The following is a 121,896-nucleotide window of genomic DNA, read 5'->3' on the forward strand; positions in this document are numbered from 1 at the left end:
AAAAGTATTTAGCAAGTCTGAAAACAAAAACCACTCAGTTGAGAATTAAGATATGAACACTCATTCACTTGAAGTTAAAATATGTTGTGTTTAGATCTGCCAAGTCTCCAGACATTTCTGTGTTGCTTCCTATTTGTATGTTTATATGTTTATGATCCAGCACTGTTACAGGGAACATCTTCGAATAAAGCAAGTGAGTTAATTCAACTCTCATGCATTTAAAATGACCCTCACCACATCTTAAACTAATTTAAGACTTTCTAATATTGTGAAACTGGTGGTTATTGGAGTATGTGTTACAATTTATTTGCTTTCCTATTTTAAATGCACACACTGATAATGTAAAAGAAATTCTTCAGCTTTAAATCTCAGAAAAAACATATTTTATTCAGCATTCAGAGTAGTTTAAAGTGGCTTCAGGGTGTTTTTGTTAAATGGTTTGTTTAAGAGTTTCAGATGATTTCTAGAAGTATGTCTTGTGGAAGTCTACAGTAGTTTTTTTGTCCCTGTCTGTAACTCTGTAACTGTAAAATCACACATCCACACATGAAACTATATATGAAAAAAAACCTCAAACATCTTAAAACCATTTAAAACTACTTAAAAAAAAAACATGTTTAGAGTTAATACTGGAATATTCATTTAAGGCAGCTGGAATTCAGTCAGTTGGAGTTGCTTTATATGATGCTTTGTAATGAACAGCTATTGTTAATTATCAATGAATTAAAAAAAAATGTTGAGCTGTTATTTTAATTTGTAATGCCAGTTATATCAGTTAGTGATTGTAGAATGTTAACTGAATTGGTGATTAGCAACATGAAATAACAAGTTAAGACATTTTATTAGCTATTGATTTTTTGGAGTCTGATTTGGTACATTTCTATTAATATGAGAATGAGAAGGAAAGGTATAAAATAAAATCCAGTTGCCGCTGTTCTACTTTGTAGTCCACTAGATGGAGCACAAGAGCCAATACATGGTGAACTTTGTGTCACGTGATCTGTGACCCTCGGCTGTCCCGCTCCATTATACAGCAGAAGATGATGGAGAGCATGCACGTGCTGAAAATCTGTAGTCACTTAGACTGTTCATGATGATGTGTATTACAGGGTTCTGCTTCCTGTGATAACATAGCCTACTCGTTCTTTTCTTTACATTAAGAGTTCCATGAGGAAGTGTTTTAGAGCTAATCCTGTGTTGCTCTATTTTTCATGTGTGAAGTTGTTAGCAGACAGTTATATCTGGCATGTTGACTTACTTTGCTATTAAATGCCTTTTTCAGGCACATGTGCCATGATACACCACAGGGCACTGATACACTGCTCTGTTCGGACAGCCACGTGACCACAGCCACACGAGAGAGGTCATCCACTATACCTTCCTTCTCTCCCCTGGTTAAGTGATTATCCAGCCACGTAGGATGGAATAAAAAAGGCAGGAACCCACAAAGGCTCAGTCCCACAGCTTGTAGGTCTCACCGTTGTTTAAAGCTGTGCTGGCTACAGGAAACACTGAGCTGCTTATTTACAGGTCCTGTGAATATTAAAAGGTCATGCCATTTATAACACAAAGACCAAATAGATATCCCATTGACAGGCTGCAACTGTGGTCAGTAAACAAACATGACTTATTTACTAGCTTGACCAAACCAAATGTTATTGCACATTAGGCTGAAAGTTGTTGCAAAACAGTCAGTTCATTTAATTTGGAAATTATTCTGCAAACAGCCTAAGCACAATTCCATCATGCACAAATCTGTTCTGGAAAAAAAGGAGTAGAAGTGCAGGGTTATTTATGTACTGTTCAGTACAGTTTTGCCTCAACTTGTTTTTAAGGGAATGGCATTTACTTGTGCCATAAACAGACTGTGTTATTAAGCAGAGTAGCATTTACTTCTTGTGAAACAGCTAATGAAATGGGGGTGTGAAGACTTTAGGGACAGTACGCAGAGTACTCCAGAGGCTCTCCCCAAGGCAGCTTTACAGTTCAGAGTCTCTTCATGGGTGTTGAGATGGCGGTTGTTCCAAAAGTCAGCTGCTTCAGGCATGCTCTCATGAAGCTTCATTTACAATGTGTATAAATCCTGAAAGAGCAACAGCTAATGGACTTTGGACCCAAACGATTCTCTGCACTTTGTGGGCTTTTTTTTCAGGCTAGGGATAAGTAGGTGTGCCGTGCTGGTAACAAGAGCTGGAGTTGCGTGCAAAGCAGATGTCACTTCTGACTGGATGTTCTTTGACACATCCGGGTTCCTTACGGCAAGGGCAGCTGGTAGCTATCAGGCCACGCAGTCTTCCCAGATGACCTGAGATGCAGCTTGCATGCCTGGCGGTGTCGCCGATATGCCAGACGGCAGCAGTGAGACAATATGGCTGTGATAAAGTGGAGAGTGTGTGAGTATGTATGTGTACAACATATTATTGTATGTTGGGGTCTCTTGGTGTACTCTACTTGAGGCAGACTGTCTTGAAGAAAAAATAGTTTTTATATGAACTGATTTGTCCACAGCTCTAGCCCTCTAGTTCATCTCATCACAGTAATCTGGTGGTTCACATATCTTGTCCTTATTATGTTTCCTGTTTAGTCTGTTCATATGGTTCCCCTTACAAGTACTGAAAACAGTGCAGTTAAATCTATTATTTGAACCTTCTCACAGTTAACTTTGTCAGTTGTCGCAGTCAGTTGTAAGACCGGGTGTTTTATTTACAGTGGCACTCAAAGACCCAATAGTGATGGATTAGCTTGTAAACAATAATTGGGGAGGAGAAAGACTTTGGAAAACATATCATTTGTAGAACTCTTTTATATCTTTCGCTGTATCACCATAGATCCTTATTTCTGCTTTTTTACACTCTTGTGGAAAAGGTTGCCTGTTGACTCTTTGTACCCAAATTGCATGTACAGACCATTGCCTTGGCGTGGGAAGTCTATAGGCACATGTTCTGGCTCTGACTAACTGATTGTGCTGGAGAGGAAGTCATGTTCAGCTCTTAGGATTCCACAAGAGCAGGTGTAAAGTAATGGTGAATTATTCTGCAGCTTTAACTGATTGACACTTGGCATATTTTATCCTACACTTGGCAGATAACACACCATTGTGGATTCAGACCCCAACTTTGGTGGGATAAAGGTTCTTTCAGGGTGAGATTTCCCAAAAGCCCAAAAACTTCAAAACTTTGGATGAGTGTTCATATACATTATCATACTGTTTCCTTGGAATGTATACAGTTTGGTTGTATAATAATAATAATAATAACAATAAATGTTTTTGACATTATTAGCTTTTACCCTTTTAAAGAAGACTGAAAAACATAAAACATTAGGAAAAGAACAGCAAAGTGTCACTTTACGTATCACACTTTAACACCTAGTAAATTATTCTTATCAAACTAATAAGCTTTAGGAAAGTGTGGGATTTTTTTGTTTACATAGAATTTTACATAAGTAAGTGTACAGACATATTTCATATTGTCATTTCATGTATCAAGCATATGTGTGCAAAACATTATTATTACACCATTTTTGCTCCATCTTCAGCTTTTAGTGTTTCATGTAAAAATAATAAGTGCAGCGACTGGTAATCACTGACCTCATGAGCTTCGTGAGACATGGATGCAGTTCACTTCATACCAGGCCTCTGTATGCATGTGTCACATCTGCCTCAATAAATACTGAACTCAACTCAGCGGGTGAGACCTCCTCAGAGCACGCGAGCCGTGCTAGGAGCATCTGTTTCAGCCTAAGCATCACAGGAGAAGAGGTGGATGCTCAACCAAGACATGCTACATCTTTCCCATCTGAGGCAAGTCCTTCCATTGGGTAGGTTTGAGTTCTGTCCAGCTCCTGAACTGGAGTTCCATGGGTTCACTTAAAACACACACACACACACACACACACACACACACACACACACACACGCAACGACCTCAAATACATTCCATTTTAACTGGAATAAGGTGAAAAATTCTTCCATTCTTTGTTTGTCATAACGTTTGTCTGTTGCATTTCCCCCTTCCCTCCCCCATTTTTGTTGATGTAATTAAAAAAAAAATTCTGATAACAAAAAGCACATAATTTTTCATTAAATTAGTAATATTTTTTATGAATATCCCTATGACCATGAATTTGATTAAGCGGTTTAGAAAATGAATTAATTAATTTATTAATATGATTCAAGGTATTGATTCACATAAAGCCATGTAATTAGCTAGCATTGGCCATGTAATGTCATGGGGAATTTGTCTCAAATTATCATACCTTTAACCATCTTAATTGCAAAACATCAGATATTTATGACCTTCAGCATGATAGCAGTGGAAATTAATTCTCTTTATTCATTCGTTATTGTCTTTCTCCCTTTTTCTTGGAAAGTGCCTATCAGGCCAGTGTACACACAGCTTGCTCTGTGAATAGACATTTTTTCTTTCTTTGACTTCCTCTCAAAGTCTGAGTTCTTTCTTATTTTAACAGATGTGGGCAGGCTTGTAGACCATCATTCCCAAGTGACCCTAACATGCACTTCCTGCCCAGTAAGCTAACACCCAGGGATAGAACAATCCTACTTTGTGCCCACATGTTCAGTATTCTTATAAAGTATTTTGAGCTCCTGCTTTTGAAGTTTTTGCTTTGCTTGTTTCATGAAGCCTTTTTGTTGTTGGAAAGTATGTGACTCAATCCAGATTTTGCTATCGTGCCTGTACAAGCAACTTTACCATGGCACAGCAGTTATCTGGAGAATATCTGGCTGTATTACAGAATTACAGAAAAAGCTAAGACTTAGAATACCAAAACAAGGATCACAAGTGTTTTAAAGGGCAACAGGAAAGCTTGTGCGAACCTTCCCAGGCAAAGGATTAACATGCTTTGAGTGCTTTGACGCTGTGAGGCTGGCATGTGGTGCAATGGTACATGTGGTTTTACCTCAAAGTAGAAGCTCTTTCCACTGCAACCAATTGTTTTGCTTTATTGGAAACATGTCAAACAGCCGCTTACCACCCTGCAGTGAAGACTGCAGGAGCCCTGCTCCTCCAGCTGCGTTTGTCATTAGGACTTGCCCTGTATAAGAACCAACATGCATGTGTATAAAACACATGTTTGTTAAATTTTCAGCTGGAGTAAGTTTTGTAGAATAAACTCTTTCTTAACAAATCTGGAGGATTTTTTTGTTAAGTGAAAAAAACAAAACAAAATGCAAACAGGCAGTAGAACATATAACCACTATAAACACATTCACTGATCATCGGCATCACAGAATAAGACATTTTGACTAAGAATATAAAAATCCAATGAAATACTGCACTACAGTATATGTTGGAAGTGTATTAAATTTAATTCTTAGTAGCATCTAGAGCTCTCTCAATATTTTTGGATTATGGTGCAATATATTTCTATGATATTTGATTATGCACTCTCACTTATCCCCTAGGTAGATTAATAATGATAAATCAATAGGACATTTGTTATGAAATGAGGAGGGAATTCATTGAATTTCAAAATATTAACTTATGTATTGAAAATAACTTTTTTATAGTTTGTTAATGGCCCTAAAAGAACCCAATCAAAGCCACATCAAAAGAACCAAATTCCATCAAATAAATTGGGTGTCATAACAGAAGGTTGCAGGATGAATGCTGATTGAAAGTCAGTAACAAGCAGACAAGGCCCACGGTCAAACCAAAAATTAAAAAGTAAATATCAGGAAAGTATCATATTTAAAGCTGCTGTGATTCTAAATTGTTTGCTCTTCAATCCCATACCCTCCATCCAAACTTTTCTTCAAAGCCCCTCCCTCCAAAAAAGTAAAGAGCCCAGAAAGTTCATCAAGACCTTTTTATTTTTTATATCTAGCAGGGTGTAAAGACAGCTTTATGCAGTTGACTTTCACAGCAAATGTTGACAAACAGTAAGTTTACTCTTAATCATTTAAAAGCCACAAGACTCCAACTTGTTTGGAGCCATTTAAACCAGTTCAGTAGTAAAGCTTCAAGCCAGACGACACCCCTCGTGGCCTCTCTCTCTACCCCACTGACGGCACCATGCACAGGGGGGAAACAGCCAGTGTGGACTTCTCCTGCCAAAGAGAGAAGCTTCATGGAAAATGAACCTTAGATGTAGGGGAACTCCTACTGTCAGGGGAGGATAAAATGGAACTCGGCTTCTCAGCAGATCATTACCATGCTTCCTCTTGCCTTTACTTTCCCCTTGCATTTTCACCAGATTGCGATTTCACTGCGAATTTATGACAAATAATGTGAACAAACTTTGAGTTGAACTTGACTGAGAGCCACATACAGTAAGCACTGTACTGATGTTTACACATGTTTTGTTGCAGATGTCTTCTACCCGTAAAAAAACAAACTGTTGCTGTGACTTGAGATGACATGCATTGTGTTGTAATGGCAGCAAATTCACAGTGTGTGCAATGATGTTCCACATGTTCATCACTTTATCAAACACAGCTATAAGCAAGAAGGTCCAACTTTTGTGTGTTCCATTTTATTTTTAACTCTTTTAGGATTTGGAAGGGATTCAAAAAGATTTAATGTTTCATGAAGAAAATGAAGCAAAATCTTTTTAAACCGTCTGCTGATCATTTAACCCATGGTCAGAACAAGCATGTTGAAACACTACACCCATTTAATGTGCAAAGAGAAGAAATTGTAAAGAATCCAATTCACCTGTGGTCCCTAAGTACTGCTCTGAGTGGTCAAGAGGTTATTCAATCATGAGCTGTCTCTATAGCTCCAGAGAGGGTTTTTAAACCCTCAAGTTTCCAATGCACCTGTGTGGTCTTGACTCTAGGTGCCAAAGGTGCGGTCCAAAAATCCATCCCTTCCTCTCAAAATATAGACCAACAATGTAGTGCTTTTTTTCAGCCCAGCTAAAAGGAAAACCTTTAGGCCTTCTGAGTTGAATGACACTGGCTGTGGCCCCATCCGGCTTCTGGACTGGACTAACAGCAAGATTCCTCTTGCTCACAGGATTCTTTTATGAATTCAGGAAATGTGCCCTTTGAGGTTTTCCACAGAAATAACCATAAATAATCACAAAAATAAGATTTGTCATAAAATACGTTATCCACTAATGTTTGAGCACTACAGTTCAAGCCATGCTTGTAGGTATAAATAAAATTGGGGATTCTTGGTGATATCCTCTCCAGACAGTTAGAGAGAATGCAGGTACACCTGCTGTTTTGTTTTATATGGTTGCTAACTGTCAGGTTTGTCCCCCTTGTTTCCTTGTTTTGGTTTATTTTGGTTGCGCCCCCTAGTTAGTTCTATTACCTACCAGTTATTGTATCTTGTTTGTTCTTGTTACTCTCTGTATATAAGCCAGTTTGTCTTTGTGTTCAGTTTGTCTTTACGAAGTCATGTCAACTTGGTTACGTTTTTGAGCAGTTATTATTGTTTCTGATTCCCTGGTAATTTGTATTTCTGCATTTTTATTTATTTATTTATTTTTTGATTACCCTCTTTGCCTAGTCCCTGTCTGTTTGTTTTTTTGGTTGACTGATTTCTGGATTTTGACCCTGGCAAGTACTTTAGACTACATCTGTGGAATTCCCTTGTTCTTTAATAAAGCTGGCAGGCAACTCCGTCTCTGCACGTGCTCTAAACGTTACAGAAAACTTCAATGAAATTGGAGACGGCTGTTATCATATTCAAGACATAAGTATGCATCTTAGAAATTTTGAGGACCTTATCAAGGAACTGTCTGACTTTGTCATGCTTCCCAAACACGTCTGTGGAGGTTGGCAGCACATAGACTGGCCGACACGCTTGACTGACTCTATGAATGCAATACTTCCGGGTCGGGAGAGAGCTGGATTTGCTATATCACGGCTAATGGTTCGCGAAGTATGATCTGCAGTGGAATCGACTTACCAGCCTCCATTCAACTTACCAGCCCCAGACACCGTAGATGTTAAGCCTAATTCTAATCTTAAAAAGAAAAAGAAAAAATCTAAGAGCCAACCTGAGTCTGTTCAACTGTTGGAGGTTTCCTCTGTCTCCCTAAGGGAGTCACAGCCTGATCCTGTCCCTCAGCTCAAGACCTTGACCTCCAAGGTGGAGGTTTCCATGTATTTTTTTTGGTGGGGGACTCTATGTACCCTCTCTATGTGCCCTCCAGGCCAAGCAGGCCTGCCCCATGGAACATGTGGAGAGGACTAGAGGCCTGAGATACAGCACAGGGGCTTCACCATCTGCAGATGCGCCCTGTGCTACAGGCCCTGGCGTAGAGTGCAACGGTCAGTCTCCTGGCATGAAGAACGCCAGCCAGCATGTTCCTGTTCCTGGCATGGAAGAAGTCACTCAGTCTGCTTCTGTTCCTGTTCCAATCATAGTGGATGCCGCTCAGCCTGTCCCCATGCCTCATACCTGGCCAGTCCCAATGGCAGCACCTCGAGGCTCTCCTGTGCCCCTACTGGCTGTTTCGCATGGGCCTCTTGTGACGCTCATGACTCCTGAGGCCACATCCTGCAGCTGGCCAATGACCCATGAGGCCTCTTTATTGGCTTCTCAGACCCCAACGTTTCCTGTACCGTCTGTGGTTGCCAAGTTAGCACCTGTGACTACTCTTTCTTCCCATCACCTGTTAATGTCTGTTGTGATTCAAGTCCCAGTTCCTGTTGGTATACCTATGTCAGTCCCATTGTCTGCCTCTGTTTTTGTCTCTACGCAATTGACTGTATCTGTTCAAATACCCATGTCTGTCTTTGTTCCAGTCCTGGTGTCATTTGTGCAATCTATATTCCGTTCCATGGTTCAGCGTCCTGTTTTGACCATGTTTCCTGTGTCTGAACACATCTAGTCTTGGTTGCTCTAGTTTCTTGTTGCTTAGGTTTTGCTAGTTTTCTGTTTTGCACGTTGGGAGCCATGCATTTGGGGGGTTCTTTCACGTTCGCCCCTCCCTGGCAATGCGGATCCCATGACAATGCCTCTGTTTATTTACTTCCTAGATTTGGTTTCCTCCTGTTACCTTGTTTTGGTTTCTTTTGGTTCCGCCCCTTAGTTAGTTCTATTACCTACCAGTTATTGTAATCACCTGTATCTTGTTTGTCCTTGTTGCTCTCTGCCCCATGTGTTCAGTTTGTCCTTGCAAAGTCATGTCAACTTGGTTATGTTTCTGAGCATTTATTGTGTCTGTTTCCCTGGTTGTTTGGATTTCAGAATTTTCTTTTTGATTACACTCTTTGCATGTTCCATGTCTGTTTTGTTGCTTGGTTGAGTTGATTTCTGGATTTTGACCCTGGCAAGTACTTTGGATTACGTCTGTGGAATTCCCTTGTTGTCTAATAAAGCTGTATTCGCCTTACTCCGAGCAACTCCATCTCTGCACATGCTCTAGACGTTACAAGAACAAAGCAAGGAACAGGTATTAAAAACCAGCACCTTGTTTTTATTGGAGGTATTAAGCATGGCAACTGCCTGGCAGTGCTTGCATTAACCCACCATGTGAAACAAAGGTCATGTAAATGACGTACAACACACCTACCACACTGATTGGCATACAGTAGAAAGTCTTGTGCAAGGAGAACAAAGAGGGAAAATGCTCAAATGGAAAACATTTATAAGTCTATACTTTTTTTTTTTGCAGTAAAGTGGAAAAACAGCATTGGATGTCTGAGGCAGTTAGAGGCATTTTCACACATTGCCTGACCGATGGACAGGGTCCTACTTGTGGAAGCTCACACAAGTGAGGGTTCTCATCTGTGCAGTAGAGTGAAGTTTGTGGTGCACAAAAAGTAGTTCCCAGTGAGGACAGCAATAATTACTTTGTTGCCTGTGAATAGTGATCGTTGTTCTCCCATCAGTTACATTTGTAAAAATAAGTAGTTCAGGATTGGATTATAATCCAAGAATGATTATTTTGACATGATAGAGTGGCACTAAGGATTAAGCTTCCTGTAATTTTTGTTAATTATGTTCCACTTTGCCCACTTTGAAAGTAAAAATGTTTGCTGATTAGGATTTGTAAACATGAACTTCTACGAGCATGAACTGCTACAAGCAAGCCAATAGATATCCTCTGTTTCCACCAACCCTGTTTTCACCAACAGAAAATCAGCAACAAAGCTAAAAGTAAAGCCATCAGCTCACCCAAACTGGATGGATGTGGTATACATACATACACATGCAGTTTAATGTCCATGACTTTTATAACTTTTAAATAAAAAACCTAGGGAATATATTAATTCTACATATATGACTTGAACATTTTCGGATTCTATAATGAGGAACATTCCATTTAGCTTTATTGAATAAAACAAGCATATTATTAATCAAATTATTGAATAAATGAAATAAAGACAGCTTGTAGAGGAACCACTAATCTTTTTAGAGTACTCTTTAAAAAGTGTTGGGGACATGTCCCCAGTATCCACAGCATAAATTTCACCAATGATACCATATGGACTGAATGTATTTATTTTTTGGCAGCTGGAATCAGTCGTGATGTCTATAGCATCACTGTTAGTGGCCTTTCTGACTCTAGTAAGTCATACACTGTAGCTGAGAAAGAAACTGCATTCATGACATCATGGCTAATTTAAGAATATTTTGGTTTGCAATGCCCTGTGGTTTAACACTTCTAAATTAGATGTTCCTGTTTGTTTGCAGTACAGGTTGCATACATTGCCATGTACTTGCATCACAAACCCTTGGGCAGAGCTCTATGTAAAACTGCATCTCTCACTAAAAGAGTACTCTACTAACAACAAAATAGAAAAATTTGCATTAATTTGTTCCAATTCCCTGGGCTAGAAAACAAAGACATTAATGGACTCAAAGGATGCAACAGTTGATTGTGATGGTATTCCCTTCAGGAGGTGATGCCCTGATGCCATTTTAAGGGCCGATCTGCAGGTTTATTAGCTGAAGTGAATTATGCTAGATCACCCTTGGAGGAGAAAGAAACAGTCTCAACAGAAGTGGTGATGTCACCAGAATATGCCTGGAAAATGACGTTATCTGAAGCAGTTTCCTTTCAATCCCCCAACAACAATGGCAGACAAAGCTGTTTATAAGTGTCAATGCCTGCAGCAATAAAATACATTATTGTGCTTAATACATCAAAAATATATAATCCTTTGAGCCTCTTGTGAGACATGCACCTGACACTTCTTAGTGGTGAGTCAAAAGTGGTGAGGGAATATTAAAAATGCAATGTGGGGCTGGTGGAGCCTTATATTTAGATAACAGACAAACAAATTTGTGCAAAACCACAAGGTTATTGCTCGTCACAAGGATAGCAAAGACCTCAGATACAGACCTCTACTCTGGTAAACTGCATTACCCTGCAGTGTGGAAAGAAATGGGATGCCTTGGTGGTTGTCAGATTTTCTTACTGGATAGTAACCTATCCAACAAAAGACCAAAAGACCAAAATGTGTGCCTTGTCAGTTCTCAGAGGGGTCTCTTTATGGGTCTTCAAGTTAATTTTGTACCATGACCCAGTTGAAATACATTAAGGGTCCTGATGTTTCCACCTAAGAAAGTTTAGATTTTTTATACGGTCTTGTTACTATTATTTACACTTTCATTTTCAAATGTTTCTTGGAGAGTTGTGGCTTAATGATGCCTCATTTAATCTACAACAACAATCCACCCTGACCTCTGGCCTATGTTCTTTGAAACGTCCCTAAAAGGCTTAGGACAGCATGAGATGAGCTATGCATTTCTCACTGTACTGTGTAAGCTAGACTAAATGTTATTTGAGATGCAGTCCAGTTAACTAGCTGGCATTTTTTTGTTTTTGTTTGTGTGTGTGTGTGTGTGTGTGTGTGTGTGTGCATGTGTGTCTGAATCTGTAACCCACTTTATCTCCTAGTAACAAAAATAGGCCCACTTTCTGCACTGAGGTTTGGTCAAACCATTGCTTTTATGAGTGCTTTAATAGCATTAACCCACTCTAACCACCATACACAGAATCTTTAGTGTTTATCTTGCTCTAAGAGGAGGATTTGTCGTGGCATGAGAGAGCTGGCTGAACAAAGCCATCCAGCCCAAACACTCCTCCACCAGTACAAATCCAGAGCACATTTGATGAAATGATGCATTCAAAAGACTTGTTAGACACAGGAGTCACATTACCTCACTTTTTCCACAGGAAATGCGAAAAAAAGAGAACACTGTCTAAAATCCCTTCTTCCCATAAGCAGAATGTCTTTCTTAGAGCCATCTTTGCTATCGCACTCTTATTTCAGATCCCCCAAACCTTAGCAGGCTTCATTCCTTCCTTCGGCATATTTTCAGTAATTATCATTAGTAGCTCAGTTTCATGCCCATCTTAGTGATTTAGGTTCCTGTCCCAATGGTGTGAAAAGCAGCAGTAATTTTAAATGTCAGCACATTGCTTGGGGGATAAAGTGGTACTGCTGCAATACTAGCTTTAATATTTTTAATATTTTTAATATTTTTAAAATATTTAATATTTTGTATCCAAAAACAGCTACGTGTGCACTGCCCACTCATTTTCGGTATCCTGCATTTTCCTGGGCTCTTTTCTACTCTTTACCTGGCTGCCCATCCCCCACTACAGCCTGTGCACGGAAAAGAATTTAGTCTCCTAGTTGTTTCCAGATGTAGCCTACATCTCGAGCCTGCTGTGACTGGCTTCACAGACGAGTTCTCAGACAGAAAAGGGCAGTGCTAAGAAAGATTCTTTCTTTCCCAATTAGACACTGGAGTAGACAAAGCATGAACAACACCAAGAGCATAAAAACATAATAGAAAACAGTGGTGAAGAGAAAGGATATATGTCTGAAAATGATGCGGTCAGCAGTTCCGTCTTTGAAGTTCCAGATGGTGATTTACTGAGGGTTTGTGTTTTTTCCACAGTCAAAGCCTGCCCAACGATCTGCTCAGCTCCACTCCTACAAAATAGGAGTTCCTCATCCACTGAATCATAGTAGTACAGTATACAGTTTTGTTCCTAAGTGCTATTTTGTTTACAGGCCTGCGTAACACTTAAGTAGTATATATCGAAGTTCGTGCTACAAAATACTGAAGTAAAATGTAAGTTAAAAGGAACCACAAAATAGGCATTACCTTTTAATGCCTTGTAGGATTTTGTTGATGATTAACTTCCATAGTGGAAACTTTGTCTTGTTTGCAATGTGCTCTTTATGTAGGCTCATTGAATTTGAAACAATGAAACAATGCATTTTTAAATTCAGTGCTGAAAAACTTACCATCTCAGGCCTCTTTGTGGAAACATGAGGGAAAACGACCAAATCACTCTGTAGCTCGCAGACCTCCTCTCACCCATTTTAAGCACAAATAAGTGACACAACAGTTTTTTAGTATTCATTACGCAGCTAACCATTGTTCTAACCATTAGAATGTCGGGATCCACTGGACAACAATAGGCTAAATCCCTAAGCCTGGGACTTGGACATCATGAAAGAACACACACACACACACAAACACACAAACACTCAAACACACCCACACACACAAACACACACACACACACAAACACACACACACACACACACACACACACACACACACACACACACACAGAGATGCACACACACACCCTTTACTGCTGGCATTTGTTGTCCTTGGCTATATGGTGTGCTGTTTCAAGTATATGGTTTGTTCTTGAGGTTGCTTAGATGTTGGCTCAGGAACAGTGATGCAGCATAGTTTGTTTTAGACAGTACAAGAGGAAGGACAAAGCTGTCTGCAGTGATCACATCGTATGAATGTGCCGTGCAGGTGTCCTGAAAAGAGAGAGATATGCCCACTTCACTTAGGCCAAACACAAATGAGGGAAGATCATCAAGGTGCTTATGTTTTAACTCCAGTGGCCATTTGTGCATTGCACGTCATCCTGAAGTATTTGCTGTGTCTCTGAGAGGAACTCCAGATGCCTGGAGCCCTCAGAGAAGGAGGGTGAAGTCAAAGGGATTTACTGAGGTCTCACTGGAGGATGCATAATGGGGAAAGGGAGAAAACACTGGGGCTTTGGAAATGAAATCAATGTCTAGAATCACATACATAGTGTATGACTATGTATGTGACAAATAAACCAAACTTGAACTTGAATCTGGGGAGGATGAGAGGCGAAGAGGAGGTAAACACACTCACACACTCACACACACCCTGACGTCACCCAGTCTCTTTGTGAGGACTCTGTAAGCAGATAGAGCCTCTCCTGCATAGTCTCTTCACCACAGAGCAAACAGTCAAAATGAGTTTACAGTAGAAGACACACAAAATGTCCAAAAATAGATACTTTTACCAATTTATTAAAGTGATCCTAATATTTCACTTATTTTTTACACTGTGTGCTGGTCAAGAATGTGTGCCTAAAATACATGAGCAGTGTCAAAATAATTGATAAGCCAAAGAGGTTTTTTCTCATACCCCCTAGATTCTTGTCAAAAACTGACATCCTGAATCAGGAAAGAAGAAAAAATGCACACTGGCACAGTCTAGACTGTCCAGGAAGGATACCAAATAATCACTGTTGTGAAGGACAAAGCAAACAGCATAGCAGATGGATGCAAGGAAAACACTCTTGAATAAGAAGGTAATAAACCCATTCAAACACTGTGTTGGACCAAGATAACCTGAGTGTGCTATTACTGACTCTTGGGAAGAAAGACAAAAAACTAAACATCCATATGCTTTATCAGTCATATGCAGTCATTAAATAACATTCTGTATATGCCACAATCCACTAAAGCTCAAAAGGACCTGGCCAGTTTTAAATGTACCTATGTAAATCAGTGACTGCTTCTGTTATCAGTGCCTACAATGCAGCCGTCACAGGGTTGTAGTCAGCCTCCTCCACAGACCACATGGTGCCAGGTTCTGTGTTGGCTGATGCATGTGGCGGAAAAGGAGGGCTTTCCAGCTGTGTGAAGGCGAGCTTGGAACACTACGCACAACCAAGGGAGACAGCCACAGCCCTGTGCGCGCCTGTCCTGTCATCTCCATGTCTCTGCACTGAGTCACCGCTATAATTACAGAGTCTTTGTGCTCCATCTAAGGTGTCTATGGGTTTCTTTCCGCGCCGCATTATATTTGGCAGTTGGGTGCTTGGCTGTAGGTGCTTGGGCATGAAGCAGCCTTGTGTCAGTTTTAGAAATGACAGCTCACCTTCCTGTAGAGAAATGCTCTCTATGAGAACACAGAGCGAGATCCATACAGCATATTCTGATTCTTTGGCTGAGAACCTTACAACTTCTAGAATTCACATTTAATATGCCATGAAGTCACAAAGGAATTAGGTACTTTCAGAAGTTGCTTTAAAAAAAAAAAAAAAAAAACAACAACTCTACTTCTTTATCTACATGGACTATAGAGCATATTGTTACTTCTGGCAAGAAATATGAAAAGGAAAAGCATTTCTCACATTTATTTGCCTTGAAGACAAGAAAGTGGTTTAGATAGGATGCTTCTTATGGCATGTAGACATTTTCAAGCTTTTTCATATATCAATAAGCAATTGCATCTGCTTGTGATTTCCTGTATAGATTTGTAGTTTGTTTTCTGTAGTAGTATTATTAGCTGCAGGGATTTTAAAAAATCTTTAGGATATAAACATTAATCACATGTCCTGACAATGGAACGATGCATCATTAGTCAGAGAAAGAACAACAGAGAAAGAAAGAGACAGAGAGACTGATTTGTGTTGAATAGGTCTGTGCAGGGGTCAGATTCTTAGTAAAATGAGCCTTGTTCATTGATCTTTGTCCCTGTAAAACTTCCCAGTGTGACACACACGCCACAGATGGTTCAGTCATTCACACACACAGCAGTGTCTTATTAGAGCGTGGGTGCTAAGTGGGAGGCTTTTGATGTCAAAACAACAACCCTGGGGTCGAGGGGATCTGATAATGGCCTCCTGTGACACCTCGCACAGCCACAGACATTGTGGAGCTGGATCTACACTGCAAATGGAATTGACGATTACCTAAAATACTTTCACTGTGGGTTTAAAAGCATTCAAAACCTTTAGTAGTGGCTTTATGACATCTCAGGGAGTAAATCTTTTTTTTCATATATTGGCATATTGGATAATATTTGGAAATAGGCAAATCTCAATAAAATGTTCCAGACATACACACAAATGACAGTACTTGCACCATTCTGTGAAGCCCTTTCTTCATTTAAAAACATTCCTCTGTGTGTCTGCCCTCAGCCTTAGCATTCTAAACCTAACTTTCACCCCACTGATTAATTTAATCCCTGTGATGTCCACATCAGTGGAACGTGCTGACTTTTAAAAAACCCCAGCCTGCCAAAAGCACAATTTCAAGCTAAAAGCCCGATCTCAGTCCTGAGCTTGCAGCAGCACAACAAGGGCAGCCTTTCTCTTGCTCTCGTCTGGCTTGTGTTTGAGGAGCTCATGCAAGCCAAGGGTCCCACAGCCAGTCCTGACTTCGAAGCCACGAGCTGAGTCCCTTTGCATCTCCACAATAAATCAAATATACCCCCCACTGGCCAGACAGGGGGTGGAGGTGGTGTTGGGGGTGGGTAGGGGTCACTGAGGCTGGTCAAAGCAGGAGCAGAGAAAACAAGCAAGTGCATGAAGGTTGAGGGGGTGGATGGGTGGAGACAGACCAAGTACGAGATGGGCAAAAAAGAGAGTTACACAGTTAAACAGAGTGACTGACAGAAAGCAAGGGGCAGTAACAGAAAGGGCACTTGCATTCTCAAATAAGATGAAAATCATCAGTCTTGTAGCCCTTCTTAGGAGTGTGAAGGCCACCAGGACCAAGCAATGCACCCTAGATTTATATCACAGAGAATTGCAGAATTTGAGAGAGGTTAACGCAGGACACCTTAGCACACAGGGGGAGTGAGCATGCCACAGAGCCAAGTGCGGCGGGACACTAGCTGTTCCTCCTCTCTGAGAACATAGAGGAATGCGGGGGAGATGATGTTCTACAGATAATGACCGCATCTCATACACAAGGCCGACAGAACTGGAGCCCTGCAGCCCTGCGGACCTCCAAACGAACACACGGTGCGTTCTCTCATTGCCAAACAGGCACAGGAGGATAGTCACTTCTGTTTTTCTTTAGATCTTCATTTTATTTGTGGTTATGAGTAATCTAAAGATACTAAAGAATACTAAAGATTTTATAGATCCATGACATCCGATCGCAGCAGAGAAAAGAGGACCTTCCTGTAGTGATGCTGGAATAAATTTAAAGGAGAGTCACATATGGGTTGCAAAAGCGGCTGGAACCCTGCCCCTCTGAACTTCTGAGCCCCCACCCTTCATGCACCCCACACCTCTCTTCACACATGTGCAATGGTTTTATAGCTCAGGGTAGACTGCAGCCAACTTAGTCAGCATTGCATCACAATGGGTGGTTGGTTGTATCCTTCCCTTTCCCCATCTCCCAAGAGTCACAAAACAAACAAGCCTTTTTGCAAGAGAGATATATGAACCCCCTTCACTCTCTTCAGATCAGCAAAGAGTAGTGGTTCAGTGCTCATGCTGTTGTTACTGTGGTGACTAATGCCTTCATATCCAGCTATTGAATTAAGCCTTTGCTTGAAGAACTGTGCTTAAGGGAATTCTGGGGATTTGGGAAAATTGTCAGTGACATGTAGTAGACTATTAATGTCAGTGGGCAGTGGGGCAAATTGAGATTGAAAAGTGGAGAAATCACGAATTTTTAAGTGTGTGTGAGAGTGTCTGAGAGTAATTGTGTATGTGTTAGTGTGGGTGTGGGTGCATGTGTCTTGTGTTACTGGGTGTAACAGTCCCTGTTGGACATGCATGCATATGGACATGCATGCATATGCCAAGGAAAACAAGGCTTCTACCTCCGTAAGCGTTGACTGCATCAGAAGCTAACTCTGCCTTGTACCACAATGCAGATGCAGCAGCCCACCCAGGATCTGAGGTCCCCAGTCATAGACAGATCCTTCACTACACACACCCCTCTCCCCTAATCCCTGCTTCCCCTCCAAATAATATGTCCTACTGTCCAACCCCCCATCTCTAATTTTTTATCTGTGTTTTATATATTACAGAGCATCTCTTCTGAAACATAGTAGGGGGAAAGAGATATTCTACAAGTCTTAATTAGAAGCCGAGCCAAATTAATGAGGAGAAACTGATATCACCCAGATATCACCCAATGTCCGCTTCACATTGTGGTGGAGCGTGAAGACAGGTCGCACATCAGGCTTCTCATTCCTGGGATCACACAAGCAGTAGATCAACTCTGCAGTGAGTTTGCTGGCCTGTATTTCAGCTGTTCAGAGATAAAACTGTCCACCCAGCACCCAACTACTTTTATATAATTTACCACCTCTGGTATTGAGAGGGTGGGAGGGTAGTATTAATTTTTTTACCCTATGCTAAAGGTCGCACACATTACATTTTGTGGTAATGTTGCCTGGCAAAATAACTGAGGATATACAATTAGGTAATTACATAATGAAATCACATTTACTAAGCTAAAAGCAAAAGTGTAGAAGCAAAAATTGCATGTTAATATATGTTAACAGTTTAATGAGCACTACATTTTGATCCCCTTAATAGTGCTGAATTTTTAAGATCCCCACACTGTGTAGTTATAACTGGTGTGTGTGTGCTAGCCTGTGAGCATATGAGGCTAACCACAGACATTTGAACAAGGGTGGGACGACGTGCAGTTACCAAGGGCTGTAATTTTTGAAAGTGATTTGTGATTGATAGAAGCAACCAGAAGCCAAAATGAGAATGGCACTCAACCATTTTGGCTAACTTCAATCCCATCAGGCAATTGAGCCTGTGACACTTCAAGCCCATGAGGAACACATTTAGGTCTCATATAAGACGCCTCTCCTCCCTTGCCAATCTTTCTCCATCTCTCTTTCTCCATATTCACTTTACAAAAGAAGGTGTACTTTGTACCTGGCCATCTGCGTTGCACATGTCCAGAGATTAGGAGCTTGCATGTTACTCCAAATGTTACTAGAATATGTACATGCATGCATATACATTCACACATATACAGAAACACTTATTTTCATATTTATACATGTTGCTCACTCACTATGTGTCTTAAAATGTAAGTCACAGAAAAACAAAGTTCAGCAGAGTAGGTCAAGGAGCAAGCAGATTTCCTTCAAGCCAAACCTCTTGTCCTACTCCAGGATGTAAAGGCTGGGTCAAATCATGGACCCTTTGCTAATTAGCCATGCTTTGATCAGGCGCCGCTAGTATGACTATTTGCAGAAGCATGTGTGTATGTAGTGTGTCTGGAATGTGGTGTGTCAAAACCAGGACTTTTGCATTACATGTAGGGTTAGCTTGTGCAACATTGGGCTTGTCCAAGAAGTTCCAGCTGTGCCACCTGAGGCCCTTTGTTCTTGGACAATGCAATTAGCCACATCGCTAATTGGCAGGATAGGTCAGTAATGGTCATCTGACATGTAATTCACTTGTGACTCAGTATTGTGAGTACAGTCATGTGAGCATTCTCTATTGTGTGCATGCATTGGTGGATTGGTAGCAGTTTGATTTAGGAGATTTTACAAGTGTCAGAGTGTGGCCAGGCATCACTATCTCACACTGCTACCAGCACAAGATTAAGGGGGCAGACCTAAAATTAAATATAAGGTGTAGTGGTGGAAACAGTCAAATTAGGTAGAAAAGAAATACATAAAGTTTTAAAAAATAAATAAAGGCTGAGATGACAACTGGCCTGCAATACATTATTGTGATTTCAGGGTAGTGTCCACAAACAGATAAAGGAGAAGTTATTTATCTAAATTTAATGCCCAAGAAAAATGATTGCCTCATCCACCAATCACTGTATTCCAGAAAGCATTCTATTCCACCTAATCATTTTTGTCCAGTTGAAAACTATAGACTATTAAACATGAGCAAAAGCAATAAGAAATGCATTTATGTGGACAGCTTTTCCGTGTTAGTTTTATATTTTAGTAAGTTTAGTTTGTAGTTTTGTTATTAATAAAAATTAGATAAGACAAGAGACATTCTGAACCCACTTATCTATTAAAAGGACACACAGAAAGAGCTCCAATATGGAGTTCATCAGAATATAATGTGAGAACACCAGTGCTTAGAGTTTGATGGTATGCCCACTCACACTCTCCAGGGTGGCTAAGAGAGGTGGGGGTACACAGGGGGTTGGGAAAGAAAGGAATCTAATTGGTTCCTTATGGCAAGCTGCACTCATCTCTAAATAATGGTGCCTTTTTTCTTTCAAATAATGGCTTTTCCATTTGCACTCATGGGGGGTGGGGGGAGCAGCTAACTCTGAGACGTATTTTTGATCACTGGGTCAATTTTCTGTCCTTTCATTATAACCCCCCCCCCCCCCATCTCCTGTTGGCTAAACAGGAAAATCAAAACCTGCTCTTACAACATAAAATAAATAACAATTGCCAAATCAATTCACAGGTTTAGCCATAGATGAACATTTTCTTCTGACTCTTTTGTCCTTTGGTAATTTTCTTTGCCTTTAACTCTAAAAAACAGTTGGCAACAAGCTACACTGGAGTTAAGGTAGGTTATTTGTAAAGACTCTTCTTGCCTGAAAGAAGAAGCAGTTCTTTTCCATTTTCAGTAGCTGGTAGACCTGAAAGATTTGGCCTGGAATTGCAGGCTGAGTGATTTTCCATATGTAAGACAGAGAGAGTATTGAGAAATTCAGTACTGGCTGTTTTCACATTAGTCTCAAACTTTAATTTTAAAGCAATGACCAGAAGCTGCTCAAATACCAAAATACACACCTCAATAGACACACAGACAGACAGATAGATTTTATTGGAGGACTGTACAGCACCTGTTTCCTTGTCTCCTGATTTGGCTTGTGGATCAAAACCATATAAATATTTGAGGTAATATGGAGCAGATCACTGAAGCCTTTGAAAACACTACTTTGAAGACTCTTCTTTCTTCTCTTCCTCTTCTGAAAAGAAGAGATGCTATCAGAGCAAGAGCACGGTTGATGCTGTGGCATTCCAGTTTACTCATTCCTATATGGAAGGCATTAGCCTCCAAATTCCTTGGAATCTTAGTGACCTGACATGACAGTAATCCTGACGGTTCTGATTGGCTTCAAAGACAACTGCTGCTCCCCATGACCTCAAGGACACACCCACGATGAGGCATTGCTAACACCCAGTGAAAATGTGATTACTGACCACCCCACCCCAATAACCAACAGCTGTTATAGAGATGGATTGAGTGGCCAAGTGCTTCTGTGGGAACCCTGACATAGCAGGAGTTTGCTTTCTGAAAGACCTTTTGAAGAAAGAAAAACAAAAAGGTCATGCAGCATGTCCACTTTCAGTGATGGCCTGCATTCCACCACACTGTGAGGTGCCAATCACAGTCCAGGCAGCCTTAACTTAGATAAGATACAGAGCAATACAAAATCTAGGCTAAAGAATAACTTTCCAAACAGCCTTCTACTGCTATGACAAAGCAGATGTATTTTAATAAACATAGAAACACACACACAGTGGCCAGTTTCAACATCACCACTTAAGAGAGCAACGACACTTGCCTTTGGCTGCTCATGTTGTTATTGCATCACTGTAACAGATTGTGAGTGACCTCCCACATCCGTTTGAGCTTGCAGTGTTGAGAGCCCACATGATAGATCACAGCAGTGGATGCAGCATATATGATAAAGAGACAAGGGCTCTTATTTGATCATTTGCACCAGCCCTTGAGCAAGTCTCCAATGGACATCACAGGCCTTAAAAGCTGCTGGATATGGGTCATGGTGTTCTGTCTCTCGCCACCTAACAAGCTCATTATGGCCTTTCTCCACTTGTGGGAGTCCCTGGACTACAGAACTGGAAATTATCTATACACACACAATCTTTCTTTTAGCTGGTTCTTGTACTTTACAAGAGTCACATACCGATTATCATGTCTTTCTTTTTTTATGATGGAGGTTGGGTGGGTAACTTTTTAAAGCTATCCACAGTAAAAACAAACAATGGCTTTAGGAGTGGTGTAATAACTAGGGACAGGAGATTCTAAAAGTAAATTCTGCAATAGAAATAAATATTTCTGTACACTAAGGATGTCTTAATTCTACTTCGCAGACAAATTCTATAGGACAGTTTTCATTTGCAGTTTTAACATGATTCCCCCCTTGGGTCTGTACACCACCTGACGAGTGAAAACTCAGATACTTGACATTGCTGAGTATATATTGTTTAGTATTTGGTGAGTCAATCCTCAGTGATGAGATTAGTTGCATCCAATTTGTGATCTTTAGGTGCCTGGAGAGAGGTTCTGAGCAGCACAGAAGACATGTACTCAGTGTGCAGTCAGAAGTGCTCCAGTATTGTGGAGTGACGAGTAATTTATTGTCAGCATGTTTGAGACAAAAGGAGGTAGTATAGGGGTCTCTTGTGACAAGAAATGATAGTATGAACAAATTATTGGAATCTAGTCATTATTAACATATTCTCACAATTTAGTCAATATTAGCATACTCTTGAATCTAATTAACATTACAGAAAGCAGCTCTTCTTCGTAGCAACAGTATAAATGAAAAGAACATCTGCGTGGCAAGAAAGCAAAGGTATCTGCTCAGAACCTGAACAGTATTGATACAGTATTTAGAGTAAATATAGTCAACTCAGCAGTGAAAAATGACACTAGTCAATAAAAGAGAAAATACGATGCACACAACATACTGTTTCTGCTGCGAGAGAGGATTTGTAATAAATATCTAAATTCTTACATATATGTATGTCAGCATGATGACTACTTTGTTCACCTCTGGCTGTAAATGTTTAACCCTTTCAACCCAGGCTGTCCACCACTGCACCTACTGTTTCCTCTCACTCTCTGCTCCTCTTCTCCTGAACTTGGACTCAGAGGCCAGCCAGCTCTGGCAGTACCGGGGCCATCAACCCTTACTCAACTCCCCCTGGCTCCCCTCCAGTGCTTCTAACGCTTGTTTAGAAATGTCTTTGCTCTCTCCAAAATGTGAATCTGGGAGAAAAAGAGAAAACCTAAAAAGTATGGTGCACATGCAGCAGGCTGGGTCATGGAACACTTGGCAGGCGTCAGAGTGGCTGCAGCCCTGTGCCGTAAGCATTTGGCACTGTGCTCACACTGCTCTGCTCACTCGCTGCTTTTAAACATAAGCCCTTATACATTCAAGATGTTAAGTGTGTGGGGGAATTTGAAGCACACCATATTTTGCAATAGAATTATCAGTCTTAGACTGAATGACTGCAGAAAAGAGGATGCAACTTTTGCTTGGAATGTGTTACTAATATAGAGTTGTGGTTTGTTCATCTCAGTGTAACCAGTTTGTCTTTCTTGTGTGCTTTCATTAGTATCCTTTTAGGATAATTTTAGTGTCTTTAATTTGGTGTCATTAATAATATTATACCGGCTCCCTTTTTGAGTTTAGTATAAGTATGTCATGTAATCTCATCATGGGTTTCATATATGTGTTCAGTGGGGTAGGAGTGGTAGGGGAGCAGGCAGAAAATGCCCTGAATATAATTTTCTAATATTTGGTTGGTATAGTCCTATAAGTGATATTATAGCTTCGGGTTGTGAAGAACCACATCCTCTTTGGCTATGTGTGGAGAATTTTTGTTATACCAGCACAAACTCTACATTGATATTTACATAGCCTGTTAGGGGAGAGGTCAGGTGATGGACCAGCCATATATTCAAAAGACTGAAATAAAGGAGAGGTTTGTGCAGGTTGCTTGTTGTTTGCTTTTTTGTGGATGGGTTGATGACGCACACCTCTGGAGAGCTACAGGCACCTGACCTGATGTCACTACCTGAAGACCAGACATTATGGACCCTTGAACTGGATCATATTTTTACCATGACATTTTGCAGTACCTGTAGGCACTCATGTGAGTCTGTTTCAGCCACCAAGTCACTGGCTTCATACAGTTTAGTGACCAGGATACTCTCCGCTGTGTTAGTGTGTTAGTGACCTAACACACACACACACACACACACACACACACACACACACAGAGAGAGAGAGAGAGAGAGAGAGAGAGAGAGAGAGAGAGAGAGAGTAATATAATTAGTAATATATTTTAGCCCGTAACCCTTGTTTCCCACCTTATTTTTACGCATTTTGTGTAATACTGTTAATTTACTTGTTTCCCCTTTTGTTCAGTGCAATGTGTTTTTAATTATCCACGCAGTTTCTTCGTGTATGTGCGTGTGTGTGTGTGTGTGTGTGTGTGTGTGTGTGTGTGTGTGTGTGTGTGTGAGTGTGTGTGTGTGTGTGTGTGTGTGTGTGTGTGTGTGTGTGTGTGTGTGTGTGTGTGTGTGTGTGTGTGACGTCACTCACAGAGACAGCCGTCTGTAGAGTGGAGAGTCGCTTCAGTGGCGTGCCGGAGAAAAGCGGCGCTAAGTAGAATAACGGGAAAGGTGACAATTACTCCAGCCGCGTGTAACGCGCTTATCCCTGTGGATGTAAGATGAATATTCAACACAATCCAGGGCTTTACAGCAGAAAACAACCCTTCCATCCTGGACACGTTTTAGGAGCCGGACTCTGAAAAAAAAAAAAAATTTGGGGGTGGGGGGGTGTGTTGGGCAAACTTTTGGAGCTATTAGCCTATTTTTCCAGCCGTAAGTAACCCACTCTTTAGCTTTTACAAGTAGAAAGATTGTGTAGAAAATACGCCGTTTGCAATGTGTGCTTTTACAGCGAAAGATGCCTGTCATCTATCTTCAACTGTGGTCTATTAAATTTGTTAATATAAAAACATTTATACTAGAAATACCGAATTCGCTAAGGCTGAACAGTCATCACGAAGACTAACTAACCTGTGAGGTAGTGGGTATACCTCTAGGCTAAAAAGCACTAACGCGTGGCAGGAGCCATACAGCAGACGGAGGAGAGGGAACAGAAGGAAAGTTTTGAATTTACTATTCTAAGTGGGAAGCAGGCACCGCGGCAAGCCCAGCTTTAGGTGTTTAACATGAAATAACATCAGACATAAATATATGGAGTCCTTTCAAAATATATTCCCGGAGGTTTTTTGCAAGGTGTTCAGAGAGATACCAAAGTAGCGTTTACCCTCCGTTTTCTCTAAACTCTAATCGACGCCTGTGCTATACTAGCGTAGATTGGTCTTATTCAGCAATACAGATAGGCATATCTTAATAGTAAAGTACTAAACCATATCTGTTGCATTTGGCTTTAGCCCAGACTATACGCCTTACTATGCGGAATTCTGCTCACTCTGGGTGGAGGACTGAAATTCAAATAACACCGTATAGAAACTGTTTTAGCTGGACAAGTGTGCTTGTGTCGTATTTGTAGTCTCGATGTCTGAGTATACAGACTCACACTCTTAAAAAAGATCTTAAAGGCTATTTTGCTTACTTGTGTTTTCCTTAATTATAATTTGTGATGCAGCAAATTCTTAATACTACATTACAGAAAGCTCAACATCTGAATGGTAACTCTCCAGAAACAGTCTGATTCCTTCTTAGGTTATACATTTTTAATAATGTGCTTTAAACATGCATCAATAGTTCAATTTCCATATTACCAAACCCAGAATAACCACTGATTTATCATGTTTTGAAATAATAAAAAAAGCAAACAAATTAAACAAAAGCTACTTTCATTATCTTTGCTTCACAAGTGGGTGTGAACATGGTAGAAAGACTGACTTTTCATTTAGACACACTTAATGAGTAATCTTTATGGAAACACTGATTTCAGTTTTGCTTTCATGCACCCGAGCTTGCAATTCACTAGAATTATTGGAATGTCATAAACTTTCTTGAATCTAGAATACTTTCAAGTTATGAGTGTTATATTTACAGGCACAAGACTTTATAGGAAGAATATAATAAGCAAAGGCCACTCATTTTAATCATACTGTGCTTGTATAAAAAAGGCTTGTCTCATATTTACTGGGAAAAGCTGAACTTGGCCAGAAGGTGGTCTGTAGCTAGCTGAACAGGAAAACAAAGACAAACACACACACACAGACACACACACACATACACACACACACACACACACACACACACACACACACACATACACTTGCATGTTTCTTCATCACTGCACAGGTCAGATATGGGTACAGCTCTCCCACCCTTCCTGCTGTGTGTTATTGCTGCTGAATGGAAACATCAAACTTTGAAATGTGTTCAGTGCCCTTCAATTAAAAGGAGTGGAGCTCTGTCTAAAAATGTATCCTGATGTGCCTGGCCAGGCACTCGCAACCTGCCCCACTAAATGACTTCTTCCATTGTATGGTATCATTGAGTTCCACCCGAGCAGCGTGCTGGCAATGCCAGTGGGATATAAATAAATCTATTGCGATGTCTGTGGCTCAGTATAGAATGCATGGGAAGCTTCTAAAAGACTAATCATTTCAAAAATAGCTACCAAACTCTACATTGTGACTTTTTGTCATGTCCTGCTGCTAAGGTATATCAACGAAAACTTCACAATATCATTTTAGACAGCAAAGGCTGAGAAACCCAGACCATCTGCTACCCATCACAGTAGTATATGATACATAACACGTTGTTTTCTGTTAATTTACATACTATATAGACTATATAAATATTTTACATTTCAGAAAATTCTGACCCAGTGATCCTTATGAAGTCCCATATTTGGTCTTCAGTAGAACTTGTTCCCTGTTATTTCTGGTTAGTGATGGCTACTTCTCCTTTCCTTGACCATGTGTGAAAGAGCTAAAGCGTTCACACTGACTGCAACACATAGATGACTCCTTTACTTGCAAGGCAGATATGAGTTGGTGGTTATTTATCCAAAAACCAATCAACAAAAGACACAGATGCATGCAGATAACCTTAGCTATAAGGTTGTTTTCTTAATCACATGTTATAACACATTCATAGTAGGATTTTTTTAGTCTAGTTATGGATTATATTTATTCACTGTGATCATAATGACTCATTCCGTGAGTTTAAGTTGGAGTAGTTACTGATGGTTTGGTTTGAACATATCGGCTGTTTGGTTGTTTTGTGATGCTGAACCATTGGAACCCAAGTGGAAAATTATTATTTACAGATTCATAGAATCTGTCACATCTTAAAACAAAGGAATCTGACACTTAGACAATTCAACTCTGATTATTAATGGATATAATTTCTTTGAGATATTTTCACTGATTCAGGCCTGGGAGCATTTTGTTGCAACTGTTGGTACTTTACATCTTCCATAAAATAAATGCATGTGTAGTGAAGTAACTAGAGAGACATTGGTTTATCCATATGGATTTGTTCTACTTTTTGGTTCCAACAATAGTGTTACCAAAATGCTTCTTATCATCACACTGAAGCTTCTCATTTAACACCAGAAACTTGGGTGTGGGAAATTGACTTTTGATCTCTGTCTCTGCTTGCTATCAAATCTGATAGCAATTTACTTAAACTCTTCCTAATAGCTTTGAAATAACAGTGTATTGAACATATCATCACAACAGATTGCATCGTAGTCATAATGATCTATATACAAAGTGTAGTATTTCATATTTTTTTCTTTTTTAGCCATCATAATCTCACAGTATCAAACTGCAAGATTTGAGTACTTTGGTGTTAAACAACAAAGGCTCTCATGGTCTCTGATATCTTACCAACATGATACAGATCTGTCACTACAGCGATATTGTTCTCAAGGAAAAGCATTAGTGCTTTGTTGTACTCTCACAGACAACAGTGGGGAACCAAATTGACCTTACTTCCACTGTCATGCTAGCGAGTAGAAGGTCATAATGAGACACTGGAAAGTAAGTGGCTGGGACACCTACTGATCAAGCAGTATGTTGGATGAACTCTTGGTATGCAAAACAAAACATCTTCCTCTAGTATTTTTTGAATATGCTTCTGGACTGATGTCAGTGCTTGGTTGAACTAGTGCTTTTCCCCTTTTCAGCGGCTGTGCTACTTGGTATAGCTGTGCCTCTCAAACTGACAAGTATGGCCTTTGTTTTCTCTCAGCTCCTGCACCAACACTGTACTCTGTTAAACACTGGAATATGCTGGGAAACAGCATGCCATCTGCAAGGTTTCTCCCTAAAGGAAAGTAAATGTTTGGAAATCAGGTAACTCGAACAAGTGAAGCACATTATCTTAAATATTTCACACATATTTGTTTTCTGAAGTAGTAGGTGAGGTGTCCATGAGTAAGCAATATAGGGCAGAACAGTGACCCTTGTTTACCAGCCAAACAAATGGAGAGGCTCAAATAGGTAGGCTGGAGTCCTGATCCTGAAGTTCACTGCTTATATCTCACCTACTCTGATCCATGCAAACAAACTCAGTCCCAGTTTTCTTTTTCTAAATGAGTCAGAAGGTGAGAAGTCTATTAAAGTCCTTCGTCCCAAGAAGTAAACATTGTGCATGTCTACTCAAAAGCATTTGGCTTAGTGTGACTTTTTTTTTTTTTCAGGATTTTGGTGTGACATTCTGCCAGTGGCTCACCAATTTTGGAAGGGTGCCTTCATATAACTGATGGAAAATTAATTATGTTTCTAATTGATGGTATATCAATCCATACTTTGAATACTTCGAACGTCAAGTATGGCTTGGCTTGAAACACCATGCAAGTCACATGGTAGACAAGCATCGAGATTATTCTCTGTCCTGTCTTCCAGATTGTGTAATGAATTTCCTTTGGCTGACGGAGTCCCTTGCAATCTTCAAATGCAGACTAGACTTATTTATTTTTTGGAATATTTAGAATGACCATTGATCCTGCACCTGTTGGGTAACCGAAACTCTAGCATATATAGTTTGATAATGTTTGTTATTGCACTTATCATTTGAGCTCATATGTGTTTTGCACTTCTAAGCATCAGCATTGATACCTGTATTTCAACAGTATTCTAGTTAAATAATATCTTTTATCATGCCCTATACTGGCTAGGATACATTCCATGAGTAAATGACGAAGCACTTTTGTAAGTTGCTCTGGCTAAGAGCATCTGCCAAATTCCATAAATGTAAATGAGGGTAGTGTGATATTTGGCCTCTCCATGCTTGGAAAGGGCCTTGTGGCATCAAGTACGAGTGGCTACCAAACTGTTAGCAATGTCTATTACCTAAAAGGAGGAACTATGCTTGGAGTATTGGAATATTTCAGTACTGGAGTATTGTACTGATTCACATCATTTACATTTTTGCATAGTGGGCTATGGCACATGGCAGCCATGTGGACTCTCAGTTGAACCAGAAGTGAAAATGCACAAAACATGCACAGAAAAACAAAACACCACATATTTATGTAAAAAGAATATTTTGTGGTGTGTCCTCATCCCATATTTTATATGTGAGCTTTATCTAGATTATACAGTACACTTCAAGAAGTGTGTTTGGTTATGTTTAGGTGACTCAAATTTCTTGCCTGGTATTGTTGAGATTCCATTCACAAATAAGTACATAAATAAATAAATTAAATAAGATTAGAGGAGCTTAAAGCAATTGTAAACTCATGTGATTACAACAAGGACTTTTAGTTCCCTTGTATTTTTTAAATTATTAATAAATAGAGCATTGTCCATAGACAGAGCTGTCCAGAAACTCCAGATGGCTAACTGTCATTCTGATGACATTTAATGTGAAACTCTCTAAAGTGCATTGGCCCACTGGGCCTATACACAAATGCGAAGAATTTGTTTATTGTAAAATCCTGCTCTATTACCTTTTTACTGGATGCATACTGAACAGTGCTTTCATTGTGTTCTCTAACAGGCAGGGGTTCAAATACATCTAGGCTGGTTCCTTGTCTTTTGCACACCCGCAACCTGACATAGAGCAACAGCTCCTGTAGAAGACGCCTGTGCCTGAATCCACACGGCAACTCTGTCTGCACATTCTGACTGCTTCTTATTTGAATTGTGTTTTCAGTCAGCATTTGACCAGCAACTGTATGGAAACCAAAAATAGCAAGTCATATATTACTTTGAATATGTGAATGAAAAACAAAAAGATTCTATTTATCAATCTAATATTGATATCTACTCATGAAACCTTTTTTTGCTTTATCTTGGACCTTGAAGCTTTTCACTTTTGAATCACTTTTGTAAATCTTTTCTTAGTTTGTTTAAGAATGTGGGTTTCAGCTACACAGACTGACATTCATTTGCATACTGCGCATCTAGGATCGGCTTTGTTTGATGAAACTGGTGCATTTTAATTAGTGTATACGTTACCCTGTAAAGCACAAATAGACTAAACCCATTTCAGATCCAAAAGCTGCATTTTATGTGGACATGACATTCTTTAGTGGCAATTTTCATGACAACGCCACAAGGATACAGTGTTATCGTACTGACGCTGCAGGGCTGTCTGGAATTTCCTCACGAATCTCTTTATCCTGTGTGGACGGGAGCTGCGATAATCCTGAAGCTGTGGTCTTCCAGAGTGCAAAGTGGTGCAGGGTGGTCTCATCAGCGTGGTGGGGAGAAACTCATTCTTTCTCCTAGCACCCAAAGAAGGAAGTTTAGAGACATATGTGCACAGTCCATGTTTTGTTCAGTGCCATAAGCCCAGTGAGATCACAGGCCTGAGGCTAGATGATAACACACACACACACACACAATGCCAGGATCTGTCTCACTGGCACCACAGACAAGAGGCTTGGAATCACATACAAAAGGAAAGGTCACTCACTTTCGCCTGACATTTGGGTTCTAAACAGCTGATACCAGACAGCTGGGAGAATAAAAACTGTCAGTGTTTTGTGAGAGCATTTAATGACTGTTTTAAATAGTATTCATTTGCATTGTACAATCACACTGTACAAAAGAGTAAAACTAATAATTTTGAATAATTCATTTAAACTCACTAAATTGAGGTTTATGAACGTAAAAGCATGGCTGTACTCTCGGACAAGATTGGTTATTTAAGATATCAGGAGCAGATCTGTTAAGTTGTAGTGTATAGAAATGTTGTAGCTTTTGCATAAACATGGAAGGCATTTAAAATTCTCATGCAATTTCAATGACAACAGGTGGTGGTCATAAATTGCGGATCAACATTTGGTGAAGGAACCAGCTGGATTAATCTGATCCTTGCCCACCCAAAGATAAACAACAGTTGTAAGAGTTTTTGGATATTTCAGCCATTCTGCAGACAAGTGCAGACAACTGGTCTCATGTTGTCACCATCATGTGAAATAAGTCACTGGTAGTGGTCAACCACCTCCTGTAATACATGATGAGGGTTAAATAACAGCATGTTTCCTGTGCTGGGTGTTTCAAAGCAGAGAATAATCCAGTTCAAACGTGGCCTGGCAGGGATGTAACTAAATGCTGTCTTAAGGAGTCTGAAGCCTGCATTACAAAGTACCAGTATGCTGTTTGTGTGCATTTTCATGCTAATGTGAGCTTTGTGTAAGCTTTGTTACTATATCTCAAAAAGCAGTAAATTATCTTTGCAAAATGGGTAGCATTCTAGGGACTTTACCTTTGCTTATGAAAATGCAAATTCTGTGGTTTACCTTTCCCAGTAACAACAACAGCATGCATGGGACTATGTCCATGAAGTTTACCTTATCACTGAAGACTGAAGAAGACCATATCCCTGCCCACTGAAACTTGTTTGCTTCAAATTATTCAAATGCAACAGGATTCTATTTTTTGTATACCCTGTTAAAGTCAGTAAAATGGGTTTCTGCTACAGACACATTTGCTTACTGAGAATTTAGGACTTGCCAAAAAGATTAACCTATTCAAAACATATTCAACTTTTAATTAACACATTTTCAGTTTTTATCTTGGATATTTTACACCAGAAGTTGTAGTTTTCACAATAACACCACAAAGCTACAGCATTTGTCTAATATCATTTCTTTTCTTTTTTTTTTATCCAGAAGTACAGCCTTCAAGATGGAAGAACAGTGCTACTACAATGAAACCATTGCCTTCTTTTACAATCAAAGTGGGAAGTATCTGGCTACTGAGTGGAATACAGTCAGCAAGCTTGTGATGGGCCTTGGGATTACAGTATGTATCTTTATCATGCTGGCCAACCTGTTGGTGATGGTAGCCATCTACATCAACCGCCGCTTCCACTTCCCCATCTACTACCTGATGGCTAACCTAGCTGCTGCAGACTTCTTTGCAGGGCTGGCATATTTTTACTTGATGTTCAACACTGGGCCCAACACGCGGCGTCTGACAGTAAGCACGTGGCTCCTGCGGCAGGGCCTCATCGACACAAGCCTGACGGCCTCTGTTGCCAACTTGCTGGCTATCGCCATTGAGCGCCACATTACAGTGTTCCGCATGCAGCTGCACACGCGCATGAGCAACCGACGCGTGGTGGTAGTGATCGTGATCATCTGGACCATGTCCATTGTCATGGGTGCCATCCCCAGCGTGGGCTGGAACTGCATCTGTGCCATCAGGAGCTGCTCCAGCATGGCGCCTCTATATAGCAACTCGTACCTCGTCTTCTGGGCTGTCTTCAACCTGGTGACCTTTGTGGTTATGGTGGTTCTCTATGCCCACATATTCATGTATGTGCGCCAGCGTACCATGAGAATGTCACGGCACAGCTCAGGCCAGCGGCGGAACAGGGATACTATGATGAGCTTGCTGAAGACGGTGGTGATCGTCCTGGGTGAGTTTTGGCCTTCAGAACAGGGGCTGGTCAGAGACTATATTTCAGTGTTTTCAGTTGGGAAGGGCAGTCTAAGAGGCACCTATGGGCTGACATACATATCCCAGACATACATATTTGATATTCCAAACATATAACCTGTAATATATAAAATTATTGGCCATTTTTTTCATTTTGTTCTCTGTTCTGTAATTACCTAGCTGACTAATACAGCCATTTCATCATACATAGTGTATTGAAATGGATTTCAGACACATTTATTTACCATTCTTTTAATAAAGACATTAAGGCAAGCTCAATCCATTAATATTATATGATATAATTTCTAGCATATGTTTAATGTGGCAAATTAAAATGGTGAGAACTTTCAAAATGTTCAGTTCTCTGGACCAGAAAATAAGATCCCACTGGTCATTGGGGTACAAAAAAAAATGCGATCCACTTCCTGTTGCACCTTCAGCAAAGGCCACTGTTCATAATCCTGCCAAGAATGTCAGATTTCTGGAATCAAGATAGCATACTGTATGTTGTTGTTTTTTTTAGTTTTTTTTGTATTGCAGTGATGTCACATTATCATAGCTTTGTCCTTGGGGCCTACATATCAACCCTGGTAGCCGTTCTCACCGTACATTATGCTCAGACTACCATGTGTTCCCTTGTGCAAGGAGGGGAGCTGAACAGTGACCTTGGCTGTGTTTAAAGTAGACTGAGTAGTGCAACCCTCCGTCCTCACCCTCTTTTTTGAATGCCATTTCTGTTCCCTTCCACTGAAACAGTCATGCACGTGTACCTAGATAGCCCGGGCTGCCAAAGTATGTTATCCAGTTGCAATGCCAGCTTTTGAGCATTCCCAACAATGCTTGTTTTGAGGGCTCTACAGCAGAGAGCCCGTCACCGTGGTCCTGTCGCCGGTTCCAGTGTTTGCCTTGCACTGCATCAGAGTCACGCCTCGCCCACTCCTGAAGCGAAGCTGAGGCAAGAGAAAGGACTCCAGTCATTGGAGGCAGGGTAGGGTCCCAGAGTGCCAGAGCCAGCAGGAAACAGTGCTGTTGTTGTTCGGCTTGTTTGGGGCTCGACAGGGGGCTCTGGGGAACGAGGAGAGTGGTGGATCAGAGTAGAGGAGGACCAGACACAGTATGGAATAGTGTTCCAGCTCTGCTGATAAGAGAGCTCTAATATTGTTATACTCTGCCTTCGTATACGAGTGCATGAGTGAGGACTGTAAAGATCTCACCCATGAGATGGTCATTGGATTGGTCAGTCATACTTTGCTCTGTTCTTCACAGTGTAGTTTACCAGCACATCACTGTAGTTTATCAGCATATTATGATCGCTTGAAATCCTCACATTAATCAAGCAGAGGAATGGGAGGATCCTTAGTTATTTAGGCACTGAGGCCTTATATGCAAATTTAGCTGCCTGTAATATCAGTATATAATGTCACAAACAGGATTAGATCACCTACCTGCCTGAGCAGACTCAGTGAAGTATGGGTTATTATAGCACATTCATTATAGTGTGTGTTTATGATATAATCTTAAGGTCAATTCTTTTCTCCTTTGCGAGGGGGGTGGCGGTTGGGGCTGTGGGGGTGCAAAAATCTTTTAATTTACACACAGGGAACTAACATGAGAATTTTTAATATTTTTTTTCCTCTATCAGCTAGTGCTGACCCTCAGAAATTCTCATGACTCATGACATCTTTCTATGTGTGCTTTTACCAGTCTATAGCGCTGGGCTGAAGTGGCCCAGTTTACAATATAAATCAATCATTTTGGAGAAACTTGGACAAGTAGTCAATAAACTCGACAAGATTATCCCCCCTCTGGATATTAATCTAGGTACTTGCCAGACTGGATGCCAAGATGTGACAAACTCCAAAGCTCACAAAAGATATCACACAAAACAAAAAATCCCTGTGGTGTAAATTAGATTCCTTCCATCATCAGATTTTATGTTCAATTCATACTTTTCTGCTTGTGTTAGGTGAGTTCATTGTGGTGCAGTTCTATTATAAGTTTGTAGTGGTACATATACTTTCATAGTCTTGGTTATATAGGATAAGGTACACTGTGTTGAAAGCCAACTTAGAAGTGAAGCAGGCCACAACTTCTCAGTGAAACTGTCTTTCTAAGTCACACATTCGCTGCACAGGTGAGCATGCCAGTTATGACTCTCAAGAGGCTGGTGAAGGGTTATTCCAACTCCCAGGAGGCTGGAGAAGGGTTATTCCTGATTCCCCCAGGGAAACTTTATCAGAGATGGAAAAGAACAAGGCTCTTGGACTATCTGCATCAAGCTTCATAAATAGCACAGCCATTGGGTATGGAGGCCAGTCCACAGTCTAGAGTGTTCAGACTGATGCCATAACTTTACTGCTGACACTTGAGTGTTCCGTTTTAAATGCCATGATATGTAGGCTGAAACCTACATTAAAGCATTATTCCACAGTGCTTGTTACTCAAAGTTCTCATAAAAACTGGCATGTTAAAGATGGTTTTGTTTGCAAACCTTTGTTGTTGTTATATTCATTAATAGATCTTAATTTTGTAGTAGCCAGTTCAAGGACAAATTTATTTCGATGCAACAGTCCTATTTGACTAAACAGTTTCAGTAGCCATGATTCCAATCTGTGCAGTGCATTGAATAAAATGGTACAACTGTTATCCTTCTTCTGAGGCCAAGCAAATCATCTGAAAAACACAAGCTTAAATGGACCAGCAAACAAGCTGCTTGTTCCCTGTAGTGCAGGCAAGGAACTCAATTTGTGAAAATGATAGCAAAGGTCTCTTGAGAGACCTAGCTTTATAAAGCTAGAGGTTACATGATGTTTCCTGGCCAGCTTCAGGTGCTTCTAATTTCAGAATCTGCTAAACTTGGTTTGTTGATTTAATGGCTAATTTAGTGCTAAAGGGGCACTGCACATTGATTATAGTTTTGATTCATTGTCTATTTTCTATGTAAAGAGTCATATAATATTTTCCTAATAGATCCTAATAGATTGTAACATTCAAAAAGTGGCAAAGTACATAAGATTTGTTTTGAGTGTGGCCTAGCTCCTCTCTCCATGGACAACAGCAAAGATGTGTCAGATCGACTTAGAAGAGGTATATCCTGACCATCCAGTTATACCATTTCATCTAGCATACTTACTTTTATTTTGAGTAAAAAAGGTCTATGTGGTGGATACATACACCAGCCCATTGTTTCACTCCATGGCTTGCTCAGTAGCAAAACATGAAGGCAGATGCCATTTACAGTAAACACACAATTTGACCCTTTATGGGTTAGCATCTGGAGTGAAATCTGGCTTGACTGTAACAGCCGGGTGTCAAAACAGCTTGAGAAGGACATTGACTGGGTGGTGCAGAACAAATATATGTCCTTTTAAATCTTAAGCCTGTGTGAAGGCTAGCAAAACATGTGTGATTGGTACATGTTTTTTTACACTGGCATTGGTGTCTCAGCGAGGTTCCATTAACCACCCCCAAACACACGCACACATCTGTTAACACCAGGAAGTGCATATAGTTCTAGAGAAGCTCCAAAGTGCTGAATTGGAAAGTTTTTTGTGCACTGCTCAACATTGTTTTTGATGATTAATGCATTGTAGTGTGTGTATAGTTTACTGTGGTTTATTATTGTAAGTTAGACCAAAAACATAATATCACATTATTTGCTGCCCTTTCTTACAAAAAGCACTGGATTATCACACATCTGTTAGATCAACCTTTCTCCATTCCCATGCAGTTCTAATTTAGAACAGCCAAATAAGTTCCTGTGAAAGGTCATTCTGTGGCACCTTCATATGTGTCTTGGTTACAGAAAAAGGGAAAAACACTCCCTTTTGTATAATCTCAGAATGTGGGACCTTTTTTCACAGAGTATACTACATCACTGTTGAATAAGGTGAAATGTTAAGCTTTTAATCAGAACAGAGCATTGCTTATGTCTGTCATGGACCATAACAGATAATTACTTGGGCCACAAAAGAGACGGAGTCCACATAAACCACAGTAGTATGTCGTTCCCGGAGGTAGCAACAATTTTTTGTCTGTATTAGAACAGTCAAGTCATTGTGCCTAATTGTGTTAATACACCTTGACGGAAGCATTAAATTGAAGTCTTGCTTGGAGTCAATGTAAGGCTTGAGCAGCTGCCCATTTAAACACTTTTTCAGCTTGAAAGTAAGAGACCATCTGGAGAGGGGAGGGGTACTTGAATGAAGCTAAAAAGCAACTTGTAAATGTGCATATTACAACATCATGGCATTAAGAGTGATTAACTGTTTTATAAGAGAACGATTCAACTGAGGTTTTTTTTTAAAGAATCTGTCACCATTGTATATGAACTTCACAGACAGTTGACAAACATTTTTCTAGAGAAAAAAAGTATGGATTACAAATTACAGGATCACTAATATCAGGATCCAGGTTTAACTTGGTTTTTTGGAGTATATTTGATTTCTGAGCAACCAGTGAGCTCCAGTTCCTCAAGCCCCAGGTTCCATTATACCATGATTGTATGGCTGAGTGATTCAGTTCAATAAAAAGTGAGATATTCTTTCAGTTATTTCAAAATGCAGTCACTACTACAGCAGTTATTGTTTGCTGATATCGGCATTCAAATATTAACCTCAAAACCAAAAGCAAATTTAAAAATGCATACTCAGTCTCACTGACAGAATGTAGAACATCTGTTGTATGACGAATGCGCATATTCAGATCCGGCTGACATATTCACAGCCTTTTTGCACTGTCCAGTGTTAATAGATACTCATTTCATAAACATGGCCATCTAATTATTCACTTATACACTGAATTAGGGAAGTGGTATAATCTGTGAATGATCATTCATTGCATTAGTCTTCAACTAGTATTCAATTTGAGTTTTTACCTTTACAGGGAAGCAGCTGGCCTTTTCGTGATTCCTTCTTGGACAGGAAGAGCAAGCCACATGCCTCATCATTTTCATTTACTTGCTTTTTTGAAAACATGTTTCTTATAAATTCAGAAGTTTCTAGCTCTGCTTCAAGTTCAGCTCATATTCTGTGTCTATCATGGTGCACAATGGTGCTTTTTCTCAAATTATCTTTAGGTCTGAATTCACTGCACGTTACCAGTACAGACTGGCATCTCTTCTAGTCCTTCTAGTATGTCTTTATCTGATGATTTAGTGTGAACGTGGATGACATTCACTGAAAATTCAAAATAAACATGAAAAACTAACTTTAGCTATGTATGCAGGCGTAGGGGACGGGTAAGCAGGACACACACTGTGGGGGTCCTTGAGCTGATGACGGCCCCTACGGAGGGGATCATAAATTTTAAAAATATAATAAAACTTTTGAAAAGGCGGTGGTGCCCCAGAATTGCACAAAGCCACTGTACAAAGCCAAAATTAGTTTTAATGTTTATTTTGAATTTTCAGCAAATTTTATCCATGTTCACATTAAATACAACATGCAGTCCAAGAGCAAAGCCGAGCACAGGAACCCTAGTGGAGGAAATGAAAGACACAACAGCACCTATGTCCAGCCATGCTCCCCACCCTGCAGAGTTTGGACAGGAAGAGCAAGCCACATGGCAATGTGATGCTGGATCTGGCTGGTCGGAGTTTATCTAACTCCTGAGAGACTCTGCATAACTTTCAAGTGATGTAAAGCACGATAGAGCAGCTGTGTTCGCTAGCAGAAAAGCAGACGCATGCAAACATTGCTCTCTCTTGCAAAATAACATCTGTGGCCCAAATATTTATGTTTTCCACACACACACGCACGCACACACACACTGAGAAACGTCTGTTGGAGAATGGAAAAAAGAATGTGCGTCATCAGTTTGTCAGGCTTTTTCTAAGATTATTCCGATAAAGATGTGATGCAAACGATGTGAGATTCCATGCTGTGTGTACTTAAATAGTCCCAGAGATTTCAGACCCTGACATACCTGTCTTCTTTACCGCATGTTATGAATATCTCGAGGAATAGTCCAATAACAGTATTTCAGCATAAGGGTGGTGGCATGGTGCAAAGAAAACCTCCTGCAGGGCTGACCATTAGCATGTAGTAGACGTGAAATACAGAACAATGCTAAATTATACAACAACGAATGTCAAATTTGCCTCATTAACTAATTTTAATTAATCCTGTCAGTAAATGTTCCTTTGATTGTAAGAAATGAAATGATGACACATTAGCTAGGTTTTGTCATTGTTTTGCACAAACTGAAAGGGCAATGCTGATTACTTCTATTCTTTCCCTCTTCTCCAGGTGCGTTCATTGTATGCTGGACCCCTGGATTAGTTCTCCTGTTGTTGGACGTCTTCTGCCCCAAATGTGATGTGCTGGCCTACGAGAAGTTCTTCCTCCTCTTGGCAGAGTTCAACTCAGCCATGAACCCCATCATATACTCCTACCGGGACAAGGAGATGAGCGTGACCTTCCGGCGGATCCTGTGCTGCCAGCGGCAGGAGAACGCCAATGGCACAGCGGAGGGCTCTGACCGCTCCGCTTCCTCCTTCAACCACACAGTTCTGAGCTCGCCGCACAATAATGACCACTCAGTGGTCTGACGGTGGCGTGCCAGCGCAGCTGGGACTGTCAGGATTGAACCCAGGCTGGGAGAGGAGCACCTTGCCCAGTAGCAGAGCTGCACAGGAGACGTTTGTATCAGTGGTGACGTCATTTTGGAGGGATTAGGGATTTAAATCGAACAATATGAGTTTTTAAGGTTCAGCAAGTATGATCACTGCTTTGGCAATGCCAGGAGAAAGCCTAATTAAAGAGCCTAATTAGTAATTTCAAGTCATTTCATTAATCTATTCCAAGTCATGTCAGTTATAAATTTTGGCAGTATCTGGATTAATTCATAGTAGGACTCAGAAGTAATTATATTCACATTTTATGCTTAGGCCTTTGTATTACAGAGATAAGGAGTGCACTTTTGGGAGCACTGAGGAATGGTATCAGTTTGCCATCTGGTATTGTATGAAGAACATGTGGTTTGTACCTTATTGGCTTTGTGACATTCCCATCTTTGCACTGCGGTTTCTTCCTGTGCTATTAAACATAGAGTAGAGACATGTGCTACGCACATCCAGGGTGAAAAGAAACCATTGGTGTATCAAATATTTTAACTTTGTGCCAAGAAGAATTCCAGGTAGTCCATGATTCAGTAACATGATTCACTTAGAGATTATGCAGCTTCATGGGTTGTTCTTGGGCATTTTTGTCCCAGCATACCAAAATAGCATCAATAAGTCACCTTCTGGTCTTTGCTGTGACACTGGTAATGAAGTAAGTAAAAAGTAGTGTTTTTTAGGTGGAATCTTTGTCAGTATCTGCCAGCTCTAATACAAGTAGCTTCATATCTCTATCTCTCTCTCTCTCTCTCTCTCTCTCTCTCTCTCTCTCTCTCTCTCTCTCTCTCTCTCTCAGTGGGGTCCAGCATAAACAAGGACCACTTGCACATGAGCCATTTTATTTTTTCAGGGAGTCCAGACTGTGGACTATCAGGATATGGAAGCCACAAATGCCCTGTATAAGACCCTTTTATATGTTTTGTGGAGAATATTTTTCTTTTACATTTTTTGGTAATTTTCAGGTTTCACTGGTGAATGGATGATGCTTCACTAACAGACATAAAACAGAACCAATATATTCAGAAAGCTTGTAATAACAGTATGACTAGTTGCTAAGAAACAGAGTAGGCTACAGATCATATGCAAGCCCTGGCTAAGGTTATCAGTTTGACATTGTATATGTTCAGTATTAATGGCTGACATATACAATGACATATACAGTATTAATGGCTGACATATTCAATACAAATTATCTTTGTGTCATGGCCTTTAGCACCATAAAATGTAATTATGTTGGAAAACAACATAAATACATGTTGTGAGTAAGACATAAGAGAAACTAAATTATCATTGAAGGTTGGTCTGTTCTTCCTTTGTGAGTTTATGTATGTATGTATATAATATATGTATATATTCAATGTTAGTCAAAAGGGGAATGTTTATTTTTAATGATTAAAAAAATTGTCATTTTTTAAAAAATGTCATTTTTGCTCAGTTGTATCCTGCTTAACACGTTTTTTTTTTTTTAAGTTAATTTTAAATGTTTAACCAATCATATTCAGTATCCCTTTACTTATTATGAAGTTCTAGATAAATAACTGGTCAATGAAGAATGGAAGATTTTGCAGAAGAGTGTCAAATGCAACAATAGATACTAACATTTAAGTATAACATGACACAAAAATTCCTGCAATGAAGGGTCTTACCGAAACTTTATAGGTCATAATGATTTATCTCCTTGTTAGCAGTTTAACCTATGCCATTTAACTGGCAAATAGCCTAGGAAAATTCCGCAGATGATTGGTCCACTATTTCCTAGCAGCTGATTAGTCTATTATTGCTGTTGTTCCTGATTCTCTGCACTACTGTCACATAGACTTCCAAGCATGAAGAGACCTACAGAAACACAACTTGTTATGCAGATGGCGGCTCATGTAGGTTTCCTTCCTTTTGACCTTTATGTTTTGACTAAAAACATATACTGTTCATGTTTATTTTCTGAGATTCTGCTCTCAATCAAAAAGACATAACTAATTGTTTTTTTTTTTACCTTACTCAAGCCCAATGGTTTCTGTATGGTAACAACATTCATGTAACAGTGTAATTCACTCAGTGGATCTTCTTAAAATAAACTTATATGGTATTTTAAAAATGCTCCTGTTTTTTTATTGTACTAAATGCTGATATAAATGTTATCCTCAGAGTATTGTTAATATCTTGTCCCTTTTTACCCAGTTCTACACAAAAGTCTTAATTACGTTTTTCATTTCATACCCCTTAGATGACATATTTAGACTACATGTCCAGTCTATTTCTCTCGAAAGTGACCATGAAAATGAAAACCTTTTCCAGTTTTCCAGTTTTCCTTCAGACTGACAGGAAGTTCCTGTGCCCAGAGCAGACACTGGCTGATGAGTGAGCGATTTTTCCAAGAGATCCACTAATATGCTCAAAAAAATAAATCTAAAAAAAAGAAACCTTTGATTTCATCCAAGGGTTTTATGCTGTAGAGAACATCATACATTTTTGGAATCATTCATAAAATACACGGCAAGTAAACTACAGTGCCTGTGAAATAATTTGAAGACAACAGGAGTCCAGTCTGCCTGCTGGGCATGGCCAAGTCCCTAAACCAGAGCAGCTGACCAGCATTCCAATGTGTTTGCATTGCTCTTGAGGAATGTCTGATATGGAACATAGAATTCTTTGACAACTTATTAACGGCGTCCATGTTTACAGTATTTTCCAGGCAGATCCTATTACAAGTCTAGAACTTTTATTGGATTTGAAATCTCAAACAATATTTTGGCTTGTCACACAGTTTGAGTAATATGGAGTATGTATGTATGCAGTGATGCCACAATTATTTCAACCGCATCCTAAATTTCAATTTTAACAATAAACAAACAAACAAATGAGAGACAAACCAACAAATAAGGCATCTGGACTGGTAATACAGGAATGTCATGGGAACAATAATGATATTAAGATGTTTGTTGTAGGTATTAGGAACCAATGTAATGACAAGTTCCTGGAACATAGTGGAGGTGCAACTGGATCTTGCATCTCTGGCAGTTGTTCAAGTGAGACTGAGTTGTTTGATTATAATGATAAAGAAGAGCAGGAGAAACTTTAAAGTATTTCCTTCTCACACAGTTTGAGGTAACCCATAGGCTCCCAGCTAAGATAAGAAGGATGACCAGATGTGTGGTCCTGCCACTTACTGTGCAAGGGATAATATTTGAAGACTTGGTGTAATTTATAAATAATGCAGTGAATGCTGCTCAAAAAGTACTCCATATAAATGAGAATGCAGACTATGAGGACTACAGAACAACACTAAAATATAGACCTTGGGATTTATTTTATTGTCAAATACTGTTGCAGTAAGTTACATTTCTAAGCAAATTAGTCATGACACAAAATATTATTATGAAGAATGACAATTTGGTAACCATTTGGGTAGATGGAGTCACTGTGTATATGTTTGACTCATGGTTGCAGGGTTTATATGAATGAAGGATGAAGATGATCTGTAATGGCAAACCTCTTAGTAGCAACAGTAAACAGTTTTGGAAACTAGATTATGGGTCACAGTAGGATGGAACTCTGCACTTCCCAAGTGCAACAAAATGTAATGAGGTGCTTTAAATGTACAATGAAATAGCATTACACAAGATAAATTCACTTTAGGAAACATCTAGTTCCCTATTGGCTCCACTGTTCTGAGAGCACTGACAGATAGCTCACTCCCTCTTCTCTGTTGCTCTGGAGTGTGCAGCCTTTAAGAGGCGGTGTTGAGCAGGTCAGGGAGAGGTGAGGGCTGGAACTGAGGCTGTGAAGTCCTGCTTCCACTCTGCCCAGTCTGGCAGAACCAGAGGGCTCTCCAGCTGGCATGGCTCATGGAGCACAACCCGGGCTCGTGGCTCCTGGCCTGTGGTGGGACCTCTGTGGTTCACCTTGCTCGTTCCTTGCAGGTCACCCGTGGCACAGATGAGCCAGTCTTGTGCGGCGGGTGCCCAGCCGAACTCCTGGCAGTTGAGAAACACACACCCCTTGGCTCCCTCACAGACTCAGCACAAATGCTTTTTTAAACGCTCCATTTCCAAACAGTCGGAGGAATTTGGCCCAACAAATTCTTCTGAAAGGAATTCAGCAAAATCCATAGTTTGAAATCCGAGGTAACTTTACTGAATAACTCTGCTTAATGATTTCATGTCAGAAAAACAAGCTCAGTGAATCTTCTAATATAGTACTGCCCTCTGTCTGTCATTGTGTGTAGCTCATACTGAACGTGTTACGAGACAAACAAGGAGAAACCTGTACTACAGTAAACACCAAAAAACTAAACCGATATGTAGGCTGACTTTAATTTACATATGTAACCAGAGGGCAGTTTTAACCATAGTTGTATGAAATTTGTATATCTATGCTTGTTTAGCAGTGCATTATGGCAGGTCTCTACAGGATCCACTAACAGTGGACATATTAATGATTGCTTCCAACTAATGCAGGTATAAACAAACAATTTAGGCTTCTAAATCTGGTTCTTTAAATCTGTGACTTCTTTTCTATGATTTAGACTACTATAAGGTCAAGTAGAGAAACAGACATGCTGGAAAAAAAGAAAGAAAAAAGTATCTGATTGTGGCTTTAATAGGTGTGTAATTACTTTCAGGTTCTGACGTTCCCTGAATACTATAATTGATGATTGGCTAAGTAATATGTTAATATGTACTATATTATTATGTGTGTTAAGCATATGATTACAAAGTATGTTAGTGTATTTCCATAATAATTTTGTACAAGCCTAATTGTTAATGAATAAAATGGAACTGGTGGTAGAATATGATATGTGACTAATTAAAATCAATGCTAATCTCTAAATAATATTTATATTTATATGTTCTGTATAAATGTGCTTAATTGGAGTAGCAATATTTTATTTCATTGTTCTTTTCTCTTTAGCAGAATAGGTTTTGTCCTACTTCTACATACAGAAGGGTTAAACACAATATTAAAAGTAAAAATCATCATAATAAAAATGAATTACCCATACATAGCCTATTAGTCAGAAAAAGAGGATCAAACACAAACATCAGTAAAGTGATGTTGTGCCAGTTTGAATTAAACACATTTTTTTAAACAACACTGCAAAGACAACATGATACAGCATCAAGCATTTGGTGTTCTGCCCTTAATTTTGCTTATTTGTCATTTAGATCAATAAATACGTAATATTGGTGTCAAATTATGTCAAGAATGCACTAAAAACTGGCAACAAAAAAAACAATATCATGTAGAAAATTGTAAAGGAGTTGCTATATGTTTATTCAACACGCTCAGAGTTTGGTGAAAATGTCTCTGATTAGCCACAATGACCACCATACTCTTCCACCATTAATTCACTGCTCGTCTATCTGAAGCATGACTCTTCCTAATGCTGACACATACCACTCCATGTGAAAATTCTAAAGGCAAACTGGTGTCCTAGGTCTAGTACAGCTTATTTTCTAATGTCTCTGATCTATGCTCTCCATCCCACAGAACAAATCTAGTAACTGTTGACTAGAGCTGTTGATCAGAGCAACCATGCCCTCAATCCACAATGCAGTTGACCTCAGATGGGTTAAAGTTCTGAAGGTTCACTGGTGCTCCCCCATAATTATTGTCATACCTCCTCACTAGGTTCATCGAGGTCTGTGGTGAGCGTGAGCGCTCAGAGCATGCTGGGGTTCAGCATCTGGCTGTGCATCCTTTCCAGGATGCGGTGAATGCTGCCAAAGCTGGGCCGGTCGCTGGGGTGACTGCTCCAGCACAGCCGCATCAGGTTGTAGAGCTCCAGGGGGCAGTTCTCTGGGCAGGTGAGCACATGCCCATCCCTCACGTAGTAGATGACCTCCTCGTGGGCCATGCCATAGTAGGGCTGCATGCCATGCGAGAAGATCTCCCACAATAACACACCGTAGGCCCACACGTCAGACTCAGTGGTGTAGCGGTTATAGAAAATGGACTCAGGTGGCATCCAGCGAATGGGGATGGCATCGTTCTCGCTGGCCTTGTAGTAGTCAGCAGCGTAGATGTTGCGTGACAGGCCGAAGTCAGCAATCTTTACCACCAACTCCTCAGCCACCAGGCAGTTGCGCGTGGCCAGGTCACGGTGCACGAACTTGCGCTCTGACAAGTAGGCCATGCCTGCCGCCACCTGCTTGGACACAGAGAGCTGCTCCAGGCAGCTGAGTGGTCGTGCCTCCGGCTCTGAGGCCAAGCTGGGGCACGACAGGCTTCCCCGGCTCAAGGCACGCTGCTGGGCTGGTGAGCGCCGCCGCAAGTACTCGTTTAGATCCCCGTGTGCCATATATTCAAACATCAGGCACATGGGCTTGCCCACAGCACATACTCCTGTGGAATATATGGATTGGCAGCAGGTTCAGCAGTACTTTTAGAGCTAATTTCCCCTCATCACTTTTTTGAAAATAGTACAGCTTTACAGTAACCCTATTGCTTAGATAAGCAGAAAATTGATACGTACCCAGGAGCCTGACAATGTTGGGGTGGTCGAACTCAGCCATGAGAGCAGCCTCTCTTTGGAAGTCATTCTGCATATCGATGGAGGCCTCTTCCTTCAGCATCTTCACTGCCACCATGGTGAAGGCCTCATATGACAATAGTCCAGGAGCCCTGCAGAACAGTGAGCCCACTCCACTTACTAAACATTTAACTGTACAGGGCTAAGGCTAGTCCTGACAGATACTTGTGTCAGCTTGTAGATGCTAAGGCATTCTTTTTAGCTTTCTTTGGCAGTGTAGCAATCACAGAGCTCTCTTCGTCCACAGTGTAACTGAGTGAGCATTTTTGGAAAACAACTAAAGAGTCATGCAAAAAACCATTTGACACAGTGGGATACAGTTCGGTGTCCTTATAGCCAAGCTTTTGAATTTGCTATGCTTAAATAACGTAGGATTGTTTTCTTGTTCACAGCACTGCTTTAGTACTCTGTGGCCAAAACATTTATTCTGAATCATGCACAGATCTGCAGTTCATAAGTCTGGTGGCATGCCCACTGTGGCCTGTAATAGTAAACAAGGGCTGTCGCCATAGTGACCTACAGGGAGGTAGTGTCACCATTTCTGCCCTGGCTCAGCAGACAGCTCTCCTCGAACCAGGTTACCCAGGCTCCACCTCCTGACTTCAGCCACAGTGGTCTGGTCTGAAATCCTGCCTTGCCCCAACAGAGCCTTAATGGTAGTTGCTCGTCAGCAGACATAGCTGCACGTCATGCACTAGACATAGGTGCACGTCCTGAAGTGGCCACATTTACACGTCCTGTGGGGACACATTTGCATGTCCTGCACTGGACATGAACTACTCTCAACATTCCAAAATCTTCCTGGAGATGGTAAACACTAATAAATTCATAAATAGCTATGCCTGCTGACACGTTAGCGTTTGCAGGGAAGTTCCATGCTATAAACCACGTGACGCCTGCAGATAGCCCCTTCTCTGTTCCTATTTCAGGAGCAGGCCGCGTGAGCGAGATGCCCCGCACCACTGATGTTCCCAGGAGTCTCCATGCGCTGGCTGGCTGCCTTCCTATCGTGGTCAGATTACATGGCCATGGATTATGCGAACAACAGATGATGTACTGCGTGTGCCTGTATGTGTGTCATGCCCATGCAGAATGATTCGGTGGCAGCTTGAAAGGACATTCATCATGTGGTCTTAGTGAAAGACCCAGCTTACAGATCACATGAGGCAGCAAAGTTTGGCACCAGAGAATCGAAATCTGAACTATCTGTTTTTGGACTTTGGATTCCAAACTGAACCCAGGATGATTTGCTGTTGTCTATTTGCTCAAGTCATTAGTGCTGTAACAATGTGATTTATTCAACTGTATTTTTACCATTAATGCATATGAACATATAAACTGTTAATATCTACATTATTTTATCTGGTACATGCAATTAGATAAAATTAGATGAAGCATGAGCATAGCTATCACATACATCTTCTCAGGCTGTCAATGTTGCTTTTATGAAAAAACGTGCACCCTCTGAGTTTGAGAGTGTATGGCTCATTTTTGAATAGCCAATGTGTTTGTGCAAACGTGTCATACTCACCGTGCCTGGAAGACGCGGCCGAAGGCACCTTCACCAATGTCACGCACATACTCAATGTTGTTACGAGGGTACTCAAGCGTGAGTAGCTTGGAGTTGAGCAAGAGTGGCAGGCGCTGGTACAGAGGGTTGGGGTGCAGTCTGTCCAGCAGCAGCTCGGAAGGCAGGGCTGTGAGGGTGGGCGTTTCTACCACTCTGCTGGGGATGAACAGAAAATTGCAACCTCAGAGGGAGGAGACAATCTTGCCTTCTGACTTAATTTGTGGTAGCTTTCAGGCTAACCAAAATTCCCATGGGGGTTGATTTCAGGAAAAAAAGCATAGACTCATTACACATACCCAAATGTCATTTGAGAATGACACAATATCTCACGTTTACAAGGGAGTGGACACAGGCAGGCTATGGGTTGGCTATCTCTTGGGGCTTTGAATTTTACACCTAGCTCCTAAAAGATCCATTTGTTTTCACAGTTATGTATTCCTGCACATTCCAGCCAAACAAGGTCAGTGTTTGAACAATGTTGATTAGCTGCTTCATATTCTACCCATAACAGGGCTATAGGTCATCACAGGGCTATAGAGCATCAGCTTCTATGAGGCAAAGAAATACAAAAAAATGACGAAAGGATGAAAAGTTTTACACACCTTTTTTTGCGTTTCCATATTTTCTTCCTCTTTTGAAACATGAGGATGAGCATGGTCAGGAAGGCTACACCTGCAAAGCCAGCGATGATGAATATGATGATGTTCATGTAGTAGGTGATGGACATGGCAGGAACTGGGTTTGGAGGGGTCAGTTTAGAAGCAGGCACTGCTCGCATACTGGTAACCACTGGGAAACCAACAAAACATTTTTATTTTTCAAACGTCTCATCGCTGGACATGTTGACAGTTACAGATTGCATTGTTGAGATCATGTGATCGTCCTTGATCTGCCAAGGCGTGGTGTGCTGAAAACTAATGGTACCTTCCCCGCACTTGGGAACCAGGCAGTACTCCCAACGGACACTGGGGCTGCTGGAGTAGCACCATGGCCTGTCACTTTCTCCCCCAGGGTTGCGGCAGTAGTTCTCAGCTTCCCACAGCTCAGGAATAATATCCACGGCCAGCCTGTGAGGATGAGGATCCTGAGAGGAAGCGCAAGAGTGGTGTGAGAACCATGTCTTTTATGCAAAAAAAAGTGGGGGGGTTTTTCTGAAAGATTGTCACATTTTGGTAAACTCTTACTAATAAAGTCTTAGGGCTTTGTGTTAATACAGCCAAAGACTTAGTAGTAGAATTTAACTCAGAGAATTTAATTTAAGACTTAGTAGTAGAATTTAACTCAACTTCTGAAACCTTGGGTAAGAAGGGGTTGCTATGAGGGCAGTGTACTTACAGTAAGAAATGTGACAAATTTATTTAGCTATACAAAATGATTAATATTTTTTCAGGTTATCAATGGATTTTTAATCTCCTGGAATTCCCAACTTGATCACAAAATGATGGCAAATGATACTGAAGTTACCTGGTATAATTGTTTACAGAGAGATCAAATTTGCTTGTTTGTATATGGTTATTATGGTTTATTTTGTGCATGTGTGTGTGTGTGTGCAATGTACAAAAAATGTTCCAATTCAGCACTTTGGAGCTTCTCTAGAACTAGATGCACTTCCTGGTGTTAACAGATAGCATGATAGCAGCTTTTGGCAATGCTCTAATGTTATACGTGGCCAAATGTTTGTGGTTTCAGAAGCACGTGTGTGTGTGTGTGTGTGTGTGTGTGTGTGTGTGTGTGTGTGTGTGTGTGTGTGTGTGTGTGCGTGTGTGTGTGTTTGTGTGCGCGTGCAGGTTTGTTTGCATGTTTCTGCCTTTTCCCACAAGTCCACATCACAACTCTTTGAATCCCTTTATCCGCACACCCTCACTAATGATTGTGAATGAGTGTGGACACTGTGGATGAACAGTTATGTTTTCATCCCAGCTCCCCAATGGGATTCATTAAAGTAAATACAGATAAATATTTACCTGCTGGTCCCAGCGCTGACAGGGAATTCCAGACGCTGTGACATTGTGAGTTCCTTGGTAAAACCTTCCTCTGCCATTGTAGCATGTTGCTGTTGCAGAAAACAATGTTAAGTAATGTTAAGGTAATGTGTTACATTAAGTAGATTTTCCCAGTCAAGAAATTATAGGTATAAATTATATTATATCTGTTTATTTCTGATTAAACAAATCTAAAAAAAATAATAATAATATAGGAGAAAGTACAGATCAAGAACAAAAATCCCACTTACTTGTAATTTGGTCTTTCTTGATCTCTGTACAGCAAAGAGAAAAGTGATTTTCCTTACTATGAGCACTTACATAAGATATAGTGAGAATTGAGAGATATGTTCCTCTACCATGTAACAACCCTGTCCCATGGTTCATTTCACAAGCCTTTTGTAAAACACTGCTGTCACAGTGCTCAGTCACGTTTTGGTCCAAATACAAAAACAAATATAGAGCTTTTGAGACAGAGGCCAAGCCTGCCCTAGGAAGTGCTGTCTAAAATATTCAATGGCTCTTTTTCTACACTGAGCCAGCCTCATGCCTTTGAGCAGTAAATGGCATCCACATACAGCATTGGGCCTGTGCTATGATTAGTTTACCAATGGGCCCATACATGAGCAAAACCAAATGCTAACAGCACAGCAGAGGCTAATGTACTGTGGAAGCTTCAAGCCACACCCACTGCATCCACATGACAGATATTTCTTTTAACATAGTCTTAGACCAACATCATCATTCCCACAATGTAAAACATAACACATATGGGTAACACTGTGACAGGAACACTAGATTTTGATGGGATTTTGACCACCAAGAGCAAAGATGAATTTAATTGATAGGAAATCTTTGGTACGCTCTTCTTACCAACAAAGGCTACAGCGGTGCACAGGGTTGGATCCAACTGCTGGCTGGGGAGCTGGTGGCAGTCCGGCAGGGAGCTGCTCAGGCCTGGAGAAACAACTCCTCTGTGGCCTCTCTCCTCTGCCAACTGCCACTCCTTATAACAGTAGAGCTCCTTCACAGCCAGACAGTGCTCCCTAAGAGACAGTTAGGGAGGGGTATTTAGTACTGTGCAAAAAGTTTCCAGTAATATGTAAGTTATATGTAAGTAATATGGCCACACTACCAGTCATATTTTATATAAAAATAACTTAGTATTACCCAGCTTGTAAGCTACTGTATTACTCCAGTAATGGTTCTATAAATATAATATGTCTCTTTAAATAAGTTTTGAATGTCAGCAATGAGAAAGAAAGGAAAATGGCTAAGGTTTTCCAAGAAATGGAGCATGTCCGGTCATACCTGCAGACAGGTTTCGGGGCAGGTCCCAGGCTTGAGGGGCTACAGTCCTGGAAGGCAGCATGGCAGAGCAAGGAGCGGGCAGCAGGCCGGCACAATGAGCTCACGCCCTCGAGCTCCGCCAGACCACCCTGGGCCAAGAACTCCTGTGCCTGTTCAGGCTCCAGCAGGGAGGAGTTGAAGAAGAGGAGCGCATCATTCCTCAGCATGCCCTGGCACACCCTGCCCCGGTATGTGCTGCAGTAGCCACTGTTACTCTTGTACAGCCTGAGAAACGAGAAGCACACGACATGACACAGCATTTCGGTGAATAGCCCTTATCCAGGATAATTACTGGAATATAAAGAAATACAATAAATGTGAACCAAGCCTGAGAATTATAATTCATTCCTAAAATACATTTTAAGCAAGTGCTTATAATAGAATAATTATTCAATTGTATTATTACAAATTATTCACAAAAATCTGAATTAAGTGCTGAGTTAACACTATAAAGTGTTCAACTGGCCCAATTAAATTAAATTAACAATTACATTAACATCAGAATGTTTGCTGAATAATGTTCCTGCTACAAAAATGCCTCAAGAACATTCACTTGCTTGACTGTGTAGCAATATGTACACAATTTCGACAAGAACAAAGCACAGACCACATGCCTATTAAATTCTACTGACCTGTTCTCTAACTATGCCCAGATGTAAAATTTTATGTGATGGCAAATCTGGGTTTACTTGAGTTCACATGTAACTCAGGCCTTATGGTTGGGGTGCCTTAGTGCAATGTATCACAATTTGCTTATAAGCCTGTTTATATTCATCAGCCCTTATCTAAGTCACACTGTCTCCTATTTCAGGGGCAGGCTAGCCACTGGCATGAAACGCATTATCCAGCTGTGAAACTCCACTCAGCGCATGCAGTGTACTGTAGGTTTCAGCCCATCATTCTGTCTCCCTTGGAGGTAATGTACCTCTTCCTTATCAAGATTCAGAATGTAAGCCATATCCAAGACTGACTTAAATCTTAATGCCTTTGGGTGTGATGACTGGAAGATTCAGCAGAAGCATTACAAAAGAAGTGAGAAACAATATAAATGAACTCAGATCTATTACTGGGATATAAACATACTGGAATACAACAAACTGCATGGAACACTTATACAGGAAAATCCCAGTGTCAAATTAAACAATACGAAGTTAACGACTTACACTCTAAGGGAGTATGCCCAGACTCCTCACTACAAACCTTTCACGTTACTTACAATGTAGTTGCTGAATGATTCACAGTAGTAATTATATGTCTTAAAATTAACAACTAAATAAAAAGTCTGGTTTAAGAGGAAAATGTATGAAGCTGAGGAGTATCACAAACAGAGATGGCTGTTGTTGATGCAGCCTTAATGCCTTTGTCATGAAGTGTACTTACCTCCATTCTATTGGAAAATCACAGGATCCAGAAACCAGCACCAGGAAATCCAGGCCCAAGAACAAAGACAATGTCAAGGCTTTTTTCTTCCACCGAAAAATGAAACAATGTATCCACTCCATAATGCAGACCATGCTTGTGATGCTGTACTTCTTCCACAATGTCTTTGTGTGTGTATGGGTGTGTGTGTGTGCGCGAGTGTGTGTATGTGTGTGTGTGGCCTAGGATAAAGACAGGTGTGAATTTTAACAGGTCTGGATGGGCAAAGTTTAAAAGGGGTGTAAAAGGGATATTTGCCATAAAAGGAGCCTAAGACATTTCATCCAAACAGTGTAATGGCAATAAATAAATAAAAATAAAAAGACTCTTTTTACTGGATTAAATTGGATTAACAAAAACTGTATGTTTACATCTGTTCATTTCAAACTTGTCAAAGATGCAAAACATTAGTAAGAAAGTAAGAAGTATCTGAATTTATTTAAAGGATTGCCTCTTGAGATATAACATTTCATTTTCAAAGGGGTCTAAAGTATATGTAATCTCACAAGCAGTTTAACAGACCGCAGGGAGGTTTTAAGTTTCAGTGCACTGTGTAGCACATGTACAACTGCACTTCAAAGCACATTTGGTCAGTGGGATCTCTGGGTTGGTAAGGAACAGCTATCCTAACAAAGCCTGACTGAAATAACAACCCCCCAGCAAATAAACACACACGCCCACACACACACACACACACACGCACACACACACACACACGCACACATGCATACACACTCACAAACACACATGGGCACACACAGATACACATAGATACACACACACACACACACACACACACACACATACACACACACACACACACACACACACACTGACAAACACACATGGGCGCACGTAGATGCACACACACACACACACACACACACCTGATGATCCTCAGAAAATTCAAGTCAGCATATGAAAGTGGCCTAAAGCCTATTCAATTACACAGGCTTATTCAGAGACTCAGAGCACAATTATTAGAAGATTGTATGAACATCATAAACTGTCTGCCTTTCAGACATAATTGCATAAGCACAGATTTTATAATGTGTGTTTAAGAAAGTAAATTAATGAATCCAGAAAAATGGTTAAAAATACCTATTTACAAAGAAGAGAAGGTCTGGTGTATAGTCATTACCTTTGGAAGGGGCCCACCTGAGACAGTGATCTTGGCCGTGGCTTTGACAGTGTTGGCTCCTCCGCTGTGCTGGTTGGTGGCCTGGCATGTGTAGAGAGCCGGCTTATTCACCACCACATGCAGCACTGAGACGATCACCTCCCCAACCAGCGTCTCCTCTACTGACGCGGCTGTGATCTGCAGCAAGCGAGGAATTTTGGGACGTTTAAAGGGTGACAATGAAGAATGATCTTCAGCTTATTTGTAGCTGTCTGTCTGTATGTGTGTGTGTGTGTGTGTGTGTGTGTGTGTGTGTGTGTGTGTGTGTGTGTGTGTGTGTGTGTGTCTGTGTGTGTGTAAGAGAGCGAGAGAGAGAGAGATAGAACTCCTAGTCAGCAAGGCAAGGCAATACAAGTGAAGTACACAAGGCTTCTAGCACTGCTTGCACAGCTGATAAATGACCTCTTTTTGAAACATCCTGTTTATTTATCAAACAAGGAAACCTTGTTTAAACTTGAAGGAGCAAAAGAGGGGCAGAATATATTTATGAAAAATATATCAAATATCATACATTATCTACATGTTTCTGCTACAGTTTCATAATAAGAACCAAGACGTTTGACAAATATATTCTGATCACCTTAGGAGAACATTGTGAGCATGTTTTCCAAGCTTCAGTCATAGATCATAGACTAGAAATATGTTCACAGAGCTGATTTTAACAGCACTTTAACCAGTTACAGGAAATTAATGAGCAGGAAGACTGTCTATGGCCTCCCTCAAACAGGATTATTTTAATAATATCAGTAAAATCAAACGATAACACCACATATACTTCATAAACACTTCAGAGGATAACAATCAGTGTCTTCAATTCCATTTGGCCCAAAAGGTATCATTTGTGACATGATAAACAGTAGACTATAATATGTACATCACAGCACCACATCCCATATTTCCAATTTCCCCTAGTGAAAACCAAAATTTGAGCACCAATGTAGAACCGCCTAGAACTGTATACTACATCATTTAAAATAGAAGCAGCAGTCAAGAGTCTAAAAACATACAAGCCGTCACTCTAGGACCAGCTAATGAAGACAGACTGTAATGGCCCGAGTGCAGTAAGGCACAGAGCAGGACACACAGACTCGCTTGACGGAGACAAATGTTTATTGACGGTATAGACACCGGCACTCAGGTATAACAAACTGTGAAAGCGAACATACAAACAGGAACAACATGAACACGAACATGACCAATGATTGACAATAAGGCACACACTAAGAAGGGTTTAAATACATACAAACAAGACAAGACTTAACCAATGCAGGTGTGTGCTTAGCATGGGCATGGTTACAAACGAGACACAATCGAAGAACTCCCACATCACGTGGTGGGCCATACCACCTGACCAGTGGAAGGGGAGTGTTCCGTGACACAGACATGAAGATTACAGATTTTATTTATTAGTTGAACTAGTTCTAGTAATTAAAAATTGCTGGCAAATTATAGCAACTAAAGAAGAAGAAGAAGAAAAAGAAGAATGCATTGCTCATATTCATGAATTTGGGATATTTTACTACCATTCAACTTTAAGAAAGAACGGTGGCTTGAGAAAGGTCAAGGGCCAGTGGTATATACTGGAAGAAGTTCATGTTTGGTAAGAGAAACCCGAGGGCTTAGGACAGCCAAGAGTGGAGTGCATACTAAGGTTAAATCTACCTCCTACCACAGCCACACTTCAAACAACTTATCTGCACAGCTCCTTATTAACAACTTAAAATAAATTTACAACATAACTCTTAGATAGTACTGGTGTAAATCACGTCAGTACATTTTCAGTTGGGTGTTGAAAGCCACTGGTCTTGAAACAAGGAAAAATATGCTAACACAAGTTACTCTGAAGTAACTCAAAATATACCTTTTGGCAATTTCCTGAGGAGAAATGTATACCATAAGACAACGGAAAAGACTATGACTGTTAAGAACAGGGTGTCAAAGTCATTGGCTCATGTCTTGTGCACAGTATAGGAGGTAGGGAACAGTTTAGGGCACATTGATTGAGCAGTCATCTTTCCTACATATAGAGACTTAGTTTACATTGTGAACCACTTCCTTACAAATTTTCTAGTGTGCTGAGTTTTTTGTTCAACTCTAGCATAGTAGGCAGCATGCAAATATATGCAAATTATGTCTCCAGAAGGCAATGCAGTGATCAAATTCCATTAGCTTCCAGAGGGGGCATTCAAAATGTCACTTGTACTACTGTCTTTCAACACTGAGAGAAGACTGGCCCTGGATATCATTATCTACAGCAGTGATTGCAATCATGTTTATCTAACGTGAACACCTGATTTAAAAGTCTTGCTAAAAGAGGTCTTGTGTTGTTTTTATCAGTGATTTTATATCAGTGCCATGAGGTTATTAGCATGGCCAGAATGGTGTTAATGGTGGTATTGGCTGGAGAATGTGCAGGCTTCTCCCCGAGGCCCCCTGCTAGCTTGGGTATGGACAATGCAGGTGACAAATGGACAATGGACAAATGCAGGTGACAAATGGACAATGCAGGTGACAAATGGACAATGCAGGTGACAAATGCAGCAGTCTGCCATTTCCCCTGAGCTCACAAAGCCCCACTCAATCAAATGATTGAATTATCAATTAGAGTTAATTTGTTTTATAGGGCTTGTTCTTAGAAAAACAAAATTCAATCATTAACTATTGGACAGAGGCCTACCGTATTGCCATTTTTGAGCCAAGTGATGGATGGTACGGGGTTGCCAGTAGCATTGCACTCCAAGACCACCTCTGTCCCAATCTGCACCTTCCTCTCTTTGGGAACTTTAAGTATTTTAGCAGGAGCTGAGAATGATCATCAACATATTGTCAAAAAGAAAGCTTGTTTGTAAGGCTTACACAAATTAGTCCACTACAAATTTAATGGGTTTTTACCTTGTACCTCAATAGTGACTGGCTTTGAGAAGGCGATACCAAAGCTGTTCTTAGCCATACATCGGTACTGCCCTGCATCCTCTTTTTTAATATTTTGTATTTTTAGGGCACCAAATTCTAAAATTGATATTCGGTTATCAACCTGAAAGATGATAAGATAGTAACGTGCAGTGTAAGACAAAGGATAACATTTTTCATCATTTTCCCTGTATTGTGGAGCAGGTATATTTTGTCACATTTGTCAACCAAATACCAATCACAACATTTTGAGACAGCCGATAGGTTTACCTTTATCAAATCGTCATCTTTAATCCAGGAAATGTCTGGCTTGGGATATCCTAACGTCACACACGGCAACACTGCCTTGGACTCCAGTAGCATAGTGACATTGGTTGGATGTCTCTTAATTTCAGGCTCTGAAGGATTAAACAGTTTTTTTTGTCAGGAAATCTGTGTAAACATATCCCAAGACTGTTTAATAAAAACATTTTCAGTGCAGATATTCATCTAAAAGTGCTGTTTATTTCAATACTAGGATTAATGTGATATATTATACAGCTCTGTGGAACATTCAATTCTGATTGATGAATCAAGGCATTTCAAAGCATTTCAAGGCTCTTGGGGATCCATTATTTCTGAATAAAGGACTGCTGGACTGTATAATGGTATGGGCAAACACTGATCGGCTTTTATGAGTATGTCATTGTGATTGAAAATTTTTTCTTAGCTGAGGCTTGTATCTGGGTAATAAAATAAATTCCAAACCATTATTTTTTGGCCCAGTTATTGATTTCTTTTGTAAGAAGCTATGCAATATGTGGAATAATGTACTGCTGAACAGACATTATTGTAAAATAAACTCCTCCAGTGTGATAATCTGCTTCCTGTTCCTAATCTGGATCCTTGTAACGCGGAGGCTTTAAGGAGGATGCGGGGACAAGTAGTGTGGAACACCAACACACGTTTAGACACCCACACTAACAGAGGCAAAAACCGACAACACAAACACGTAAACGACAGACCTTTATACATATGATAACGACACAATAAGGAGCAGGTGTGTGACACAAGGAGGCCGTGGCCACATTGACGAACACACACACAGACGGAGACGTTACGGGTGGGAGTGGGGGGGGGGGGGCGTACCGTGACAGAGCCCCCCTTCAAGGGTGCGACTCCCAGCGCGCCAGCCTATTGGGCTGCGGCCCAGAAACCAACGGCAAACGGCGAGGCCAGGGGACCGAGCAACCCGACATGGGCCAGCGCGAGCAGGACAGTGGAGAGAAGGACGGGGATCAGGACGACGACAGACATGGGGACGGACACACTGACAGGCACAGACACAGACACTAACAGGCACAGACAATGTGATGGGGACAGACACAGTAACAGGGACGGGTGCAAAATTACATAAAGGGCTCATGAAAACCTTCCCCCAGTTGTCGGCTGGGCTGCAGTCCCACCCGCCTGAGGGGGATTGCCTCTCATCGATTTGGGGGGCGATGACCTCCGCGCACCCACTACAGGAGGCGCACCAGTTGCTTTTCCTGTCTCTGGGGTGGGCACTGGTGACGCCTCCCCCTTGCCTCTATGAGTGTGCTTGAGCATGGTCGCCCCTCTTTGTACCACTCGGGAAAGTTTGCTTGTTCCTGGGCAGCGCCTCCTAGGCGGAGCCTTGGGTGCAATCTGACGTGCCGGGGCTTCGCTGATCTCAGAGTCTGCAGACGCCACGTCACTGCCATTGAGGGGATCCCCATAGTGGACCTCCTCCACCTCCATAGATGGGTCCTCCCCATAGTCAAACCCCCCAGTCCGACCGCAGACTAACGTCGCTGCACTCCCCGTATTCTCCATTATCTGTGTACCCCTCATAGAAGTCCAGTGGAGTCCACCTCTGTGTGCCGATCCTCAGACTCCGGCTGAGGTCTGTAGGACTCCTCAGAGTCCGACCCTGGACCATACTCGGGGCCCCCCAAAATCGTCCAGTGGCCTCCTCCCCCATGGTCGAAGTGTGTAGTGAGGCCAGAATGATGGAGGGTCTCACTGCACGGATTGTGGGAGGGCGTTTACCTCCCTTCTTCCCCTTCCTTTTCTTGCTGCCCTTCCCAGGCATCCTCAGTCGGTTGGTTTTTATGTAACGCGGAGGCTTTAAGGTGCCTGCGGGGACGGCGGGTACCACGTCACAGCGCCTTATGTTTGGGTGAGGGCGCTATTGCGTGTTTGTGTTTCTGCCTGTTTGTACAGGCGCACCGTCTTGTGGAGCATACCGGACCGCCCTGAGAGAGGCAGGGAAGCTGCCTTTCTCTCTCTCGCCGTGAGGTCTCCCTTGCTGGCGGCACCTGGCCCACCTGGCACCGGGTGGGCACCGGGCATTGCCATGCCGTGTGTATGTGTTTACGTGTACACGGCGCCTGGAGGTTCGCATTCATTGGACAGACGCATCGGGAGCCACGCCCCTTGCGAGGGGGTTCTGTCACGGAATGCTCTCCTCCCGCGAGGCACGTCGTTTGTCCAGCTATGTGCAGTAGGAGGACCCTCGTTTGTGGCCATGCCTGCACACACCTGCACCTCGTTGGTCTGTGTATTTAAACCCATGTCAGGGAATGCAGTGTCGTTGGTCATTGTTGCCTTAACATTTCAATGTGGTGTGTTGTTAATAATGTTAAACGTCATACTCGTCATTGTTAGATGTTAGATGTTTGATGTATTTATTGTGTTCATTTAATGTTAATCATTTCATGTTAATGTCCTTCGTTTGTAATACGTGTGAGTGCCGTTGTCTTTGTGTCTGAATAAATGTACGTCCCAATCGTAGGAGTCTGTGCATCCTGCCCCTCGCCCTGCGGCACTCGGGCCACCTCGCGTTACAATCCTGATCTTTCTGTTGGGTTTTATTTGGCTATAATGATCATATGGGTCTACATCATTTGTTACTTGGTAATCTGACTAGGAGTACCAATATATTTTGATCATATCCTAATCATAAAATCTGCTAACACACAAGTGGTGCGAAACTAAATAATAATTCTCCAGGAACAACAGTCCAGAATTAGGCTAAACTACAGTAGATATCCATAGAGAGTCATTATGTAAACACTAAAAATACATTTCATACAGTTTCAATTCCTCAGCACAGGGATACATTTCAGTACCTCAGCACAAAAAAGTACAAATAAAGAGAAAATGAAGACATGGCCTAACCCCCCAGGAAAGTCAATCTGAAAGGTCATGATACTATTTCAACAAAGGTCATCTTTCTGGTTATGTAAGTGTTTTGGTTTAAAGCTGCAGAGTGTACTCTTCACATTTAGAATGGTATTTACTGCCATGTATAAAACATACTCATCTTAAGCTGCAAAGCCCCACAGCTCTTTGCTGGCTCTCCAATTCCATTGTTTGCATTGCAGCAGTATTCTCCATTGTCTGAGTCCTTCAAATTGGGAATGATCAACATTTGGCCATTTTCTCTGATAATGTATCGTGAATCATAGTACCTGTAAGAAATATGAGAAGGACAGGCTATCAAGGTGGCCTACCTTAGATGCTCTTTTTATATGTAGCATATGTGGAATACTAAATTATATTATATGGAAGACTAATTGTAGAATTACTAACCTTATAGGATAATTATTGCGTGTCCATGTAATGTCAGCTAGAGGGTATGAGTCAACCTCACATATAAAAGTAGCATTTTGATCCAACAGGGCGTCTACAGTTTCAAGTGAAGTTGTGATTTGGGGAGCTGGAAAAAGAGAGGCAGAGAGTGAGAGATTAATTAGCATCAACCATGCTTTATGGCACATAAATAGCACTCAAAACAGTCTCAAGCCTAGATCTAGACCTTGAATGGTAGCAAAATCCATGAGTCCCATAGCTCCTGCACCAGTTAGTTCCTTTCCTAATCAATCATCTTAAAAAGGAGGACACAAAAAAGAAATATGTCTTTCAGCATTTGGCTTCAAACAGCAATGAAGAATTAATTAAGGCTGTTGTGAAACTAAGCTTTCACAACAATATAGTTCACATTTTTACAGCACCATTGTCAACTGACCTCAAAATGTATCTGCGATGGACAGGAGACATGCTTCTAAGGCTATTAAAACTGTGACTACAGCAGTACTCATCTAACTTTGGTGTTCTCTCAAAGCCTGCCTAAGTAAACCTTAAGCCTTTTCAGGCTGACGGGAACCATGCAGTTTCATTATAAAGGACAGGAAGTAGAGTGTCAGTTATCACAGTATGATAAATCTATGTACGTTTATATGAAGGTACATCGTATGTCTCAAGTGGTCCTGGTGTCAGAATGCACCAGTTATTAGCCTGTGCCATTTGGCATGCCAACACAAAGGTGAGGCATGTTGCGGCTACCAGTAGCTGGCATTTGTCATGTAGTCTATCAGCAGCAGTGAATACTACAGATTGCAAACACGTACCTATTACGAATTACAAACCTAAATAAACCTAAATAAATCAGTTCAATTCAGTCAATTTTATTCATCTAGCACTTTTCTAAGACAAAGCTACAAAGTGCTATACAATCAAAAAGGAATAAAGTATACATAAAACACAGAAACAAATAATAAACACTTGTAATTGTCAATTACTTTTGAATTACTTCATATTTTAGACTTAGATTTTTAAATAAATAAAAATATACACAAATACATTTAAGACCATTAACAAAAGACCATTAACTGCTTTTTACATACAGAAATTTAATATTTATAAAAAATGGATTTTTGTAGGAAGCATTGCATACCTGTGAACAAATTTATCACATTCTACACACTATGTCTATAAAAAAAAACAATCAAATAATGGAATGGTGTTTACTGTGACATACATGAAACAACAGGCTGAAATATTAATTGCTTCAGTCTTGTCATGCACTCTTGTTATGGGTGAATTTTTACTCAGTCTTTGCTCAGTCCAGTGGAGCCTGAAGAATATCTGCTGGTCTGGAACTTACCTCAGCCTCACTTAAAGTGATCTCAAATATAACACTAGTAAGTGTAATCAGAAATAGCAAAATGAATAAGGCAGTAAATATGTATGACTTATTTTGGCTGTGTTGTTATAATTCATTTCATTTTATTTTTCTGTATCTTTCTACATAATTCTGCAAAGTCACATTTGGCTAATTAGCTAACATGGGGAAGTTGGCCTTTTAAGCACCAGTTAAACCACTAGCAGTTTCAGACTTTTCTTCACTCAACTGATTTCATGCAGTGTATGTTTAGCAGTAATTGCTAGAGAATGCTTTAGCACTCTGAAGAGGTAAGAAGCATTGAGAGGCTAACAAAACACTTCAAGAGGCCACCTGTGATCCTTATAGCCACTACTGGATAACTTCAGAATGAATAGACTTGAAAGCTCAATGTTTTTAACATGACTTATAGTGGCACAACTCTGAATTACAAACTGAGTACCTGCACAGTATATTCAATGTAAAAAAAGAAAGAAAGAAGGAAAGCGTCTGCATTTGCCTTTCATTAGTATCTTATAAGAAAGGTGAAATATTATGAGCAAAAACTGCATTTTCTACTAATTTGGGGGACACATTTACTAAAACACCAACAGTTTGTATTCCACCCAGTTATTAAATAACAAGCCTTAGAATTTAGTCAGGAAGTCAGTTAAAAACCCTGTTTGTTTCTTCACCTGTGATGCTACATGAAATAATACTATCAGTGCTTTTTTCAAATTCACTCAAAACCCTTGAAGCCTTGAAATGCTTTGACAGTTCTCACTCTGCCTGCTATGTTTAGTCTCAAACAGAGATTAAATGTCTTCTAAAATAGAGTCATCCATAATTTAACCACTAATGTAATTAACGTATGGCCCAAAAGCATGTGATGTCCAAGCTATTTTCAGTATTAACCTATGTTTGATGTGATTTATTGAAGCAATGGATGAGGAGTATGAGTAACACTATGGATTGGGCCTGCTGCGAGATTCTGCTATTGTTGTACTCTGTAAAGCATGATGTTCAAGTTTACTCTCTTTAATCAGGTTTTAATCATTTAGTCTGTCCTACTTCTGTTAGATACTCTAAGTGGTTAACAGCACTCCTAATTTACGCAATGACAGTGCAAACCTCGCTTGCATGTTGCTGAAGTTTCTCACACGGATGCGTTATTGCTGACCAATAGTATTTCGTCAGACTGCCGGACCTGGCAGTTCCCAACTTCTGAATCAGCGGATATGTCACCTGTTACCCACATGGTTGCTGGACTTCACACGTGTGTCCGCCAAGGACTGCCTCAGTGCTGTTGCGTTAACTTCCATTCAGAAATAGATGCCACTCCATGAAACAGATCTAAACAACACACACTTCCTGTGCACCAGTGGCCACCAGAGAAACATAGTGCCATAGTGGGTGCAACAAAAACTTCAGCCTTCACACTCTAATGTATGCACTTCCAATGCAATTGTTTGCACTGAATCATCTACAGTAGACCCTTAGAGCATGGAATTCGTCTTCAAGCCAATCTCACACCTCCGCAGGACTGTTTTATATTGAAATGTTATGACTGTCCTTCTGCTGCCAGTGACGCTGGATGCTATGCCAAAGCAGATGTACTGCTAAAGGGGGAGAGTTTGTTATTTATTTGTCTCTTTTATATCTCAGAGTTCATCTTGTGAAAGTTTTGTTGCATATAATTCGAGATAAGGCCCATGTCATATCAATGGCCTGCCTATCTGTCTATCACAGGAGTTCATGATGTGTAATTAAATTATGCCAGTATTTTGTGCCCATCGCATTCTCTAAAAGCGCAAGAGATGTGCAGCAGCCAAATATATTATATTCTAAGGAAGACTAATTTTATATCCAGTGCTGTGCCTCATTATGAACTGAGGTGCAATCTCTTCCTAAAAGTCTTTGAAAGCTTCACCATGTTTCATGTTTGACCTCATGAGTCATTGTTTAAGTCTGAATTTATACAAGAAGGTCACATAACATGAAAGCTGAGTCCCCATCTGGATTTCCTTGTGAGACCTACTCACAGGTCCCAAAACCATCAGATGCGATCCTCAGCAGATGCACTGCAGGGTCTGAGGACCGATTGTTCTCCCTATGTGTTTAGGTTCCCTTGGGGTCATAGTCATTACGTGATAGCCTAGGGTAACATATGAGTTCATGCTTTATATCAGAAATGCATGGATTAAATGTGCTTCTGACAATGTCTGTGTTAAGAACATATGGGAGTTATGTTTCATGTAATAATTTAAGATAGAATTGCTTCCACCATATGGTGAAGAGAGCATAGCTATGAATATATGTAAATACATTCTACTAAATATGTAAAAGGCATCAAATGCATGCTTCCTAATGTTTGTAATAATATGATGCAATTTATGCCCATAGAAATTACTATGCATAAAGTAGCAGATTATATTAAGGACCTAATGCTATAGCAATGTCATAACTTCAACACCAAACATTCCTTCTTACAGTGATCAAGGGATGATCACAATACAGTAAATCAACAGTTAAAAGGCTGTAAAAATGCTTTTTATGATATACTTAGTTTCATAGAAACTGTGAACTCTACTGTTTGTACGCTATTCAAAGCTAATATGTACAGTGTATGTTTTAGGCAATGAGAAGCTTCATGGTAAAAAGGCACAGTGACCCACCTCTTTGCACCCCACCGACCAGGCTCAGAAATGGCAGAAAGAGGATCTGTACAAGTGGAATGTTTTCAAGGAGCTTCATACTTGAAGAAAGCTACGTTCAAACCAGCTTCAAAAATCCATCTGTCATCTTCACGTTAAAATCCCCGCACTGTTGTGGCAAATTTTCTTTCCACCGCTCAGAGGAGCGGCTCCCACAGAGAGACGTCTGAGTGTGCTTAAGCGGGTGTGTGTGTGTGTGTGTGTGTGTGTGTGTGTGTGTGTGCATGTAGCATGCCTAGCCATGCAGTCTGTCAGTATTACTATGCATGTGTGGTTTGCTGAAGGTGACAGACAGCAGCAGCTGTGTGATATCTATGCTAAGATATGAGGTACTGGAGCTGAGAGGAACCTCACAAAGCCTCTAGAGACACAGAAGAGCAGCGTCAGTGAAGACCAGCAAACAGTGCTCACTGTCAACTAGAATATACCATAGCTTAAATCTCTAAATCTATACCTATAGTTTAGAGTTTTGGCATTAAATATTTGGCATTAATGTTCCCCAGGGAGTAAGTAAATAAGCAAGTAAGTAAGTAAATAGGTAATAATAATTATAATGTGTTATATAGAAAATGTAGAGCAAGTGAATCCATCTTATTTTTATTTAAATGATGATGAACAATACATTTAGTCAGTAATATTTCCTCATGAACTCATAATCATATGCTTTTTGTTTCATCTTGTGTGGTTAAATGTGAGTGTGGCAAGACTTCTGCTCTCTAGTGTGCAGGCAGCAATTATGCTGTTCTCTGTGTCCCAGAATCCTCACTCCTAGCATTTATAGCAATAGCGTGACTGCTAGTGGCCCCTACATTCAAGCAGCCTTTGTGTGACAGGACCCACCTGTTGCCCACTGGCCCGTATGCTTTATTTTATTTTTAGCACAGGAATGCCATTTCCCAAAGTATTTGTTTATGGCCCCATCCTCTCAGTTTTTCCTATTATGGCCGTATGGGGGGTGTGGGTGTAAATAAGGGCTTTGGTTACTGCAAGTGTCTGTCTGAGCATCGGAGTAAAACACGAAATGCTCAGAAAAGGTTGTGCTGTGCCAAGTTTTGCTGTCAGATTTCAAGAAGGCCATGTTTTCAAGGACGTTAGGTTCGTGTGTGTCAGCAGATCGTGTGCTAGTACAAATATCAACTGTGACTCTGCGTGCTGACGGTCCTGCGAGGGCCGAAGGGCACGAGATAACAGCCCTGGCACATGCGCAATGGAAAATGAAAGCAAAGTCTCTTCACGGGAGAGACACTATGAAAAGTCAGTATGAAAAGCACATACTTTTGAAATGTCCTTTAAGAGGCCCTCATCTGAATCATCTTAAAATTAAAATGTGGTAAATCTGATAGCAAATTTGCATGGGGAATCAAAGAGTCAAAATAAGTAATTCTGATAGAAAAAAAAAACTTGAAGAATGCCTCTGCTTAATTAAAGGCTAATGTGGCGTGCTTTTGACGCAACAGGCACTGCTTCTCAGACTTCAACCCTGAACGGGTAAATTGTCATTAGCATGCAAATGAGCACTAATGAACATCTTAATGCTACATATGCTAAAGACAGATGAGGATGATCACGTGTGACGTGCCATCACAGACAGACACCGTGGCAAGAGATTCTTAGAGGAATGCAATCTTCGTGCAACGTGAGGCGGAGCCTTGGCAAGCTCACAGAACAACATATCAGTGAGGCAAGATTTCGAAGCATCCTGAAACCCTAGCTATCCGGCTCTACGTTTTCCTTTAGCGAGATGAACTCAGATCAATATAACGACGGCTTGAGTCACAGTAGTTTTAAATATCCTGTAATTCTAATTACCGGTTCTAATTCTAAACACTTGCGAATCGATTAATGCAAAGTTATTCTGTGTTTGAACATATGACACAATGGACACGATAGTTCGGTATTTCTACAGGGTAAGAATTATCCAGGACAGTCCATAGGACGTCATACTTTTTAATTATGTAACTAAAAATAGAACTCTTTCATTCCCTAAATAAAATGCAGAGCAAAAAAAAAAAAAAAAGTTTGTTTTCTCACTGCGATGTCCGTGAAGTTTATCAGATTGTTTTCATAATTCCACATTGCACATCACCAACACTCTACTGACATCTGCTGGTCATTTGAGATTTACACGTTCACAATCATGTTTATTTAGTATGTAGAACTCGCTATCTATTTGCAACTGCAGCCTATCGCACTTAGACAGATAGACAGCATATAATCCATTCACAAGTTTCGATGGACCACGGGTAAATTTGACAAAACGTATCCGTTTTAAATGTTTATCATTATATGTAGGTATGTACAGGGATTGTAAACACATAACAAAAGGGTGGGAGGGACAGTAGAGTACAGAAGGCTTGTCGTTGTTTAGGGTATCTTAAAAGACATATGAAAATAAGGTTTCATAAGCTTTACTTATGATCTTAAAATATTTTCCAGTGGTTTATTTCCAACTGTTAAATAAACAGTTCTATATTTTATATAATTCTTTAGTCCTGTGTATTCATCTCTCTCTTGTGTGTGTGCTCATGTTCTATGTTTTTGTGTATTGAGAGAGACTACAACTAACAACAATTGTTGGAGAATTGGAACACAGTAACACAATAAAGGAAACAACCACATGACTGCCTTTTCCCGGTCTGTACAAAGGTCAAAGTTCAGAGTTCATTCATTATTGTATTCTGCTAGAGTGGCTTCTCCCCAGTGCTCATAACTGTTACATTCAAGACTCTCATATTCCCCACATGCTGATACACACAGAGAATATTGCCACAAGAATTACACTATGACAGATAGCAAACAGGACATTTAAAGGGCAATAAAATAGTGTCATCCTGTTATTGTGTGAAATTATTTCCATTCGCAGAGAAATAAACAGAATACAGTCCAGAATAGCAAAAAGCACACTGTGTTTGAATAAATAGTAAATTGTGATTCCCCTTTCATAAGCTCTCCTTTTAATCACACATTAAAACCAGACATTTAACTTAGAAAAAATCAAACAAGAAAAAAAAAAGCAGTTGAAACATTAAAAATAAGGCTCATGTTAACCTGTAAATAATACAAGGTTTATGGTCAATCTGCTGTTTGTGCATGGAGCAGAGAGAGTTAACCTGCTATTGTGGAATGAAGTGAGAGATTTGTACTTATGGGTGTGTTCAAAAGTCCACAACTTGCCAAACACTCCCAGAATGCACAGAGGGGAGGTGAGTCAGATCTAGTTACAGCACAGCACTGACTTGAATGCTATCCACCATTACCAGTGATTAAAACCTGACAGTCACTTGACCCTAGTGTTCATACTCTCACAGGTTTGTGGTCTAACCTTACCTCTGCCACCATGGGATCTGCTGGAGCTCTCTGAGGAACTATGGGCACCATTCCAGAGTGGGACTGCTGACATAGGGTCTGGGACGATAACAGGTGAGCACGCTGTTCTGCCTCCCAGTTTATGTGCACGTACATTGGGCGGTGGAGCTATGGTGGCGGTATTATGTTAAAAAAAATTGTCTGACAGGTTTGGAGCTGTCAGAGGAAAACCATATTGCCTGCTCAGTTGGTTGGCTGATGCACAACAGTGTTTTGTGAGCTATGTGTATGAAAAGTACCTGGAGGGAATTAAAATTCAAGTACATTTGTGAAGTGGTAAAGACAAATACACAAACACATCAAATGAACACTAAACACATAAAACCACAAAAGTAGATAAATGCTTTTAAGTAGATGAATGCTAAGTATAGGGAATGCTACAGGTGGGCATGTTCTACATGAATTATGTACTTCCTCAACTTCTGTTCTATCTATGTATCTCTCTATCTGTCTGTCTGTCTGTCAGTCAGTCTTCCCAGTGTAATTTCATTTTCATTTTGTTTGAACGTTGGCCCTGCATTTGAGGCCAAGCGCAAGCCTACTCAAGCATTGGCTCAAACAAAAAGTCCACATAACCTCTGTGAACAGCCCTATGCAGCAGAGTGAAAGCAGGACTGGATAAGCTCAGAATGCTGCACACAAGCAGCTTAAGACTGCTGAAAGTCTGCATGGGCCTGTTGGCTGTGCACACCTCGACGTGGCATGTTTCATTAGCTGTAACTCAAATACCAAAGATTCCGATTCTGAATGAACAAGTTTGAACACATCTTGGGAGTTACTAGAAAAATCATCAACCTGTACCAGAAACAACTGTTTTGATGGCTCTGCACCCTCTCAGAAAAAATGTTCTGGGTTCTGCTATGAGGGAGTGGATCCAGAATTTAAAAAAATACTATTTTCTTGTCATATCTGGGAGGTTTTGGAAATGTCTGCAGGACAGGCGGGCGGCCTCGTTCACATTGGGGATGGGAGAACATTTTCAAGGTTAGTGACTGAGAACCTTTCAAGGTTATTGGCAGCTTGTTAAACTGGTTGGTTGGTTGTAGTTCTTTTGTTTTCATCACAGTAGACTTCTTTCTCTTTTTTATACACAAAGGATGAGATTCTTCTCTCTACTAAACACCTACAATTGTTTTCTGGAGGACAAGGCCCAGCTGCAACTAAATGTCCATGAGGTAACAGTCATAATGTCTTGCCTATTTAATTTGATTGGGTTTAGGTTTTTTATGCTTATTTGGTCTTTATAGCATATTAACATTTATTCTTGAAACTAAATGTTTTCATATTGCTCAGGAGCATAGAGCTGCCTTCCTATCATAACATAAGCTACTTTGGTTTTCTATTTATAAGGATTTAAATCCTTTATAAGGACTTTTGGTTTCTGTGTTACATACAATGACAACAGTCTTCTTCAAATAAACTTGTGCAGCTCCAAGCTTTCATTCACAGGGGGAAGCCATGATGTTGTTGCTGTAAAATGATAGTGTGTTTTTGTGTCACATGATAGTAAATGCCTGGTATTTTCCAAATGTTGTTACTGTAAAATGACAGTGTGTCTTTGTCACATGATAGTAAATGCCTGGTATTTTCCAAATGCTGCAGAACAGGTTGTTTTAAACTTGAAATTTGGTCATCCTCCGGAGCTAAATGGAAGTTAAAGGAATGCCCCAACATTAAACATGAAAATAAATATTTTATTCAGTAATCAAAAATGGTTTTAGGGTTTTTTTTGGCCAGTACTTGTTTTTCTAGTTTCAGTGGTGAAGGTATTTGAGTTGTAATTGGAAGGTCCCTTAAGACCCTTAACCCTCAATTGCTCAGGCTGTACTCAGTCATAATTGTAAGTCGCTTTGGATAAAAGTGTCGGGTAAATTTGTAATTCGCAATTTTTTAGTTCAGCCTGGATCTAAAAATAGCCAAGCTAAAACTATGTTTAACTATTCTGAAAGATGAAGAATCATGTTAAACTACTCTGATAGCTGACGAACCATGTTTTATAATCATTTGGTGCTGGGGCACAGAAAGACTAACAAGTGATCACTATAGCTGAACTGTCGGATGCATCTTAGGGAAAATAATGAAACTCAAACTACCAAGGTCTAAGTTATATAATAGTTATTTTGTGCATACTATCTTTACTGTCTTTATCAGGCCAGGCAAAAATTTTTCCTCAGGAAAAAAATGTGTGGTTGGTTGTGGTATTTGACATATGCCCCCTGACCACTATGCTAACATTCCATGGGAAATTATTTTTTATGTTACTTTTAAGCTAACGCTGGGGCTTTTTTAGGTTATCCATATATGTTGTGAAAAGAAGGGCTGCTAGTTTAACACATATACCACACATTGCCCTCAGCTGAGCACATGCTGAATGGTTTGGTTATGTGAACTGTTGTTTTCCCACAGAATCGCACAGGCCAGGTGACACTTGAAGGATTTCTGGTTGTGTCTTGGGGAATTAAGAAACCAATCCGCCTCAAAATCCAGGATGAAAAACAGATTCTGCCATCTGACAGCACCAAGTCTCCAGGCTTGTCTCCAGACCCCATCAGCCCACTTGGAAACAAGAGGTTATTGGCCTTCAGGGTCCATTTAACATATGAAGGGTTATTATTTCATAAAAGATGCCCATATCTATGTCTGATAGTCTGATTTAGCTCATGCATATCCAAACAATACAGAACTGAAAATGTTCTTCCTTTCTACCTTCCTTCCTTCATACATTCACTCTTTCATTCACTTACTCTACTTTTTCAGAGGTATGACCCGCTGGGGAGAAGTTGACAATCTTAATTACATTGATGAATTGGAAGAAATCATTCAAGATGGGTCAGAAACATTCAAGAGCTGTGCTGCAGGTTAAATACTTTTTTCATTCAAAGCATTTCCACATTTACATGCAAGTCATTATGGCAAAAGGACACTGTTTTACTACACTGTACTTTTTGGTTGCAACTTTTTAAAAGTTTTAAAGACCACAATACATAATTAAAACATGAAAATATGTCCAATACATATTTATATTGTTAAATAAGGGTCATTGAGGAAGAGGGGGTTAAGGGATATATTGTAAATCTAAGTTGTAATGGGCATGATAATGTCACAGCTATTTTTCCTGTTCAAATGTAGGCTATAATGAGTATTACAGCAGGACGCTCCGGACCCGGCGGCCCCAGCCTATTCTAGAAGACACCTCCTCCCTGCTCCGTACCAGGAGCGAAGCATCTCTGGTGCAGAAGCGAGTGAAGAGGAAGACAGCAGAGGAGAAACAAAGTGATAGGCAGCATCGTTTCTCCATTAACGGTCATTTCTATAATTACAAGGTCAGAAAGTACCACTGGGAACTTGGTCACTGAAGCACAGAACCTGAATTTGGTACTCTGGCCCACTAGAGGAATGTAAAATAGAAATCTGAACACAACTGCAGATTCCAGAGCCATGATTCCCATTGCTGGTCCTGGAGTACCCCGGTGTAACAATGACTGCTCAGAGAGCTGGTGAGGAGTCATGTGCAGCTTTAATAACAAATGAACTAGTACAAAACGTAATCCAGAGAGTTTAGTAAAACAACAGTCAAGGGTCTGACAACACAGGCACATCAGCCAGGAAAACTATCCAAAGGGCAACCCAAACTGGTAACAGCAAATCCAAGATCAGTGAACAACATTGCCAGGAATATACATCTTGGAATTACACACAACAAAGTTGCATTAAGTTAGAATAGAGCAGGTTTAAATAGACAGGCTAATCTAGGGTAAACCAGGTACAGGTGGGGAAACACACAGGGAACCACAACTAGAACTCCAGCAAGGGAGACCTCCAGTAGCCAGTGGTGGTGTCATTGCGAGCCGGTGTGATGGCTAGTTTATTTTTTCCCTCAAACACAGCCACATTTAAACTGCTTAATCACTTATCAATTGACTGATGAGATTCCGGTGTATTGAGAGTGAAGACAAGATGAAACAGTGTGGTGCAGGGGTACTTTAGGAGCAACACTGGGAAATTCTGGTTTAAACAAAGCAATTCAGACTAGCTGGTTTAGGGATAGAAGTCCAGAAAAGCAGTGATGACCAAATCCCATGTAGTGCACTTTATAGATTTAATGTGATTAGGACAAATATTGAATTCTTTTGTACTTTCAGACTTCAATCTTTACACCTGCATACGGTGCAACCACAAATGTTCGCATCAACAGCAGATTGAAGACACATGATGTCATCATCCAGCTTCTACATAAATTTAAGGTATAGCTTTGTATAGTATTCATCATTGAAAAAAAACACATAAAATATTCACTAAACAAATTTGTATTAGTAATCAGCTTTTCTTTTTTTTCAGCTAAATGGATGGAATTTAAATTAATTTGCTATTTACCCTAAATATAGTGAACCAATTCTGCTTTTGACCCAATTTTCTTTCCCTAGTTTTGCATGGGAACTATTAGAGTTATATAGCTACCAGTAATGGAAACTTATGACTAGTTATGGGTATATTTCCAACTGCATTTTTTTTTTTGTTTATGCATATACATTGTATTATTTATACCAACAACAATATTATGAGGCAAGTGGCATTTAGGCATGAAGTTTGCATGATGCTAATGATAATGCTTCCATAAGCTTTAAGTGTCCATTGCTTATTAGCCACATTAACCTTGTAGTGCTGGTGCAAAGCTAAAAAAGCAAACTTTGGACAAACACAAGGTAACTGGAACATTTGTGTAAATTCAATTTTTCCTTGAACAATTTCTTATAGTTTGTTCAACCATTTGCATATTTGAAAAAAAAATGCTAATGTGCAATCAACATTATTCTTTCAGATAGAAAATGACCCAAGTGAATTTGCCTTGTATTGCATTCATCAAAGTGGAGGTAGGAGACTGTTTGTTTGCTTGTTTGCTTGTTTGCTTGGTTAAGTAGGTTTTCCTTGGGGGTGGTGTTTTCTCAAACTCTTGATCACATCACAGTGGTGGCATGCTGCTGTATTGCTTAAGACTTCTGCGTAATGAACTGGGTCAGTTAAAAAAAGTCTACCAGAGACCAAAAGCCTTCTTGAGATATTTCTAAATTAAATTTAAAGCCAAACTCTGCAGTGTTCACCTTCACCTCCCTCCTTCATTTATTCCCTCTTATGCTGACATTTTGTTTTGAGGACTGGCTGCTGTCCAATGAGCCCTGAGCCTATTTCCACAGACAGGACTGAGGCAGAGTGGCACCCTGAACAAGTTTCGATTTGTTTATCCATTTGAGTTCCAGGCTATGCTTTGTTTAAGCAGCGCCTCTCCTGCTGGATTATAGGAACTATTTGGTTTCCATAATCAGTAAATCCCTTAATATTTATTAAGAGGTCAATAAATGAACTTACATAAGGATGGATACATGGATGTTTATAGTTTGTGCCAGGCCTTAGCATGCTTTTAGCCAATTTGAGTTTATTGGCCAGCCCATTTAATGTTGCTGACTACCTGAGACTCATTGTTGAAATATGCATGCGCAATATGTCTTAAGAATTGCATCTGTGCAGTAGTTATCCAGATGTTGATGGTACACAGTAAGTGCTAATCAGTGAAGACAGTAACAAATGCTTTATTGTGTAAACATTGTGTGGCATTTATTATCAAGCACTTGGGGGCCAGGAGGCTATGCTATAATTATTTCATTTTCTCAAGGATATTGTTAGGACTTTTTATATGAGTGACTACTGATTCATTGCTGAAATACGCACAAACAAGTCCAATAATCTTCATTTTTAACATTTATTGTTAGCTTTGTTTGAAATGAACTACTGGACAAGTGGACAAATATTTCTCACTCTAGGCAGCTTTTCGGATGTCATACTTTTGACACTGGCGTGTGAAATGCTGTGCAGTGGATAACGTTCTGGTGGATTGCCCAGTCGTCTCGTCATTCCCCCGTCTGCTGTTACTGATTTGGAGAGGAATATAGTAATTGTTAACTTAACTTATCACGCAGTTCCACACTTCCTGAGGTTTCCTGGGCTGTGGGCTGACAATGTAAGTGATTGAAAGAAATGGCATGAAGATGAAGTACTTTTAGAGAGGCTGTTGTGCGGGCACAAAAAAATGTTGACATGACAAGGAAGTCCTCTGAGGCTCCCATTGAGGGATATTTGCAGATGTGGCAGCACTCTTCCAATACCCTAAGTATCTGGAGAGTAAACAGCAGTGTAACACTTCGCTAAGCAGAAACACACACACAAAATAAAAACACTACAATTATAAACTTTAAAATGATCTACAGAAAGCATCTACTGAAGTTTCGCAAACAAATGCTGCATTTAATTTACAACTCACTCAAAGAAAGAAGAAAGCTGATCAGCTCAGACTTTCCGCTATGGGAGCGTTTTCTTCAGGGACCATCAGAGAACATCATGAGTATATTCCTCATGGACACAGATGAAGAGGAAGTTAGCCTGGATGTACGTCAACATATATTGTCCTATATCATGCTCAAAGTATCTACTATTAGTTCTGAAGCTCAGCCTATCCCTTTGCTTTTCTTAGGTAGCACAGTATGTTAACTTAGACCTGCCCATCCTTCAGCAAGTCCTGCTGAAGCTTCAAGAGGAGGAAAACCATGAGATACAACACATCATCTCAAAGTGAGTCTTGCTGAAAAATTATGTAAACCCAGTTCTTTTTTTGAACATAGCTCGGGAAGTAAACTGTGAACACAGTGCATGTTTATGCAAGTCAGCAGTGGTTAACTGAAATTGTAATTAATTCAATGAATTTTTTTTTTTTTAAGCATGACTCATTAAATTCATTAAGTTCCAAAGTAACCACTTTGTTCATCACACAGGTTTAGGAAGCAGCACATTCTCCTCTCTCACTGCTTAAATTCAAAGCTGGTGTCAAAAACAGAAACAGCTTTGTAAATGGGAACTCTGTGGGAGTCTCACAGAACCTCATCCCCAAAAAGGTGCAACAACTGGAACAATGGCACTATATAGCTTACTGTAACAAGAAGTGACTACATTTATATAAGTCTATATACTGGGGTGTTATGACTGCATTATTGTAATCTAAAGATTGTTAAAAAATATATATCTCATAAATTGTCAACTGGTTGTATTTTTAGAAGAACACATTTTAAGTAAATGAACAATAAATTACCAATAATTAAGAGGAAAAACTGAAAAGGAGTTTGCAAAACAAACAAAGAATGGGTTGCTTGAAGACCACTGGAAAAATAGTATCATGGCAGTAAATGAGTAATGGATCCCAGTGTGTCACCACAGTGCTTTGTCAGACATGCTTTGGGCTGCTCTACTGCACAAATGCCGAATGCAGTCATTCGCTCAAAAGGAAGTTCCAGCAACATGAAGATGCATAGATCTTTCTAGCTGAACTAAAATTATAATCACAACTGCCACTTATATATTTATTTCGGCGGGGCATTTACATTTATGTAAACAACACAAATGAGATGTATTTGTTTATTCCCATAACTTTCTAATTCATTTTCAAGCTGTACAAAATGTAGATATTACATTTTCTTAATTTTTTATATCATTGTTTCCCTACCAGAGTGTGTCATAGCACATCAATAAATTGCAAGTCATTTCCTATGACATGTATCTTCTAAGAAAGATAAGCTTCCCCAAGTCCAAATGTAAATATAAAACTCGTTATATGAAGGTGGGTGCAGTGCAGGTAGTGAATACAGTCCATTCTACTGATGGTTAGGTCCATCCAGAAATAGAATCATTTCTTACAAGAGACCATCTTGGCAACATATTTCATCTGCCTTGGATTGAACTGAACCTCACACTTGCACATAAGCACCTAAGGAAAATAACAGAATTTAGGAATTTCTGAAATATTTACATGATGCTGGGCATAGTGAAAGTAGCTCACACGTATTACAAAGGAATAATTAAATCAGCAGCAGTGTTTAAAATAAATAAATACATCAAAATTACCTTTTTTCCCAAAGCACAGAAAGCCAAATCTGCAGGCTCAGTTTTTAGGCACTCTGTTTTTCCAATGGTTGCCTCAATCATGTAGTTTATCATGTTTGTGACCTGCAAACACAAACAGTAAATGCACCAAGTGCACTGAGCAGACCTTTCTTTCACCTCTACAATGGAGATGATTAAATACAGTGTACTTACCAGTATTATCTCAAGGAGTAATGCTTATGTCTTAAATCAATATAAGTGTAAATTAATCTAATTAATTAAAAAGAGAGAAAATACCCTACCTTTGTGTGTGCAGATATGATGTTCAGAAGCTTGAAATGATACTTTGCCTTGGATTTCAAATTGAACTTCTCCACTGCTTTTGCAGCTGCTTCTTGGACATCTTGTCTCTGAGGGTTGACTTCAGACCACCCTCCCAAGAGCTGTGCCTTTCCTTAAAGTAGACACAAAAAGACACAACAGACTGGGCATTCATGGATTATTAAACATCAAAGAGCATCAGTCATCTAAACAGAAACCTCACTAGTGGTAATAAGATAGGTACATGTTTTTTCTTCTTTTTTAGAACTGCACTATAATAACTGATTTTAAGGGACTAGTACATAGTCAACATTCCAGCTATATGAATGAACATTATAAAAGTTAACTCAACATTGTAGGTGTTAATACAACACTGAAGTTTTTGCTTTATTAATCATAATGATATTAATAAAACCCCAACTGTCACGCCACGGCCCCCTCCTCCCAGACGTCTCCCAGTATGTTTATTTGCTTGACTACACCCTCCCCATGTATCACATCTGTTCCTCGTTTTATGTCATTACTGTGCATGTGTATAAAGTCTTATTTAGTTGTTGGTGTTTGACTCCAAGTTAGCATTTGTGCGTTGCTGTCTTCGTGGTGTTATGTGTGTTAAATAAACGTCACTGTGTTCTACACAGTTAATTTCTGCATTTTGCCAAGCCTCCCACATTACACAATCAATATAAATCCAAATGTTTATATTCTTCTATGTCTTGATGAACATACAAAAATAGTAATGATGCTTACAACAATAAAAAACAATTCTACTCACTTGGTATAATGAGTTCCTCCTCCACTGGCTGTTGGCCATGGCTCAAGTGAAATGCAGAGATAAAAGAAAGCAGTAAAATAACGCACAAACCCATGTTTTAGTTAGCTGTGTTCTCTCTGAAAGAAAAGCTTGTGAAGGATTGGCAAATGGAGAAAGAGGCGCTCTCTGTAGCTGGAGTGTGTCTAACTGGTCTGATATCTCCACACCCTCCCTAACAGAGTGGGTGGAGTGTGTGTGTAGACTGCACTACTAAGACTTGGTTGGTGTGTGTGTGTGGGTGTGTGTGTGTGTGTGTGGTGAGTCAGGGGACACCTATGTGTGTGTTTATACTGTTTGCCCTGTATGTCTGATTGTGTGAGTGTGAGTTTTATGGGAGAAGAGGAAAAGAAAGAGAGAAACGTTGATTGTGCCTAAAACAAGAATCCTGCTGTGCATAGCTGGACTGCTCTGCTGGAATGTTTGAGTAACCTTACAATTTCTGCATAAACTTAAATGAGTCATGTGATTCTGTAAGCCCTTCACACAGTGCACATTCAAACATATAGGTCGGAAATACATAGTCTATGGTGACACACCTTCCAAGCACACAAAGGCACTGGCAAAACAAACAGGACATGCTGACACAAATGCTGAAAGATGCTGATACAGCAGGACATCAACTGTATATTCTGTTGAGCTGCATATCGCCACTCATTTACCCCTTGCCCCCTATTAGCACGCCACCTCTCCCAGCAATTCACACCAATGTGTCTGTTTTCTACTACTGATTAAAGCACCACTTTACCAGATATATAGTATTTAACCTGATTTTACACAAATGTCCCTTCTTGAGCTGCCCCAATGGCCTAAATACTATCCATATACATATGGGATGATGGATATTTGGATATCAGAGTGGTTCAGAGTGTGTGTTCTTGACCCATCACCCAAAGAGCAAGAGACAGAAACCATCTTCTGTTACGTTTTCTTGATTTTCCCTTTAGAGATCAGTGAAGCATATTTATCAGCTCTCTGTCCTGAAGTAAATTTAATTCAGCACTAGCCAGATAGCCAAGAGAGTGCTTATGCTCATGTAGCCTGGTTAAGGTAATTACTGCATGTGGAGAACCACTTCTTACCACAAACACCCTGCTTTGGAGATTTATTTAGGCTCTGAATCATTTGGCCTAAAAAATGGTTCTGCTCCTTAGTCACTTCTCTTCTGTCTGGTCAGTACTGTTAGAACAGCTCAAACTGTAAAATACATTGACTTCTTGAGCACTCTCAGAATGGTGTGCAAAGTGGTCTGCATGTATTGTAAACCTGCATGCCTGTTAAACCACAGTAAAACGCGAATTCAAAACCTGTTGCATCATAAACTGCATAAGAGTCTGGGATGAAATCAATGAAATGGGTGCAACATTTTGACAATATTTGACTATTTAAAAGAAGAACTATTAAATGTAATTATTCAGTTATATCCAATCGACAGTTATCAACTGTTATTTGACGTTTGCTTAGAATTTTGGCCAGCAGATGGCAGAATTATATTATTTCTTGGCATTTTGATCTTTTTATTATGCTTCACTTACAGCTCTCTTTTGGAAGACTCCTCTAAGAAATCCCACCACCCAATAGAAAGGAGTTCCAGTTCTTTTGTCTCATGGCAGGCACTTCTGTGACCTTCTGTGAGCTCAAGTCCTTACAGGTTTCCGTACATTTCTCCCTGCAATAGCAACACTTTACAGTCCCAAGCAACAGAGTCTGTGCTGCTGTAAGGAGCTCAAGGCTAACATTTGGATGGTACCATCTCATCCAGTCTTGTGCACTGCATGTTTGATTTTTACCTTGGCCACTGATCCATTCACTTTAAATGATAATAGCCAGGTAACCAAAAAATAATACCCTATTAAACTTAGCTGGAAAAGATTTACTGTTTGCTGCTGACTCAGGAAATTGTGCCAGCGCATGTTATTGAACTTCAGTTTTGCTTTTGATACTGTGGACCATAGTATGCTTATAGGCAACTTGGAATACTGGCAGGGTTTACAGAGAGTGACCCTTAGGTGGTTTACTTATTACCTCAGGCACAGAACATTCTCAGTAAATACTGGTAACTGTAACGGGGCAGACAGCATCAGATGCTTGCGGATAAAAGGTTTGGGTTTTATTGTGATCCAAATTCATAGTCAGAGAACAAGCCAGGGTCAGTCAGAAAAATGAGTTCAGGGATAAGCACAATCATAGAGTAAATGTAGCCCAAGTCAAAAAACAAAACGCAATCCAAAAAACAGGGAGACTAATCCAAAGGGCCAGGCAAAACGTAGGTAGATAACACAAAACAAGATCTGGTACACAAATGGTCAAAACAGGAAACCCACTTGGTATGCACAGTGAAACCAGAGACAATACTTCACAATGGGAAGAAGGAGCAGGCTGGTTTAAATACACTGGGGATAGAAGAACAGGTGATGTGAATAATCCGGTTATAATGATTTGATGAACTGTCTGTGATTGGCTGGGTTGTTAACTGGGTGACGAACAGCATGTTGGGATCTGTAGTGAGTTTGGGACAGTAACCTCTTTTCATCCTCTACCAATGTGACTTGTGGTGTTGCATACGTGTCTCTATTAGGGTCTATCATCTTCTCTGTATAGGGCAAATTATCTGGAAGTACATCATCAGCTTTTACTGTTATATGAACAACATACAACTTTACCTCCCCATGAAACTTAATGAGAAACTGTTCCTTAATGTCTTTCAGTAATTTCCTTGAAGGACATTAGGAGATGGATGAGGGTCTATTTCCTTCAATTAAGCAAGGACAATTCAGAAGTAATTTAATTTGATACTTTTTATCTCATTAATAGCATTTCCAATAACCTTGGTGACTTGTCTTCATATGCTAAAACAGTAGTGAGAAATCCTGGTGTTGTTATTGATTTAGACCTTACATTTGACACAAAATTCAATTCTGTATTGAAAAGCAGTTTCTTTCATCTTAGAAAAACAATTCATGCATTCATATTTCTTTGCATTGATTACTCTTCATCTTAGTGTGACATTAAGATTAACCCATCTCTCTTAAACTGCCTACAATTAGTGCACAATACTGCTGCTAGGTTACTTATTGGCACCAAGAAAAGAAATCATATTTCATCAGTTCTAGCAACTCTCCATTGGCTGCCAGTTCAATTTAGAACACAATTTAAGTGCTCTTGTTTATTTTTTAAACACCTAAGGGCTTAGCCTCCTTTTTGTATTGGTTATTAACTCACATTTGCATATCCCTGAGGTCTTCCTCACAGAATTTTTGGATATTCCCAAGGTATGTTTTAAACTTAAAGGCAACTGTGCATTTGCAGCCTGTGCATTGACCTTGGGGAACAGTACTGATATTCACAAGCACTTTTATCTTTGTTTTCAGTGAGGTCTTAAAGCGTAATTGTACAAAGTTAGACTTGAACAGAATGAGAAATGTTAAAAATATAAATTTTAGAGTTTGTGTTTATATGTCTCTTATCATGCTGTATTTTTATTGTCTTTTTTTCTTGATTTTAAGTTTTGTTTATCATATAAACAACTTTGCTTTATATAAATTGTTTAAAATGTAATTCATAAATAAATGCCACTTACTATTTTAGCCCTGTGTATGCTTGCTGACACTAACTATATTTCCAATTAGAATTCCTAATCAATGGATCAGGTAACGGAACAGTTAATGCAACTGGATGGCCATTAGTTTGATCTCTTGATAAGGGAGTACCAACTGGGCTTGTGGATAAAATTATACAAGTAACCAGAGTAATTTCATGATTATTTTTCAGATATACTGCTAAAGCATGGATAAATTCATACATTCTTCAATTCTATTAAGCGCAGGTTAAACATCTTAAATTAAACAATAAAACGTCACATTATGTTACTGGTACACAAAGAATGCAGTCTTTCTGTTAAAATACTTCCCGGACTGGAAACTGGATAGGACTTCCTATTAATAAAAGCCCTCGATCCTAAACTGTCGCCCACAACCTGAACTAACGTGAGAAACGTTAGTTGTTTGTGTTCACGTAGCAAGCGTTATACGTAGAAAGAAGAAAGAAGAAAGAAGAAAGAAGACAGAAGCTTGAAAGCAACAACCGGCGGCTAGTGATGTTGTGAGTCGAATAAGCCGTATCGTTTTCTGTCTGATATTTTATGTTACTGAGATGTGCTCAAAGCATGTTTGAAGCAACTAATCAACGTTACTTAATTATTAATCAGTATTAATATTAACGGAACGGATGTTTGCCGGCGAAATCCTGTTGCGACAGCTAGGTTTCGTTAGCTAGGCTGTACGGTGTAATTGTTAGCTAGGTTAGAATATCAAACATGATTCTGTATGAGTGGCTTTGAATTCATCTGTCGTATATTAGCTAGAGCGTTAGCGAGTAGCTTCATGAAAGCAGACTGTCAATGAATGGGCTAGCTAACGTTACATCATGCAGTTCTTAGTTTTCTCTAGCTACATAACCTCGCTAGCTGGCTTGCAGCTTGTGTGGGAATCACATTGACAGCTATCTTAGCTAGGCACTGCATTTTAGTTAGCCTAACGGCTAGTTAACGCTAATGAATTTATGTTTTGAGTGCCCAATACATGGTATTGTTGATTCACAGCTTTGAACACTACTTTTAGTTGATCAGGAAGGAGTAACTTTATTTAATGGTGTGATGTAAATCCAAACCAATTAGGTAGTTAGCTAGCATAGGTAGTTTATAAACTAAGGTAAGGTTGGAACCATTTCAGACGTGACCCACATTTAACAAGAGAGGCACACTTCCAGCTAGATGGAAGTATTTATTTCAAACCTTAGACAAGCTTAAAATTTGGCAGGTAGATTATTATTTTATTTTTAAAGCATATTGCAAATATCCTTGTCATTTTTGTATCAATACACATTAATATGCATCGCGCTCATCTTCGCCTCATATCTCTCATATAGGCCTTTTCTGCTAGCATAGTAAAACATTTCATGAATTTAACCGACGTGATGAACTCCAACTTTCTCGTTACCTTTTTAAACATCATTTCAGGTTTCTTCCGAGATAGAGCATTGGAGCGTAACTTCTGGAGAAAACGGTGGTGTAAAAACATTAAAAGAGAGAATTTCCTCTGCTGTGATTCATAAACCTGAGCTACTGAGTGTAACTCTCAGTCGTGGGCTGTCTGCCTGTCACAATTTGGTAGTGTATATTTAGAGCATAGTCTTAATCCGCAGCCGAACGGCAAAGGACTATGCAGTTTATATTTATATTAGTCTAAAATCTAATTTCCTTGCATTTCATTACCATGTCTTCCCTATGTCTGTTTGAGGGGAAAAAAAAATAATTCTGATAAGCATAAGCTATCACATTGACATATAATGTTACCGGGTTATACATTATACACTCATATTTGCTATGTTTGTTTAGCTTTTTAATCTTCTGTCTTGCTTTTATGCTTATTACCAGTAAAAGCAGCCGCTGACCACTTCTTTGGCAGAGGCCGGCAATGCGGGGCTTCCGCTCGAAGCTGGACGCAGGTGCGCCACTCAACCTGGCCGTGGAGACGGAGAAGGCACAGGCACTGCTCCAGACCTTCAGCACAGCGTCGCTGCTTGCCAGTGCAGCCCTCGGTGCCTTCTGCTTCTTGGCCGACCACGTCCTGGCGTTGCCCTTCATCCAGCAGCATGTGTGGCTCCGTGCAGCACTGGACAATTCGGTGCATGGTGCTGTTGGCCTGTGGTCCTGGGCCATCGTCATTGGTCTGAGGAAGAAGAGCGACTTCTATGAAGTAGCACTGGCGGGTTTCCTTGCCTCAGTCATCGACCTGGATCACTTCTACCTGGCTGGATCGCTGTCACTCAAGGTAGGTCTTTTTTTGACTCATTTGACTATGCATGTATGCAAGTTTTGCTGAAGGGCTAGTTCCAGAACTGATCTCCATAACTACAAAACATTTGAAATGCAAATTGCATGTCCTAAGAACACAATGAAATGTTGCTCTTTCAGTTATCTTAATTCATCCGTATAAACCGTTATTTTAAAATGTCAGAACAGTTGCTTTTACTGGCATAATGTGTTGTGTGTTTGAAATGTATTAATTATCATGCCTCATAAAATAAATTTCTATTACTCAGTTTTTATCCACTCAGTTACCATGCCAATACATGTTGGCCCTGAAGATGATCAGGTCATGCGCCCACATGCGGTAAACGTAGCCAGACCATATTTAGACCATGATTTATTTCATCCAAAGAATAGTCCTTTAATCTGTAAAGGAGCATGCTGTATGCTATCATATTGCCACGCAAACCAAATTATGAGGATATTGTAAAGGGGTGCTCAGTAAATTTTTTTGGGGGGGGATAATAACAATACTGAACAAATATGCTTGGCAGATAGCTAATCATTTTCACACTCTTTAGAGTTATAGACTTAATATTGGGCTTGCAGGTCTTTCCTGTAGGAAATTGTTCAGTCAAATGTCCTTCATTGCTCAGTGACTAAAAATGGCCCAATGGCAAGAGTTAGGCTGGAGTGCTTAGTATTCACCAGTTGCCTAACTACTTTGAGGACATTGTGTACCCTTTGGAGTGTTAGTCTAGGTTAATAATTTAGGGCTGTGTGAAATGGTCAACAGTACTCTTTTGTGATTACATATTGCGATTGGGATATGACTTGGCAACATACTTGCTTGCGTAATTTTGAAAACAATTTACCTTTGTTGGATCATGCAGAGTTATCAAAACACCCACAGAATTCTCACTTGGAATATTTGAGAATACCCAGGATGTTTTGAAAATATTTGATAATAGTCAGTGTCCAAAAAACCCCCATAAATGCACCCTATGATTTATTAGAGTTCATTTTAACAATTCAACCTTCTTCCATACCAAAGTTGTAAAGGCCAATATGTTAACAATTAACAGTACATATGAAAAGACTCTTAAGTATTTGACTGATGCAAGAAAACAAAAGCCAACGATCCAGCCAAGTCTAGCTTGTCTGCTGGTCATCAGTCATCATGTCTGTAAATTAACTTCACTCCTGGAGGGCCAAATCTACTGCAACGTTTTCGACTGTCTTTTGTCTTACATGTTCAGATCACAGCTGAAACAGATTAGTCAGTACTAGGAAGACACAAAACTGGTGCAGTGTGGTGGGCTAAAGCCGATAGCATGGAAAATGTAATGATGTGTTTCAGCATCATTTGTTCATCATTATCGCAACATTAAGCTTTACAATACTGATCCTGCTGAATCTCTGCAATATGCAAATAAGCTGTCTAACAATTCACATTTTTGACTCGTCTGTGAGCATCCTGATCAGTGTAAGAGGTTGCAATTGCATGATTCAACAAACACAAATAGCCCTATGTGAAGCTCTAGTGGTTTTGAATAGGATATTTGACATCTTATCCAGTGTATAATTAAAATTTTGTCAAAATAATGCAGATCAGTCATAATTTATTTCATGTCAAGGGATCAACAGTGTGGTTTAAAATCTTTGAAGGCATATTTCTTGCAATTACAAAATCTATACAGTAGTATAATAATAATGCAGTATTTCTGATAGTATATACTACCTAATAGGTCAGTCACACTGAGCCATCATGCATCCCTCTGTCTGTGTCAGCCATTTATGAGGGGCCCAATTGTATCCGTCCTATGTGTGCACCGGAGGTGCTATGAAGCAGTGTGAGATGAGGAATACTTTGATTATGTTCAATTCTGCAGTTCTTCGCAGGCCTCTTCAGTCTGCAGATATAGCACACATAGCTATGTTGGTTACATGGCCTTGTACTTTTCAATAGTACATATTTTCCTGTGAATAAGTTAAATTACATTATGTAACCATAACCCTTGCTATACTGCATGGATTATGTGGGTTTTGGTAGACCACACAGATAACTTGGATTTTTCTAAGTTACCTAGCTGCCTGTTCAGTAACTAGGGACAAAAGCTACTTCGGTGAGAGACCTAAAAGCAGCTTCTCTTCCAGGTATCCTGGGAGGCTGCAGGGGGCCCAGATAAGAAGTTGAGATTTCTTTTAATGTCTTGGTGCTTAGCCCATTTGAGGTTTCCTTCTCATGTATTTTCTGTGTCGTCCCACATGGCGGCGGGTAGGCGGCACTGAACCTGCCACGGCGACCACCGCTGCACTGCTCCACGCTTATCCCGGCAATTTGCTTCTCGCTGCGCCTACTCATGTGGGCATGCCGCCTGAAGGACTCATGGTGCTCACTGCCTTGGATGCTCTTCATCTCGCTCGCCTCACACCATGTTCGCGACGGCGCCCGGCACGGCCTGTGGGCGTGCCCCCTCGGCCACACGCCGCCCATTTCTTACTGGCTGTACATCACCATCACGGCCACCCTGCCCCACCTCTGCTCTGTGCTCATGTACCTGACTGGCACCCGGGACATGATCTCCACCAAGCACGGCGTGGCCATCGATGTCTGACCCAGCCTGGGACTCTGCAGGTGCTCCTGCACTGCAGCAGTCTGGGCCTGCAAACACTAGTGTGACCTTCTGGTCCTCTGCTGTATTGTATCTATGGTCATTTTAACTAGCTGTTCAGGTGTCCCTTTACTATCAGGTTTAATGATTCTGCTCTTGGATCTGTGCAAAAGAGGGACTCAAGTTGCCGTTCTCGTCATTTTTGCCTGTTGGATGGATGTTAACAAGCCCACCAGTCTGTTTTACACTTGTGATGGTTCAAATAAGATGATGTTTTCCTTTCTTACTTTATTTATTGTTTATTAAGTAAATTATTTTTAGTGTAACCAGGCAGGGGCTGCGTTTGCCAGATGATGGTTGTTACATGCCCTCAGGTCTCTCAGGCAGCGTGAGCACCATGTTTGCAGCCCAGAGATTACTCACTTGGCATCATATTGCAGTGCTGCGCTCTAGCCATTGCATCAGCACTGCAGCCGCTCTACTGCTGGCCAAGGGGACAGATGACAGCAGAGACTGGCAGCTTGGCGTGCTCCTTCCGATCAGATGAGGAAACCTGACAGATTTTGTGCACAGATGATCTTATCCACAGGTGATAATTTATCTTAGCATAACAAATTAGCCTTCTATGTTGTGCAATAATAGTCTAGAAATGTGATTATTAAGGATACAGTCTGCAACTGCTTGCTGCAGGAAGGCTATATGTACAGTTTCACTGGGCAGAGATTAGGGCATTAGAATGAGTGCAGTCTAATTAGACATGGGCACTGTACTCCAGCAAATTTAGTTTTAAATGAAACAATGACTTTGTGTAGTGGATGTATTTACATATATATCGGGTAAGTCAGGATTCACAGCCCCAAATTTGCAGTCTGCAATTTCAGGGGACCATCATTCCTGTTTGTTTTGGAGGGCTTTTTGCCTTTTGTCTAGAGTAAGTGAGGTTCAGTTCAGGCCACTTCTTTGGTCAGTCATTTTTAGGCCCTTATTTATAGTGTATTTTCATTCCCTTAAAGTCCTGCTGAAAGGTAAAATGTCCATTATGTTTGAAGGCATTTGGATGGATTAGAGCAATTAAAATGCCTCTGTACGCTTCAGTTTATCTTGCTGCCACCAGAGGTCACTTTATCAATAAAGTTCCACTGTCTATGCTACCATGTTACAGGTATGTTTTGGATAATGAGAAGTTCATTTTTGTCACACCATAGTAAATCAGTCTTCAGTGTAAGATTCTGGCTCTTTCATATGCCACTTGCATTGAGCATCGCTGTAAGTAATGACTAGCCCAGTTACCTTTATTTATCTATTTGCTGACAAGGGACATTGGGACTACAGCTAAGGGTAACAAAAGCCCAACTCCTCTCTTTCATGTTTACAGTTACTGTGTAATTGTCAGTGTATAATTGTACAGATTGTGTAATGTTCTGCACATTTTCGTTTCATTGTTATTTTTGCATTATTAACATATTGTCAAATATGTGCCATAAATCATATTTAATTAAAGTCTCACTAAAATCAGAAGATGGATAATGTGTACTCTACAGCATTTTATTTCTTTGATTGAGTGGACACTTTCTTTAGCTGATCATTGAAATATTACTAAAATATCAGACTGCTGTGACAATCCACCTGTCATTTCTGTGTTGCCTCAGCTTGCATCACAACCACTGGCAAACCCTCTCCCTTCTCTATACAAGCAACAGTTCAAGCAAATGTTTTTTAGCCAGTCTGCACAGTCTGCATTTAAAAGGTATAGCGGCATATTAGAGCGCTACTGTTCAATCTCCATCTTCTGCTGTGTGAGTTAAGTGGTGATTCAGTTACAGAGCCTAGGAGTCCTACAATCCAAACAAAGCAGCAGGTGATTTAAGACCTTGGCCAGATTGTATAGTCACAAGTTATTGATTAGGCTAGACCAGAGGTTTTCAAACCAATCTTGGACCCCCGGCCAGTCCATATGCAGCTCCCAGCATACCCGAAGCAAGTAATAACTTGGCAGTGCAGCCTGATTACCTGTCTACTATTTGGATCCTTATGCTACTATTTGGATCTTATATTGGATTGAAAACCTGTGAGCTAGTCCCTAAAGTGGAAAATTTAGACTGGCCTATTTTTGCTCTTTGTTGTCACTGCAGGATTCTAGGAATTTGAATATTATATGTTTCTCTGCAAAGTTAAACATTTATGGAAATTAGATGTTTATGCAAATATTAGTGATATGGACATAATGCCCTCATTTGGTTTTGTTATTCTTCAAATGACAAAAAAACAAACACAAAAAAAACCCCCACGAAAACAGGAAGTATTTTTCTCACCCAAATTAAATGTTTGTCTGACTAAATATTTGTTCATTTAAGTGAAGGGAAGCTTGTTTACATTTTTCCTAGAGATAGTATGGAAGCTTTTCATATTATTTCCTTGTTAAATAAGGCATACCTTGGCACTGCACCACACTTCCTGGGGTCAGAGATTAATTTGAGGAAGGACTGAATAGTTAAGATGATTACAGATGATTATTCAGGTATGAACATGAAAGGTTGAGATCTTGGCTCAAATTATCAAGGGTCAAAGTCATCTGAGAAATGTACTATAAGGCACTTCCTCAGTCCTTAAGATATAAAGAGCTAAAGGACAAAGCAGGCATTGCTGAAAACAGAATTTTCACATTATATTTCATGGACAGCTGTAAAGGGGTATCTCAAAACTCAAGTAATGTTCATAAAATCTCAAGAGGTCCAAACATCATAAAATAACTTTTATTTCACAAGAATATGAACAGATGGATATTAAAACAGCTTATGTTGTACACAAAAGCAAAATATACTATACATACATTTGTCATGGACTTTTTGCCTTCCCCCATGAACAGTAGCCCAATGTTTACTAACTCACCACATACAAATAAGGCAAATGCATTTTTAAATACACATGCATGGATGTTGCAGGACAAAATGTTGAAGGAAGGCAAACTTTTAATTTACTAAAGCCGAAAAAACCTGGCAACAATAAGGGCGTTTTCTTTAAGAATATTAACTGAAATGTTTTTACATCCTATAGCTAACCAAAAAAAAAAAAAAAAAAGACAAACACCTCAGTCTTTAATGTAGTCATTTGTAATTATTACCAGTGTCCCTTCACTGTGCTGTTGGTTCTGCCCTTGAACCAGCCTTGCCCTACACACCACGAGGCAAAGATGACATGTTCCAAATTATGGGTCATGGGGGCGCATCCAAGTTTCGACAGCATTTACAAAGGTCTTCAGTCCTAATCATTAAGATTTTACGATACGATCAGTTTCTGGACAGTGAGTCACAATTCCAGAGAAATAATTTTACATGTACAAAGGGCTTTGGTACACAAGATCCTGGCTGCTCTGTCCATCTCTTAGCAGTCTCTATCAATTTGCCTCTGGATGTAATCACAAACACAGTGTCTAATCCCACCTATCTGCAGAACCAGCATTTGCACACACGTTAAGATTTTATAAACAATCTTGTCAGGAGAGGGATGAATATGAAAACACACACACACACACACACACACGCATGCACTGACCCTGCAAGCCAGATTAAAAACAAAAACATTCTCTCGTAATATGTACTTTGACATATAACTAAATCGGCAAAGCTAAGTAGTACTGGCAAACGAATTATTTTTTTATTTAAGAAAAAAGTCTTAACAATGGGCCTTTATTCAAAGTATGGGTGGAAAGCAGCACAATTCCCCCCCATTTCGTCATGCCTAGCGCAGAAATGAAACATATTTCTGACAGTGACTTGGAATCAAAACAGCCTCAGAGGCCAAAATAAAAATCTAAGGCACAAATTCTTCTGTGACTCATTTTGAGTAAAAGAGGGATGCAATAATTCATACTACACTGAGTTAGAGCAAATAGCTAAACTCAAACTACACATCAGATTTTCTTTGTAATGCTGAACGAATGCATGGCATAGATCTGAATAGAAACTGTAATTTACAGTGAATTTTATTAAAATCAACCATCAGTTTGAGATACACTGTTAAATTAGATCATGCCTGTGCACCATAGTAAACCTGGTAAAGATGAGGCAGTGTCAGCCCATCATGAAGCAATTCAGTTTTGGTCAGTGCAGAATCCAGCACAGCCCAAAACAATACTGTTAAAACAGTAAACAAGACGCTTCATAAGGGATTGCTTATGGCTAGTAGCTTTTAAAGCCTTGTAAAACTGCTCAATCAAAACAAACTAATTAAAAAGGGTCAGATTACAATACCAGGAAATGCAATACCAAGGAAATACATTTTATCTGTAACAATTTCTGAGCCGTTGAATACAATATCACTACATGCATCTTTGTATGGAAAAAGAGCATATTTGTGCTTCATTTGGATTTCAAAAACAAACAAAAAATAAGCAACAAAAACGCATGCACTGTTTAAGCTTTATATCGCTGGGAACTGTATAAGAGAACAACCTGTTTTATAGACAACTATACAATAACCTAAGTATAAGTCTATATACCAATAAAACTGAAGATAAACTTCAATAGAATTCAATGTCATGAATAGCATTAGCTTCAATATAGATATCAGAAGTTTTTTGTAGTCCTGGAATTTAGTCCAATAATACCTAAGACAGTTATTTGAGTATTATAGTTGTAGTCCAATGCAAATGTCACCCATAATAAGGCAACCAGGAACTCGGGTTTATCAGAACAATGAAGACTTGAGTCCCAAGCAGATCGCAAAGCTGTATTCTTCATACGAAGTCCATATTTGCAAACAACACCCCCCCCCCCCCCCCCAACACACATACTGTTTTATGTCCTAGAGGTGTTTACCATAATGACAGTCTAGCACATCACAGCAAATTCCTGTTGAATTCTAGGAATTTGTCTGGGATAGAGGAAATGCAACAAGCCTCTGTCTGATTGCTTAGATCACACATATTTAGAGTCTCTGCTCAAGGGTGTCTGATTGGCTGACCACGCAACTCTGCCTGTGAGACTAGAACATGATCAATGGTAAAAATAATACAGTGTGCAGTCTGACCCATGGACCTACTAACATGTACAGTATAGTCTCTGGCGACCCACTAAATTGTACAATCAAGAGTATGCTTAACATGCTCTGTGTCTGTAAACTCGGTGTTAGTCCGGTTATGGCTGTGTTAAGTCCTGAGTGGGGCTTCAACTTTTACATTCACTTTCTATCTCAATGTTCCATGACTGCTTATATTCCCTCTTTGCACGACATTTCTATTTCTTCAGAGATAAACTATTATTTCTCTTGGTCTGTAGAATGCCATCTTGCTGTCAATGACATATGTAGGATGATTACTGTTAAATACACTGAAATGAGAGAATTAAAAAAAATAAAACATTTATGGACAATTACTGCTGACAGTATGCATTAAAGCCAACTCTTGATTTAGAACAAGTCCAGCAATCACAGATAGGTCCACCTGATCTGAGGCTGTCAAGCTACCACTGGGCCCCTGAGCAAGGACTGTAACTTTCAATTGCTCAGGTTGTATTCAGTCATAATTGAAAGTCGCTTTGGATAAAAGTGTCAGCTAAATGCCATAAATTGAAATGTATATCTGAGGCTTTAAGTGTATAAAACTCTTCAAAGGTTCAAATAAATGAAGTGATGAATCAACCTTCGTCTCAACATGTACAGAAGAGCCTCTGAAAATGCTCAGCTTCCTTCAGTCAAGTGTCCAGATGGCTGCAAAATTTCTCTTGTCCGTGTTTAGCAGCTGTGTTCAGATTCTGGAAGTTGAGAATGCCAACTTTATCCATAATGCCCGTTACTTGGCCCACCACTGGTTAACAGCCATGCTTTTTCCCCCCTTTGTTTTCACAGCATTCCAAGTGTCACCACAGCCAAATGGTACAGCTATTGGAGAAGCTGATGCAGCAGAAAACTGAAAATGTTTAGTTTAAAATACCAACTGATTCTCATTGTCCAAAGCTGGCCAAGTTGGCTTTGCATGACAAAGACAGAAAGCCAATAACCCTTTGTGTTTTCTGTTATGTTGTGCTACATTGCAGAGTTGTAAAGGTTCACAGTTCATGGGACTCAGAGCTCCACTGAAAGAAGTCAATCCCATCAGCAGCGATAGGAGAAAGACAGAATTGTGAATATTCTAGACTGACAGTGCTGCAATGGCAGTGGTGATGATTCCCTATGATGAAACCCTATAAGGGCTGAAAAAGTGAGGGCCAACCTGGAGGGAGGGAAAGAGACAGATTAAGAAGAAAGAAAATTCAGCAAAGGAAATGACAGATTAATCTATCAGTTTCAATGTGTCTCAGATTTGTGATGATTATAGGCTCCAACATAGAGCAGATCTATACACAGTTTCAGTATAAATCTTTGTATTTACAATTTTACATCATCCCTCCAGAATGCATCAAGGCAAATTCAGGCCTAGAGCATAGCTCATTAAGAGACATGGTGAAAAGATTAGCATGGTGAGTGCTAATCTCCTTGATAGATCTCCCTGTGTGCAAAAATGAACCTGACACTGTATTGAGACACTTAACCAGGCCTCAGGAATGCAAAAAGCACCCTCACACTCACACTCACACACACACCTAGAACGGGTTATGGAAACTTTGAGAACAAGCAGAGAGACTGGCATGACTCACTTTAGATTGGCAAGGACTTCATCTTCACCATGGAGGTTAGTTCCTGTTTTGTCACATTATGCTGTTTCCGGTTTCTTACCCTGCAATGATGTACAATGAAAAAATATATTAGGCCTAATCCAAATAAACACTGATGACAGTTTCCGTTGTGTCTAGGCAGTGTTGGCTTTGCCTTTTTCAGGCATTAGCACTCGTTTTTCTCATATTAGCACTTGGTTTTTTATATTAGCACTCGCCTATTTTGATCTGCCTCTGGGTACAAAATAAAACATCAACCACTAGTAGCCCCCCAAAAAGTGTTGTTTTTGTCTTCAAATGTATGATCCCTAGGTTCCATGGTGTACTCACTCCTACAGGCTCTTTGCCATCTGGAATAGTTTATTGCATGCTGTAACGATGATGAATGCCTTTCTCCACCTTAGGAACATTTCAAAGATTAGGAGCATGCTCTCCTTACATGATGAAGTAATAAATGTATGGACTAGCTTTTCTGTAAGATTGGACTACTGTAATGCTTTACTATCTGGCTGTAGCATTACGTGCCTAAACAAGCTCCACCTACTTCAAAATGCAGCAGCCAGAGTTCTTACTAGAACTAGAAAATCTGATCACATCACTCCTATCTTAGCTCCCAGTAAAAATTTGTATTGATTATAAAATACTTCTAATAACCTACAAAGCTGTGAATGGTCTTGCCCCATAGTACGTAAGAGAACTCTTAGTGCATTACGATCCACTACGTCTGCTTAGATCAAAAAGATGCAGGCACTTTACTAGTACCAAGAATAAAAAAAATCTACCACAGGGCGCAGAACCTTTTTCTATAAAGCTCCCACACTATGGAATAATCTTCCTGTAAATGTTTGAGACTCAAGACACAGTCTCAATATTTAAGGCTATGCTGAACAGTCAGGCATTTTATTAACTACTTCTCATCTTAGGTAAAGGTACAAATTTGTTGACTGACAGCAGCAGTGCGCTGATGTTCCAGGGTGCCCTCATGTCTGTGTTTCCTTCTGGCTCTATCCTTTTAGCTGGGCTGCTGTAGCCCACCACACCTCCACTCCAGCCAACTCCTCCATTGCCCTTAATCTCTTGCGGGATGTTATGATGTTATGGAGCCTCTATAGGCCTCAGCTGCCATGGCTACTCCCAACACCTCCTGTTATCCCCTCCTGTAGCCCACCACACCTCCCAGCTAGCCAACTACTTCTCTGTTGCCCTTAATGGACATTCTCTTGTGGGATGGGTTTCAGACATATGCACACCATCGGGACAAGACTAGGACCTCTAGAAAGTTGGACTAAACATTTATTTGTTTTTTAAAGTTTTTTCTTCATTTTTTATTTATTTTTCTCTTAAAATTGTTATTATTGTGGTGACCTTTGTCAGCCAGAGGAGGATGGCTGGGACCCCCCGCCCCCCCCCCGAGTCTTGGTTCCTCTCAAGATTTCTTCCTCATGCTCCAGGCAGTTTTTCGTTTCCACTGTCACCCTTGGCTTGCTTACTGGGGGCTTGGACTTGGACATTTGTAAACATCTTTTGAGATATTTTTTTTATATATATAAAATTTATTTATTTATTTATTTATTTTTTTGGGTGAATGCTATTCACCCTGACAAGGGTACTCACCACAGAAGAAGAGTGATGGTGGACACCACAGCCACCATCGCTGCTGCGAACAGGCTTATTATGAGCAACAAGCTCAGGCTTTCATTTTCAGGTGACATTTCTGAAAAGATGGCAAAATGAAAATGAACAAACACAACTGTTACATTCAATAGACAACAGAAACATCACCACAGACATTCAAAATCAAATGGAGATGAGCATAATTGTTGCATTTGATTCATATTTTTAGGTTGATAAATAATCCAGAAGACATCATCTCGATTTACGTGGACACATGAATTCATCATAAACAGATTTTTCAAACCTTCTAAGCATAATAGCTCTTTTAGTAGAGAAACTTCAATGATGATGAAACTTGTCTACCATAAATGATATTTGCACACTCCAGTTATGCTCAGTCAGTGAGTTGGAGAAAGTGCACAAGTTTTTCCTGAAGAGTTTATTATTCCCCCTGCAGCGTAGATCATATGTTTGTAAGACTGCTGAAAGTTTTACATTTAGACACCTTCACTACATCACTACTGACAGACTGAAAATGGGTATTTCTCTTGGTTTCTGAGTTATATCCTGGTAAGGAGAACTTTTGTAAGGCCTGTAGTATAGATTTGTTTGCTAACTAACTGATTGAACACATTTAAATCAGGCCAAAGCTGGAAACAGTTAGCCAATTAAGGCCAAGTGAGTCACACCAGTGCCTGCCACATGGTCTTCTTTTTAGAATACTGATCTGCCCTGTGATTGGTTGCTCATATGGGGTAATATCGGAGAAAGCACAGCCTCCACACACCAAAGGCCAGAACATCTGGGTAAAGCTGAAAAAAAAATGTATCTATCTGGAAGAGATCTCAAAAAGACATCTTACGAGGCATGCTTGATGTAAGCTTGCTCTCTTCCATGGCCAAAACCTCAAAGCTTTCATGTAAGGAAAAAATAACTTGTTCCAGAGGAGCAAAAGAAGTACACTTTTCAGTTTTTATTTCAACGGTTCTTGTTAAATTCTGGTATAATGATGGTAAAATAAAGTTACCTGGAGATTTATTCGTTGCCTTCACCGGAAACGTGGTAGGGAAAACTGACTCGTCAAAAGATTCTGCTGTTGTCTCTTCTGTACTTGTGTAAGGGTCTAAACCACAAAAGATCAGACTGAGAAAATACATATCAGTACATAATTGGAATCTATACAGTAACAGCAATCATACCAAATCTACCACTACTGGGGCAGTGGTAGTTCAGTGGATAAGGTACTTGACTTGTAATCAGATGGTTGCTGGTTCAAGTCCCACCACTGCCAAGCTGCCACTATTGGGCCCTTAACCCTCAATTGCTCAAGTTGTATTCAGTCATAATTGTAAATCACTTTGGATAAAAGCGTCATGTAAATCTATGACCTAAGGGTAACGTACTGTAAATCATTACTACATAATTTGCACTGAGGTTTTACAGAAACTCAGGCTTAATTTGCAACAGTCACCCCTGTAATGTAGGGGTAACACTGAAATCTAAGCAATTACATTCCTTAAATAAGACAAAAGAGGGTGCCACATCTACAAGAACCACACTGTAACATGATGCTGTGTCTGTTGTTGAAGTTAATGCTTATTTTAGGTGCCAATCAGTGTTGGGTAACTCAGTAAAGAATGGATTTTGTGCGTGCATGGACGCTCACTGCTCCAGGGCCGGCCCTGCACCATGTGACTCCATTCGCTCCACTGGCTGTGGTTGATGAAGGCATCCTGGGCTCGCACTTGGATATGATGCAGCTGGCCTACCATGGCATCCATGATGGTTACGCTGGTGTCCTCCGTCTCCAGCTGGACACACAACAGCCACACACACATACAACATATTCCCACTTCAACATATTTTATCATACAGCAAAGTTTTTAGTAAATACTAAAAGGTGCTTAACAAGGCCTGTTTTATTCTAAAAGATAAATTTTCAAAATGTTTGAGTCCCTGAAGATTTATCTGTATTTCCAGCAAACAATTGACCCCTTTGCATTAAAAAAAAAAAAAAAAAAAAAAAAAAGTACCCGTCAAAGAGTAAGACCAGTAAGACCTGTTTGTTTGTAAACCTTTATACCAGGGAAGTGCTCACATTCAGCACCGAAACTATCAGTTTGCACAGGTGCAACTTCCTATTCCAGCATTCTAACTAAAATTCTAAAATTCATGCTTTTGACATGCAAACTACTTTCTAAATGTGTCTCTTGACATGTGATGAGCTTCCAACTGCTCACCCCTACTTGCACCCCAGTATGCTCAGATACACTCAACATTTCAGTATGCTCACCCCTACTCACACTTCTGTATACTCAAAGATACTCAACACTTCAGTATGTTCATGACTTGTGACAATACTCTGCCCATTCTGCTAGGGCTGCAAAATGCTGCCTGTGATGGCAGTGGTAGCCTAAAAGTGCGCGCACACACACACACACACACACACACACACACACACACAAATCTGGTGTCCTGATGCTGATGGTGTCCAAGCTGTCTGGGGGAGACAGATAGGATCAGGAGCTGTGGGATGTGTGTGGAGCTCTGATGAGTGAGGGGGAGAATGAGGAGAGAGGAAGTGTACTGGAAGGGGAGGGGGGAGGAGGGGCCAGAGGTGCAGCAAGGAGGACAGAGTTCTTATCACATGATCAAGGAAAACGCTTGCCAAAACAGACCCTCTTTATGGACCATAGCAGAGGACACCACAGGTGACAGTCTGATAAGAGTGAGGACAGGGTTAGGCTAGGCCAGTTTTGTCCATCACTCCACAGCTTTCACCCTGGCAAGACACAGTGTGTACACTGATGTTCTGTGGTTGTATACTACAGTGGTCACAAAACCAGTCTGGCAGCTACATTAACAAGTAGCAACATTTGAAATGACAAACAAAGATTACAGTACTTGATTAGATATCTGCCACACCAGGTTGTGTGTGAAACAAATGTAATTGATTTACAAGTGGCAGTCATTTGTTGTTATTATTATTATTATTATTATTATAGCTAATAAATCAGCAAAGAAGTGAAGATGGTCAAACACTATTTTTAGGGAACAAGAAATCACACTAGCTTTTAAATAGTTAATGTCATGTGTTTTTCTTTCTTTCTTTCTTTCTTTCTTAGTCTCTTTCTTCTTTTCAAACATGGTCATTTGCAATGCTTCATTAGCTACTGTTGAATGTCTTGATAATAGTAATAATAATTAGGTTTCCAAGCATACAGTGATTTGGACACAGTATTTGGATATTTTTTATAATTTTTCTCTGCTTCAAAGGGTTCTACAGCTGCACCTTCCACCTAGCACACTGGTAAACATTTTGCATCTACTACTCAGAGAAGTAAAATGTTTTGATTGGTTCCTGAGGGGCAATATGGTGCGGATGTTTGCATTTTTCATCCAGCGCTCCTTAGCCAATGAATCATAATTCTTCTTAATAAGATGACTTCGAATTTGCATCTAGTTAGAAAATGGGCCATTTTGCATTAAAAGAACACTGCACATTTTCCAAAAAATGGCCAGCCCTCACAAATATGGGCTTGAACAGCTCAGAAAAACTTTACATGTCCAAATTTAAAAATACTTTTTACTGTTTTCTCATATGGCTGACACACCCAAAAACTGGGCATTTGCCACTTGAAGAGCTTTAATGCTCATCCCTTTATACAGCCCTTACCATACTTGACACCTAGATGCGTGGTGTCACTCTACATGCCAATAGTTACATACTTCGGGCTTTTCAGAAAGAATAAACCTGTTCAAAAACAGTTGCACACTTTGCCCAGTCCTCTACAAACTAAACAGCCTTGTCAAATCAATTTAGGTCAGTACATTTAGATTGGTGGACTTTTATTAGGGGGTGATGTAATGTGTGACTTTTCCAAAATTGTAGGAATCACCAAACTTGGCATGCATGCATGTCTCACATGGTTTTTCATCTCATTCCGCTGTAAACACATTCACACATCAGGCATTTTCACCAGCATCACACAAGCATTTTCCTCCTTTTTACATCTACAGATATACTGAGACAAACTTGTCTGCAAGACTCAGGATGTCTAATGCAACTAAAACTTCCAATATTCAACAACATTACCTCCGTACCACAAATCTGCAGAAGCTCCTCTTGGTCTCACATTGCTTGAAAACCTTACTTCATTGTTTGTGACCAATTTTTTGTTTTTATTATCTATATAATGTTCTATTTAACTGTAAAAAACTGTGAGTAGCTTTCCATCATCATTTCAGTTTGTTTCTTTCCTTTCATTCCAGGCCTTATCCAATTTACATTTTAATTATTTTTTCCATTTCCAAAAATATTTATTTAACAATTTGTTTTTAATGCACACTTATTTTACTTATTTTTACTTTATTTCATGCTACTGAACAACTTCTAAGCCATCAAACAGGAACACACCTTGGACCAGAGGTTGGACCCCACTGGCCTGTACTGCAGCTCAAACTTCAGGGGGAAAGCAATGTCATCGGACCAGGATACTGGAGCTTTCCACTGCACGAGCAGTTGAGTAGGCTGCCCCTCCACTTCCAAAGTGCTCAATGCTTCAGGAACATCCGGTTTTACTACACACACACACACACACGAGGAGGCAGCTTGGAATAAAGATAGCTTGAAAATGATCCCCAGCACGGTCACATAGTGTATGAAAAAAATCAGTATTCCAATCAGTTTGGGTATTAAACAGAGCGATTATTAACAACCATTTTCATGCCCCAGTATGGCATCCACAACTTAGCCTAAAACTTTAAAATATCGTAAACTGAAAACCAAAGTTGCAGGTTGCTATAGTCAGCCGATGGGCTTACAGTTCTTCAGGACGTCCACCTTGGTGAAGGTGGACATGGAGCCCAAGGGGTTGACCTCCGTGATGTTCACTATATGCCTGTTCCCCCAGAACTGCGGGTTGCTGATGGTGCACTCGTTAACCCCAGCAAGCTCCTGCTTACAGGACTCCGGCCATCCATTGTCCACCCTGTGGGGAGCAGGGCATAACTGCACCACTTGCATCAGATATTTTGGCACTTAAAACCACAATATGCATAAATGGTTTGGAATGTTTTTTCATTCTCTAACATTTTCTTCACCAAGAATAACCACTTTATAGAGTCTGTGAAATGGAATGATTTTTAATTCAGACAAATTTTTAAAATGTGACAAAGCATGACTATTGTGAATTTGCTGATGTTAATGATTTCATCATTTGACACCATTTATTTATTTTCTCAACGTGTTCCTCTCTAAATAAACATGATGGTCTCAATTAAGCCTTATGAGGAAATTAAGGAATTATTTTTCCACTCGCCGAACCTGTAAGAGGAGATGTACTCAGTGGGTAAGTGTGTTGCTACTATCTGCATCCATGAACAAATGATTCTGGAGTGACTTGGCACTTGGCAGGACACCCTGAGATGACCTGGGGGATCTAAAAGACAAAGAAAATCCCTCAAAATGATAAATAAATCCCAAAACAACCAACACCACTGCCCATACATTGCCCACTCTATTTTCCTGAAACCTTGAGGCACAGAGCATGAGCTAAACACAATGGGCTGAAGTCATGTACACACAGACATCAGCAATCTCGCCCTTCCGAACAGGAAGCTACAGGGCTGTGATTTAGTGATTTCCTCTGAGAGGAAGTCCTCAGAGTTCTAACTACACACTTCTTGTCTCCAGTGGCCCTTCCTCTAGTACATCTTCCAATTTTACAAATAAAGTCCCTGACTTTCACACCACATCAATGAAATAAGACTATACCATCAGGGGAGCTCAACATTATAAGTGTATATAAAGAGCTGTACAATTTCTAAGGATTTGTACATTTTTATATGGCAAAATATTCTCTTCTAGCTCATAATTTGTATTTATTCGTATACAACGCATTCACAGATTTTCTAAAATGACAGCTATGATTATAAGAAAGAAAGAAAAACACATGACATTAACTATTTAAAAGCTAGCTATATGATTAAGATTTTTTTAAATGAATTGAATTATTTCATAAATAATATGAATTTGACCAGTAATGCATGTTATAAAAATGTTACAAATTACACTGCCAGTAGAGATTTAGGTCTGAAAGCCTATAACAATAAACTTGCTTGGGGTCAGTCTATCTGTCCAAGCCAGCCATTTTATGTGGCACACATTTCAGAGCATTTCTGCCCTATCTATGTAATCTGCAGCAGCAGGGCTGAGTGTGGTAATGGCTCTGGAGCCCAGCCTTCACTCACAGCCCAGACGCAGGCGGACAGTCTGGAGGAGGGCCCCGCTCTGCTCATGGCAGCTGTAGTTGCCCTCCATGGAGCGTGTGGTGTTGAGGAGAGTGAGCGCCTCCCCGGAGGTCCTCCATGGCTGCACCGAGCTCCCGTTGTGCCACCACTGCACCGGAGACCTGTGGACCGGTCCAAACCCCGCATTCATCATCTCCAACAGTCATGCTTTCAGCCATTTAGCTAAGACCCAGCCCCTTGCAGGGAAATCAGCAACCCCTGAAACACCTAGAAATTATTTGTTTGGGATATCTTTGGAACCTGCTGCTCCCTCAGCTATTACGTTTATTGGCCTAGGATATCAGTGTCATCCAAGAGGCTGCTTTCAGTACAGGGGCCTAGATTGTCAAACATGGGGAGTAAGAAGTTCAGTGGTAGCATGGTGAATGGGACCAGTGTGATTCAGCCATGGCCGCTGGACCCATGCCCCTGTGCTAGGTCACAAAGCCCACCGTTATCTGCGTTTACTGGAAGGACAGACACAACCAGGGCTGGTCACAGACTCGCGGCGGCGGGGCTGGAGCAGGGGAAAGCTCTGGGGGACATACCCATGGGATGCTGCTCCACAGGCCAGTGTGATACTGGAGCCCAGATGGCCAAACTGGACGTCTGCAACTGGACAATACAGACGGGCAGATCAGTGACAGTGTAAATGAATACATAGTGGCAACACGGCAAACTGTGCAGGAATAAATGGTCTAGGTTTTATTCTGGAAAGTATCTTTTCAGAAGAACAGACAGCTATGATCAATTTGAAACATTAAGGCATGCAATGTTATGGCAGAACATCTTATTTTGTTATGTTGTGTCTTCTCAAAATAAAATAACCCTGTTGTTCTTAGGTTATTAGAATGTGTCTGGTGTTAAGCAGCATTCAGAAAAGTTAATATCCCTGTTCTGGTCTTGATATAGGCCAGATAATAGCAAACCAATTCCATTTTGAGCCATCTGAAAGAGCACCTCTTTGCCCTAAATGGATTGCATAGCAAGCCAAGCTGTGACTCCTTGTTGGAGTAGAACCAGATTTTCAGTGTTTATGTTACTGCCCCTTACTGCCCCTTCAGACCACAGTATTTATATCAAGGGTGGAATAACTGCCAAGCACTGGACCAAGAGAGGCAAACACACAGAGCCTCTCTCTCTCCCTCTCTCGCTCTCGCTCTCTCTCTCTCACACACGCACACACGCACACTTACTTATCTATACTCTGGGGAATGGCTAGCCTCCAGCACCCAGGGTCGAACTGTACTCCAGAAATGGTCAGGCTCAATGTCTGCTTTCAGGGAATACTGGCAGGAGCATATGATTTATAAACCACATTTCTCACATTTCTTCTCCTTGAGCCAGCAGAATTACCACCATTTATGCACCAGCACACAAACACGCATGCACACACATGCACATCTTGAATTAATTGCATGAGCTATATTCATCTCATGGGGTATTGCACTCGGCTTGGATTCTTGTACAGACGTTTATTGTTTTTGCAGAATGAGAAGAAAACTGTGTCAATGGTTTGGGGCTCAGGTGAAATGTTAAGGTAGTAAATCTGAATTCTGCTGGCAGGAGCCACAGCTGGCTAACTGGGTCATGCCCTGGCTGCAGCAGGACTTGCTACGGAGAGTTATCATGAGCAGGTCCAGGTGCTGGTCTTAGGCTGGCAGAACTGAATAGAGGCACACAATGTCCCCCATTGATCGGCTAACCCGAGGCACTGGTGTAGTGCAAGGGCAGGCGGCTCACCGGGCTTACCTTCATTGCTCCATATCTCCGAGTTGATGTGAACAAAGGACAGAGTGAGAATCCCGATGACTACCAGACCACCGGGGCGTGACGATAAGCCAGGCATCTGTGAAGAGCAAACACAAACGTGGTGATGGGCTTAGTCGAGGGACGAGCGATGTGAGGTCACTACTGGCAACATGCTACCAGGGTTCCTTAATGGGGGAGGGAATGTCCTCAAGTGAGCTGAGATAATGATATATGGTCTCTTCAAAACTCTACCTGCCTGGTTGTCATCGGTGCAATGGAATATGGCAATTACTGACAGGAGGGACCTTTGGCAGTGAAAACACATCTGCACCAGATGCATAAACTTATCCTGTCCATTCACCATAAAAATGGCACAGCCAATAAACACTGTCACATTGCATGTTTGATGAGGGAAACAAAGCATCTTGTAATTACAGTGTCAACACAGCTCCACCACTAAGCAGCTCAGAAATGATTTCAAACACCATCTCCAGCATCCTTCCTAACAGAAAACATATTTGACATCTCAGATTTCTAAACAAGAAACTCTCGAAGTTAAAACCAAGTCTGTTTGGTCTTTTAGTTCATTAAAATGTTCAGGAATGTTTGCCTTGATGGATTTCGGTCCTCCTAACTCAAGGTTGCTCTGTATTTGTGTGTTACTTCAAGGTCTGCTGCTATATTAAGTAAGGACGACTAAAATGGGCCAAGGCAATCCCCTTTTCCATGCCTAGAAACTCATGAAATGAGCGAAGCTGAGCTTGTGACCATTAAAAAAAATAAAACCAAAAACACACTGAAGCGTTCAAATTTTTTCTGATGGAACAGCTCTATTTGGTGCCTGGAAGCTGCAGTCATACACTAAGACTAAAATACTCTCAGTCTGTATATATTACAGTCTGTATATATGTATATATTACAGTGTATATTACAGAGTTAAGTCTTCTTCCTTCCCAGCACCCAGCCCTGCCTATAGAACCCCATGCTAACAGGTTTAATGAATAACCATGGCTCCTATAGCCAGAGGCATACGATTGAAAGGGAGAAGGATCTGAATAGAGGCATTCCAAAAAGGCCAACTCATTCAAGATGGTATAAAGACAAAACAATAAAACTCCCCATTGTTAAGGAACTTGGTGTAAAAATAAGAGCACATCACTGCCCCACATGCTATGTGTTATGGACAGTTTTCTAAATTAATAAAGGACAACTGCCATGGGTTATGGCACATATTGACCTATGTAAAGTTCAGTAGTGGAAACTGTGACATGCACACAAAGCACTCGTTGATCTTCATTACAGACTGGAGGCCAAAAAGAAAGAAAAACAGCAGAACACAGATTAACTTAAGACAATACAAGGAGTTTATTTTATCTCTGGGCATGACATAATGCATTCATTCATCCATTTATTCATCACAACAAGCTAGTAGTGGCTGATGACTCAGTACACTGTGGCCAGCAGGTTGACTCTCACTCACAGTGCAGTGCAGTTTCACAGGTATTAGATAATACTCAAACAACTACTCACCTTTTAAAAACTAGTAAAACAACAACAAATCATGTAATGTTTATTATTATGATTATAAGGTTATTTTATATGTCACATTCTAAACAATAGTTTCTTCAGTCATGTCAAAATTAGTTCAATCAAAATCACAAAATGTCTAATCATAATTATACTTTAATAACAAAACCCATTATGACTTTCAGACCAACAGAGAGAATGGCCTTAAGTAATAGCACCATCAGAAACATGTGGCAGAGGAAAGATTTGCTCACAGCAGCAGAATAGTATCCGTTCAAACCAGAGCACAGCTGTAATCCATCACTGATTTCAGCGGAATTATTGCAAAACACAACTGATGTATTCTCTTTCTTCTCACATTCAGGAGCATGTACTCAGTGTCAAAAGATGGAAACGGGGGGGGGGTCAGCAGCACAGACCACAGCCACCAGGGGCATCAGGGGCACCAGATTCTCACGAATCTGACAAATTTAGCACAGAGGTGTGTCCGCTGTTAGCTGGAACCCTGAGAAACACTCTTCTCTACCTGCTATCAGATGGCATTCTAACCAGGAGCTACTATACTGTGCCCACTGAACCCAAACTCACTTACACAGTGAAGGGACAGAATAAGTGTCTTCTATTTGTTTATTTTTCATGGACTCAAAACAAACCAATGGTGAGTCAGAGACCACACATCCATGCTTCATTTTATAAACTTCATATGGAATGAAGATGTGATACAATCATTATACACTGACTGAAGTATTTGATATCCTTCACAGTCCTACTTGTGTGCACCATAACCTAAGCACCATTTCAGTACAAAGGAAGTTTACATTTCAAATCCCGACATTCCAAAGTAGAAGCACCTGCAGCTCTGTGCCACTGCAGCTAAGCAGGGTGCTATTGTGATTCTACACCCCCCCCCAACCCCCAACAAATGGAACATTCCAGCTTTTTCCCCATACCACAAAAAATTAACCTCCACTCCTAATGACTTCTCCTCATACAGCATTTACTCCATAGGCCAGAAAGGACAGGTCTAAGCACTGCCCAGAAGGGCTATACTCAACTGAAATGTCAAAGATAATTCCTTCAAAAAAGGTCCCCTGTCTGCTGGGTTTTTCAATGGGCATGAGAAGCAGCTGGAGAAGACAAACACAGTACTGCTAATCCACAGTAAAAACAAGCCCTGAAGCATAGTTTCACTACCCCTCCTGCCATTTAGCCCAGTATGACTCGGCCATTTAAGAGTTGTGTAAGCCTTATTTATCTTGGGGTGATCCAGCACGGTTGCACAAACAGACAAAGGTGCAGAAATGGGTGGTCAGGCACAGCAAGTGATCCCAAGGTGAATTACTAACCTAATACACTCGCCGCTACAGGAATGGCTCCAAAATGGATTTGGGTTGGAGTCCAGTCTTACTTGGACCAATGGGAAACATTCTTTCTCCAGGGGTAAAAATTATGAAGCAGTGCTTTCGCTGCACATCTGTGTCTGCTGATGCCAGTGGTGATATTTCAGTTTAAAGTATGCATATAGATGTACAGTAAAATTACATTAAACACAGTTTGGTAGCTTTGCCATGAAAAAAACATGAAACATTAGCTAATTATAGGTTTATCTTACTGGCTATAAACAGTAATTGAGTTCTATGACTGAACCTACAAGTACCTATATGGAATTTATCTAATGATGAAACCGTAGGATACCGTATTCAGTAATATACCATACTCATGCTTCACAAGTACAAAGTGACATAGGTCATGTGCCATTATGAGCTGTAACACAGTTTATTTTCTTATTATTTGTTTATTGCATTATTATTTGCCCTTTTCATTTTCAGTGTGGAATGGTATAAAACAGTTCTTCTGAAAAAACAACCATATGGATTGGTTAACCAGTTATCTTAAATCACAGTTCTGCTATTATAGGGCAATAGAGAAGTTTTCCAACCACAAGTTCTCATATTTAAATATGCCAAACCAAAAACAAAAAATTAAATAAATAAACCTACCGCAGAACTATGACATATGCCAACCAGATGTGGGATCTGCAGATCTGCATAAATGTTGAAATGAAACAAATTTTTATGAGTGCCAATGGATGAATGTGTGTGAAGGATCTCTCAGGTTTTGCAAAGCATGGACATGCATGCATTTACCATGCTTTCTGACTCAGTCCTTGTGTTCAGTGATCATTCTCCAGAAACAGATTGCAGCATTGTCCAGTGAAATTAGACCATCAATCAATACTGAACAATCACACTTTTTAGTGCTCCATTTCCCAACAGCTTTCTATAAAGATCTGCCGGATTGTTTCTGGAAGTGCTGACACAAATCTTTTATACTGATTTGAACACAGTGTTGTGGTTTCTCCCTGAAGATCTAACATAATTATTAAAATGCTGGTTATAAGACAGCCATAAAAAGCAACTCTTGACATAAGACTGTTTGGAAGCTTTTCTCTGTAACCTGAATGTAGTATTTACTGTTAAGGTAGTGGCTAATGCTCACCACAGCAACCTATAAATACCATGCATCACAATGCAAGCAGGGAAAGAAGGAGAAAGAGAAATAGAGAGAGGGAGAGGGAGAGGGAGAGGGACCTGGGGGACAGGCTGGCCAAGAATGGGACAGACAGCTCCAAGAAGGCTGAAGAATGCAGCAACCCTGCCAGGATTCTGAGCCTCTAGTAAATCCACACTGTATGGAGAATGTTTAGTGGTCACCAGCTGCTGATGGCTGAGCTGACTTTTCTGTCAGATCCAAGATAACAAGCTGTATCATCATGGTTTAATGACATAAGATATTTGCAGATGCTAGCAGCACCTACTGCTATAATAAGTATTGTTAGCTTTGGAGTCCTGCTTGCTTGTTTGTTTAAGAAGAAATGGAAACATACATCAGCTGATAAGAGCAGTTTGTGTGGAAGTGACCTGCCATGATGGGTGCCCTCAGGGAAGGCACTTTGATGTCCCACATTGTGGCAACTGGCTTTTTCACAACATTTCACAAAACATTCATAATTTATAGATGTTTTTCACTGATCAATTTGTTCTATTAACCCAGACATGTTTGTCCCTGCCAGGGGTTGCCTGATCTCTGCAGAATAACTTATTAGCACCCTTTCAGCACCAGGCAAGTCCATGCATAGTTCTCTGCGATGACTCATGGAAGAATACTCAACAGGCTTCTTTTTTACAAGGGAAAATGTGTGGAGGGGGCTGAAAATAGATGGCATCCCTAATTTGGCACATTCCTCCCAAACAATACGGCCCAGTGGAAAATGAGCCAACACACACCAAATTCCACGGAAGGAAGACCCAACCAACTACTAAAACCACAAAATTCACTGCATGTTTTTCCACTGCTGTGGGTCAGTCTTACTATGCAGATTCATGCATATTAACCAGAACCTATGGACAAACAGCTAAATCAGTGAGAATGCCATTTACAGCTACTGCCCTGCAAACGGTCAACGGTGAAAGGTAATAAAATAAAATGTCAGACTTAATGATGGTGCATCACATAATGCTGATTGATCATTGGCCTAGTTAATGAGCCGCACAAATGAGGAAACTATAACATGCTTGAATTTTAATACTTTGGACAGCAACACATTAATTAGCTGAGGTCATGCCATCAAGCCTGTATTTTATATAGAGCCAAACTCTAATTGCATGTGGTCTGATGATCACTCTTGAGCATAGCGTGAATTCAACCTACATTAATCATTTTTTTATTCCTTATGGCTCCAGTTAAGAATCCCTGCAGCGCTAATAATGCCTTTACTAAAATGTACAATTTACTTTACGATGCTTTCTGGGGAGGTTTACGCACTACTTCAGATTTCTGCTTAAAGGCTCTAAAACATATGAACTGTTGATTTGGTCCTTATTGGTTTTAGAATCTATGAAGCATGTTTTTGCAGCATGTTTTTCCCCCACACTGTGCAGACAAAGTCAGTTAATGGTGCAATTAAGTCAAACAAGAGTAGAGGGGCTAACGGTGTATGGAAACTAGCACTCCTATGATCCCACACTAAATTCTACATATACATTTAAGAGTCCATGAAGCGCAAAATAAAATATTTATTTAAATATTGTTGTTATCTCGTCTTGGATCTACCCCCTTTTCACAAATGGAGTCCTTTTCAGAAAGTTATTTAAAATCTAATTGAAAAAAAAAAAAATTTCCCTCCATATGTCCTTGTAAAAACTAGATGAAAACATTTCCCACAGTTCCCTGCAGTGCTAGGCCAACTCAGGGTCTTCAGAAAAGAAAGAGAAACTTACTCTGTGCATCTTCACACAGAGTTTTAGAGCAAGTCAAAGAAAATAAAAAAGAGTAAGTAATCTTCCTCATTGTTTGGATAGGCAAAGCTTGCTAAACAATCCAGGATGTGGAGACAAGGGGGAGCCAGAGCCAGCATTCTCTCCCTGTAAGCCAAACAGGGACCACCCAGCAGTACAATGATAATGGCATGGCCTACAGCTGATTGGTTTGCAATGCCTGCAGAAACTTCACACTGTTGTTTTGATTTGCTGAAGAGCTAGGTTCAACTTCCTAGGTGTAGGAAAGGAGCCACAAATGACTAAAGACTGTACGATGAACAAGAGGAAGAGGATTATTGTTGTGTTGTTGTTTACAGATGTACAGTTATTCACAGATAAATACTGGGTATACAATGGCATTACAGTTTGCAAAGTTTGGTGAGGGATAGTAGTTAGCAGTAACCAGAAGAAACTGGATTTTTCTGTCATGGGAACAAGATCTGTGCTGAAATTGTGTGGTGAACATTACTATCCTGCCTTAGGCAGTGATTTAACAATGAGCAGTGTAGACAGCTGAACACAAAAGACTGCTGAAGTCAAGGGACCAACTCTTCTCCAATGATATTTTGCATACAGTATATATAATTAACAAAATATGTGGGTTATTCAGTGGATATCAGTGGAAATTAAACTGTAGACCAAGGCCAGCGTTCTGAATACAAGACAGCTGTGTATAACTCAAAATAGTCCCCAGACGCCAGGATGATAAGGGCTGAAAGTGCCCAAGGTTGCCAAGGTTACACAGCAGTGGCAACATACTTCACACCCCTCATGCCACTCCGCCACTATGACTGTCTCTGAGGAAGTGCAGAATTAAATTTAGCTTGAGCAACAATGCAGCCAAGCAAATAAATAAGTTGGAAAAGGGATTGCCAGTTGAAGTGGCAGGAGCAAAGGCTCTTTGCAACACGAGTCTTGGTGAACAGGCTGAAAATAGCACCCATCCTTGGCTCTTCTAAATGCAATATTTATACAATCTGACAGAAACAGACAAAGGGCTGCACTGGAACATCTGCCATGTGCGTCAACCAGCAAGCTGTGCTTACTGTGACAAAAGCTCTGGATTTGGGCTCTGTGAATTTGAAAACATTCTTTCATTTGCAAGACAAAAGAGCAGTTGCAACTGTTGGGCTTACTGGGAATATAGTCATCAGATTTGACATTACACAGGGCTGGCCATGCAGGGTTAGCGCTGTGGAGCTGAGCTCTATACCCGAGCGATCGCAGCCTCTCTTCCAGAGACCCTGGAATTTCCTTCAGGCACTGACTGGGAGAAGATGGCTCCCAGATGCCAGCTATTCACTCAGTTTTGGCTTCTTTCCCAGGATAGTTGCTGCTTTAGCCAGTTGTGCTACAAGTTAGACTACATATGAACACTTAAACCTCCCTTTACCCAGCACAGGATTAAAGAGATAGATGATAACATGTTTGCAGACTGATCGACTTCTTTTGTCTGGGTCTGCAGAATTGGCCTACAGACTTGGTGTTGATTACAAACATGCAAGGCGCAAAAAAAAAAAAAAAAAAAAGGTGCACCTGGAAGTCTGCACTTTTAGGAAACCCTTTGCTATCACTCAAAGCACACCCATCAGTCAGAAAGAGCAGAAGTAATTTACATCATGCAAAAGGCGGTGGTACACTAGAACTGCAAGTCACAGTTATGCCAAACTTCATGTTGACCAAACAACACTGGTGGCCTGTGATCTTCACTACTCATCCAGCAACGGCAGGTGAAATTTCTGGATCAGCAATTTCCTACAAGGCCTAGCTGACAATGACAGCACTCCTCGGCTCCAGCAGAAACTAGGCTCAGCAGCGTGCAGTGTAGTATGTCGCCAAGTTACTGCCGTGCGTAATTACAGAGGCAGCTGGGAGCAAAGTTCACTCCAACATGCCACCACATCATGAATGGCTCAAAAAGTCCACAACACAAAACATGTCATTTGTACAAATGAGCAACTTGAGCCAATGTCAGACAGCACGATGCCGGCTCGCAAAGAGCACATCGGTTGGAGCACGGCCGGAATGCCTTTAGCCTTTGTAATGTAATTGGCACAAAGGATATTGGGCCTTTGTGCAAGCTCACTCAATTTCAGCTCAGAGCCAAATGAGTCATGGAAAAAAGGGCTCTGGGATGGATAGCAAGGCGCTCTAAATAGGTTGTAACATTCTCATTTTGCTCTGGCAATTATACAATGACAATCACAACCTTGGTAACACTAGCGAAAAAGGCAAAATGTGGTTGCAATGCTCCATGTCCCACTCTGAGTTTATGTACTCTACATTTCAAATGCACAGAAAGGCACTGGTCCACTGAGCAAGCAGGAGTTTAGTGTGAAAAACTTCCTGGAGCTCTGTATGATTCCCAAGCACTGGGGCTCTCTCTGCAGAAGATAAAGTACTCTGCCCCCTATGAGTCATGGCTGCTGGGAAGAGCACGAGTGTTCTATTACTGCTGTTCCAACATGTAAGGCTTATGCATGGTTCCTGCCGCAGACATGTCTGGAGCTGGCTGGCATCTTGCCACTGGCACTGCCGATCGCTAAGACCTCAGCAAACAGGGTAGTGCTTCATCGTTTGCCCTGATACCGGTGCAGTCTACCTGGAGCCTGTTATTAGGCTGGTCAGCTCAGTGACTCCTTTTTTGGGAGTAGGGCAAAGAACAGCAGATCTCAGAGATAAAAGTTTTAGCCTTGATCAAAAGAGATGTCTGGCAAGGTCTCGGCCAAGACCGAAAATATCAAACTGCTTGCTCTAATAAACAGTCCATGAAAGAACACAGTAGTGTAAGCACTTTTAAGGAGTTATTTTGTATATCTTTTCCTTAACAGAATACATGAATGCATGCAAACTGGATAAATTAACAGGAACACAATGCAGAGGTTATAGAAATTAGTTTCTTCTAGACTTACAGTATATTAAAATCATATTGTAATAAGAAATCAGGCCAAAAAAAAAAAAAAAAAAAGATCATTACTGTGAGCCTGTCAAAGAACGCTCTGCAGCAAACAGAGCAGAAATTATGTTTTCAGCCAAGAAAACCTGTTCTGAACCTTACATGCTCTGACTGCATTCCAAATGGATGTTCTTCAGGCTATGTCACACAGGGACACCTTTGGTTTAGATCTCTGGAGAGATTCTGATCAACAGCAACAGCACTGTTAAAAAGGTGTGGCAACAGTTGAAACTACAGATATAGGTGGGGGGGGGGTATTCAAAAATACAATTTCATCAAACAAAAAGAATCTTATTAGGTCTGACACTCCTGTCATTCAATAAGTTGCCAAATGCAAATTTTGCCATTGGCCGGTCATTAATTGTAGGAAAGACACATTGGCAGACAGGCACCTTATGTGGTAAATGATTACCCTCCGCTCATAGCATTATGCATTACTGCATTTTACAACACCTGAAGCATGGCTGACCACTCCTTTGCCTTTAGTATTTTTTTCATGTCTGAAGTTTAATATAACATTGTCAAGAATACATTTTATATTTATCAGACAATTGTTTTAAATATCCAAACATTCAGATACCCCAAAATCAAATCTTGCAGCCAACTCATTCAAACCTACTTAAAAATCTTATGGACTGCCACATACAGATACGGAAAAAACCTGACAATTATGGATCAAATGTGTGAGGGAATGGAAAAACAAAGGTAACAAAAAACTAACAGCAGTAGAGTATGTATGCATCTAAAACTACACAGGTTAAAAGCAGCACTTAAAGAAAAGCATGGAGTCTGTGCACATACTTAATACTTCTGAAAATAGTTTCATGCAGTAATTCAAGGTCTTTCAAAGAAGTTATTTATCGTGCTAATTCAGTCATGCAAACATAGCACCAACATAAAGCCTTGCAATAAATGAATGAGCTGGACCCAGTTGGGGACCACTGGTAAAAACTGTTTGCAAACCCCTTATATAGACACATAAATCAGTGAGTCTTCAACTCACAAGGTACATTCAATCAAACAAAAAATATACACAAGAACAGGTTAGAGTTTGTCATTCACTGTCACGGTGCTGAGACAAAGTATGTAATGTGCTGGCTCCCTCTCAGGAGAATTTGACTGGGGTCCCTGGCTCTACATGCAGCATCTACCTTTTCAATCCGTGTGAATGTCAGAGCATTTACATAATGGCCAGTCAACTTCAAGTGTGCAGCAAAAAGTGTGCAGGGAGGGTCTCCCTCTCTCCCTAAGCTTAAGTTGCTGTGGTGCTCACTGTTGTGTGTTTCCAGCACACTGTACCCAATGCACATTGACAGTTGATTACATACATTATGTGAGTGATCCACTCACATAACAAAATATCATGCCAGTCAAATATATTATGAGCTGGTATGATATCTATGACAGGTCATGTTTTTCTGTTTAATGTCAGGCACGTGCCTTCACTTAAATATCACAGGGTGGGATAAATATTTGGAAAAAAACAGTTAAGGGTTGCGTTAAAGATTAATTTCATAGTCTAAATCCTCAAAGTATCTGTTTGTAATTCTGAGTTCTATACTATGTGTTAACTATACCAGATTAACAAGTAGTATAGAACTAAACCTAGCATATAGCCTGTAAAGTCAGTCCTTCCAAATTAAAATAATAAAAGGACTCCTGCTTTTAGGCTGCTGTTATAGGAATATCAACTGACAATAATAGTGTGTCGCGGCCCATGGTCGCAATGTGGGTCAATGTCCCTACACCCACCCTCACCTCCACTCCCTTTGAAAATATCTGAAAAGCACCAGATCCTCTATGCCAGAGTAAACCTAACATCATAAAGGCCGCAATAAGCTATTTCCGTTGAAGTCTGATTGTTTGTATATGATTACATATTATACAGCTATTTTATTTGCATAAATTTTAGATTTTGCTGTTCATGTGACTCAATATCCCTGACAAAGTCCTTCTGGATGAAATAACACAAACCCAAGAGCAGGGCCAATGCAGACATGTTGACTGCAGCTGGGCCATTTATTAAGCTGATACTATTACAGCAAATAGTTCCTTGAATGTAGCTTGACATTGCCATGCCCCAACTCACCATGTGAGCGGGCATCAAAGGCCTCAACTGGCAACCTCCACTTTTGCCCTAATTACCCTCATTTTGAATCTACGTTGTGTTCCAGTCTCTGACACTTTAGGCACATAAACAGGGCCATAATGAAGCTGCACTCTATTCCAGTGACTCATCATTGTCTCCATTGTGCTCGTCATATCAGAGGACACCCATCATAGCCATTTTGTAGGAAACGTGAGTAATATTTAATAAAAAGACATGGATCTTATGTTATTTCATGGGCAGTTCACAAAGTAGCTTGTCTTGAAAAAGTAAATGGGGAAATATGAGCTTGAAACTGATTTCTTCAGCAGGACCATCACAGCTAACAAAAATCCCAATCTTAAGCCAAGTGCAATTTTATTCTCAGAAGTGCTTGATACACTGGCAGCGAAATCCAGTCATTCCCTTAAACGAGGCCTTTTGTACCAATAGAGAAAACCAGTTGGGCTTAATTTAAAACTCATTACAACCACTACACAAAGTGAATTGAAATGAAAGCTGAAAAAATGGATTTGCTCTGTAGATGAGAAACTCAACTTGGCAAGTCAGTAAACAGCCAAGAATTCTGTTCTTGAGAAGAGAATGAGAGCAGAGCCAGAGACGTCAACAGAACACACCACTAACTAAAGTCCATTTTGTGGTATATTAATTGGCAGATACATTTTTCTCTTATTCTGAGTTTCTAAAGACCCAAAAGCCTTGTGTGTACATTCCTTGCCATGCCTCGCCTTTCACTTTAAAACAGAGGAATGCACATCTGGATAGATGTTCGCCATGTACATATTTTCCATGAGCTACTTTGTTCCAAGGTTCTCAGAAATGTTAAGACCTAATAGACAAACTAGACAAAATGACAAACAGACAAAATCTACAAACATATACATTCTTCAACTAGTAAACAAAACCTGCTGAGGTAAGGCTTATATGTGCAATCAGAAGTTGACCACAAGCATTCCTAACACTGTGAAAATCTAAAACTCTATAAATGACTATAAAAATTAAATAAAAAATTAAAAGCTTAAAAGGTTTAACACAATCCCACTCTGAGTAAATTAATCACAGAGAGTTGTTGGAACAATAACGTGGCTATTGGCACAGGACTTCTATGCAGGTAAACTAGAAAAAAATAACAGGGAGAAATGTAAACAACCCAGCAATGAGGGCACAGCTCTGATTTCAGTCCACACTTAGACCACACAACCTTTCTCTTTCAGTTTGCCTAGTGTAGGTTAAGTGGCAGCACATCAACACTTGTACATTTTTATCACCACCAATCATCATCATCATCATAATCGTCATCGTTAATAATAATAATAATTATTATTATTATTATTATTATTATTATTATCATCATTATCATCATCAGAAGCAGCAGCAGGAAGAAGCATTTTTAATCCTTGATCAGTATACTAGTCAGATAAGAATATCAGATAATAACAAGAAAATATATCCCGTCAATTAATCGGATTCCAACTTTCTTGCAGAAGATAATAAAATGTGCTTCGAGTTATAAATTGTATTAACTTTATAATCTTCACAATTTTCTTATATCAACTGCTGTAAACCTGTACGAACAATCACTTCGAAGCTTCTAATTATTCGTGTACATTGCGCATTTGATTCATTTGTGGTATGAGCGCCGTGTCTGCTCTAGTTAATTCTAAAAAAATGGAGAGCGCATATCAATCTCTAAACAAGCACGCCAGTAAAACTATAGTAAATAGTAAAGTTTACATTCTTCGTCTTGTAATTATGATTATGAAATTTTCAATGTACAGAAAATATTCTGTACTTTCATAGTTTTCGAACTTTTCAAAGGTTACAGGGCAAATGTTAGAAAGCTACGCTCCCATGGGAGTCCAAACTTTTCCTGCTCACTACTCTCACTAGCTTTTTGTTTTGTCTGTATATCTTTAAGACATACATTTAATAACGTTAACATTAAATCTTACCTTATTTCTCTTCTAATGCCATACAGGCATTTTGACACGGTTTCCCTCCATTGCTTTAGCTGGCGTAAGTTTATACCTTCGTAGTAGGACGAGCTAAGGATACAGAGCGGCGACGTGCCTCAGAAGTTCCTATTGGACGAAGGTCTTGTCAGTGAAAAGAAGTTTATCCCCACGTTTCCTGTGCGGATGTTGAGGAAATATTAACGGGATGGGTGTTTTGTAGCGTTAAAGTCATTGAAATCCTCTTGGACTCAGACGTTTGAACAAAACAAACAACAGTTTCCTCGTCTCTTCGACAATCTACTATGAATTTTACCTGTGATGAACGCGTGAATTTCAAAGCACGACGGTACAGAGGATACAGGTGTCCCTCCCTCAGTGATTCAAAAGAACAAAACGTCACAACCTTTTTCACTCAGCTGCCAAAAAGTATCCTATTTGCACAACAGGTAAACATGAAATTATTGAAATGCAAAATACAAAATAACAAAGAAAGAAAGATATTAGCATCCAAGCTAACTGAAGTTAGCTTTTGTGTTGGCTAAGTGGGTAAATGTATATAGATAATGAAGTGTGATGGTCCCACATGCACTCGTTTAATATTAAAACCGTCAAGTGCTTGCGCTTGGAGAGTTGCGAGCCATGGCATTATACTAGTGGAACTGTTACATCATATAATTAAAGTATGTGAGTCACAAATGAATTTATTGCTGGGGTTGTTAGGGTGTATTACGTTTCCATTAATCAATTCATATAGGCCTAACTAATTCAAAGCTGAGAATATTCTATTCAGGAAGTATAGAAGCGCAGATATTTTTCCCCAAACACATAGTTGACAAACAGTATTAGATCCTCAAAGAGTATTAGATCATCTGTCATATAAGGTAAGATGATTACCTCATATGACAGATAAGGCCAGAAGATTCTTGGAAAGCAGATAGATAAAAGCTTTTCAAGTTTCAAGTTTGGTTTATTTGTCACATACATAGTCATACACAGTGTAACTCGCAGTGAAATGGATTGAGAGTGCTCTGTCCAAACTGAGGAGAAAAAACGGGTGTATAGGGAAATATATATCTATATATACAAAATATATACAAAAATCTATAAATCTATACAAAATATATTAACAATGTATGTACAATATTTGTATAGTATGTTTATATACACAATGTATATATGGATATGTATAAGTATGTACACAATGTACAGTTCCAGCTTACAATTGAATATTTACAGTTACATGGTGGTGGTGGTCCCCACAGTTTATCAGTTTCCCTGATTCAGGGCCCGAATGGCCTGTGGGAAGAAGCTCCTCTTCAGTCTCTCTGTCTTGGTCATCAGGGAGCGAAAGCACTTCCCTGACCTTAACAGAGAGAAGAGTCTATTGTTGGGATGGGTGGGGTCCTTCACAATCCTCCTGGCCTTGGTCTGGCACCGCTTGTAATAAATGCTCTGCAGGTCAGGAAGTTCCATATGAGTGGTCGTCTGTCCTGCTTGGTGCTGTTCCCAAACCAGACTGTGATGTTCCCTGTGAGGATGCTCTCGATAGTGCAGGTGTAGAAGTTCCGCAGTACCTTGGAGGGCAGTCTGAAGTCTTTTAGGCGACTGAGGTGGTAAAGACGCTGACGAGCCTTCTTTGCCAGGGAGTTGGTGTGGCGGGACCAGGACAGGTCCTGCGAGATGTGAACACCAAGGTACCTGAAACTATCTACTCTCTCCACCATGGTTCCACTGATCCTCACAGGTTGGTAGTGCCGCTCCTGCTTCTTGCTGCAATCCACGATTAGCTCCTTTTTCTTGCTGATATTTAGGAGGAGATTATTTTCCTGGCACCAGTTTTCCAGGTGTTTAATCTCCTCCAGATTAAACCTCCTCCAGATTTTATCCTTTTAGATAAAAACAAGTGTGAATTGTTTCTCTATGCACTGGACATCACACAGTGCATATAAAAACAATTCACTATTCATGCATTTAATATTATTATTATTATTGTTGTTGTTGTTGTTGTTGTTGTTACTTATAGCTTATAGCTTTCTTATATGTAGACTATTCCAAATTGCTTAATATACCTAGAGTGAAATGCTGATGTTTACTAAAGTTGTGCTTCTAATTATGTTTGTGTTAAAGCTTCTGACATATTCTTTCAATGGATGCTTTGATTGAATAGATTGAACAATGTTCATCCAACCATTAATAAACAGCCAATAAAATTACCTAGTCTAATGTGAAACAAGATTTAAACTATGATCGAAGCTTTTCTTATATTATGCTATATTATATTATATTATATTATATTATATTATATTATATTATATTAATCGTCAGATGCATATGCATTCCTCTTTTTCATTAGACATGTGTACATTAGTATATTTGTGTACATCTGCATATTTGTATCTGATCCAGCTTTGAGTTTACATTTCAAAGCATGAGCCCAAATCTTTTCCAGAGTGTCTTCTCTACTTTGTAATCCAAAGGAAGCAGGCCAGACGAGCAAAGCGAGCAAACATGTTGCCGTATTTATATTAATCTTAGGATGGTGAGGTGACTCCTGCGTAACTGGAAGCTTGCAGGACATCACACAAACATCCAGCTAATGATACACTACAGCTGAGTCTAATTTCTCTCAGGCATGAGAGTGGGCAGCCAAGCTTTATAGTTTTATTACCCTATTACCACATCACAGTCTTTTACTGTAGTGGCTGTTGAGTCTTGTTTAGTGGACTGAAGTTTAATGTTGATTTTATTTCAAATAGAAATAAAAGGTTGAACAAGCAACCAATGAACACTCCGCAAATAATTTGCGTGCAATGTACCATACCAATTAGTTTCTGGTTTCAGTTAGTAATATTATTATGTGTGTTTGTGTGTTTGTGTGTTTGTGTGTGTGTGTGTGTGTGTGTGTGTGTGTGTGTGTGTGTTTTCACTGAGGTTCATTATATTTTATTTTAAGATAAATATATTTTAGGCAATATAATTCCTACAGAATGTGAACTACATTTAATTAAAATGTTTGCATTAATTTATGTTTACTTTTTTATAATTAAAATAAAAAAGGTTCTCTCCACCTGGAATAGGTATCATGCTAAAAAAAATCCTTAAACTTCTAATTGAATCTATGGATCTCTGTGAATTTAGATGTGAAAAACAGGTTAATAGCGACATCTTCAGGAAATGTATGTCATGGCAATAAGTAAGTCAGGTTTGTCAGAGTGGGTGGAAATAAATAAGTCAAAATAAATTTGCACTGAAATAACTACATGCATTTTTATTCATATTGAATTAAAATAATAAATATTCACATTATTAGTCACACACACACACACACACACACATACATACATATATATATATATATATATATATATATATATATATATATATATATAAAACCTTTTTCTCAAACTCGAGGACGCTTTACAGACATATTTTACAATCACTCACAACATCTGATGCGAAGCCAATTTGCACACAGCATACTCTCAATCAGAAACCACAGCCCCCTGGGGGACTGCACCAGGTGCAGGGAAAGGGGAGGAGGTTAAGACCAGATCAGAGCACTGACCTGTGTCCAGATCACTGGAGAAACATGCACACATATATCATATATATTGATGATACATTAATCTACTCTCAGTTGCTATCTGAGCATCTATATATATATATATATATATATATATATATATATATATATATATACATGCACATAGGTCACATTCATACAGGACAACTTGGAGTTTCCAGTCAACCTGACCTCAGTGTTTCTTGGACTGTGAGAGGAAACCCAGACAGACACAGGGAGAACGTGTCAACTCCACCCAGCTAGGGACTCAAACCCTAGAACTGAGAGGCAAGCATGCTAACCCCCAAGCCACCATATCATTCTTTGAATAAGTTTATTATAAATACATTAATTCATGAGGATTTAGTACACTGTTGCCTATGTTCACCCATCTACTTGTCCTAAATCCCACTGCCAGCAAAGCCAGACTCCTGATATCTTTTTAAATATAACGCTCGGAGAGGAAAATTGAAGACACAGCATTGGTAGCACAACTGACAGCATGAACTGTTTCACAGCACATCTTGAGAGTATGAATTATTAGAAAAGGCTTAAACATTTCTGAGAAGCAGTATAGCTGATCACCCTTCTACCATCTAACACTAATTATACTATTATATTCATAGTTTGCATTAACATAGCCTATTTGAAATGGCATGTGTTGTGCTAGTGTGGGTGTATATTGAATTAAGACCTATAGTTTGCAAACTGAAAAAAAAAATAAATACAGTAGTCCTAATAAATACTAGCAACTAGTAACTAGTAAACAAATTAATCTCATGAATACTAATTATTGTTATTGGAGAGGTAAACCAGGTTTTGTATAATGAACATCATTCACTGGTGAATGGAAAGGAAGATAAAATAAATGAATGTCTGAAATGTCTATTTTCACAAAGCTATTTCCATCTCTAAAACTTGAGATAATTAATATCAAGTGCATTACCAATATCCTGTCAGTAACCATCAACAGGAATATGTTATTTAATAAACATATTTTGGTATTAAACTGATGAACGCTTAATAATCCTTTTATAGTATTGTGTGTTACTGGTATTTATTAATATCAGTTTATTAATATCAATGATCTAAATAGTGGGCTTTTAAAAATCCACAAAATATACACAAACTACTTATTCTCTATCAAATTTTAAGATTGCCAGTAATCAGTTTCAGTGCCATAGTTTTATTCTCTCTCTCTCTCTCTCTCTATCACACACACACACACACACACACACACACACACACACAAACATAAATATATGTATATACAAATTATTTTAACAGGCAAGAGCAGTATACGCCAAAAATCCCAAACTCCAGCAGATGTCAGTCAATGATTAGAAGTGAGTTTTATTGAGTACTTGGATGTGTGTGAGGAGACAGTGTAATGGTAACGGTAAAGTTGAGGTGTGTCCAATTTAAGCCAACAGCATGTGTTTGGCTGGGTGCAGGCAGACCTGTGGGAGCAGGGGTGGAGTGTGGAGAGGTGTCCATTGAGATCCACTGCCTGAAACGTAATGAGCTAGATATTATATACCCAGTAATATCAGTATATTTACATGCACCTAAAAACAGTTCCCTCAAGTATTAAACAGATTTAAAAGATATCACAAGACAACAAGAAGAAAAATGTCCAGAACCTTTCCTTTTCTGGCTTGTATCAAGACATGCAACTCACCCTATTTCACTTTAAATGCATCCAGTTGACTATAATAGGATTCATGTTACCAATGTGACTGTGCATGTAGGTGCACATGTCTTTGATCATTAGTGATAATTACATGGTCTCTCAGTTCTGTAAAGTGTGAGAAAATAAAAGGTGAAATGACTAAGCTTTGGTTTTCATAAAATTACACATTCCCAATCAGCATTTCTCTGGTGCTAGACAATGGTTAGTAATCATACTCAATCAAATATGTGTCCTTGCCCCAAAACAACTACCTGGAATATTTACTCTCTTCCAGGAGCCATCTTGTAAATGCAAACAAGCAACCAACTGAGTCCCCCAGAAACGATTTCTGCTGGACTTCACAGTAGCCTCGGCAACAAGCTCACAATGTTCCGTGAGCTTTAGTAAGGCTACTGATATTCTGAAGCAAGTTGTAAGATCATGATTTGTACTTTGGTCTGGTATGTGTATGGCAACACATAGGGCTTTAGCAGCGTGGCCGTTCCCATACACCAGGAGCTCTTCAGAGACGAATGCTACATCCACTGCCTGCTGCTCAGCATTTATTTCTTTATTTATTTTTTCTTTTGCCAAGTCATAAAAGTGTCAGTCAATCAGGCTGCGCTGGGGCCAGGGCCGAGGCCAGTCTGAGCTTTGAAGTGAGGGCTTGTGTCATGACACACCCTGGTGTGCTGCCCTGACTGTGGGGTGTCGGGCTTCCCTGCCACCCACCACCTCCAGCTCCACTGCTCGTCCCCAGAAGCAGACATCACAGACAGCAGCCAGAGCCCAGATCGCCACGCCGGGGCCTGTGCACATGGAGCACACTGTAAATCAGTCTCAGTAATGCCTTCTGGGATGAAAGAGAGGAAGTTTGCCACCACCCAGACATCACACCCCCTCCACTTCATGACCATGGCTCCTTTGTTTCCCTTGACCAGCTTGCTGATCCCAGTGTGACTGGGTGCTCTTCTGACACACACACACACACACGCATGCACATGCACACACACACACAAACACATACACACACATTGCTTTACCTCTGGTCTGAAACTGGGCAGCTGGCCAAAGAGGAAAGGAATCACCTGGCTTGGGCTGAAATTAATTAGCGCCTCCCTGCCTCAACCTCCCTCTGCTTCTCAAGATTTTAGGGGTGCACATGGAATGAGGCCTCCAACCAGATGGGGAAAAGTCCCAATTTATCACCCACGTCTCAGTGGAATTGGATGGGCTGAAGAGGATGAGCAGGTCCCTCTCTGTTATCCAGAGCCAGCCGGAGACATCCAGAGACGTCTGTGGGGGCCCTTATTGCATGGCAGCCAGCAGGTGGCACAGGTGCAGACACTCTTTCCCAGGTCCTCCACCTCCCACCCCCACACCACACCCAACACCATCCTACTTGGGCATTAGATGACCCATGTTGGTGTGAAACCACTCCAGCCTGATGCGCACTGGCTGATCCTGCAACCACCAAGGCTTGGTTTTTAGCTGCGATTCCTGACTCGTGGCTCATAGTATGTCTGCAAAGCGCCAAACGGCCCGATGCAAGGAGCTAATGAGAAACAGATTGCTGGAATTAAACCATGCACGGCCAAACAGTGGCCATATTCCCGATCCCAACGGATGCCCCGCAGGAGTAACACAGGCTTGTGAGAACATGAAAGCGATGGCGCGCCTGTCCGGAATTTGTTAGGATAAATCAAAACATGTAAGCAATGTGACAGTATGAATTTAACACACAAAAAGGGTGTATGTTTCCAGGTTCCACCACAGTCATGGAGCAATGGATGTTGTCATGAACATCCCTTTAGTGCTGAATACAGTCCCCAAGCATGCACAAGGAACAAAGGGGCTTGTGTGAGAGAGACATGCTTCACAGAACCTGGATGTCATGTTTTAGTCTGTACACACACTGAGCTCTTGCTTTGTCACACAAGAGCCTGTCAGAGTCCAGAATTCAAAGATCATACTTTTCAGGAGACTGGTTGCTATAATGAATTCCTATTACTAAACAGTGGATGCTTTCGAAAGGCTGTGCGTTTGATCCTGGCAGTCAGTATGTGCTAGTTCCTTCTGCTTATGTTTCATTAATTTCAGAGTGTAGTGCTCAGTGTTGCTTGAGAAGGTGGATCAATACCAGCATAGAGAAGGGGTGCTGCTCCCTTGTTTGGTTAAAAATCCAATCAAATTGGAGTTTGGCTGGAGCAAAGAGCAACTTTAGTAACCTCATTACTAGACAAACATCTGAGACTAGGGGATATAAAAGAAGCTCAAAAATAGTACAGTCTTTGGGCAGATAGGACCCAACTCAGCAGAAAGCACTATATAACACATATTTAATAGGATTAAGTGTAACTGAGGCTCCACAATATTATAAGCATAATAGACCATGTATTTCTTTTACATATACCAAATGTTGTCTATATTATTATCTGAGTAATTTCACTGAACTACATATGGAAAGGTTAAAGATTAGCCCTAAGGTTGCCAGGGGTGTGCGAGCATACTCCTTATCTTCTCAAGGAGGCAAAAGTTAAGGTGAATCTGCTCTGAAGTGATTAGGTGTCGGTTATGTAGTTAGCTGCTTTGGAAGGTCGAGGCTGTCATTAGGAAAGCCTGGCAGCTGACAGCTGTGCAATAGGCTATCGATTTTCCCAGAACCAGCAGTCAGGGGCCTAAACTCGAAGGGCTGACTGAGCGCATCAAAATGCCAGAGTTCTCCAGGTCAATCACACACAGCATACGGTGTGGAGGGGTGAGTGCTTTAGCAGTCAGAATGCGTGCACCTGCAACAAGCCAAATAAAGACATCAGCCTTGAGGACAGTAAAAG

General features: G+C 40.2%; 5 protein-coding genes across 13 annotated transcripts; 3 read left to right on the forward strand and 2 right to left on the reverse strand.

Annotated features, from left to right (window-relative positions):
- Positions 1–24,299: 24,299 nt before the first annotated feature.
- Positions 24,300–40,629, forward strand: lpar1 (lysophosphatidic acid receptor 1). 3 transcript variants are annotated; one of them, XM_027010367.3, is made up of 4 exons: positions 24,300–24,579; positions 27,946–28,049; positions 31,820–32,571; positions 38,840–40,629. In XM_027010367.3, the coding sequence occupies exons 3-4, from the start codon at positions 31,836–31,838 to the stop codon at positions 39,139–39,141; spliced, it is 1,038 nt and encodes a 345-aa protein (XP_026866168.1). In that variant the 5' UTR covers positions 24,300–24,579; positions 27,946–28,049; positions 31,820–31,835; the 3' UTR covers positions 39,142–40,629. The 3 variants fall into 3 exon arrangements, with proteins under 3 accessions (XP_026866168.1, XP_026866167.1, XP_081558607.1); XM_027010366.3 differs by lacking the exon at positions 27,946–28,049; XM_081702481.1 differs by lacking the exons at positions 24,300–24,579; positions 27,946–28,049 and adding an exon at positions 28,079–29,916.
- Positions 40,630–42,495: 1,866 nt separating this feature from the next.
- musk (muscle, skeletal, receptor tyrosine kinase) lies at positions 42,496–64,056 on the reverse strand. Of its 4 annotated transcripts, XM_081702281.1 has the most exons (18): positions 63,774–64,055; positions 59,974–60,042; positions 59,748–59,874; positions 59,475–59,626; positions 56,421–56,548; positions 56,133–56,274; positions 55,918–56,042; positions 53,202–53,378; positions 52,022–52,242; positions 50,603–50,866; positions 50,165–50,337; positions 49,543–49,566; positions 49,274–49,362; positions 48,234–48,393; positions 47,912–48,098; positions 47,271–47,465; positions 45,683–45,831; positions 42,496–45,552 (listed from the first exon to the last, which is right to left on the reverse strand). In XM_081702281.1, exons 2-18 carry the CDS (start codon positions 60,002–60,004, stop codon positions 44,870–44,872), a joined length of 3,027 nt encoding a protein of 1,008 aa, XP_081558407.1. In that variant the 5' UTR covers positions 60,005–60,042; positions 63,774–64,055; the 3' UTR covers positions 42,496–44,869. The 4 variants fall into 4 exon arrangements, with proteins under 4 accessions (XP_081558407.1, XP_081558406.1, XP_081558405.1 ...); XM_081702280.1 differs by lacking the exon at positions 59,974–60,042 and having other exon boundaries at positions 47,271–47,462; positions 63,774–64,056; XM_081702279.1 differs by lacking the exon at positions 59,974–60,042 and having other exon boundaries at positions 63,774–64,054.
- Positions 64,057–67,011: 2,955 nt separating this feature from the next.
- rassf6 (Ras association domain family member 6) lies at positions 67,012–79,807 on the forward strand. 3 transcript variants are annotated; one of them, XR_014118693.1, is made up of 12 exons: positions 67,012–67,232; positions 68,095–68,162; positions 68,275–68,353; positions 69,585–69,748; positions 69,936–70,036; positions 70,308–70,501; positions 71,321–71,422; positions 71,998–72,049; positions 73,498–73,616; positions 73,702–73,799; positions 75,490–75,662; positions 77,771–79,807. XR_014118693.1 is itself a non-coding variant. In XM_027010378.3 (12 exons), the coding sequence occupies exons 2-11, from the start codon at positions 68,104–68,106 to the stop codon at positions 74,073–74,075; spliced, it is 1,044 nt and encodes a 347-aa protein (XP_026866179.3). In that variant the 5' UTR covers positions 67,015–67,232; positions 68,095–68,103; the 3' UTR covers positions 74,076–74,119; positions 75,490–76,075. The 3 variants fall into 3 exon arrangements, 2 of the variants coding, with proteins under 2 accessions (XP_081558698.1, XP_026866179.3); XM_027010378.3 differs by lacking the exon at positions 77,771–79,807 and adding an exon at positions 74,000–74,119 and having other exon boundaries at positions 67,015–67,232; positions 75,490–76,075; XM_081702572.1 differs by lacking the exon at positions 77,771–79,807 and having other exon boundaries at positions 75,490–76,075.
- Positions 79,808–80,143: 336 nt separating this feature from the next.
- Positions 80,144–86,175, forward strand: tmem267 (transmembrane protein 267). The gene is made up of 3 exons (XM_027010383.3): positions 80,144–80,334; positions 81,668–82,064; positions 84,325–86,175. Exons 2-3 carry the CDS (start codon positions 81,708–81,710, stop codon positions 84,658–84,660), a joined length of 693 nt encoding a protein of 230 aa, XP_026866184.1. The 5' UTR covers positions 80,144–80,334; positions 81,668–81,707; the 3' UTR covers positions 84,661–86,175.
- A 1,221-nt stretch (positions 86,176–87,396) lies between these two features.
- il11ra (interleukin 11 receptor subunit alpha) lies at positions 87,397–114,166 on the reverse strand. Of its 2 annotated transcripts, none has more exons than XM_081702405.1 (12): positions 113,826–114,166; positions 100,956–101,061; positions 99,761–99,827; positions 99,174–99,334; positions 98,248–98,362; positions 97,746–97,912; positions 97,339–97,502; positions 94,588–94,732; positions 93,949–94,044; positions 92,922–93,021; positions 91,290–91,369; positions 87,397–90,865 (listed from the first exon to the last, which is right to left on the reverse strand). In XM_081702405.1, exons 2-11 carry the CDS (start codon positions 101,059–101,061, stop codon positions 91,291–91,293), a joined length of 1,200 nt encoding a protein of 399 aa, XP_081558531.1. In that variant the 5' UTR covers positions 113,826–114,166; the 3' UTR covers positions 87,397–90,865; position 91,290. The 2 variants fall into 2 exon arrangements, with proteins under 2 accessions (XP_081558531.1, XP_035391138.1); XM_035535245.2 differs by having other exon boundaries at positions 100,965–101,061; positions 113,826–114,159.
- Between the last annotated feature and the right edge of the window lie 7,730 nt (positions 114,167–121,896).

This window comes from Electrophorus electricus, chromosome 19 (assembly GCF_041902795.1).
Source record: "Electrophorus electricus isolate QZ-2024a chromosome 19, ASM4190279v1, whole genome shotgun sequence".
In the NCBI taxonomy this organism is placed as follows: Eukaryota; Metazoa; Chordata; class Actinopteri; order Gymnotiformes; family Gymnotidae; genus Electrophorus; species Electrophorus electricus.

What these genes read in the sequence shown, in the direction of transcription:
- lpar1 (XM_081702481.1), top strand. Translation starts at nt 29,876, where the DNA reads ATGGAAACCAAAAATAGCAAGTCATATATTACTTTGAATAT. An exon ending in TCATATATTACTTTGAATAT is followed by an intron (nt 29,917 to 31,819) that starts GTGAATGAAAAA and finishes TTTTTTATCCAG; the next exon opens with AAGTACAGCCTTCAAGATGG. An exon ending in GACGGTGGTGATCGTCCTGG is followed by an intron (nt 32,572 to 38,839) that starts GTGAGTTTTGGC and finishes CCTCTTCTCCAG; the next exon opens with GTGCGTTCATTGTATGCTGG.
- musk (XM_081702279.1), bottom strand. Translation starts at nt 63,852, where the DNA reads ATGAAGCTCCTTGAAAACATTCCACTTGTACAGATCCTCTTTCTGCCA. An exon ending in AGTCACTATTGAGGTACAAG is followed by an intron (nt 56,043 to 56,132) that starts GTAAAAACCCAT and finishes GATCATTCTCAG; the next exon opens with CTCCTGCTAAAATACTTAAA. An exon ending in CACCGCTGTAGCCTTTGTTG is followed by an intron (nt 49,567 to 50,164) that starts GTAAGAAGAGCG and finishes TTTGCTGTACAG; the next exon opens with AGATCAAGAAAGACCAAATT.
- rassf6 (XM_081702572.1), top strand. Translation starts at nt 68,104, where the DNA reads ATGTCTGCAGGACAGGCGGGCGGCCTCGTTCACATTGGGGATGGGAGA. An exon ending in ATTCAAGAGCTGTGCTGCAG is followed by an intron (nt 70,037 to 70,307) that starts GTTAAATACTTT and finishes GTTCAAATGTAG; the next exon opens with GCTATAATGAGTATTACAGC. An exon ending in ATACAACACATCATCTCAAA is followed by an intron (nt 73,800 to 75,489) that starts GTGAGTCTTGCT and finishes CTGCTTTTGCAG; the next exon opens with CTGCTTCTTGGACATCTTGT.
- tmem267 (XM_027010383.3), top strand. Translation starts at nt 81,708, where the DNA reads ATGCGGGGCTTCCGCTCGAAGCTGGACGCAGGTGCGCCACTCAACCTG. An exon ending in CTGGATCGCTGTCACTCAAG is followed by an intron (nt 82,065 to 84,324) that starts GTAGGTCTTTTT and finishes GGCGGCGGGTAG; the next exon opens with GCGGCACTGAACCTGCCACG.
- il11ra (XM_081702405.1), bottom strand. Translation starts at nt 101,061, where the DNA reads ATGCCTGGCTTATCGTCACGCCCCGGTGGTCTGGTAGTCATCGGGATT. An exon ending in GGTGGACGTCCTGAAGAACT is followed by an intron (nt 97,503 to 97,745) that starts GTAAGCCCATCG and finishes GTGTGTGTGTAG; the next exon opens with TAAAACCGGATGTTCCTGAA. An exon ending in GGCAACGAATAAATCTCCAG is followed by an intron (nt 93,022 to 93,948) that starts GTAACTTTATTT and finishes CCATCTTTTCAG; the next exon opens with AAATGTCACCTGAAAATGAA.